Source organism: Mobula birostris, chromosome X (genome assembly GCF_030028105.1).
Source record: "Mobula birostris isolate sMobBir1 chromosome X, sMobBir1.hap1, whole genome shotgun sequence".
In the NCBI taxonomy this organism is placed as follows: Eukaryota; Metazoa; Chordata; class Chondrichthyes; order Myliobatiformes; family Myliobatidae; genus Mobula; species Mobula birostris.
Window position 1 is genome coordinate 53,476,745 of NC_092402.1, and position 112,557 is coordinate 53,589,301.

At 49.7% G+C, this 112,557-nt stretch overlaps 4 protein-coding genes across 4 annotated transcripts in view; 1 reads left to right on the forward strand and 3 right to left on the reverse strand.

Moving 5' to 3' along the window:
- Window positions 1-828: 828 nt before the first annotated feature.
- On the reverse strand, window positions 829-28,787 carry LOC140191637 (uncharacterized). The gene is made up of 12 exons (XM_072249220.1): window positions 28,587-28,787; window positions 27,428-27,480; window positions 23,068-23,249; window positions 22,639-22,714; window positions 21,629-21,767; window positions 21,082-21,226; window positions 20,451-20,566; window positions 16,048-16,262; window positions 15,521-15,584; window positions 5,914-5,952; window positions 5,556-5,640; window positions 829-1,185 (listed from the first exon to the last, which is right to left on the reverse strand). Exons 1-12 carry the CDS (start codon window positions 28,739-28,741, stop codon window positions 985-987), a joined length of 1,470 nt encoding a protein of 489 aa, XP_072105321.1. The 5' UTR covers window positions 28,742-28,787; the 3' UTR covers window positions 829-984.
- Window positions 28,788-32,888: 4,101 nt separating this feature from the next.
- Window positions 32,889-60,459, forward strand: prr13 (proline rich 13). Its single transcript, XM_072248851.1, has 4 exons — window positions 32,889-32,991; window positions 36,133-36,177; window positions 58,149-58,456; window positions 60,142-60,459. Exons 2-4 carry the CDS (start codon window positions 36,162-36,164, stop codon window positions 60,199-60,201), a joined length of 384 nt encoding a protein of 127 aa, XP_072104952.1. The 5' UTR covers window positions 32,889-32,991; window positions 36,133-36,161; the 3' UTR covers window positions 60,202-60,459.
- Window positions 60,460-80,178: 19,719 nt separating this feature from the next.
- On the reverse strand, window positions 80,179-100,188 carry atf1 (activating transcription factor 1). The gene is made up of 7 exons (XM_072248606.1): window positions 100,156-100,188; window positions 88,445-88,550; window positions 83,269-83,369; window positions 82,793-82,929; window positions 81,402-81,584; window positions 80,930-81,089; window positions 80,179-80,588 (listed from the first exon to the last, which is right to left on the reverse strand). Exons 2-7 carry the CDS (start codon window positions 88,538-88,540, stop codon window positions 80,444-80,446), a joined length of 822 nt encoding a protein of 273 aa, XP_072104707.1. The 5' UTR covers window positions 88,541-88,550; window positions 100,156-100,188; the 3' UTR covers window positions 80,179-80,443.
- Window positions 100,127-112,557, reverse strand: part of dip2bb (disco-interacting protein 2 homolog Bb) — a 50,427-nt gene continuing 37,996 nt past the window's right edge. Inside the window, 16 exon segments of the mRNA XM_072248970.1 lie at window positions 100,127-100,404; window positions 102,679-102,802; window positions 104,750-104,924; window positions 105,143-105,217; window positions 106,011-106,068; window positions 106,549-106,610; window positions 108,095-108,265; window positions 108,776-108,944; window positions 109,277-109,407; window positions 111,401-111,439; window positions 111,441-111,511; window positions 111,604-111,658; window positions 111,660-111,716; window positions 111,894-111,950; window positions 111,953-112,017; window positions 112,363-112,487. Coding sequence (XP_072105071.1) covers window positions 100,152-100,404; window positions 102,679-102,802; window positions 104,750-104,924; window positions 105,143-105,217; window positions 106,011-106,068; window positions 106,549-106,610; window positions 108,095-108,265; window positions 108,776-108,944; window positions 109,277-109,407; window positions 111,401-111,439; window positions 111,441-111,511; window positions 111,604-111,658; window positions 111,660-111,716; window positions 111,894-111,950; window positions 111,953-112,017; window positions 112,363-112,487 — 1,687 coding nt within the window. The 3' untranslated portion in view covers window positions 100,127-100,151.

Sequence of the window (112,557 nt, forward strand, 5' to 3'; positions counted from 1 at the left end):
TCCTCTCCTGCATCTCCTGCCGACTCATGCAGAGTTACAGAGGCAGAGTGAGAAGGGGCCGTAGAGAGGGAGAGACTGAACGGAGGGGGGCGAGGGGCCGGAGCGAGCTAGAGAGGCGGGGGAGAGAGAGAGAGAGAGAGAGAGAGAGGCGGGGGGAGAGAGAGAGAGAGAGAGAGAGGCGGGGGGGAGAGAGAGAGAGAGAGGCGGGGGGAGAGAGAGAGAGAGGCGGGGGGAGAGAGAGAGAGAGGCAGGGGAGAGAGAGAGAGAGGCGGGGGAGAGAGAGAGAGAGAGAGAGAGGCGGGGGGAGAGAGAGAGAGAGAGAGGCGGGGGGAGAGAGAGAGAGAGAGAGAGAGGCGGGGGAGAGAGAGAGAGGCGGGGGAGAGAGAGAGGCGGGGGGGAGAGAGAGAGGCGGGGGGGGAGAGAGAGAGGCGGGGGGGGGAGAGAGAGAGGCGGGGGGGGAGAGAGAGAGGCGGGGGGGAGAGAGAGAGGCGGGGGGGGAGAGAGAGAGGCGGGGGGGGAGAGAGAGAGGCGGGGGGGGAGAGAGAGAGGCGGGGGGGGAGAGAGAGAGGCGGGGGGGGGAGAGAGAGAGGCGGGGGGGGAGAGAGAGAGGCGGGGGGGGAGAGAGAGAGGCGGGGGGGGAGAGAGAGAGGCGGGGGGGGAGAGAGAGAGGCGGGGGGGAGAGAGAGAGGCGGGGGGGAGAGAGAGAGGCGGGGGGAGGGAGAGAGAGAGGCGGGGGGGAGAGAGAGAGGCGGGGGGGGGAGAGAGAGAGAGGCGGGGGGGGAGGAGAGAGCGAGGCGGGGGGGAGAGAGAGAGGCGGGGGGGAGAGAGAGAGGCGGGGGGGGAGAGAGAGAGGCAGGGGGGGAGAGAGAGAGGCGGGGGGGGGGAGGAATGTTGCAGAGGGAGCTTCACTCTGCATCACATTCCGGGCGTGTTTGATGGGATAGTGTGGAGGGAGCTTCACCGTGTCTGAACCCGGATGCCACCTCATACCTCTGTGAGCTGTGGAAGCTGCTCCTCCTCCTCCTCCTCCTCCTCCTGCTGCTCCTCTTCTGCCCTGACTACACGTTCCTCGCCCTCCAGCTCCCGGTGAGATATATCGGCAATGGGCACCTCCTCCACCAGAGGCACGGTCAGTCGGAGCTGACTAGCAGACCTGGCTGTGAGTATCTCACTCTCCTGCAACCTCTGCAGGACAGGCACAGGCAGGTCAGTTACACGCAGCAGAACACCCACACTTCCTGCTTCCCACACAACCCAGGGAACCAAGCTAAACCAATCCCCTCAGCCTGTAAACTATCCAGACCTCTCCATTCCCTCTCAGTGTGAAAGGAGTGAATCAGTCATACACTGGAACTGTCCGCTATTGTAATGGGGGGGGGGGGGGGGGGGGAGGAGAGAGAGACAGAGTTGGGAAGGTGGGGGGGGGTCACACCAGGAGTACTACATTCACTTTTCATCACCCCATTACAGGAAGAGAAAGTGCAGAACAGATACACCAGGATTCTGCCTAGATCAGAGAGCATGAACTATGAGGAAACATTGGACAAACTCAGGTTGTTTGCTCTGAAGTGGGAGAGGCTGAGTGGAAACTTGAGAGAGCTTTATATGATTGTGAGGGCATAGATAGACAGCAAGTACCTTTCTCCCCAATGGTCATCCAACTATAGGAACGATGGGATTGAGCTGGAGATTCAGAAGGATGCTGCTGGGACTGGACGGCTTGAGTTATAAGGAGAGACTCGACAGGCTGGGACTATTTTCCCTGTAGAGTGAGGCTGAGGGGTGAAATGACAAAGGTTTATAAAGCCATGAGATGTGTAGATAAGGAGGCTAGTCATAAGTCCTTTTTTCGCCCCGGGTAGGGTGGTCCAAATCTGGAGAGCATAGGTTTAAGGTGAGGGAAGAGATTTAAAGGAAACGTGGGGCAACATTTTCACCCAGAGGGTGGTGGGTGTATGGAATGAGCTGCCAGAGGAAGTAGTTGAGGCAGGAACGTTAACACTTAAAGGATACTTGGACAGGTACATGGATAGGAAAGATGTAGAAGGATATGGGTTATATGTGGGCAAATAACACTAACTTGCGTGAGAACATTGGTCAGCATGCAGCAGAGACTAAAGAGCAAAGCTCCAGAGAGTAGAAGAACAAAGAGACGGTCACAGGAGGCAGAGGAGCAGTATGGGATTACTTCAAGTCAGTGGACTGGGCCTTCATAAAAACAGTTGTAGATGAGTGCATCCCCACAAAGTCATCCAGTCTTCCCCTACAGAAGCCCTGGATGAACCATGAAATCTTTAATCTGCCAAGAGCCAGATCAGGGTTCACCAGGAAAGTTACAAGAAGTGTAGGTATGATCTTGGGAAAGCCACTTAGTGAGCAAAATGGCAATTCCAGACTAAACTTGAATCAACGAAGGATGCTTGACAGTTGTGGCAGGGCTTAAATACCATCACCTCTCATAAAGTTAAATCAAGTGACAGAGGAGACAGCAGGGCTTCGCATCCAAATGAGCCCAATGCCTTCTATGCCCACTTCGACAGTCAAAACATGGAGGAACCATCATGAACTCCTGTAGCCCCTGATGATCCTGTGATTTCAGTCTCTGAGGCCGACATGCAAGCAGCCTTCAGGTGGGTGAACCCACAAAAAGCATGCGGCCCTGACGGGGTACCCGGCCAAGTACTAAAGACCTGTGCTGATCAACTGGCTGGAATGTTCACTGAGATCTTTAACCTCTCACTTCATCCAGTAGCACCTACATCCACAGTGATGAAATGTTTTGAGAGGTTGGTGATGAAACATATCAACTCCTGCCTGAGAGGTGACTTGGATCTGCTCCAATTTGCCTAATGGAACAACAGGTCCACAGCAGATGGCATCTCACTGGCTCTTCACCCAACCCTGGAACATCTGGACAGCAAAGATGCATAAATCAGGATGCTCCTCATCAACTATCGACATTCAATACCATTATCTCCTCAAAACTAATCAATAGACTTCAAGACCCAGGCTTCAATACCTCCTTGTGCAATTGGATCCTCGATTTCCTCACTTGCATATCCCAGTCAGTTTGGATTGGCAACATCTCCATCACCATAGGTGCACCACAAACAAGGCTGTGCTTAGCCCCCTGTTCTACTTGCTTTACACTTATGACTGTGTGGCCAAACACAGCTCCAATGCCATATTTAAGTTTGCTGACAACACTACTGTCACAGCCAGAATCAAAGGTGGTGACGAATCAGCAGATAGGAAGGAGATTGAAAATCTGGCTGAGTGGTGCCATAACAATAATCTCTTATTCAATGTCAGGAAGACCAAGGAGCTGATCATTGACTTCAGAAGGAAACCAGAGGTCCATGAGCCAGTCCACATCGGGAAATCAGAGGTAGAGAGGGTCAGCAACTTTAAATTCCTCGGTGTTATCCTATCAGAAGACCAGTCCTGGGCCCAGCACGTAAGTGCAACTACAAAGTAAGTGCAGCAGCACCTCTACTTCCTGAGGAGATCCAGCATGACATCTAAAACTCTGACAAACTTCTATAGATGTGTAGTGGAGAATATATTGACTGGCTGCATCACAGCCTGGTATGGAAATACCAATGCCCTCCCCACCATTGAGTACATCTACACTAAGCTTTGTTGCAGGAAAGCAGCATCCATTATCAAGGTCTCCCACCACCCAGGTCATGCTCTCTCTTGCTGCTGCCATCAGGAAGGCGGTACAGGCACCTCAGGTTCCACAGCACCAGTTTCAGGAACAGTTATTACCCTTCAACCATCAGGCTCTTGAACGAAAGGGGCTAACATCACACAACCTCACTTGCCCATCATTGAAATGTTCCCACAAACGATGGACTCACTTTCAAGGACTCTTCATCTCATGTTCTCCACATTTATTGCTTATTTATTATTATTTTTGTATTTGCACAGTTCGTTTATTTTGCATACTGGTTTAATATCCAAGTTGGTGAGATCTTTCATTGATTCTATCGTGGTTATTATTCTATTTTGGATTTATTGAGTATGCCCGCAAAAAAATGAATCTCAGGGTGTATATGGTGACATGTACTTTGATAATAAATTTACTTTAAACTTTGAATATATCAGCTTTGGGGGGAGAAAACAGAATGGGCAAAGTGACCTAATTCTGCTTTGGTATCTTATCCATCTTATCTGGGTCAGCATGAACATGGCTGGCCAAAGAGCACTGTTCTGTGTTGTACATTGTAACAGTGTTGATATACAGCAGGATCCTGGTGCTCCCTAAAAGTGGTCACAAAGGTTGAAAGGGTAGTAAAGAAAGTGACCTTGCTTTTATAAGTTGAGGCGTTGAGTTCAAGAGTCAGAAGTTATGTTGCAGATCATACCTTCCACAGAAAAGATCCCAATGATCCACAAATCTGAAACCCTGCCTAGTGCACCAATTCTTACAGGAAGAATGTGGAGGCTTTGGGAAGGGTGCAGAAGAGGTTTACCAAGATGCTGCCTGGATTACAGGTACGGGCTATAAGAAGAGGTTGGCCAAACCTGGATTGTTTTCTCTGGAGCAGCGGAGGCTGAGTGGACACCTGATAGAGCTTCATAAAATTATAAGGCACTGATAGCATCAACAGCAGGTATCTTTTTCCAAGGGTCAAAAAGTCTAATACTACATTGTACAGTTGGTATCTTTCTCCCCCAGGATAGATATGTCTAATCCAGAGGGCATGCATTTAAGGTGAGAAGGGGGTAAGTTTAAAGGAGATGTGAGGGGCATTATTTTTAACACAGAAGGTTAAACAACAGAAGCATTCAAGAGGCTCTCAGATGGACACATGGGTGTGCAGGGAATGGAGACCTCGCGCCCTCTCCTGCCTCGGTTCGACACAGACCTCAATCCCTTGACCTTCCCAATATTCAACCACCTCCACCCCCAACACATTCAATGTTCTGGCTCCACCCCCACAAGAATTCCAGATACCCCTCTCTCAGAGAGATAAATGTTCTTACGCACCTATTAACTGACCTCCCTCTCCATCCTTACAACTGTGTCCCCTCACGCGAGACTCTCCCATATCTCCACATCTCTCCTCTCATATTCCCTCAGGGTTATCCTAAACTCTACGGGATACAAACACAAACTGTCCAGCCCCTCCTGGTGGGACAACCTCTGATCCCAGGAATTGCATATACTCGCTGGAGTTTAGAAGAATGAGGGAGGATCTTACTGAAATGTATCAAATATTGAAAGGCCGAGATAGAGTGGAGAGGATATTTCCAGTAGTGGAGGAGGGGGGAGTCTAGGACCAGAAGATACAGCCTCAGAATTAGAAAGATGCCCCTTTAGAATGGCCTAATTTTGCTTCTATGTCTCATGTTCTTAGGGATTATCTTGGCGAACCCCTGCAGGAGCTGAGGTGTTTGAATAAGGTCACCCCTCCTTCACCCAACTCCATGGGACCCAGATTCAAACCGTCAAAATCCTCTTGACGAGACAAACTTTTTATCCCTCGTTTTCCCTGGGGTGTTGGGAGGGGAGGTGGTGTGGTGTGGAAGAGACGGGAGGGTTATACCTGCTGTCGGAGGCGATCTGCCAGGGCTTCCTGCTCCTCGATGCGTCTCCGTCTTTCCCTGGCTCGGGAATCGTACATACTGGTACTGGAGGAGAGAAAATTCAGGGGCGGGGGGTTGAGTGGGGAGAGGTGAGGTAAGGGGTAGGAAGATGGAGGAGAGGGAAGGGAGAGGAGCAGGAAGGAGACTAGATAAGTCATTGAAATGCATCCAGAAATCCAAAGTTCCCATCCCTCCCCACCCTGGGTAAGCAGAGTAAGTACAGATGACTACTACTCGGGGGGGGGAAATCATGGTGACGGAGAATGCGGTGACCAGCAGCAATAAGTCCCCAGATGTGAAGTGCAAGAAGAGACTCACAGTTCCCGAATCCAAAGCACAGCATCAAACTTCGGCATCCTGTGAAAATAGAGGGAAGCAGTGTGAGAGTATGACAGAATGGGAGACAAACAGAGAAGAAACAGGGATGGGTAGGGAAACACCATCACACACTCCCAGGGTCAGACACAGAGTAAAGCTCCCTCCACACTGTCCCATCACACACTCCCAGGGTCAGACACAGAGTGAATCTCCCTCAACACTGTCCCATCACACACTCAGGGGATCAGACACAGAGTGAATCTCCCTCCACACTGTCCCATCACACACTCCCAGGGTCAGACACAGAGTGATTCTCCCTCCACACTGTCCCATCACACACTCCTAGGGTCAGACACAGAGTGAATCTCCCTCCACACCATCCCATCACACACTCCCAGGGTCAGACACAGAGTGAATCTCCCTCCACACCATCCCATCACACACTCCCGGGGTCAGACACAGAGTGAATCTCCCTCCACACCGTCCCATCACACACTCCCGGGGTCAGACACAGACTGAATCTCCCTCCACACTGTCCCATCACACACTCCCAGGGTCAGACACAGAGTGAAATTGCCCTCCACACTGTCCCATCACACACTCCCAGGGTCAGACACACAGAGTGAATCTCCCTCCACACTGTTCCATCACACACTCCCGGGGTCAGAAGCAGAGTGAATCTCGCTCCACACCGTCCCATCACACACTCCCGGGGTCAGACACAGAGTGAATCTCCCTCCACACCGTCCCATCACACACTCCCGGGGTCAGACACAGAGAGAATCTCCCTCTACACTGTCCCATCACACACTGCCGGGGTCAGACACAGAGTGAATCTCCCTCCACACCGTCCCATCACACACTCTCAGGGTCAGACAGAGATTGAATCTCCCTCTACACTGTCCCATCACACACTCCCAGGGTCAGACACAGAGTGAATCTCCCTCCACACCATCCCATCACACACGCCCAGGGTCAGACACAGAGTGAATCTCCATCCACACCGTCCCATCACACATTCCCGGGGTCAGACACAGAGTGAATCTCCCTCCACACTGTTCCATCACACACTCCGGGGTCAGACACAGAGTGAATCTCCCTCCACACTGTCCCATCACACACTCCCGGGGTCAGACACAGAGCGTGGCTCTCTCCACACTGTCCCATCACACACTCCCAGGGTCAGACACACAGAGTGAATCTCCCTCCACACTGTCCCATCACACACTCCCAGGGTCAGACACAGAGTGAATCTCCCTCCACACCGTCCCATCACACACTCCCGGGGTCAGACACAGAGTGAATCTCCCTCCACACCGTCCCATCACACACTCCCAGGGTTAGACACAGAGTGAATCTCCCTCCACACTGTCCCATCACACTCTCCCAGGGTCAGACACAGAATGAATCTCCCTCCACACCATCCCATCACACACTCCCAGGGTCAGACACAGAGTGAATCTCCCTCCACACCATCCCATCACATATTCCCAGGGTCAGACACAGAGTGAATCTCCCTCCACACTGTCCCATCACACACTCCCGGGGTCAGACACAAAGAGAATCTCCCTCCACACTGTCCCATCACACACTCCCGGGGTCAGACACAGAGTGAATCTCCCTCCACACCATCCCATCACATATTCCCAGGGTCAGACACAGAGTGAATCTCCCTCCACACCATCCCATCACATATTCCCAGGGTCAGACACAGAGTGAATCTCCCTCCACACTGTCCCATCACACACTCCCGGGGTCAGACACAGAGAGGATCTCCCTCCACAGTGTCCCATCACACACTCCCAGGGTCAGACACAGAGTGAATCTCCCTCCACACTGTCCCATCACACACTCCCGGGGTCAGACACAAAGAGAATCTCCCTCCACACTGTCCCATCACACACTCCCGGGGTCAGACACAGAGTGAATCTCCCTCCACACCGTCCTATCACACACTCCCAGGGTCAGACACAGAGTGAATCTCCCTGCACACTGTCCCATCACACTCTCCCAGGGTCAGACACAGAATGAATCTCCCTCCACACCATCCCATCACACACTCCCAGGGTCACAGACAGAGTGAGTCTCCCTCCACACTGTTCCATCACACACTCCCGGGGTCAGACACAGAGTGAATCTCCCTCCAAACTGTCCCATCACACACTCCCAGGGTCAGACACAGTGAATCTCCCTCCACACTGTCCCATCACACACTCCCGGGGTCAGACACAGAGTGAATTTCCCTCCACACAGTCCCATCACACACTCCCGGGGTCAGACACAGAGTGAATCTCCCTCCACACTGTCCCATCACACACTCCCGGGGTGAGACACAGAGTGAATCTCCCTCCACACCGTCCTATCACACACTCCCAGGGTCAGACACAGAGTGAATCTCCCTCCACACTGTCCCATCACACACTCCCAGGGTCAGACACAGAGTGAATCTCCCTGCACACTGTCCCATCACACACTCCCAGAGTCAGACACATAGAGGAGCTGTGCTGACTGAGCTGGGAGAAATCGAGGCAAAACTACTGGATAAAGTTCGTGGAATACTTTGGAGGTGGCTCTAAAATTCTCTTGGACAACTGAGTGAGTGACAGCGCTGGTGTGGAAACTCGGTGTGCAGTTTTACTGCCGGTTTCGGCTGGGTTTGTTGGCGGCTGCTAACTGCGTAGCTCCCAGCTGCGGCCGCTGGCAACTCGCCAGTAAGCCAGTTCGCTCCAAAACCGGAGGGAAACGCCGTCGTTCCCCCCCATTGACATCGGGGCAACGTTCCTTCTCCATTGTTTTCCTGATTTTCATCCGGTGTTGGTGCCGGAGCATCTGGAAGGACGTTTCGGCCTCTCCCGGCCTGGGTCTCTGCAAGTCCGACGGAGCCTTTCCTGGCGCCGAACCAGCGAGAACTGTCGACTGCAAACTTTCCCGGCCAGTTATTCGACTCGTTCCAGGACTTCTAACTGGCACCGCTGTAGGATTCTCGGACTGGAAAGAGCGCCAGCAAGCCAGACCGGTCTCCAGGGAGTCGCGGGCCTTCGGGGAGTTACGCAAGGGCGGCTGCCTCCCCGGCCTCGGACAACGCCCTGTTTCGGTCGGTGAAGGTGGAACGTGGGGTGCAATGTATTTTGCGCCCTGGAATGACACTAGAAAAGTGTACGGAGGCAATGGAGGACCTTGTGGGGAAAGGTGGTATTCTGGCCACCGAGAAGGAGTTCGGAAAGGCGGTGTTCTATCTGGCGAATGAAGAGCTAGTGCACCGGGCCCTAAGCAGGGGAGTCACGGTAGACAACATCTTTTTACCTATGGAGCTGGTGACGGCCCCCACGCAACGTATCGTGCTTGGGCATGTTAAGCCTTTCATTCCAAATGAGGACTTGCTTCCCCCACTGGCCCGTTTAGGGCAAGTAAGGTCGGAGATCACTGCCATCCGACACAAATTTAAGAGACACACCCTCCGCACCGTAATCTCTTTCCGGCGTCAGGTATTCATGCAGCTGGAAAGGGAGGACGATGTTGAGGGCCGGTTTACTGTCCGGCACGAGGGAGTGGATTATCAGGTGTACTGGAGCTCCGAGCGCCCACGATGCCATGCGTGCAGGGAGGTGGGGCACTTTCGGAGGGACTGTCCTGCCGCCCGGAACCCGAGGGAGCCCACTTCGGGCACCAGTGCCCCAGCTACCTCTGCCCCTGATCCTACTCCTGCACGTGCGTCTGCGCCTGCATCTGACCCTGCCCCTGCCCGTGATCCTGCCCCAGCCCCTCACCCTGCCCCTACCCCTACCCCTGTCCCTTCTCCTACGGTTGGGTCGGTCCCTGCTCCTCTCCCTGTGGTTCAGGTGGGGGACGGGGTGGAGTCTGTGCGGAGTAAGAAGGCAAAGGGGAAATCCAAACACAGTAAGAAGCGGGCCTTTGAGGCTGCAGAGCTCACGCCCATTTCGCCTGAAGTGGAGCGTGGGGCTCGGGGAGGTGCGCAAGCAGACGGGGCGATGGAAACAGAAAGCGCCGCTCCATCGGTGAAGCCTGCACCTGTGTGCTCCTCCGGCGTGAAGAGGAGAAGGGAACGTTCCCGCAAGAGGGCAGGGGATGTAGATGCGGGGGAGTCCCAGGAAGGGGTGGGAATCCGGGTAGGGGTTGGTTCTAAACCTGAGTCCCCTGATGTAGCCACCAGTCCTGGGGTAGATGGTGTGGTTGTGCAAAAAGCTTGTGATAGCCCTGTTTGCACAAATGAGGCAGCCCTGGAGGCCTCCACCCAGGACCTACAAGTCAGCGCCTCTCTGGAAGCCAGTGTACCGAATAATGTAAGAGGAGACGAGACAAAGCTCTCTCATTCTCAGCACCAGGCTGCTTGTGAATCCCTTGGACCAAAGGTGCCGGGTTCCCCTCTATGCCTGCCCCCTGGGGAGGGCGATATTCTGTGCACGTCGACCCCAGCAATTAATGACTTGCAGGGGAATCCCTGGGGATTGTCCCTCCACTGTCGCAAATGTAGATGAGGCTGATGCGACGGTGGAGCGGGCAGGTAAGAGCGAGGTGCCCGCTGCACGGTATGGGTCACAAGCGCAGCCATCTATTGGAACATGCGGGGAGGCCGATGGGGATTCTGTCTGCAGTGACGGGTTGGAGGGGGACTCTTTCGATAGTGAAATAATGGACATCCTCACCCCTCCTGAGAAGTCCCCATTGATACCTGCAGAGGAAATTAAGCATTTCATTCTCACCTCTGAGGGTGCCAAGCACCGGCCTCAACTAGCCTCGCTTCGTTGGCCCAGCATGCCGAGGCTGGTGAGGTCCCTGTGAGTCATCCTCGGACGAAAGGGAAAGGGAAAGAGGAATGCGGTGTCAGGGAACGACAGACGGCAACTAAAATCTTTCCTAGATGACCTAGTAAGGGACATTAGAGGGAGAAGCAGCCTCGCTCCTACGGGGGATGGTGGGTCACAGGGTGTCGCTGGTACCGCTCGAGCCCGGAAGGCAAAAAGTATCCTTGCTTTCTTTCCGGACAGTGTGGTGGAGGGCGCCTCCGCTCTCACCGAAATGGGCACAGCTGCTGAGACCTAGTGTGCTCCCGCCATGAAGCTTACCATAGCTAGTCTCAATGTAAACGGCAGCAGGGGTCCTCTTCGCAGGCGTAACAATCTCTCAGCCCTCAGGGATGGGCGGTATACGGTGAGTTTCCTGCAGGAAACCCATACCATCCCTGGGGACGAGTCTGCTTGGCTCCTGGAGTGGCGGGGCAGGGTCTACATGAGCCACCTCAGCTCCATTTCTAGCGGGGTGGCGATCCTGTTGGCCCCGACCTTCCAGCCAGTAATTGAAAGAGTCCAGGACGTTGTGCCCGGCCGTCTGCTCCACCTGGTTGTGCGCCTGGATGGCGTACCATTGCATTTTATCAATGTGTCTGCTCCCAGGCGCGGTGTGATGCAGACGCGCCTATTCTGCCAGCTGTCCACCCTGCTGAGCTCCATCGATCCTGGGGATTGCGTCATCCTCAGGGGAGATTTCAATCGTACCCTCGAGGCGGAGGACCGTTCGGGCCTCCAACGCGACCCAGCATCAGCAAAAAAGTTAAAGGAGCTAGTTGGCTCCTTTGACTTGGTGGACAGCTGGCGGAATCTTCACCCCAACTCTAGCGCCTTCTCGAGAAGGTCTAGAGAAGGAGGTTCCAGGATAGACCGTATATATATCTCTCGGGCCTACGTCTCCCGCGTGTCGGCGTCCTCCATGCGGCCAGTGTCGTGCTCGGATCATCACCTTGTGCGGATGGAATTTATTCCACTACACCCTCGGGTGGGATCCGGGTATTGGCATTTTAACAACCGGCTGCTGGAGGACAGCCGATTCCGGGATTCATTCCGAGCTTTCTGGGTCTCCTGGAAGGAGAGGCGGAGAGAGTTCTGCTCCCTACGGCTATGATGGGATGTGGGCAAAGCCCACATCCGGTTTTTATGTCAGGAGTACACTAGGGGGTCGACAAAGAGGCAGAGCTCTGAGGTTGAGCGGCTTGAGAGAGCGTTGCTTGACCTGGAGTCCCGCCTCGGTCCGACCGCTGGAGACCAGCAGCTGTGGCAAGAATACCAGGAGAAGAAGGACGCACTAAGGAACCTGCAGCTCCAGCAGTCCCGAGGTGCGTACCTGAGGTCACAGATCCAAATGCTGCAGGATTTGGACCGTGGCTCACCCTTCTTCTACTCGTTGGAAAGGTGGCGGGGAGTTCAAAAGCAGCTAGTGGAGCTGCTGGCTGCCGATGGCTCCTCCATCACGGACCCTGATGGAATTAACAACGAGGTCCGTTCATTCTATCGGTCCTTATTCTCGCCCGATCTGTCAAATGCAGAGGCGTGTAATGAGGTCTGGAAGGATTTGCCTAAGGTCAGCCCAGAGGACGCAGTGCGTCTGGATGCCCCCCTGACTCGGGAGGAGCTGTCCACTGCCCTTCGGCAACTCCGGAGGGGCAAGTCCCCTGGTTTGGATGGACTGAGTGTTGAGTTTTATCAGGCTTTTTGGGATGTCCTGGGGGATGATTACAGCCTTGTCCTAGGGGAGAGCCTAGCCACCGGAGAAATGCCCCTCTCATGGCGAAGAGCTGTTGTGGTCCTACTGCCCAAGAAGGGAGACCTCCACCTGCTAAAGAACTGGCAGCCGGTCTCCCTCTTGTGCGCGGACTACAAGATCTTCGCCTGGGCAATGGCCAACCGTCTGGGTTCGGTAATTGGACAGGTGGTCCATCCTGACAATCTTACACAGTCCCGGGCCGCTCCATCCAGGACAATGTCCACCTAGTACGGGACCTGATCCACCTACTCCAGGAGACTGGGACCCCGGCAGCGTTTCTTTCTCTTGACCAGGAGAAGGCTTTTGACCGGGTGGACCACAGTTTCCTGGTGGGCACCCTGCAGGCTTTTGGGCTCGGACCACACTTTGTGGCCCGAGTTTGGGTCCTGTACTCTGCCGCAGAGTGCCTAGTTAAGATTAACGGATCATTGACAGGACCTATCCACTTCCGAAGAGGAGTGCGTCAAGGGTGCCCCATGTCCGGTCAACTGTATGCGATCTGTGTCGAGCCATTCCTCGGCCTTCTTCGGCGAAGGCTGACAGGTCTGGTTCTGCGCGAACCGGACATGGGGGTCGTCCTCTCGGCCTACGCCGATGACGTACTCCTCATGATGACAGACCCCTGTGACCTGCGGAGGATGCGCGAGTGCCAAGATGTTTTCTCGGCGGCATCCTCCGCCAGGATCAACTGGGCGAAATGTTCCGGACTCTTAGTAGGCCAGTGGCAGGTGAACTCCCTGCTGGAGGAGATGAGAGCTTTTGAGTGGAGCACCAGACGTCTTCTCTATCTGGGAGTCTACCTGAGTCCTTCTGGGGAGACCTGGCTGGCGAACTGGCAGGACCTGGAGACAAAGGTCATGGCCCGGCTAGGGCACTGGTCAGGCCTTCTCAGGGTGCTTTCCTATCGAGGCAGGGTGGTGGTCATAAACCAGCTGGTGGCCTCCATGTTGTGGTACCGGATGGTCACCTTGGCCCCCCCTGCTCCTTTTGTCGCAAGAATGCAGAGGAAGCTAGTGGACTTCTTCTGGGGAAACAGGAAGCACTGGGTCTCTGCAGCGGTTCTGAGTCTCCCAGAAGGAGAGGGCGGACAGTCGCTGGTGTGTGTACGCACACGACTGGCGGCTCTCCGCCTCAGGACTCTGCAGAGATTCCTGTACGCCGAGCACCCTCCCATGTGGCACGTGTTGGCGACTTTCTTCCTCCGGAGGGGCTGCTGTCTTGCCGAAGATATGCAGCTACCACCGGCGGGCGTCAGCCGTGCTGCTTTGCAGAGGCTGCCCGGCTTCTATCAGGACCTACTGAGAGTCTGGAACATGGTTGCCTCAGGCCGGGAATCCCCTCCTCTGGCAGAGGGCGGGGTCCTGGCCGACCCTTGCCCTGTCTCAACGGATGTCAGTGCGGCTCAGGTGTGTGGAACGACTTGGGCTGAGCTGCTCGTCGGGCCCAGGCCCCGCAGCCTTGCCCGAGAGACGAATCCACACAACTTGAGCCGTCTTTCATCGACACCCACAATCCCATTCAGGGATGCAGGCAGGAGGTACCTTTATGGGCTGCTGCTCCACACCCTCCACTTCCTAGCATTTGTCCACCGTCCCGACACGCCATGGCGGTCGGTCTTCCCACCTGGAGGTGAGGGGGGTCCCCAATGGAAGTCCCTCTACAAGGGAGTCCTTCCCATGCACCTTGGGGATCTCGGCTGGAGGGTGCTGCATAAAGCGGTGCCCTGCAATAAGTTCTTTAGTTTGTACACGGATCTCCCAGCCGCGTGTCACTTCTGCGGGCTGGAGGAGACCGTGTACCGTATGTAAGTGGAGTGTGTGAGGCTGCAGCCCCTTTTCGCGTATTTGCGTGGGCTGCTTCTCGCCTTCTGGTTGCATTTCAGTCCCACCCTATTCATATATGGTCATCCAGTAAGGAGGGGGGCACAGAGGGATGAGGATGTCCTTGTCAACTTGCTCCTGGGGCTGGCGAAAATTGCCATCCGTGGCTCCTGGAAAAGGGTGGCAGGAGGTTCTCCCCGGGCGGACTGCCTGGCTATGTTTAGGGGGTATGTTCGTGCCCGGGTGAATATTGAAAAGGAATACGCACAGTCCACGGCGACCGTAGAGATGTTCCGGGACCGTTGGGCTCCGCGGGGTGTGAATGCCATCATTGATGAGGATGGCAATATATTGATTTAACATGTATTGTCTGTTTGTAGTGTAGTAAATATGTTAGTCACTGGTTTTGTAAATATTGTATAGCACTGACATTTGTAATAAAGAATTTTGTTTAAAAAAAAAGGGTCAGACACAGAGTGAATCTCCCTCCGCACTGTCCCATCACACACTCCCAGGGTCAGACACAGAGTGAATCTCCCTCCACACTGTCCTATCACACACTCCTGGGGTCAGACACAAAGTGAATCTTCCCTCCACACCATCCCATCACACACTCCCGGGGTCAGACACAGAGTGAAGCTCCCTCCACACCGTCCCAACACACACTCCCAGGGTCAGACTCAGAGTGAATCTCCCTCCGCACTGTCCCATCACACACTCCCAGGGTCAGATATGGAGTGAATCTCCCTCCACACCGTCCCATCACACACTCCCAGGGTCAGACACCGAGTGAATCTCCCTCCACACCATCCCATCACACACTCCCAGGGTCAGACACAAGAGTGAATCTCCCTCCACACCGTCCCATCACACACTCCCAGGGTCAGACACCGAGTGAATCTCCCTCCACACCATCCCATCACACACTCCCAGGGTCAGACACAAGAGTGAATCTCCCTCCACACCGTCCCATTACACACTCCCAGGGTCAGACACAGAGTGAATCTCCCTCCGCACTGTCCCATCACACACTCCCAGGATCAGATATGGAGTGCATCTCCCTCCACACTGTCCCATCACACACTCCCAGAGTCAGACACAGAGTGAAGCTCCCTCCACATCGATGTATCAGACACCTACCACACTCATTTAGGACAGTAACACTCAGCACACGCAATCTAGTCGATGTCACAAGAACATTGCTACTGGAAAGAGCCAAGAGAGATACTTACCTCTCACTCTCGCGCTTCGGAGCTTCCTTCACCTTCACTACAATCACAGACTCAGTATCCGAACCTGCGTGGAGATCAGACCATTGGCATCATATCACATCAGAACTGTAATGGAACACTCCTCACTTGCCTGGGTAGTGTTAGACCATGCACTGCACATCAGCCCCTCCTGAACCTTCCAACACTCCCAGTTAGGAGAGGGCACAGGGAACAGGTGAGCATTAACCCTCCATCCCTCCACGTCTGTGACCCCTTCCACTCCCCTACACCCCTCCTTGTCTCTGTAACCCCTTCCCACCCCTCAATCCCCCGTCTCAGTAAAACCCTCCCACCTCTCCAATCCTGTCTGTGACCCCCTCCCTCCCTTCCCGTCTTCCCCTCCATCCTTCCCATCTCTGTGACCTCCCTCCCTACTGTCCACCACTCACCATATCTGTCACCCCCCCCACATCCCTCCCCAACACTGTAACACCCTCCTTCCCCTACAACTTCTCTCAGCCTTTGTGAACACCTCCCTGCACCATTACCTGTGGACATGGTGTCTGTTGCAGGGGTCTCCTCCACCACCACTGGGCTGGCACTGAAACGGGTCTCAGACACGTCTGGGCTTCCAGAGGGGGGCTCAGCCCATGACAAACGACAAGGCGCAAGCTCAGCAGCGAGGCACTCCCTTGCCCCGCGACTCTCCTCCAAAACTGGCACCTTCGGAGAGCCTCGCTCCCTGGGACTCTGGAACCCTGGTCTGCAGATTGGGGGTCGGGTTGGGAGAAAGGCAGCGAGATGACCTAGTTAGAGGGAGAGGACAGCAGGTGGGGTGGGCTATTGACTGTGTCAAAGACAAAAGTTGGAACAATGTGTGAAGGAGGTTGGTGAGGCCACACTTTTCTAGATGATCTGAATAAGTATTTTGCATCAGTCTTCACTGTGGAAGACACTAGCAGATTGCCAGAAATGTGAGAGTCTCAGGGGGCAGAAGTGAGTATCATTGCTATTACTAAGGAGAAGGTGCTTTGGGAGCTGAAAAGTCTAAAGGCAATTAAGTCACCTGGACCAGATGGACTACACCTTTGGGTTCTGACAGAGGTAGCTGAAGAGAGTGTGGAGGCATTAGTAATGATCTTTTAAGAATCAATAGATTCTGGAATGGTTCCTGAGGACTCAAAAATTGCAAATGTCACTCCACTCTTTAAGAAGGGAGGGAGGCAGAAGAAAGGAAATTATAGGCCAGTTAACCTGACCTCAGTGGTTGGAAACATATCGGAGTCTATTATTAAGGATAAGGTTTCAGGGTACTTGGAGGCACATGATAAAATGGGCCAAAGTTCCTTAAGGGAAAATCTTGTCTGACAAACCTATTGGAATTCTTTGAGAAAATAACAGGCAGGATAGACAAAGGAGAGTTGGTGGATGTTGCTTACTTGGATTTTTAGAAGGCCTTTGACAAGGTGCCGCTCATAAGGCTACTTGACAAGATAAGAGCTGATGGTATTACAGGAAAGATACTAGCATGGATAGAAGATTGGCTGGCTGGCAAGAGGCAAAGAATGGGAATAAAGGGGGACTTTTCTGGTTAGCTGCCAGTGACTAGTGGTATCCCACAAGGGTCAATGTTGGGACTGTTTCTTTTCACATTATATGCCAATGCTTTGTCTATGTCAGAAATTCCAGAGTATCAGGGGGCAGAAGTGAGTATAGTTGCTATTACTAAAGAGAACCTGAAAGATCTGAAGGTAGATAAGTAACTTGGACTAGAGGGTTCTGAGAGAGGTTGTGGAGACATTAGTAGTGATCTTTCAAAAATCACTAGACTCTGGAATGGTTTCAGAGGACTAGAAAAATCACAAATGTCCCTCCACTCTTTAAGAAGGGACAGAGGCAAAGGACAGGAAATTATAGGCCAGTCAGCCTGATTTCAGTGGTGGACAAGATATTAAGAGTCCATTATTAAGGATGAAATTCTGGGGTAATTGGAGACACATGATAAAATAGGCTACAGATTCCTTAACTTGGAAATCTTGCCAGACAAATCTGTTACAATACTTTGAGGAAATAAAAGGCAGGATAGATGAAGGAATGTCAGTGGAGCACCAGCGTCTTGTGGTGTTCCACAGCAGTTGGTGTTGGGACCGCTTCTTTTCATATTATATGTCAATGATCTGGATGACGGAATTCATGGCATTGTGGACAAGTTTGTGGGTGATACAAAGATAGGTGGAGGGACAGGTAGTTTTGAGGAAGCAGAGAGTCTACAAATTAGGAGAATGGACAAAGAAGTGGCAGATGAAATACAGTGTAAGTATAGTATGGTCATTCACTTTGGTAGAAGGAATAAAAGTATAGACTATTTTCTAAATGAAGAGTGAATTCAGAAACTGGAGGTGCAAAGGAACTTAAGCATTCTTGTGCAGGATTCCCTAAAGGTTAATTTGCAGGTCGAGTCAATAGTAAGAAAGGCAAATGCAATGTTAGCATTCACTTTGTGAGGACTAGAATATAAAAGCAAGGATGTAATGCCGAGATTTTATAAGGTGTTGGTCGGACCTCAGAGAGGCCTTCCATTGATCAGTCAACCATGGATGTTGAATCCTAGCTGTCTACGTAGTCGATAGACAGTACAATATGGAGAGCAGCAGGCTCCTCCTCTCCACACAGGTGATGAATCGGAAAAAATGACAGAGACCGAAACAGTCTTACACCAGCAATGTCACAGGAGTTGCCAGTCAGCGTTGAACCCAACATAGGACTGTCTTAGGGACTCCAGCTCCAAACTTTTCCTTGAGGTCTACTCCCAAAGTGTTTCCCATGAGTGCGTATACCAGGCAGTGGAGGTTTGAGATCGTTTTTTCCTTCCACAGCTGACGAGCCCCTTCTGCCTGAAGTGACTGGTTTTAAGGTGACAGTAGCACACCTTTGCCCCTTCTTCTGTCAGTAGGAACTGTTCCACTGGGTTTAGTAGCTAAGCCACATGAGAAGGCCAGGAGCTGGATTTGGTTGCCAGAGGCTATTTGAGACGCATGCATTGGGAGCAGTCACAGTCTTTTCCCCCAGGATTGAGGTTGAGGGCTCAGGTTTAAGATAAGAGGGAAGAGATTTAATAGGAACTTGAGGGGCAACATTTTTCACACAGAGGGAGGGGGCATATGAAACAAGCCATTGAGGAAGTGGTCGGGGCTGCTACAATAACAACTTGCCAAATGTGTTGCCAAGAGAGCCAGTCCCATCTGCCCACATGTGGCCCATTGCCTTCTAAACCTCTCTTAACCATGTACTTATCCAGATAGCTTTTAAACATTGCTAACATGCCTGCCTCAACAGCTGTTTCTGGCAGCTTGTTGCAAATACACGCCACCCTCTGTATGAAGAAACTACCTCTCATGTCCCTTTGCCTATAAGGAGACTGATACTGGAATTGGAATATCATTATCACATGTACAGAAATACAGCGAAAAGCTTGTCTTTCATTCTGTTCATAGAGCTGAAATCATTACACAGTGCATTGAGGTAGAACAAGGTAAAACAATAACAGAATGCAGAATAAAGTGTCACAGTTTCAGAGAAAGTGCAGTGCAGAGCAGGCAATAAGGCGCAAGATCATAATGAGGTGGATTGTGGGGTCAAGAGTCCATCTTATTGTACTACAGGACTATTGAATAGTCTGATAACAGTGGGATAGAAGCCGTCCTCGAGCTTTGTGATACATGCTTTCAGCCTTTTGTATTTTCGGCCCAGTGGGAGGGGGAAGTAGAGAGAATGGCCAGTGAGGGTGGGGTCTTTGATTATACTCATTTCTTTACTGACCAGTGAGAACTGGAGACAGAGTCCATAGGGAGGAGGCTGGTTTCCTTGATGTGGCAAACTGTGTCCACAACTCTGCTGTTTTATTGTTTTCACAGGCAGAGCAATTGCTGTACCAAGCTGTGATGTGTCCAGAACAAGGAAGAATCTCTTCAGAGCACTGCAGCACAGAAGTAAGCTGTTCAGCCCATCTAGCCTGTGCCAGCCTGGTTTTCTGCTTAGTCCTATTGACAGTATCTGCACCCAGACCATAGCCCTCCATACCTCTCCCATCAATGTACTTAGCCACATCCACCACTTGTGCTGGCAGCTCGTTCCACACTCACCACCCTCTGAGTGGAGATATTCCCCCGTGTTCCCCTTGAACATTTCATCTTTTACCTTCTAGTTTCACCCAGCTTCAGGAGAAAAAGCCTGCTTGCATTTACATACCTACACTTCTCATAATTTTGAACACCTCAATAAGATCACCCCTCATTCACCTGTGCAACAGGAAATAAAGTCCTAATCTATTCAAACTTTCCCTATATCTAAGGTGCTCAAGTCTAAGCAACATCCTTGTAAATTTTCTCTGCACTCTTTCAACCTTTCCTGTAGGTAGTGACCAGAACTGGACACAATACTCCAAATTAGGCCTCATCAACATCATGTACAACTTCAACATAACATCGCAATTCCTGCATTCAATACTGATTTGTAAAGGCCAGAGTGTCATCAGCTCTCAAGACAACACTATCCACCTGTGATGACACCTCATCCAGAGCTGGTAAATCTAAGGGATGTTTTTGCCACACAGGACAGTGGAGACCAAGTTATTGTGTGTTTAAGGCAGAAATAGATAGGTTCTGGACCTGTGAAGTTGTTAAGAGGAAATGGTGGGAAGATGGGGTTGGGGGGGAAAAAAATGCAGAACAGAACAGCCTCAACAGGCCAAAGGGCCTAATTCTGCTCCTGAATCGTGTGTCCTCCCGCATCCCACAGCAAATTCACATGTGATTCCTAACGAGAGACATCTCAGCGAGGAGCACAGAGATGGACCAAGGATCAGAGAGCAATAGAGTGCCCAATGGTGTGGAGAGAGATGGCTCTCTCGAGGGGGAAGGGGGAGGGGGTGTGGAATGTTGCATGTACTCACAGCCCGCGGTGGGACAGTGGGCTGGAGAAGGGCATGGTCCGCAACTTGCTGGTGTGCTGAGAGGCCACCATTTCCAGCAGCTGCCTGTAGATTTCCTTCTCCTCCTGGCGGATACTCTGGAGAGGAGAGAATCGACACCATGTCTGTCTCAGCAACATTTACACCCCTCCCCTCCACCAGTCCCAACCTCTTCCCCACTTCACTCTCCTCTGTCTGCAACTTCTCCATCTCCCTTTCCTCATGCCCTCCTCCTTCTCCCTTCCCCTCCATTCCACCATTCCATCTTCTCTGCAGTTAAGCCTCTGACAAGCCCTCCCTCTCCTCCTCTTGCCTCAACCCCTCCTCCGGGCATACCAACCCTCCCTCCTCCCACCATTCCTTCCCTACCTGATAGATTCCTCTCTGCCCCTTTCCACCTTGTCCTGAACCTTCAACCATTCTTCTTCCTCTCCTACCCCAACTCACTCCCCATCTTCCTCTATCCATGTACCTCCCTCACCATCCTTTCTTCCCTCCATGCCCCACCTTCTCAGCATCTTGTGTATATGAACCTCCCTCATTCACTCACCCTCCCCCTGTCCCCATTCCCCCCTCCACCTCTCCAACCTCTATCCCTGTTCTGCCCTATTACCTCCTCAACTGTACTGAAGAACTTCCTGCTGGTCCGTGCATGGCTCCCGCTTGCTGGTCTCTCCGGGACTCCCAGACTGCTGAAGGTCTTGGTGTACATAGGCACGAACTGGGACAGTCCACGCTCATGGCAGGGGCTGGGAGTTCTGCAACAGAGACAGACACAGACAGAGATGTTGGGTGGGACTACTGCAAGCCCTCCCCTCCATTAACCACTCACTCCCTCAGTTCCATAAAGACCACCCTCCTCACACCCCACCCTCCCTCCTCTCCACACGTACACCCCCATTCTCTTTGCTCATACTCTCTTACACTCCACACCCGTACACCCTCCACCCCCGCTACACAGCACCTACTCCAACTTCTGAATGCTCCCTCCCACTACTCTCCACTCACACCCACCCCCTCCTAGCAGCCCCACCATCCTCACCTCCCCCCCATCAGCACCATCACACACCCCCTATTCTCCTATTCCTATTCTCTACTCCCAAAACAAACCCCTGGGCCCGGGGTGGTGGGAGGAGGAGTGGAGTCTGTTTGCCCCGTACCTGGGCAATGCCAGCCGATTCTTCGAGTGTCTGTTCACCGGGTGTGGGTCCCAAGTGCTGTGGGGGAGCCTGTTCATCAGTTCCAACTCGTCCCTGTAACCAAACATTGCCTCCTCCCTGGGCAGCTGCTGGCAGCAGTCTGGGAGGTGCAGAATAAAGCAGGAGAGGCAAAAGCAGAGGCGTGGGGTGGGGGAGAGAGTAGTGGTGAGGGTAGAGTGTGGGGGGGGAATAAGACGGATGGGAGAGTGGTGGAGGGAGAGCATGAGAGAAGGGGAGGGGGTAAGAGAGGAGGGATGAATAATGCAGAGAGCGATGCAGATAGAGAGAGCAACACAGGGGGAGATAGAGTCAAACAGCGCAGAAATAGGCATTCAGATCACCGAGTCCATGCTGATGCCTTTCACTGCCTGTCCCCCAGCACTCACTCCACGCCCAAACATCCAGTGGTCTGAATACCACCCGAGGAGAAGTCAAATATTCCCATTCGGACCCCTTCCTCTGTGCTCTCAGACACTTCTGTGACTATAGCTCCTGCCCACTTCCCTGGCATTCCATTCTAAATACCCTCCACTCTTTGAAAATCTCCTCCCTCTCTCCTCTTGGCTTAGATACACCCCCCACCCTGTGGAAGGTTTCAGACTACCCGACTCAATCTCCTTGGGTCCATGTCCATAGATCCCTCAAAGTTGAAGGAATCTGTTGTATTGGCCTTCAATATTCTGGAGATTGAATTTAAGAGTCATGAGGTAACACTGCAGTTCTATACAACTCTGGTTAGACCACAAGATCATGGGCCAAAGGGCTCTTACTGTGCTATCTTCAATTCCCCTGAACTCACCAACCCAGCCTCTCCCCGCCTCCCCCATGGCCAAGCTCTGTCCCACAGCACTAACACCCTAGGGATTCTTTTTTTGCTCCCTCCCCCCACAGCCTTGTCTCACCAAGTACAACCAGGATATAAACAGCACCCCCCCCCCCCCAACAAATTGGGCAGGTCTCTTACTACTCACCTGGTCTGACCAGAGGGATCCAAGCTGGTTCTCTGGACTGGCAGATACAGGGATCACCCAGCGAGCTTGAGAAGATCTGGTTTGTTTGGGGGGGGGGGGGTGGAGAAGAGGAGAAGAGACGTGCCAGAAGGGGGGGGGGTATATGGTGAGCATGAGATGGGGGAGGTTAGTGTGGGGCTCTCCCTCCATCCCACTTTCCCCCCTCATCCCCCTTCTCTCCTTCCCCCCTCCACCCTCATCCCCTTCCCTCCCCACCCTCATTCCCTTCCCCCCTTCTCCCCTCCACCCTTATCCCCCCTCCCTCCTCATCCTTCTTCCCTCACCCTCATCCCCCCTTCCCTCCTCCACCCTCATCCCCCCTTCCCTCCTCTCCACCTCCTCATTCTCTGTCCTTCACATCCAACACCCCTGGACAGGTAGGTGACTGACCTGGGTGGGGGCGAGTGCACGCCGGGACCTGTGGTGAGGAGTGCCAGATGAAGAGGGAGGGGGGTTGGACGGGGCAGGCAAGTCCCTCGGTGAGGGACTCCCACTCTTCAGCCACCTCAGCACCAGGCTAGGGGTGTTCCAGGCCTCCGATGCCCTGTTCTTCATTGCCTCCACCAGCTCACCTTGGGTGGGGTAGGGGGCACAGGAAAGGGACAGAGAGGTAGAAATGTCATCATCAAACAACAGACCCCAACTCCCCTCCTTGCCCCATCTGCCTCTCCCCTGCCACCACCCCAAGTAGGCACAGACACTATTTGAACCCTTCAGCCGTGCTACTCCTCTCCCCACCATTGCTGTGACTCCCTCTACTCTATAAGACCAGAAGATACTAAAGCAGAATCAGGCCCTTCAGCACTGCTCTCCCATTTAATCAAGGCTGATGTTCCCCTAATTCCATCTCCTCATAACCTTACCCCCTCACTGATCAGGAACCTGTCCATTTTCACCTTCCACACACTCAGTGACTTGGCCTCTACCACCTTCTGTGGCAACAAATCCCACAGATTCACCACTCTGTGGCTGAAGAGATTCCTCTTCATCCCAGGTCCAAAAGGACATCCCTTCATTCTGAAGCAGTGATCTCAAATCTTAGACTCTCTGATGGAAGCACCCTCTCCACATCTGCTCTTTTCAGACCTTTCAACATCCAAAAGATTTCAATAAGATTCACTCCTCCCACGTCTTTCTGAACTTCATCAAGTACAGTCCCAGAGACATCAAACGTTCCTCATACATTACAGGTGTCCCCCGTTTTTTGAACGCTCGCTTTAAGAAACCTCACTGTTACGAAAGACCTACATTAGTTCCCTGTTTTCGCTAACAGGTGTTTTCACTGTTACGATAAAAGGCAGCGTGCGAAAAAAAAATCAGCACGCGTCCCGAGCAGCCGCTCTCTGCCGGATTCGGAACTGCATTCTAGCCGGCATTGCTTAAACACGTGCCTGTGAGCAGCCGTTAGCAAGATGAGTTCTAAGGTGTCGGAAAAGCCTGAAAGAGCTCGTAAGGGTGTTACACTTAGAGTAAAACTAGACATAATTAAGCGTTTCGATCGTGGTGAACAGAGTAAGGACAAAGTGAGTTTGGCTTGTGGAAGTTGACGAAGATGATGTTGAAGAGGTTTTGGCATCCTATGATCAAGAACTGTTAGATGAAGAGCTCATGCAATTGGAAGAGGAAAGGATAACAATCGAAACTGAATGCAGTAGCAAATGGACCAAAAGTGAAGTCATCCAGGAACTGAACGTGAAGCAACTGCGTGAGATTTTCGCTGCAATGATAAAGTACGACTTTAATTTTGAAAGGGTACGTTGGTTTAGGGCATATTTGCAGGATGGTTTGAGTGCTTACAAAGAACTGTATGATAGAAAAATGCGCGAGGCTCAGCAGTCAAGCATACTGTCGTTTTTCAAGCCTTCCACATCAGCCACAGCAGACGACGAACCTCGACCTTCGACATTGAGGCAGGCAGACATAGAAGGTGACCTGCCTGCCCTGATGGAAACAGACGATGATGAGATGACACCCCAGTGTCCCACCACCCCAACACCCAGGCCGTGGACCGATACATTGCTGTGAAGAATGCAGCGGTAGCCGGGACACACCCAACACATCTTAAGAAAAAAGCCGAAATAAACAAGCTAATTAATTAGGTGCCTCCCGGCACGTAATTAATTAGCTTGTTTATTTCGGCTTTTTTCTTAAAGATGTGCTGTGTGTGTCCTGGCCACCACTGCATCCCTGCATGCTTCGCAGATCGGTATTGGTTCACTGCCCGGAGGGTGGGGACCACTGCACCACCCCAACCTGTGACAACTCAGTCTAACACACCATCATCAGTGTGCTCGGCGCTGTTTTCCCAATTCCGGTAAGTGATACTACACTGTACATATATTAATTCTACTTTATTTAGGCTGTGTATTTTTAGGTGTTATTTGGTATGATTTGGCAGCTTCATAGCTTAAAGGTTACTGGAGAGAATGTTTCTGCCAACAGCGCTTGCGCCGTGTTTCTGCCGAGAGTGCTTGCGTGAGATTTTCGCTACGGGAACAGTGCGGCAATCATTGTAGAGAAGTATTTCTACTTTATATAGGCTGTGTATTTATCATATCATTCCTGCTTTTACAATATGTTACTGTTATTTTAGGTTTTGTGTGTTATTTGGCATGATTTGGTAGGTTATTTTTGGGTCTGCGAATGCTCACAAACTTTTCCATTATAAGTAAATGGTAATTGCTTCTTCGCTTTACGACATTTCGGCTTACAAACCGTTTCATAGGAACGCTCTACCTTCGGATGGCGAAGGAAACCTGTACTCAGTTCCAGAACTGTTCTGGTGAACCTCCTCTGGACTCTCTCCAATGACACTACATCCTTCTTCAGATACGGGGCCAAGACTGCTCACTATACTCCAAATGCAGTCATCCATAACCCATCACCCTCCTGCCTCAACTACATCCACAGACTCTGCCCCTTCCAACATAAGAGGGAGTGAGTTCAAAAGATCTTCTACCTTCCCAAAGAAATCATTTCCACCCATCCTTCATCTTCGTCTAAAACACATTTAGTCCCCTAGTTCGAGACTGTCCCACACAACACATCCCTCCACAATCCCACTCTGTGGAAATCTCCAGGATCCCCTTCCAGTTCACTCTCCTTAAACCTCAGGGGATACAAGTACCCCCTTTCCTCATGAAAGGACCCACCCAGTCTAAGAGTGGATCCGGTAAAACTTCTCCAAACTGCTCCTAACACATCAACATTCATCCCTCAGAGGAGGTTTCCACTGTCCACACTGCCCCACACAAATGGAACACAACTTCCAATTGTATCGGGCAGAATCAGGCCCAACTGCTCCATGCCTGACCCTGGTACACTATCATAATCTGAATTCTCAGATCCAAGCACATCCCTCAGTCCTTCTCTATTATTAAGTCAGAAGTCATAAGACATAAAACAATGTTGTGGCAACCTTTTAACCTTCTCCAAGTTCAATCTAACCCTTTCCTCCTACATTGCCTTCCATTATATCTTTTATCCACGTGCCTATCTAAAAGTCTCCTTAATGTCCCTAATGTATCAGCCTTTACCACCACCCTTGACAGTGCATTCCAAGCACCCACCACTCTCTGTGTAAAAAAACCTATTCTCATCCTCCCTCACTCCAAAGAGAAAAGCCCTATTTTCACTCAGCCTATCCAGACAAGTCATGCTCTCTAGTCCAAGCAGCATCCTGGTAAATCTCCTCTTCACCTTCTCTAAAACTTCCACATCCGTCCTACAATGAGGTGATGAGAGCTGAACAATATTCCAAGTCTGTGTTCACCAGAACTTTATAGAGCTACATATTACCTCGCAGCTCTTGAACTCAATCCCCTGACAAATGAAGACCAACACACCATACATCTTAACAACCCTACCAACTTGTGCAGTAACTTTGAGGGATCTATCATTGTGGACGCCAAGATCCCTCTGTTTCTCCACACTGCTAAGAATTCTGTCATTAACCCTGTATTCTGCCTTCAAATTCAACCTTCCAAAGTGAATCACTTCATCATCTCTGAATTGAACTCCATCTGCCACTTTTCAGCCCAGCTCTGGCAACCTACAACTTTCTCCATTATCCACAACTACACCAACCTTTGTGTCATCTGCAAATATACTAACCACCTTTCCACTTCCTCACCCAAGTCATTTATAAAAATCACTAAGAGCAGTGGTCCCAGAACAGATCCCAGCAGAACATCACTGGTCACCACCCTCTGCCTTCTGTGGACACGCCAATTCTGAATCCACATAGCCAAGTTTCCCTGGATCCCATGTCTCCTGACTTTCTGAATGAGCCTGTCATGGGGAACCTTATCAAACACCTTACTGAAATCCGTATACACCACATCCACTGCTCTTCATCAATTTGTTTGGGACGGTAAGACCATTCAGCCCATGAAGTCTGCTCCGCCATTCCATCATGGCTGATTTATTATCCCTCTCAACTTCACTCTCCTGCCTTCTCCCTGCAACCTTTCACACCGTTACTAATCAAGAACCTATCAACCTCCACTTTAAATGTACACAATGACTTGTCCTCCACAACCATCTGTGGCAATGAATTCCACAAATCCACCACCCTCTGCTTAAAGAAATCCTTCCTTTGACAAAGACAGCAACAGTATTCATAATACTCCAAGCATGGTCTGAGCTAACAGCTCCCTTCTTCGCTATTGGACCCTCTGGCAACTAGATGTTCAGCTCAGTGTAGACCCATCTCTTCACTGTGTGACTCATCCTTCCCCGCAGGACGTACCCACTTTAAGTCGCTTCCATGGTCTTCCATCCTGTTCCTCTGAGCTCTGTGTACTGGAATGAGAGAGGAAGGAGGGTCTGTGTGAATGTTGACATTTATAAACAAAATATATTTTGTCATTTCCCCCTGCTATAAACTTGTGCAGCCCACCAACCCATGCTGACCATGACAAGAATGATCCCAAGGATGAAGGGGTTGAAAAGGTTAACACATGAGGAGCATTTGATGTCTCTGGCCCTGTACTCACCGGAGCTTAGAAGAATGGAAGGGGGTCTTATTGAAACCTACTGAATATTGAAAGGCCTGGATAGAGTGGACGTGGAGAGGACGTTTCCTAAAGTGGGAGAGCCTAGGACTAGAGGTCACAGACTCAGAATAAAAGGATGTCCATTTAGAACAGAGGTGAGGAAGAATTTCTGTAGCCAGAAGGCAGTGAACCTGTGGAATTCAGCTGTGGAGGTAAAGTCATCAGGTGTATTTACAGCAGAGGTTGATGGATTCGTGTTTAGTCTGTGTGTCAAAGGTTACAGAGAGAAGGCAGAAGAATGAGGTTGAGGGGGACAATAGAATGATGGAGTAGATTCAATGGGCCAAATAGCCTAATTTGCTCTAATGTTCTTATGGACTCTCTAATGACCTTGGTCACTGAGCATGCCTTGGAGATTTAAAGAATGGAGTAATGGAAACAAGTCATGGTCTGATTGAATGGGACTGTATAAACCAGAGGGGATGAACAGTCTCCACATGATTCTAGCAGACTCCAGTCCATTACCGATCCTCACACCTTGACCCATGCCCATTACTGTCTTTCTCCACACAATTCCCCCCACCGTTACTCTCCTGACCACATATGCTGCCTTTCTCCTCTAACCCCACGTTCCCTATTGATCACCTACCGAATGTTAGGCAACCACTTAACCCAATCCTTGACTCCTTGCCTACCCTCCCACCCCTGATCCCAAACCTCAACCCCTGATCTCTTGTCCACCTGACTCTATCCTCAATCCCTGACCCCTTGGCCAACACTTCAGACACCGGGCGCAACAACCAACCCCTACCCCCTTCACAACCTCTTACCTAAACTCCTGACACCAGTCCACTCTTGACCTCAAACTCAACCCATAACCTCCAGAATCCAACCCTGACCTTTGCCCTTTACCTCAGCCGCGGCCTCTTCCTGCCGGCACGGCCCACACCTCCGCTACCGACTCTTGGATCAGTTTCAGGTTCTCCCCCGGCCTTTCGATCGGGTTCCCGGGTCTCTGGGCTACCTAGCAAAAACCGCCACACAGCCGAACGCACTCGCTTCAACATCTCGACGAACCGCCGCCCATTCAAACATGAAGATGGCGGCCGTCCGTCCCCCCGCGCTGATTGGCTGTCGCTTAGACCCGCCTCCCCGCCCACCACTTCCCGCCTCACAATTGGCGGAACAGTTTGCGTCACCGCCCTCCTTCCTTACGATTGGTTGCCTCAATGGAGGGGTGGGAAAGAGGTAGAGGCGTTGCTGCCTTGGGCTGTGCTGAAGGAGTCGGAGGGCGCACACAACGATTAGTTGGATCCTCTGATGGACGACACCCCCTTTTTCCCCCGTTTTGATCGTCAGTCCGAATTGGTCTGATGTTCAGTTCCCTGTTTTTTCATTGGTCGATTTCTCTACAGGATCTGATTGGATAATGATTCTGGCTCTGTCTTTTGATTGGCTGTCGTATCCATCCTTTGATTAGCTGCTTCCGTGGACCATTCCAGTCACCCTTCCTTTCCCGACCTATCAACCTCAGACGTCGGCTGGCCATTCGGGGCCGATTGGTCGTCCACACGGCCGGCGCCAATACGCATGCTCTGAGGACGCCTGGCGCGTTCATCGGCTGTTGTGCCACGGAGTATGCGCAGAGTCGACAGATTTTCCTTTGAGACATTGTTGCCATCACAGCTCCGTGGATGAGATGGCAATTACCCTGAGGAAGATCACATTAGTTGTCCATTCTATATCCGCTTGTCTCTAAGGATAATGAGTGATGATGATCATCATCATCACAAGCTTGGGTGGAAGGTATGGAGATCCTGAAATGCCCAGTCATCAAGATCCCCCTCTCTGCCTCACCAGTCTAGCCCAAAGGAAAGCTTTATGAAGTAATACGTTTGACACCACCTTGGCTGCAGGAGCTGTTGGAAGTTTGCTCAATGACATCCAACCCCCTTAGGGGCTCGACTCCACATTCGCTGTCTGGGTTTACTCCTGAGGCTGCCAACAAGGCAGGGGGGATATTTACCCAGAGCTGGAGATCTGGTTCCTGAGCACCAGGGTGTGTCCACACACAGGTGGGTCTGTGTGCTACGTGTACAGGGGTCAGACCTCCTCAATGTCCTCTAGACTCCTTGGCCTGAGTCCGAAAGTTTCCGTGTGTCGCCAGTGAGGAGGCACAACATGAGGCTTGCTGTTGGAGAGACCATGTCCTGGTAGGGAGAGACTTACAGATTCAGCTCTCCTTTTCGCAAGACTGCTAGCCAGTACATGGTGGAAGTTGAAAGTGAGAGTGACAATCACTGCCCACTATACTACCATACTAGAGGCATCACAACAACCATTTTGTCACCATACTCTTCCCCCTAGATCCTAACCCTAACCCTATTCTACTGTATCCATACCTCTCATAATCTTATAAACTTGTATCATGTCTCCTCTCAACTTCTTCGCCACTCCAGAGAAAACAACCCGAGTTTGTCTAACCTCTCCTTATAGCTCATGCTCTAATCCGGGCAGCATCCTAGTGAACCCCTTCAGTAAAGCCTCCCCAAAGCCCCCACGCCCTTCCTGTAATGAGGAGCCCGGAATGTGTCATTTGACCAGAGTTTTATGCAGCTGCAACATTACTTTCTGACTCTTGAACCTTAACGGATGAAGGCAAGTGTGCTGTATGCCTTCTTTACTGCCCTATCAACCTGTGCAGACAGTTTCGGGGAGCTATGGACTTGGACCCCAATGCTCCCAAGGGTCTTGTCATTAACCCCATTGGTTCCCACCCTTGTCCTAATGATGTGCCGAATTAATCCTCCCCTAATGTGTGGGTGAGGGTTAGGATCTGGGGGGAGAATATTGGTATTAGGATCAGGTTATTATTGTCAGATGTACCAAGATACAGTGAAAATTTGTCTCACATACTGTTCATACAGATCAGATCATTACACAGTGATTGAGGTAGAACAAGATGAAACAATAACAGAATGCAGAATAAAGTGTAACAGCTACAGAGAAAGTGCGGTGCAGGTAAATAAGGTGCAAGGTCATAATGAGATGGATTGTGAGGCGAAATATATCTTACCAGGAGGCTCCCCAAAATCTTGTAACAGCAGGGTAGAATTTGTCCTTGATCTAGTGGTTCGTGCCTTTAGGCTTTTGCATCTTCTGCCCGATGGGAGGTGGGGGGAGAAGAGGGAATGTCTGAGGTGGGTGGGGTATTTGATTATTCTGGCTGCTTCACTGAGGCTGTGAGAAGTGTAGACAGAGTCCATGGAGGGGAGGCAGATTTCCCACACAATACACCAAGTGAGGCCTGACTAAGGTTTTATACAGCTGCAATGTGATTTCCTGGGTGTTAACACTTTGGCTGACCTGACCCGGGCCCAGCAAAGATATTAGGAGGTTTGGCTTGCCACGGAACACTCTACCAAACATAGTCATAGTCATACTTTATTGATCCCGAGGGAAATTGATTTTCGTTACAGTTGCACCATAAATAATAAATAGTAATAAAACCATAAATAGTTAAATAGTAATATGTAAATTATGCCAGGAAATAAGTCCAGGACTAGCCTATTGGCTCAGGGTGTCTGACCCTCCAAGGGAGGAGTTGTAAAGTTTGGTGGCCACAGGCAGGAATGACTTCCTATGACGCTCTGTGTTGCATCTCGGTGGAATGAGTCTCTGGCTGAATGTACTCCTGTGCCTAACCAGTCCATTATGTAGTGGATGGGAGACAAACTTCTAAAAATTTACTGTTCGAAGTGTCCTGACTGGTTGCATTGCATTGGTACGGCAATTTGAATGTGCAGGAACGTAGGAAATTCAAAGTAAATTTATTATCAGAGTACGTATATGTTGCCATATACTACCTCGAGATTCATTTTCTGGCAGATATTTACAGGAAAATGTGCAAGCAAAGACAAATAAAGAAATAATATTGAGCACACGAGTTGTAAAGAGACCTTGAAAGTGAGTCTGTGGGTGATAGACTCAGTTCAGACTGTGGTGAGTGAAGTTATCCAGGCCGGTTCAGAGCCTGATGATTTCAGGGTGAAAATTATTCCTGAACCTAGTGGTACCTCCTGCCCAATAATAGTAGCAGGAAGAGAGCATGGCCCGGATGGTGGGGTCCTTGGTAATTGAGCTCAGTGGTTGGGGAGGGCTTTGCCTGTGATTGACTGGCCTTTATCCACCACCTTCTGTAGACTTTCCTGTTCCTGGGTTTTCGTGTTTCCATACCAGGCTGTTAGGACACTCTCCACTGTGTATGCAAGTTTGTGAAAGTTTTTGATGACATGCTGAATCTACTAAGAAAATTGAGGCATTGCCATGTGTTCTCTGTGATGGCACTTGTGAGCTGGTCCCAGTCTAATGCTCAGGAATTTAAAGTTACTGACCCTCTCTACCTCCAGTCCCCTAGTAAGGACTGGCTAATGGACCTCCAGCTTCCTCCTCCTATAGCTGATATTTTGCAGCTGCATAAAACTCTGGTCAACCACACTTGAGTATTGAGTACAGTTCTGGTCACCCCATTACAGGAAGGGTGTGGGGGCTTTGGAGAGGGTGCAGAAAAGGTGAGATGGTATGAGCTTTCAGGAGCATTGCAGGCTGAGGGGAGATCTGATAGAGGTTTATAAGATTTTAAAAGGCGTAGATAGAGTAGACAGTCAGTATCTTTCTCCCACGCAACAGGGTATCAGAAACAAGAAGGGGTCCGTTTGAGGTGAGAGGGAGGAGGTTCAAAGGGGACCTGAGGGGTAAGTTTCCCCACATGAAGAATGAGTTATATTTGGAAGTTGCTGCCGGGGGTGGGGGGGGGGGTGGAATGAAGGACACTCACTGTGTTTGAGGGGCATTTAGACAGAAACTTAGGCGGAGGTAGAAGGACAGAATCCAAATGGGATTGATGTGGAGGACTATTTACTCCCTGCACCCTACATTTACCCCATAATCAGACTGTTTAATTCCTGCACCTGTATTTTCCACAGGTACACACTATATGTACCCTTGCACCCAGGTAATTGCCACAGGTTCACCATTTACCACTTACCCTGCAATCAGACTGTTTACCCCCTGCACCCGATTCTATCCCGGGTACACCCTGTATTTCCCCCTACACAACTCGGGTTCATCCCGTATTTACTCCTTCCTGTACAGTATTTACCCCGTGTCCACGCTCCGCCCTAGCTCTGACACCGCCCCGCTGACGCAATTGATCCGCCCGCCGCTCCTCCCTCCCCCCCCCCTCCGCCGATCGGAGCCAGGGTCAGACTCGGGCCCCGGAACGCAGAGGAGAGCAACGGAGTCTTCAGACATTCAGGTTGGACAGAGTGAAAGGGGGTAAAAGACGGAGGGTGAGGGAAGGGAGGGAGGAAGGAAAGGACGGAGGGTGAGGGAAGGGAGGGAGGGTGAGGGAGGGAAGGGAGGGAGGGTGAGGGAGGGAAGGGAGGGAGGGAAGGGAGGGAGGGTGAGGGAGGGAGGGTGAGGGAGGGGAGGGAAGGGAGGGAGGGTGAGGGAGGGTGAGGGAGGGAAGGGAGGGAGGGTGAGGGAAGGGAGGGAGGAAGGAAAGGACGGAGGGTGAGGGGAGGGAGGGAGGAAAGGACGGAGGGTGAGGGAAGGGAGGGAGGGAGGAAAGGACGGAGGGTGAGGGAAGGGAGGGAGGGAGGAAAGGACGGAGGGTGAGGGAAGGGAGGGAGGAAAGGACGGAGGGTGAGGGAAGGGAGGGAGGAAGGAAAGGACGGAGGGTGAGGGAAGGGAGGGAGGGTGAGGGAAGGGAGGGAGGAAGGAAAGGACGGAGGGTGAGGGGAGGGAGGAAAGGACGGAGGGTGAGGGGAGGGAGGAAAGGACAGAGGGAGGATGAGGAAGTGAGGGGGATGGAGGGAGGAGAAGGTGGGGAAGTGTGAAGGTAAGGGGAGGGTGAAAGAAGGGAGGGAAAGGTGGAGGAGAGGCAAGGAGCATGTGAAGGAGAGGGTGAGGAAGTGAGTGACAGTTTGAGGGAGAAGGGAGGGCAAAGGTGACGAGGTGTCCCTTGGAACACATGCAAAATGCTGGAGTAACCCAGGTCAGGTAGCATCTATAGAAAAGAGGAAGTGGATATTTTGGCTGCTATTTCATCAGGAATGAAAAAAAACGAAGAGTCAGAGTAAGAAGGATAGCCAGCGTTACTCCACTGTTTAAGAAAGTTACTGAGAGTAAACCAGGAAATTATAGGCAGAACTCTGGATGTTGTCCACATGGACTTTAGCGAGGCATTTTACAAGGTCCCACATGGGAATGGTCAAGAACGTTCAGTTGCTTGGCATTCAAGATGAGGTAGTAAATTGGATTAGACATTGTCTTTGTGTGAGAAGCCTGGGAGTGGTCGTAACACTCACAATGTGCTGGAGGAACTCAGCGGGTCCGTCAGCATCAGTTGAAAAGATTAGTCGACGTTTTGGGCCGAAACTCTTCGTCAGGACTAAAGGAAGAACTTAGGGAGGGTTTGAAGAATGCTGGTAGTTGAAAAAAACAGTAATTTGAAAGACAAAGGGGTGGGGGAGGAGAAGCAGGGAGGTGATTGGCAGGAGAACAATGTGCAGTAGAAGGAGGTGGAACTATGAGGGAGGTGATGTGAAATAGGGATGGAGGAAGGGAGGGGGAGGGAATTACCAGAAGTTGGAGAATTCAATGTTCAGACCAAGGGGCCGGAGGCTACCTAGATGGTATATGAGGTGTTGCTCCTCCAACCTGAGTTTAGCCTCATCATGGCAGTAGAGGAGGCCATGTATGGACATATCTGAATGGGAGTGGGAGGCAGAGTTGAAGTGGGTGGCAACCGGGAGATCCTGTCTGTTGTGGCTGACGGAGTGGAGGTGCTCGACGAAGCGGTCCCCCAATCTGCGTCGGGTTTCACCGATGTAGAGGAGGCCGCACCAGGAGCACCGGATGCAATAGATGACCCCAACAGACTCACAAGTGAAGTGTTGCCTCACCTGGAAGGACTGTTTGGGTCCCTGAATGGTGGCAAGAGAGGAGGTGTAGGGACAGGTATAGCCCTTGCGCTTTCATTGTGAGTGTTCCTTTGACAACAGCATCTGCAGATTATTTTGTGTTGAGAGTGGTAGGAGAGGATTGCCTCTCTGACTTGGAAGCCTGTGACTAACGGAGTGGCACAGGGATCAGTGCTGGGTCTGCTGTTGTTTGTCATCTATATCAACAATCTGAACGGTAATGTGGTTAACTGGATCAGCAAATTTGCGGATGACACCAAAATTGGGGGCGTAGTGGACAGTGAGGAAGACTATCATGGCTTGCAGCAGGATCTGAACCAGCTGAAAAATGGCAGATGGAATTTAATACATACAGGTGTGAGGTGTTGCATTTTGGGAAGATAAACCAAAGTAGGTCTTGCACAGTAAATAGTAGGGCACTGAGGTGTGCAGTAGAACAAAAGGATCTCGGAAAACAGGTCCACAATTAATTGAAAGTGGTGTCACAGGTAGATCGGGCTGTAAAGGAAGCTTTTGGCCCATTAGCCTTCATAAATCAAAGTATTGAGTAGAGAAGTTGGAATGTTATGCATAAGACTTTGGTGAGGCCTAATTTGGAATCTTCTGTGCAGTTTTGGTCACCTACCTACAGGAAAGATGTAAAAAAAAAGGCTGAAAGAGTAAGAGAAAATTGACAAGGATGGTTGTGGATCTGGAGAACCTGAGTTTAAGGAAAGAATGAATAGGTTAGGACTTTATTACCTGGAGCGTTGGAGATTTGATAGAGGTATACAAAAGTATGAAAGGTATAGACAGGCTTTTTTCCACTGAGGTTGAGTGGGACTTCAACCGGATATCATAGATTAAGGGTGAAAGGTGAAAACTTTAAGGGGACATGAGGGGAGGCTACTTCACTCAGAGGGTTGTGAGAGAGTGGAATGAGCTGCCAGTGGAAATGGTGCATGCAAGCTCGATTTCAATATTTAAGAGAAGTCTGGATCAGTACATGTATGGTTGGGGTATGGAGGGCTATGGTCCTGGTGCAGGTCGATGAGAGTAGGCAGTTTAAATGGTTTGGCATAGACTAGATGGGCCAAAAGGCCTGTTTTGGTGCTGTAGTTTTCTATGACTCTATATGAGGGGAAATGGTGAGAGAGGGAAGGATGAAGCAGAAATGTGGGAGGGGGAAGGTGAGGGAGGAAGAGAATAGTGAGGGCTGGAGATATAATGAGAGGTTCCTTCATTCCCCATCCCTTTGGGAGGGAGCTGCCTCATTCTCTGTTCCTCCTCCTCCCCCCCCCCCCCCGCCAGGAGTGGGCTCCTTTGCTGGCTCCATTCTTTGGGAAGGGAGTTTCCTTACTGCATTGTTCTCTGGGAAGTGAGCTCCCTCACTCCTTGTTCTTCAGAAAGAGGGCTCCCTCACATCTCGTCACCCGCTCCCCTTTCCCCTTCCACATCAAGTCTTGGTTTAATCTGTGCCTGTTTACCCACAGACAATCCTTCATCCTGGGATTCAGTAACGATGTGGCATCAGCCAGGTAAGTGAACCCTGCTCTCTGCCTCTTCCTGCTCGTTCCTGCCATTGCCCCCCCCCCCACGTTCCTTGCTCTGTCACTGTGTGAATCACTGCTGCCCACACTCTATTCCTTGCCTCTGCGAACTCCACAGACCATGTGGTATCTAATCAGTGCCTGTTTCCTGTCCCCCTATCTGCAGTTTTCTACAGCTGCTCCATGTGAATTGTGTATCCTCTATAGCCCTGGAGTGGCCACCTGGGAATCTGTAGGGAGAGTTTGAGGGCAGGGGGCGAGGAGGGAGAGCGGGGTGCTGCATTGTTTCTGAAATAACTGTTGGGAGGACTGGGAGATAGTCACAGCACAATGCAACAGGGATACAGGCCTTCAGCCCAACTAGTTCCTGCCACCCAGCAGGTCCCAATTTGCGACATTCAGCCTATATCCCTTCCAAGCCCCTCCCCTTCCCTTGCTGTACATATTCACTGTTGCAGCTGCCTCCAGCAGCTCATTCCATATTCTCAATCGCCTCTACATGAGAAAAGTTGCCCCTCAAGTCCCTTTTAAATCTTTCTGCTCTCGCCCTAAACCTACACTTCCTACTTTCAGACTCCCCTACCCTGGGGAAAACCCACCTGATCTGATTTTAATTTTAAACATTGCTATAGGGTTAACCCTTACTCAGAATCAGGTTTATTATCACTGACATATGTTGAGAAATTTGTAGTTTTGTAGCAACAGCAGACATAAAAATTACTACGTACAAGTTGCAAAAACTAAATAGTGCAAGAGAGTGCTAGTGCTCATGGACCATTCTGAAATCTGATGGCGGAGAGGAAGAAGCTGTTCCTAAAATGTTGAATGTGAATCCTCAGGCTCTTGTACCTCCTCCCTGATGGTAGTAATGAGAAGATGGCATTTCCAAGGTGGTGAGGATCCTTAGTGATTGATGTTACCTTCTTCAGGCTGTCCCTTTGTCTTCTACACTCCAATGAATAAAGTCCCAACCTTTCCAACCTCTCATCCCTCAAGTCCTGGTAATATCCTTCTGCACTCCAGCTGAATGGCATCATTCCTGTAACAGTGTGACCAAAACAGTTCACGATTCTCCCAGTGCTGCCTCACCAACATCGCGAATAACTGCAGCAGAACATCCCAACTCCTGTTCTCAGTGACCTGGCTAATGAAAACCAACATGCTAAACATCGTCTCCACATTCCTGTCTACTTGTAATGCCACTATCAGGGAACTGTGTACCTGTACCCCGAGCTCCCTCTGTTCTACAACACTCCCCTGTCATTTACCAGTCTCTCTGTGTACCTGTACCCCGAGCTCCCTCTGTTCTACAACAATTCCCTGTCATTTACCAGTCTCTCTGTGTACCCGTACCCCGAGCTCCCTCTGTTCTACAACACGCCCCTGTCATTTATCAGTCTCTCTGTGTACCTGTACCCTGAGCTCCCTCTGTTCTACAACACTCCCCTGACATTTACCAGTCTCTCTGTGTACCTGTACCCCGAGCTCACTGTGTTCTACAACACTCCCCTGTCATTTACCAGTCTCTCTGTGTACCTGTACCCCGAGCTCCCTCTGTTCTACAACAATCCCCTGTCATTTACTGATCTCTCTGTGTACCTGTACCCCGAGCTCCCTCTGTTCTACAACACTCCCGTCAATTACCAGTCTCTCTGTGTACCTGTACCCCGAGCTCCCTCTGTTCTACAACACTCCCCTGTCATTTACCAGTCTTTCAGTGTACCTGTAACCTGAGCTCCCTCTGTTCTACAACACTCCCCTGTCATTTACCAGTCTCTCTGTGTACCTGTACCCCGAGCTCCCTCTGTTCTACAACACTCCCCTGTCATTTACCGGTCTCTCTGTGTACCTGTACCCTGAGCTCCCTCTGTTCTACAACACTCCCCTGTCATTTACCAGTCTCTCTGTGTACCTGTACCCCGAGCTCCCTCTGTTCTACAACACTCCCCTGTCATTTACCAGTCTCTCTGTGTATCTGTACCCCGAGCTCCCTCTGTTCTACAACACTCCCCTGTCATTTACTGGTCTCTCTGTGTACCTGTACCCTGAGCTCCCTCTGTTCTACAACACTCCCCTGTCATTTACCAGTCTCTCTGTGTACCTGTACCCTGAGCTCCCTCTGTTCTACAACACTCCCCTGTCATTTACCGGTCTCTCTGTTTACCCGTACCCTGAGCTCCCTCTGTTCTACAACACTCCCCTGTCATTTACTGGTCTCTCAGTGTATCTGTACCCCGAGCTCCCTCTGTTCTGCAACACTCCCCTGTCATTTACCAGTCTCTCTGTGTACCTGTACCCCGAGCTCCCTCTGTTCTACAACACTCCCCTGTCATTTACCAGTCTCTCCGTGTATCTGTACCCTGAGCTCTCTCTGTTCTACAACACTCCCCTGTCATTTACCGGTCTCTCTGTGTACCTGTACCCTGAGCTCCCTCTGTTCTACAACACTCCCCTGTCATCTACCAGTCTCTCTGTGTACCTGTACCCTGAACTCCCTCTGTTCTACAACATTCCCCTGTCATTTACCAGTCTCTCTGTGTACCTGTACCCCGAGCTCCCTCTGTTCTACAACACTCCCCTGTCATTTACCAGTCTCTCCGTGCATCTGTACCCTGAGCTCTCTCGGTTCTACAACACTCCCCTGTCATTTACCGGTCTCTCTGTGTACCTGTACCCTGAGCTCCCTCTGTTCTACAACACTCCCCTGTCATTTACCAGTCTCTCTGTGTACCTGTACCCCGAGCTCCCTCTGTTCTACAACAATTCCCTGTCATTTACCAGTCTCTCTGTGTACCCGTACCCCGAGCTCCCTCTGTTCTACAACACGCCCCTGTCATTTACCAGTCTCTCTGTGTACCTGTACCCTGAGCTCCCTCTGTTCTACAACACTCCCCTGACAATTACCAGTCTCTCTGTGTACCTGTACCCCGAGCTCACTGTGTTCTACAACACTCCCCTGTCATTTACCAGTCTCTCTGTGTACCTGTACCCCGAGCTCCCTCTGTTCTACAACAATCCCCTGTCATTTACTGATCTCTCTGTGTACCTGTACCCCGAGCTCCCTCTGTTCTACAACACTCCCGTCAATTACCAGTCTCTCTGTGTACCTGTACCCCGAGCTCCCTCTGTTCTACAACACTCCCCTGTCATTTACCAGTCTCTCAGTGTACCTGTAACCTGAGCTCCCTCTGTTCTACAACACTCCCCTGTCATTTACCAGTCTCTCTGTGTACCTGTACCCCGAGCTCCCTCTGTTCTACAACACTCCCCTGTCATTTACCGGTCTCTCTGTGTACCTGTACCCTGAGCTCCCTCTGTTCTACAACACTCCCCTGTCATTTACCAGTCTCTCTGTGTACCTGTACCCCGAGCTCCCTCTGTTCTACAACACTCCCCTGTCATTTACTGGTCTCTCTGTGTACATGTACCCTGAGCTCCCTCTGTTCTACAACACTCCCCTGTCATTTACCAGTCTCTCTGTGTACCTGTACCCTGAGCTCCCTCTGTTCTACAACATTCCCCTGTCATTTACCGGTCTCTCTGTGTATCTGTACCCCGAGCTCCCTCTGTTCTACAACACTCTCCTGTCATTTACCGGTCTCTCTGTGTACCCGTACCCTGAGCTCCCTCTGTTCTACAACACTCCCCTGTCATTTACCGGTCTCTCTGTTTACCCGTACCCTGAGCTCCCTCTGTTCTACAACACTCCCCTGTCATTTACCGGTCTCTCAGTGTATCTGTACCCCGAGCTCCCTCTGTTCTACAACACTCCCCTGTCATTTACCAGTCTCTCTGTGTACCTGTACCCTGAGCTCCCTCTGTTCTACAACACTCCCCTGTCATTTACCGGTCTCTCAGTGTACCTGTACCCCGAGCTCCCTCTGTTCTACAACACTCCCCTGTCATTTACCAGTCTCTCTGTGTACCTGTACCCCGAGCTCCCTCTGTTCTACAACACTCCCCTGTCATTTACCAGTCTCTCCGTGTATCTGTACCCTGAGCTCTCTCTGTTCTACAACACTCCCCTGTCATTTACCGGTCTCTCTGTGTACCTGTACCCTGAGCTCCCTCTGTTCTACAACACTCCCCTGTCATTTACCAGTCTCTCTGTGCACCTGTACCCTGAACTCCCTCTGTTCTACAACATTCCCCTGTCATTTACCAGTCTCTCTGTGTACCTGTACCCCGAGCTCCCTCTGTTCTGCAACACTCCCCTGTCATTTACCAGTCTCTCCGTGTATCTGTACCCTGAGCTCTCTCTGTTCTACAACACTCCCCTGTCATTTACCGGTCTCTCTGTGTACCTGTACCCTGAGCTCCCTCTGTTCTACAACACTCCCGTCAATTACCAGTCTCTCTGTGTACCTGTACCCCGAGCTCCCTCTGTTCTACAACACTCCCGTCATTTACCAGTCTCTCAGTGTACCTGTAACCTGAGCTCCCTCTGTTCTACAACACTCCCCTGTCATTTACCAGTCTCTCTGTGTACCTGTAACCTGAGCTCCCTCTGTTCTACAACACTCCCCTGTCATTTACCGGTCTCTCTGTGTACCTGTACCCTGAGCTCCCTCTGTTCTACAACACTCCCCTGTCATTTACCAGTCTCTCTGTGTACCTGTACCCCGAGCTCCCTCTGTTCTACAACACTCCCCTGTCATTTACCAGTCTCTCTGTGTATCTGTACCCCGAGCTCCCTCTGTTCTACAACACTCCCCTGTCATTTACTGGTCTCTCTGTGTACCTGTACCCTGAGCTCCCTCTGTTCTACAACACTCCCCTGTCATTTACCAGTCTCTCTGTGTACCTGTACCCTGAGCTCCCTCTGTTCTACAACATTCCCCTGTCATTTACCGGTCTCTCTGTGTATCTGTACCCCGAGCTCCCTCTGTTCTACAACACTCTCCTGTCATTTACCGGTCTCTCTGTGTACCCGTACCCTGAGCTCCCTCTGTTCTACAACACTCCCCTGTCATTTACCGGTCTCTCTGTTTACCCGTACCCTGAGCTCCCTCTGTTCTACAACACTCCCCTGTCATTTACTGGTCTCTCAGTGTATCTGTACCCCGAGCTCCCTCTGTTCTGCAACACTCCCCTGTCATTTACCAGTCTCTCTGTGTACCTGTACCCCGAGCTCCCTCTGTTCTACAACACTCCCCTGTCATTTACCAGTCTCTCCGTGTATCTGTACCCTGAGCTCTCTCTGTTCTACAACACTCCCCTGTCATTTACCGGTCTCTCTGTGTACCTGTACCCTGAGCTCCCTCTGTTCTACAACATTTCCCTGTCATTTACCGGTCTGTGTACCTGTACCCTGAGCTCCCTCTGTTCTACAACACTCCCCTGTCATTTACCGGTCTCTCAGTGTACCTGTACCCCGAGCTCCCTCTGTTCTACAACACTCCCCTGTCATTTACCAGTCTCTCTGTGTACCTGTACCCCGAGCTCCCTCTGTTCTACAACACTCCCCTGTCATTTACCAGTCTCTCCGTGTATCTGTACCCTGAGCTCTCTCTGTTCTACAACACTCCCCTGTCATTTACCGGTCTCTCTATGTACCTGTACCCTGAGCTCCCTCTGTTCTACAACACTCCCCTGTCATTTACCAGTCTCTCTGTGTACCTGTACCCTGAACTCCCTCTGTTCTACAACATTCCCCTGTCATTTACCAGTCTCTCTGTGTACCTGTACCCCGAGCTCCCTCTGTTCTACAACACTCCCCTGTCATTTACCAGTCTCTCCGTGTATCTGTACCCTGAGCTCTCTCTGTTCTACAACACTCCCCTGTCATTTACCGGTCTCTCTGTGTACCTGTACCCTGAGCTCCCTCTCTTCTACAACACTCCCCTGTCATTTACCAGTCTCTCTGTGTACCTGTACCCTGAACTCCCTTTGTTCTACAACATTCCCCTGTCATTTACCAGTCTCTCTGTGTACCTGTACCCCGAGCTCCCTCTGTTCTACAACACTCCCCTGTCATTTACCGGTCTGTGTACCTGTACCCTGAGCTCCCTCTGTTCTACAACACTCCCCTGTCATTTACCAGTCTCTCTGTGCACCTGTACACTGAGCTCCCTCTGTTCTACAACACTCCCCTGTCATCTACCAGTCTCTCTGTGTACCTGTACCCCGAGCTCCCTCTGTTCTACAACACTCCCCTGTCATTTACCAGTCTCTCTCTGTACCCGTACCCTAAGCTCCCTCTGTTCTACAACACTCCCCTGTCATTTACCAGTCTCTCTGTGTACCTGTACCCCGAGCTCCCTCTGTTCTACAACACTCCCCTGTCATTTACCGGTCTCTCCGTGTATCTGTACCCCGAGCTCCCTCTGTTCTACAACACTCTGCTGTCATTTACTGGTCTCTCTGTGTACCTGTACCCTGAGCTCCCTCTGTTCTACAACACTCCCCTGTCATTTACCAGTCTCTCTGTGTACCTGCACCCCTGAGCTCCCTCTGTTCTACAACACTCTCCTGTCATTTACCGATCTCTCTGTGTACCCGTACCCTGAGCTCCCTCTGTTCTACAACACTCCCCTGTCATTTACCGGTCTCTCTGTTTACCCGTACTCTGAGCTCCCTCTGTTCTACAACACTCCCCTGTCATTTGCCGGTCTCTCAGTGTACCTGTACCCCGAGCTCCCTCTGTTCTACAACACTCCCCTGTCATTTACCAGTCTCTCTGTGTGTACCTGTACCCTGAGCTCTCTCTGTTCTACAACACTCCCCTGTCATTTACCAGTCTCTCTGTGCACCTGTACCCCCAGCTCCCTCTGTTCTACAACAGTCCCCTGTCATTTACCGGTCTCTCTGTGTACCTGTACCCCGAGCTCCCTCTGTTCTACAACACTACCCTGTAATTTACCGGTCTCTCTGTGTACCTGTACCCTGAGCTCCCTCTGTTCTACAACACTCCCCTGTCATTTACCAGTCTCTCTGTGTACCTGTATCCTGAGCTCCCTCTGTTCTACAACACTCCCCTGTCATTTACCAGTCTCTCTGTGTATCTGTACCCCGAGCTCCCTCTGTTCTACAACACTCCCCTGTCATTTACCGGTCTCTCCGTGTACCTGTACCCCGAGCTCCCTCTGTTCTACAACACTCTGCTGTCATTTACCAGTCTCTCTGTGTACCTGTACCCTGAGATCCCTCTGTTCTACAACGTTCCCCTGTCATTTACCGGTCTCTCTGTGTATCTGCACCCCTGAGCTCCCTCTGTTCTACAACACTCCCCTGTCATTTGCCGGTCTCTCAGTGTACCTGTACCCCGAGCTCCCTCTGTTCTACAACACTCCCCTGTCATTTACCAGTCTCTCTGTGTATCTGTACCCCGAGCTCCCTCTGTTCTACAACACTCCCCTGTCATTTACCAGTCTCTCTGTGTATCTGTACCCCGAGCTCCCTCTGTTCTACAACACTCCCCTGTCATTTACCAGTCTCTCTGTGTACCTGTACCCCGAGCTCCCTCTGTTCTACAACACTTCCCTGTCATCTACCAGTCTCTCTGTGTATCTGTACCCTGAGCTCCCTCTGTTCTACAACATTCCCCTGTCATTTACCGGTCTGTGTACCTGTACCCTGAGCTCCCTCTGTTCTACAACACTCCCCTGTCATATACCAGTCCCTCTGTGTACCTGTACCCCGAGCTCCCTCTGTTCTACAACACTCCCCTGTCATTTACCAGTCTCTCAGTGTACCTGTACCCTGAGCTCACTCTGTTCTACAACACTCCCCTGTCATTTACCGGTCTCTCTGTGTACCTGTACCCCGAGCTCCCTCTGTTCTACAACACTCCCCTGTCATTTACCGGTCTCTCTGTGTACCTGTACCCTGAGCTCCCTCTGTTCTACAACACTCCCCTGTCATTTACCGGTCTCTCTGTGTATCTGTACCCCGAGCTCCCTCTGTTCCACAACACTCCGCTGTCATTTACCGGTCTCTCTGTGTACCTGTACCCTGAGCTCCCTCTGTTCTACAACACTCCCCTGTCATTTACCAGTCTCTTTGTGTACCTGTACCCTGAGCTCCCTCTGTTCTACAACATTCCCCTGTCATTTACCGGTCTGAGTACCTGTACCCTGAGCTCCCTCTGTTCTACAACACTCCCGTCATTTACCAGTCTCTCTGTGTACCTGTACCCCGAGCTCCCTCTGTTCTACAACATTCCCCTGTCATTTACCAGTCTCTCTGTGTACCTGTACCCTGAGTTCCCTCTGTTCTACAACACTCCGCTGTCATTTACCAGTCTCTCTGTGTACCTGTACCCTGAGCTCCCTCTGTTCTACAACACTCCCCTGTCATTTACCAGTCTCTCTGTGTACCTGTACCCTGAGCTCTCTCTGTTCTACAACATTCCCCTGTCATTTACCGGTCTCTCTGTGTATCTGTACCCCGAGCTCCCTCTGTTCTACAACACTCTCCTGTCATTTACCGGTCTCTCTGTGTACCCGTACCCTGAGCTCCCTCTGTTCTACAACACTCCCCTGTCATTTACCGGTCTCTCTGTTTACCCGTACCCTGAGCTCCCTCTGTTCTACAACACTCCCCTGTCATTTACCGGTCTCTCAGTGTATCTGTACCCCGAGCTCCCTCTGTTCTACAACACTCCCCTGTCATTTACCAGTCTCTCTGTGTACCTGTACCCTGAGCTCCCTCTGTTCTACAACATTCCCCTGTCATTTACCGGTCTGTGTACCTGTACCCTGAGCTCCCTCTGTTCTACAACACTCCCCTGTCATTTACCGGTCTCTCAGTGTACCTGTACCCCGAGCTCCCTCTGTTCTACAACACTCCCCTGTCATTTACCAGTCTCTCTGTGTACCTGTACCCCGAGCTCCCTCTGTTCTACAACATTCCCCTGTCATTTACCAGTCTCTCCGTGTATCTGTACCCTGAGCTCTCTCTGTTCTACAACACTCCCCTGTCATTTACCGGTCTCTCTATGTACCTGTACCCTGAGCTCCCTCTGTTCTACAACACTCCCCTGTCATTTACTAGTCTCTCTGTGTACCTGTACCCTGAACTCCCTCTGTTCTACAACATTCCCCTGTCATTTACCAGTCTCTCTGTGTACCTGTACCCCGAGCTCCCTCTGTTCTACAACACTCCCCTGTCATTTACCAGTCTCTCCGTGTATCTGTACCCTGAGCTCTCTCTGTTCTACAACACTCCCCTGTCATTTACCGGTCTCTCTGTGTACCTGTACCCTGAGCTCCCTCTCTTCTACAACACTCCCCTGTCATTTACCAGTCTCTCTGTGTACCTGTACCCTGAACTCCCTTTGTTCTACAACATTCCCCTGTCATTTACCAGTCTCTCTGTGTACCTGTACCCCGAGCTCCCTCTGTTCTACAACACTCCCCTGTCATTTACCGGTCTGTGTACCTGTACCCTGAGCTCCCTCTGTTCTACAACACTCCCCTGTCATTTACCAGTCACTCTGTGCACCTGTACCCTGAGCTCCCTCTGTTCTACAACACTCCCCTGTCATCTACCAGTCTCTCTGTGTACCTGTACCCCGAGCTCCCTCTGTTCTACAACACTCCCCTGTCATTTACCAGTCTCTCTCTGTACCCGTACCCTAAGCTCCCTCTGTTCTACAACACTCCCCTGTCATTTACCAGTCTCTCTGTGTACCTGTACCCCGAGCTCCCTCTGTTCTACAACACTCCCCTGTCATTTACCGGTCTCTCCGTGTATCTGTACCCCGAGCTCCCTCTGTTCTACAACACTCTGCTGTCATTTACCGGTCTCTCTGTGTACCTGTACCCTGAGCTCCGTCTGTTCTACAACACTCCCCTGTCATTTACCAGTCTCTCTGTGTACCTGCACCCCTGAGCTCCCTCTGTTCTACAACACTCTCTTGTCATTTACCGATCTCTCTGTGTACCCGTACCCTGAGCTCCCTCTGTTCTACAACACTCCCCTGTCATTTACCGGTCTCTCTGTTTACCCGTATTCTGAGCTCCCTCTGTTCTACAACACTCCCCTGTCATTTGCCGGTCTCTCAGTGTACCTGTACCCCGAGCTCCCTCTGTTCTACAACACTCCCCTGTCATTTACCAGTCTCTCTGTGTGTACCTGTACCCTGAGCTCCCTCTGTTCTACAACACTCCCCTGTCATTTACCGGTCTCTCTGTGTATCTGTACCCCGAGCTCCCTCTGTTCTACAACACTCTCCTGTCATTTACCGGTCTCTCTGTGTACCCGTACCCTGAGCTCCCTCTGTTCTACAACACTCCCCTGTCATTTACCGGTCTCTCTGTTTACCCGTACCCTGAGCTCCCTCTGTTCTACAACACTCCCCTGTCATTTACCGGTCTCTCAGTGTATCTGTACCCCGAGCTCCCTCTGTTCTACAACACTCCCCTGTCATTTACCAGTCTCTCTGTGTACCTGTACCCTGAGCTCCCTCTGTTCTACAACATTCCCCTGTCATTTACCGGTCTGTGTACCTGTACCCTGAGCTCCCTCTGTTCTACAACACTCCCCTGTCATTTACCGGTCTCTCAGTGTACCTGTACCCCGAGCTCCCTCTGTTCTACAACACTCCCCTGTCATTTACCAGTCTCTCTGTGTACCTGTACCCCGAGCTCCCTCTGTTCTACAACACTCCCCTGTCATTTACCAGTCTCTCCGTGTATCTGTACCCTGAGCTCTCTCTGTTCTACAACACTCCCCTGTCATTTACCGGTCTCTCTATGTACCTGTACCCTGAGCTCCCTCTGTTCTACAACACTCCCCTGTCATTTACTAGTCTCTCTGTGTACCTGTACCCTGAACTCCCTCTGTTCTACAACATTCCCCTGTCATTTACCAGTCTCTCTGTGTACCTGTACCCCGAGCTCCCTCTGTTCTACAACACTCCCCTGTCATTTACCAGTCTCTCCGTGTATCTGTACCCTGAGCTCTCTCTGTTCTACAACACTCCCCTGTCATTTACCGGTCTCTCTGTGTACCTGTACCCTGAGCTCCCTCTCTTCTACAACACTCCCCTGTCATTTACCAGTCTCTCTGTGTACCTGTACCCTGAACTCCCTTTGTTCTACAACATTCCCCTGTCATTTACCAGTCTCTCTGTGTACCTGTACCCCGAGCTCCCTCTGTTCTACAACACTCCCCTGTCATTTACCGGTCTCTCCGTGTATCTGTACCCCGAGCTCCCTCTGTTCTACAACACTCTGCTGTCATTTACCGGTCTCTCTGTGTACCTGTACCCTGAGCTCCGTCTGTTCTACAACACTCCCCTGTCATTTACCAGTCTCTCTGTGTACCTGCACCCCTGAGCTCCCTCTGTTCTACAACACTCTCTTGTCATTTACCGATCTCTCTGTGTACCCGTACCCTGAGCTCCCTCTGTTCTACAACACTCCCCTGTCATTTACCGGTCTCTCTGTTTACCCGTATTCTGAGCTCCCTCTGTTCTACAACACTCCCCTGTCATTTGCCGGTCTCTCAGTGTACCTGTACCCCGAGCTCCCTCTGTTCTACAACACTCCCCTGTCATTTACCAGTCTCTCTGTGTGTACCTGTACCCTGAGCTCCCTCTGTTCTACAACACTCCCCTGTCATTTACCGGTCTCTCTGTGTATCTGTACCCCGAGCTCCCTCTGTTCTACAACACTCTCCTCTCATTTACCGGTCTCTCTGTGTACCCGTACCCTGAGCTCCCTCTGTTCTACAACACTCCCCTGTCATTTACCGGTCTCTCTGTTTACCCGTACCCTGAGCTCCCTCTGTTCTACAACACTCCCCTGTCATTTACCGGTCTCTCAGTGTATCTGTACCCCGAGCTCCCTCTGTTCTACAACACTCCCCTGTCATTTACCAGTCTCTCTGTGTACCTGTACCCTGAGCTCCCTCTGTTCTACAACATTCCCCTGTCATTTACCGGTCTGTGTACCTGTACCCTGAGCTCCCTCTGTTCTACAACACTCCCCTGTCATTTACCGGTCTCTCAGTGTACCTGTACCCCGAGCTCCCTCTGTTCTACAACACTCCCCTGTCATTTACCAGTCTCTCTGTGTACCTGTACCCCGAGCTCCCTCTGTTCTACAACACTCCCCTGTCATTTACCAGTCTCTCCGTGTATCTGTACCCTGAGCTCTCTCTGTTCTACAACACTCCCCTGTCATTTACCGGTCTCTCTATGTACCTGTACCCTGAGCTCCCTCTGTTCTACAACACTCCCCTGTCATTTACTAGTCTCTCTGTGTACCTGTACCCTGAACTCCCTCTGTTCTACAACATTCCCCTGTCATTTACCAGTCTCTCTGTGTACCTGTACCCCGAGCTCCCTCTGTTCTACAACACTCCCCTGTCATTTACCAGTCTCTCCGTGTATCTGTACCCTGAGCTCTCTCTGTTCTACAACACTCCCCTGTCATTTACCGGTCTCTCTGTGTACCTGTACCCTGAGCTCCCTCTCTTCTACCACACTCCCCTGTCATTTACCAGTCTCTCTGTGTACCTGTACCCTGAACTCCCTTTGTTCTACAACATTCCCCTGTCATTTACCAGTCTCTCTGTGTACCTGTACCCCGAGCTCCCTCTGTTCTACAACACTCCCCTGTCATTTACCGGTCTGTGTACCTGTACCCTGAGCTCCCTCTGTTCTACAACACTCCCCTGTCATTTACCAGTCTCTCTGTGTACCTGTACCCCGAGCTCCCTCTGTTCTACAACACTCCCCTGTCATTTACCAGTCTCTCTGTGTACCTGTACCCCGAGCTCCCTCTGTTCTACAACACTCCCCTGTCATCTACCAGTCTCTCTGTGTATCTGTACCCTGAGCTCCCTCTGTTCTACAACATTCCCCTGTCATTTACCGGTCTGTGTACCTGTACCCTGAGCTCCCTCTGTTCTACAACACTCCCCTGTCATATACCAGTCCCTCTGTGTACCTGTACCCCGAGCTCCCTCTGTTCTACAACACTGCCCTGTCATTTACCAGTCTCTCAGTGTACCTGTACCCTGAGCTCACTCTGTTCTACAACACTCCCCTGTCATTTACCGGTCTCTCTGTGTACCTGTACCCCGAGCTCCCTCTGTTCTACAACACTCCCCTGTCATTTACCGGTCTCTCTGTGTACCTGTACCCTGAGCTCCCTCTGTTCTACAACACTCCCCTGTCATTTACCGGTCTCTCTGTGTATCTGTACCCCGAGCTCCCTCTGTTCCACAACACTCCGCTGTCATTTACCGGTCTCTCTGTGTACCTGTACCCTGAGCTCCCTCTGTTCTACAACACTCCCCTGTCATTTACCAGTCTCTTTGTGTACCTGTACCCTGAGCTCCCTCTGTTCTACAACATTCCCCTGTCATTTACCGGTCTGAGTACCTGTACCCTGAGCTCCCTCTGTTCTACAACACTCCCGTCATTTACCAGTCTCTCTGTGTACCTGTACCCCGAGCTCCCTCTGTTCTACAACATTCCCCTGTCATTTACCAGTCTCTCTGTGTACCTGTACCCTGAGTTCCCTCTGTTCTACAACACTCCCCTGTCATTTACCAGTCTCTCTGTGTACCTGTACCCCGAGCTTCCTCTGTTCTACAACACTCCCCTGTCATTTACCAGTCTCTCTGTGTACCTGTACCCTGAGCTCCCTCTGTTCTACAACACTCCCCTGTCATTTACCAGTCTCTCTGTGTACCTGTACCCTGAGCTCCCTCTGTTCTACAACACTCCCCTGTCATTTACCAGTCTCTCTGTGTACCTGTACCCTGAGCTCCCTCTGTTCTACAACATTCCCCTGTCATTTACCAGTCTCTCTGTGTATCTGTACCCCGAGCTCCCTCTGTTCTACAACACTCTCCTGTCATTTACCGGTCTCTCTGTGTACCCGTACCCTGAGCTCCCTCTGTTCTACAACACTCCCCTGTCATTTACCGGTCTCTCTGTTTACCCGTACGCTGAGCTCCCTCTGTTCTACAACACTCCCCTGTCATTTACCGGTCTCTCAGTGTATCTGTACCCCGAGCTCCCTCTGTTCTACAACACTCCCCTGTCATTTACCAGTCTCTCTGTGTACCTGTACCCTGAGCTCCCTCTGTTCTACAACATTCCCCTGTCATTTACCGGTCTGTGTACCTGTACCCTGAGCTCCCTCTGTTCTACAACACTCCCCTGTCATTTACCGGTCTCTCAGTGTACCTGTACCCCGAGCTCCCTCTGTTCTACAACACTCCCCTGTCATTTACCAGTCTCTCTGTGTACCTGTACCTCGAGCTCCCTCTGTTCTACAACACTCCCCTGTCATTTACCAGTCTCTCCGTGTATCTGTACCCTGAGCTCTCTCTGTTCTACAACACTCCCCTGTCATTTACCGGTCTCTCTATGTACCTGTACCCTGAGCTCCCTCTGTTCTACAACACTCCCCTGTCATTTACTACTCTCTCTGTGTACCTGTACCCTGAACTCCCTCTGTTCTACAACATTCCCCTGTCATTTACCAGTCTCTCTGTGTACCTGTACCCCGAGCTCCCTCTGTTCTGCAACACTCCCCTGTCATTTACCAGTCTCTTCGTGTATCTGTACCCTGAGCTCTCTCTGTTCTACAACACTCCCCTGTCATTTACCAGTCTCTCTGTGTACCTGTACCCTGAACTCCCTTTGTTCTACAACATTCCCCTGTCATTTACCAGTCTCTCTGTGTACCTGTACCCCGAGCTCCCTCTGTTCTACAACACTCCCCTGTCATTTACCGGTCTGTGTACGTGTACCCTGAGCTCCCTCTGTTCTACAACACTCCCCTGTCATTTACCGGTCTCTCTGTGTACCTGTACCCCGAGCTCCCTCTGTTCTACAACACTCCCCTGTCATTTACCAGTCTCTCTGTGCACCTGTACCCTGAGCTCCCTCTGTTCTACAACACTCCCCTGTCATCTACCAGTCTCTCTGTGTACCTGTACCCCGAGCTCCCTCTGTTCTACAACACTCCCCTGTCATTTACCAGTCTCTCTCTGTACCCGTACCCTAAGCTCCCTCTGTTCTACAACACTCCCCTGTCATTTACCAGTCTCTCTGTGTACCTGTACCCCGAGCTCCCTCTGTTCTACAACAGTCCCCTGTCATTTACCGGTCTCTCCGTGTATCTGTACCCCGAGCTCCCTCTGTTCTACAACACTCTGCTGTCATTTACCGGTCTCTCTGTGTACCTGTACCCTGAGCTCCGTCTGTTCTACAACACTCCCCTGTCATTTACCAGTCTCTCTGTGTACCTGCACCCCTGAGCTCCCTCTGTTCTACAACACTCTCCTGTCATTTACCGATCTCTCTGTGTACCCGTACCCTGAGCTCCCTCTGTTCTACAACACTCCCCTGTCATTTACCGGTCTCTCTGTTTACCCGTATTCTGAGCTCCCTCTGTTCTACAACACTCCCCTGTCATTTGCCGGTCTCTCAGTGTACCTGCACCCCGAGCTCCCTCTGTTCTACAACACTCCCCTGTCATTTACCAGTCTCTCTGTGTGTACCTGTACCCTGAGCTCCCTCTGTTCTACAACACTCCCCTGTCATTTACCGGTCTCTCTGTGTATCTGTACCCCGAGCTCCCTCTGTTCTACAACACTCTCCTGTCATTTACCGGTCTCTCTGTGTACCCGTACCCTGAGCTCCCTCTGTTCTACAACACTCCCCTGTCATTTACCGGTCTCTCTGTTTACCCGTACCCTGAGCTCCCTCTGTTCTACAACACTCCCCTGTCATTTACCGGTCTCTCAGTGTATCTGTACCCCGAGCTCCCTCTGTTCTACAACACTCCCCTGTCATTTACCAGTCTCTCTGTGTACCTGTACCCTGAGCTCCCTCTGTTCTACAACATTCCCCTGTCATTTACCGGTCTGTGTACCTGTACCCTGAGCTCCCTCTGTTCTACAACACTCCCCTGTCATTTACCGGTCTCTCAGTGTACCTGTACCCCGAGTTCCCTCTGTTCTACAACACTCCCCTGTCATTTACCAGTCTCTCTGTGTACCTGTACCCCGAGCTCCCTCTGTTCTACAACACTCCCCTGTCATTTACCAGTCTCTCCGTGTATCTGTACCCTGAGCTCTCTCTGTTCTACAACACTCCCCTGTCATTTACCGGTCTCTCTATGTACCTGTACCCTGAGCTCCCTCTGTTCTACAACACTCCCCTGTCATTTACTAGTCTCTCTGTGTACCTGTACCCTGAACTCCCTCTGTTCTACAACATTCCCCTGTCATTTACCAGTCTCTCTGTGTACCTGTACCCCGAGCTCCCTCTGTTCTACAACACTCCCCTGTCATTTACCAGTCTCTGCGTGTATCTGTACCCTGAGCTCTCTCTGTTCTACAACACTCCCCTGTCATTTACCGGTCTCTCTGTGTACCTGTACCCTGAGCTCCCTCTCTTCTACAACACTCCCCTGTCATTTACCAGTCTCTCTGTGTACCTGTACCCTGAGCTCCCTCTGTTCTACAACATTCCCCTGTCATTTACCAGTCTCTCTGTGTACCTGTACCCCGAGCTCCCTCTGTTCTACAACACTCCCCTGTCATTTACCAGTCTCTCTGTGTACCTGTACCCCGAGCTCCCTCTGTTCTACAACACTCCCCTGTCATTTACCGGTCTGTGTACCTGTACCCTGAGCTCCCTCTGTTCTACAACACTCCCCTGTCATTTACCAGTCTCTCTGTGCACCTGTACCCTGAGCTCCCTCTGTTCTACAACACTCCCCTGTCATCTACCAGTCTCTCTGTGTACCTGTACCCCGAGCTCCCTCTGTTCTACAACACTCCCCTGTCATTTACCAGTCTCTCTCTGTACCCGTACCCTAAGCTCCCTCTGTTCTACAACACTCCCCTGTCATTTACCAGTCTCTCTGTGTACCTGTACCCCGAGCTCCCTCTGTTCTACAACACTCCCCTGTCATTTACCGGTCTCTCCGTGTATCTGTACCCCGAGCTCCCTCTGTTCTACAACACTCTGCTGTCATTTACCGGTCTCTCTGTGTACCTGTACCCTGAGCTCCGTCTGTTCTACAACACTCCCCTGTCATTTACCAGTCTCTCTGTGTACCTGCACCCCTGAGCTCCCTCTGTTCTACAACACTCTCCTGTCATTTACCGATCTCTCTGTGTACCCGTACCCTGAGCTCCCTCTGTTCTACAACACTCCCCTGTCATTTACCGGTCTCTCTGTTTACCCGTATTCTGAGCTCCCTCTGTTCTACAACACTCCCCTGTCATTTGCCGGTCTCTCAGTGTACCTGTACCCCGAGCTCCCTCTGTTCTACAACACTCCCCTGTCATTTACCAGTCTCTCTGTGTGTACCTGTACCCTGAGCTCCCTCTGTTCTACAACACTCCCCTGTCATTTACCAGTCTCTCTGTGCACCTGTACCCCCAGCTCCCTCTGTTCTACAACAGTCCCCTGTCATTTACCGGTCTCTCTGTGTACCTGTACCCCGAGCTCCCTCTGTTCTACAACACTACCCTGTAATTTACCGGTCTCTCTGTGTACCTGTACCCTGAGCTCCCTCTGTTCTACAACACTCCCCTGTCATTTACCAGTCTCTCTGTGTATCTGTACCCCGAGCTCCCTCTGTTCTACAACACTCCCCTGTCATTTACCGGTCTCTCCGTGTATCTGTACCCCGAGCTCCCTCTGTTCTACAACACTCTGCTGTCATTTACCAGTCTCTCTGTGTACCTGTACCCTGAGATCCCTCTGTTCTACAACGTTCCCCTGTCATTTACCGGTCTCTCTGTGTATCTGCACCCCTGAGCTCCCTCTGTTCTACAACACTCCCCTGTCATTTGCCGGTCTCTCAGTGTACCTGTACCCCGAGCTCCCTCTGTTCTACAACACTCCCCTGTCATTTACCAGTCTCTCTGTGTATCTGTACCCCGAGCTCCCTCTGTTCTACAACACTCCCCTGTCATTTACCAGTCTCTCCGTGTATTTGTACCCTGAGCTCCCTCTGTTCTACAACACTCCCCTGTCATTTACCGGTCTCTCTGTGTATCTGTACCCCGAGCTCCCTCTGTTCTACAACACTCCCCTGTCATTTACCAGTCTCTCTGTGTACCTGTACCCCGAGCTCCCTCTGTTCTACAACACTCCCCTGTCATCTACCAGTCTCTCTGTGTATCTGTACCCTGAGCTCCCTCTGTTCTACAACATTCCCCTGTCATTTACCGGTCTGTGTACCTGTACCCTGAGCTCCCTCTGTTCTACAACACTCCCCTGTCATATACCAGTCCCTCTGTGTACCTGTACCCCGAGCTCCCTCTGTTCTACAACACTCCCCTGTCATTTACCAGTCTCTCAGTGTACCTGTACCCTGAGCTCACTCTGTTCTACAACACTCCCCTGTCATTTACCGGTCTCTCTGTGTACCTGTACCCCGAGCTCCCTCTGTTCTACAACACTCCCCTGTCATTTACCGGTCTCTCTGTGTACCTGTACCCTGAGCTCCCTCTGTTCTACAACACTCCCCTGTCATTTACCGGTCTCTCTGTGTATCTGTACCCCGAGCTCCCTCTGTTCCACAACACTCCGCTGTCATTTACCGGTCTCTCTGTGTACCTGTACCCTGAGCTCCCTCTGTTCTACAACACTCCCCTGTCATTTACCAGTCTCTTTGTGTACCTGTACCCTGAGCTCCCTCTGTTCTACAACATTCCCCTGTCATTTACCGGTCTGAGTACCTGTACCCTGAGCTCCCTCTGTTCTACAACACTCCCGTCATTTACCAGTCTCTCTGTGTACCTGTACCCCGAGCTCCCTCTGTTCTACAACATTCCCCTGTCATTTACCAGTCTCTCTGTGTACCTGTACCCTGAGTTCCCTCTGTTCTACAACACTCCCCTGTCATTTACCAGTCTCTCTGTGTACCTGTACCCCGAGCTCCCTCTGTTCTACAACACTCCCCTGTCATTTACCAGTCTCTCTGTGTACCTGTACCCTGAGCTCACTCTGTTCTACAACACTCCCCTGTCATTTACCAGTCTCTCTGTGTACCTGTACCCTGAGCTCCCTCTGTTCTGCAACATTCCCCTGTCATTTACCGGTCTCTCTGTGTATCTGTACCCCAAGCTCCCTCTGCTCCACAACACTCCCCTGTCATTTACCAGTCTCTCTCTGTTCCTGTACCCCGAGCTCCCTCTGTTCTACAACACTCCCCTGTCATTTAGCAGTCTCTCTGTGTACCTGCACCCTGAGCTCCCTCTGTTCTACAACACTCCCCTGTCATTTACCAGTCTCTCTGTGTACCTGCACCCTGAGCTCCCTCTGTTCTACAACACTCCCCTGTCATTTACCCGTCTCTCTGTGTACCTGTACCCTGAGCTCCCTCTGTTCTACAACACTCCCCTGTCATTTACCGGTCTGTGTACCTGTACCCTGAGCTCTCTCTGTTCTACAACACTCCCCTGTCATTTACCAGTCTCTCTGTGTATCTGTACCCCGAGCTCCCTCTGTTCTACAACACTCCCCTGTCATTTACCAGTCCCTCTGTGTACCTGTACCCCGAGCTCCCTTTGTTCTACAACACTCCCCTGTCATTTACCGGTCTCTCTGTGTACCTGTACCCTGAGCTCCCTCTGTTCTGCAACACTCCCCTGTCATTTACCGGTCTCTCTGTGTACCTGTACCCTGAGCTCCCTCTGTTCTGCAACACTCCCCTGTCATTTACCAGTCTCTCTGTGTACCTGTACCCTGAGCTCCCTCTGTTCTACAACACTCCCCTGTCATTTACTGATCTCTCTGTGTACCTGTACCCCGAGCTCCCTCTGTTCTACAACACTCCCCTGTCATTTACCAGTCTCTCTGTGTATCTGTACCCTGAGCTCCCTCTGTTCTACAACACTCCCCTGTCATTTACCAGTCTCTCTGTGTACCTGTACCCTGAGCTCCCTCTGTTCTACATCACTCCCCTGTCATTTACCAGTCTCTCCGTGTATCTGTACCCTGAGCTCCCTCTGTTCTACAACACTCCCCTGTCATTTTCCGGTCTCTCTGTGTACCTGTACCCTGAGCTCCCTCTGTTCTACAACACTCCCCTGTCATTTACCAGTCTCTCTGTGTACCTGTACCCTGAGCTCCCTCTGTTCTACAACACTCCCCTGTCATTTACCAGTCTCTCTGTGTACCTGTACCCTGAGCTGCCTCTGTTCTACAACACTCCCCTGTCATTTACCAGTCTCTCTGTGTACCTGTACCCCGAGCTCCCTCTGTTCTACAACACTCCCCTGTCATTTACCAGTCTCTCTGTGTATCTGTACCCCGAGCTCCCTCTGTTCTACATCACTCCCCTGTCATTTACCAGTCTCTCTGTGTACCCGTACCCTGAGCTCCCTCTGTTCTACAACACTCCCCTGTCATTTAGCAGTCTCTCTGTGTACCCGTACCTCGAGCTCCCTCTGTTCTACAACACTCCCCTGTCATTTACCAGTCTCTCTGTGTACCTGTACCCCGAGCTCCCTCTGTTCTACAACACTCCCCTGTCATTTACCAGTCTCTCTGTGTACCTGTACCCCGAGCTCCCTCTGTTCTACAACACTCCCCTGTCATTTACCAGTCTCTCTGTGTATCTGTACCCCGAGCTCCCTCTGTTCTACAACACTCTGCTGTCATTTACCGGTCTCTCTGTGTACCTGTATCCCGAGCTCCCTCTGTTCTACAACACTCCCCTGTCATTTACCAGTCTCTCTGTGTACCTGTACCCTGAGCTCCCTCTGTTCTACAACACTCCCCTGTCATTTACCAGTCTCTCTCTGTACCTGTACCCCGAGCTCCCTCTGTTCTACAACACTCCCCTGTCATTTACCAGTCTCTCTGTGTGTACCTGTACCCCGAACTCCCTCTTACAACACTCCCCTGTCATTTACCAGTCTCTCTGTGTACCTGTACCCCGAACTCCCTCTGTTCTACAACACTCCCCTGTCATTTACTGGTCTCTCTGTGTACCTGTACCCCGAACTCCCTCTGTTCTACAACACTCCCCTGTCATTTACTGGTCTCCCTGTGTACCTGTACCCCAAGCTCCCTCTGTTCTACAACACACTGCAGGACCCTGCCATTCACTGTGAAAGTCCTCCCCTTGTTTATTTTTACAAAATGCAACACCTCACATTGACCCTTGGCTGGGATGACTGTATCTACTCTAGGTTGTGGGTGTTGGCTCAGGAATGTCATTTTATCAGATCTGACATTGCATCCACCAACTGGTTGTAGAATGCAGAACAAGAATAAGATTTATTATCGCTGTCATATTGTATCTTGTGAAATTTGTTTTCTGGCAACAGTACAGTTCAGGCATAACAAATTACTATTAAGTTACAATATCAGAAATAGAGCAAAAGAGGAATAGTGTGGTAGGGAACAGGGATCATTCAGAAATCTGATGTAGAAGTGGAAGTAGCTGTTCCTGAATCATTGTGTGTGGATCAAATGCCCAACTAAACTAATCCCTACTACCGACACGAATGTCCATCCCCCTCCATTCCCTGCACCTATGTTTCTGTCTAACAAACATTTCAATACCTCTATTGTATCTGCCTCCACCACTAACCCTGGCAGCACATTCCACTGTCAGTGAGGGGAGATGTGCTTGTCGAAGAGGGAAGCTGTTTGCAAGTTGGTGTCATTTTGTGTACGCTGCTCTGTCATGCTCTGACCAGAGGTGTGGAGTTTGGGAGCGTGGGGGTATTGGAATAGGCTGTGTGAGTGATCACGGTGTGCCAGTAAGGGGGTGTTTAGGAGGGACATAGGATGAGGTGCTGATTGAGCAGGCTGCTTTGTTCCAGCCAGTGTTGAGCTTCTCGAGAGTTCTTGGAGCCATACTTCCTCCAGGCAAGTGGGGAGTACACGGACTAACTCCACCCAGGCAAGTGGGGAGTGTTCCATCACACTCCTGACCTGTAGATGGTGGAGAGGTGATGTGGAGTACATGGACTAACTGTTTAACCCCCTTTCCCCTGCTCTCTCCCCACAGGTGCTCCGGGTCCATGCCCTCCTGATGGATCCTACCCCCCTCCCCTAAACCCTGCCCACCCTCCCCACCCTCCCACTGGCCCTGCTTACCCTCCACCAGCCGGTAGCTTTCCTCCTCCTGGGAACCCTCTCTTCCCTCCCCCTTGTCAGCCCCCCTACCCTTCCCAGCCCGCTGGACCCTGCCCCCAACCCTATCCTCCCCACCACATTCCCGGCTGTGTCCCCGGGGGCCCCCACCAGAAGCACGGGAAGAAGGGGCACAAGCACGAGAAACACGGCAAGAAGAAGAAACATGGAAAGCACGGCAAGGTGGGTGCCATGGGTCATTTAGGTGTGGGTAGGGGTGCCATTCTTTCAGGAGAGCCCATCCTGTTGTATGGCCTCTGGGTGGTTTCCAATGCCACCAGACTGGAATTGCCATGAGGTCCGTTATCACAGTTCATTATTGCTGTAAATTCATCATCACCACAGCGTAACCAGCTCAAAAGAATGCAGACAAAATTTATATGGCTCGTCCTGGTAAACCTCTGCACACTTTACAACTTTCCTGTTGCATGTGTGACTAACACTATACACAATGGAATAACGTAGCCCTCAGGAAAGTTATCAATAAGCTTGAAAGAACAGAGAAGAAATTTACACAATGCATCCTGGTATAAAGGTTGAGTGAGCTCGGGCTTTTCTCTTTGCAGTGAAGGAGGATGAGAGGTGACTTGAATAGAGGTGTACAAGATGATAAGAGGCAGAGATAGAGTGGACAGCCACAGACATGTCCCAGGTCAAAAATATATATTACAAGGGGGCATCATTTTAAGGGGATGGGAGGAAACTATGGGGGGGGGTGTCAGGGGTATTTTTTTTTTACACCGAGTGGTGAAACATCCTGCCAGGGGTAGAGGTAGATACTCTCCATTAGGGACATTTAACAGACTCTTAGACAGGCAAATGGATGAAAGAAAAATAATGGGGTATGTGAGAGGAAAGGATTAGATTGACAGAGTAGGTTAAAAGGTCACCACAATTTGTAGGCTGAAGGGCCTGTACTGTGCTGTAATGTTCTGTTATTGGTTTTACTTTGTATGAGCTCGTACCAACATGGGTGAAATGATCTGTGTGCATGGCGTGCACAACAAAGCCCATCAGCACCTCTACCTCGGGTGACTAAGGAAATTCGGTGCCAGGCTAATGGAGGCAGATACGACAGAGCTGTTTAAGAGGCTGCTAGACAGGCACATGGATGTAGAGGGATACAAACAGCATGTTGGCTGAAGGGATTAATTTAGTTAGGTGTTTAGTTACTAGTTCAATTAGTTGTACAATATTGTGGTTCTTGTACTGTACTGTCCTATATTGTAAGCTAGGGAGGGTGCAGAAAAGATTCATGAGGATGTTTGCAACTGTAAAAGATGGTGAGACAATAGAGGTGTTTAAGAGGCTCGTAGACAGGCATGGGGCAGTGCAGGGAATGGAGGGATGTTGTAGACAGAAGGAATTAGTTCTGGCTGTATCTTGTTTTACGGCAGTTGGCATCCAGCTTAATGAGAGATTAAAGATTAGATTATTTTGTCACATGTGCATTGCAACATGGAAACATACAGTGAAATGCATGGTTTGCATCAACAGCCAACACAGTCCAATGGGCAGCCTGCAAGTATCACCATGCCTCTGGCGCTGACATAGCAAGCTTACAACTTATGAACTGTGAACCGTATGTCTTTGGACTGTGGGAGGACACTGGAACACCCAGAGGAAACCCACACAGTCACAGGGAGAACATAAAAAGTCCTTACAGAAAGTGGCGGGAGTTGAACCCTTAAGCTTTATGCTAACCGCCATGATTAGTCAGTTAGCACTAGTTATGTGATTAATTATTAGCTGAATTAGTTCAGAATGACATGGTGGGCTGAAGGGCTTGTAACTGCTGTATTATTCTGTGTGTTCTGTCATTGGTTGGAAGAGTGGTTCTTTACTCCATCTTTCTCTCCATCCTGCAGCACTCCTCCTCCTCCTCCTCCTCCTCCTCCTCTTCCTCCTCCAGCAGTGACTCTGACTGAGGCTGAAAGGCACACATTTTCTGACCAACGCTGTCGTCCAGAGGTCGAAAACTGGCTCTGCACATCTGCGATCAACAGCTTCTAATCTCTGGCAAGGATTCTCCCGAGTGGTGGGACTGGATGATTTGTGGGCTACTAATTCCATTGCTGTATCGAAAAGGGGATCAAGAATTATTGGCGCTTCACGCTCTGTGATGTAATCAATCTGTTAAACCTGTCTGCAAAGTTGAGGTGAAATAAATAAACAGCTTGCTTATATTCCTCAGGTCTGATTTTGTATCCATGCAGAGGTAATGTGGTGGATGTGGAGTACATGGACTAACTCCACCTGGGCAAGTGGAGAGTGTTCCACCACACTCCTGACCTGTAGATGGTGGAGAGGTAATGTGGTGGATGTGAAGTACATGGACTAACTCCACCCGGGCAAGTGGAGAGTGTTCCATCACACTCCTGACCTGTAGACAGTGAAGAGGTTATGTGGTGGATGTGGAGTACATGGAGTAACTCCACCCTGGTAAGTAGGGAGTGTTCCATCACACTCCTGACCTGTAGACGGTGGAGAGGTAATGTGGTGGATGTTGAGTAAAAAAAAAGGATCGAAAAGTAATCCGGGAAATTATAGGCCGGTAAGTTTAACGTCGGTAGTAGGTAAGTTATTGGAGGGAGTACTAAGAGACAAAATCTACAAGCATTTGGATAGACAGGGACTTATTAGGGAGAGTCAACATGGCTTTATGCGTGGTAGGTCATGTTTGACCAATCTATTGGAGTTTTTCGAGGAGGTTACCAGAAAAGTGGATGAAGGGTAGGCAGTGGATATTGTCTACATGGACTTCAGTAAGGCCTTTGACAAGGTCCCGCATGGGAGGTTAGTTAGGAAAATTCAGTTGCTAGGTATACATGGAGAGGTGGTAAATTGGATTAGACATTGGCTCAATGGAAGAAGCCAAAGAGTGGTAGTAGAGAATTGCTTCTCTGAGTGGAGGCCTGTGACTAGTGGTGTGCCACAGGGATCAGTGCTGGGTCCATTGTTATTTGTCATCTATATCAATGATCTGGATGATATTGTGGTAAATTGGATCAGCAAATTTGCTGATGATACCAAGATTGGAGGTGTAGTGGACAGTGAGGAAGGTTTTCAGAGCCTGCAGAGGGACTTGGACCAGCTGGAAAAATGGGCTGAAAAATGGCAGATGGAGTTTAATACTGACAAGTGTGAGGTATTGCATGTTGGAAGGACAAACCAACATAGAACATACAGGGTTAATGGTAAGGCACTGAGGAGTGCAGTGGAACAGAGGGATCTGGGAATACAGATACAAAATTCCCTAAAAGTGGCGTCACAGGTAGATAGGGTCGTAAAGAGAGCTTTCGGTACATTGACCTTTATTAATCAAAGTATTGAGTATAAGAGCTGGAATGTTATGATGAGGTTGTATAAGGCATTGGTGAGGCCAAATCTGGAGTATTGTGTTCAGTTTTGGTCAATTTACAGGAAGGATATAAATAAAGTTGAAAGAGTGCAGAGAAGGTTTACAAGGATGTTGCCAGGACTTGAGAAACTCAGTTACAGTGTTCCACCACACTCCTGACCTGTAGACGGTGGAGAGGTAATGTGGTGGATGTGAAGTACATGGACTAACTCCACCCGGGCAAGTTGAATAGGTTAGGACTTTATTCCCTGGAGCGTAGAAGAATGAGGGGAGATTTGATAGAGGTATATAAAATTATGATGGGTATAGATAGAGTGAATGCAAGCCGGCTTTTTCCACTGAGGCAAGGGGAGAAAAAAACCAGGGGACATGGGTTAAGGGTGAGAGGGGTAAAGTTTAAAGGGAACATTAGAGGGGGGCTTCTTCACGCAGAGAGTGGTGGGAGTATGGAATGAGCTGCCAGACAAGGTGGTAAATGCGGGTTCTTTTTTAACATTTAAGAATAAATTGGACAGATACATGGATGGGAGGTGTATGGAGGGATATGGTCCGTGTGCAGGTCAGTGGGACTAGGCAGAAAATGGTTTGGCACAGCCAAGAAGGGCCAAAAGGCCTGTTTCTGTGCTGTAGTTTTCTATGGTTCTACATGGAGTAACTCCACCCAGGCAAGTGAGGTAATGTGGATGTGAAGTACACGGACTAACTCCGAGCCGGGCTACAATGGATTTAGTATATTTTTGTTCTAATTGTGTTCTTATTTGTAAATATTGTGTCTAATTTATAACACACAAAATGCTGGAGGAAGCTCTGCAGGTCAGGGAGCATGTATGGATAATGTGAGGTAATGTGGCAAATGGGGAGTGTATGGACTAACTCCATCCAGCTAGCCACCTTCATCCCTCTTTTCCTCACTCTCTCTGTGGGGGGACCCATAGGCAGTATGTTCCAGATTCCAACCCCCCCACCCCCGCCCCGCCTCTGGGAACAAAATCTCCCCTCAATATTTTAGGTCAAGACCCTTCATCAGGACTGGAAAGGAAGGGAGAAGCTGATTGGAGAGGAGATGGGACCAATGGAGAAAAGGAAGAAAGAGGGGCACCAGTGGGAGGTGATATGCTGATGAGAGGAAGAGGTCAGAGTGGGAAATATAAGAGGGAGGGAGAAGGGGAACAAATTACCAGGAGAAATGGATGTTCATGCCATCAGCTTGGAGGCTACCTGGACAGAATATGAGGTGTTGCTCCAGTGCAATTTGTTTTCTATAGAACATAGTACCTTGCAGCACAGTACAGGCCCTTCAGTCCACAATGCTATGCTGACCTTTTAACCTCTAATAAGATCAATTTAACCCTGCTTTCCTACATAGTCCTCCATTTTTCTTTCATCCATGTGCCTATCTAAGAATCTCTAAAGTATCCCCAGTGTGTCTGCCTCTACCACCACCCCTGGCAGGGTGTTGCACACACCCACCATTCTCTGTGGGTAAAAAACCACCTCCAACATCCCCCCCCCACCATACCTTTGTCCAATCACCATAAAAGTTTGCTTTCTGGTATTAGCCGTTTCTGCCCGGGAAGAAAATCTCTGGCTCTCCACTGATCTATGCTGCTTACCACCTTGTACACCTCTATCAAATCATCTCTCATCCTCCTTCACTCTAGAGAGAAAAGCCCTAGCTCACTCAGCCTATCCTCATAAGACATGCTCTGTAATCCAGCCAGCATCCTGGTAAATCTCCTCTGCACCCTCTCCAAAACTTACACACCTTTCCTGTAATGAGATGACCAGAACTGAAAACAATATTCCAAATGTGGTCTAACCAAAGTTTTATAGGGCTGCAACATTATAACCATATAACAATTACAGCACGGAAAAAGGCCATCTCGGCCCTTCTAGTCCGTGCCGAGATGATCTTGGGGCTGTTGAACTCAATCCCCCGACTAATGAAGGCCAATACACGATATGGCTCATTAACAACCATATCAACTTGCATGACGAATTTAAGATCCCTCTGTTCCTCCACATGTGAACAATGACTTTGAGTTTAATGACATTTCAGTAACCCACCCACCTTCTCTGTAAAGTCAGTCAGCAAGTAAACAAATGAATGTGAACAAAACAAAAGAGATGGTTGTTGACTTCTGGAGGACATGGAGCGACCACTCTCCACTGAACATTGACGACTCCTCTGTAGAGATTGTTAAGAGCATCAAATTTCTTGGTGTTCACCTGGTCCCTCAACACCAGCTCCATAGCAAAGAAAGCCCAGCAGCATCTCTACTTTCTGCGAAAGCTGAGAAAAGTCCATCTCCCACCCCCCGCATCCTCACCACATTCTACAGAGGTTGTATTGAGAGCATCCTGAGCAGCTGCATCACTGCCTGGTTCGGAAATTGCACCATCTCGGATCACAAGACCCTGCAGGGGATAGTGAGGTCAGCTGAGAAGATCATCGGGGTCTCTCTTCCCGCCATTACAGACATTTACACCACACGCTGCATCCGTAAAGCAAACAGCATTATGAAGGACCCCACGCATCCCTCATACAAACTCTTCTCCCTCCTGCCATCTGGAAAAAGACACCGAAGCATTTGGGCTCTCACGACCAGAATATGTAACAGTTTCTTCTTCCCCCAAGCCATCAGACTCCTCAATACCCAGAGCCCAGCTTGACACCAACCTACTGCCCTCTACTGTGCCTATTGTCTTGTTTATTATTTATTGTAGAGCCTGTACTTTATGCAGTCCTGGGTAGGTCTGTAGTCTAGTGTAGTTTTCGTGTTTTTACGTAGTTCAGTGTAGTTTTTGTATTGTTTCATGTAGCTCCATGGTCCTGAAAAACATCTCGTTTTTACTGTGTACTGTACCAGCAGTTATGGTCGAAATGACAATAAAAAGTGATTTGACTTGACTGCTAAGAATCCTGCCACTACCCTCTGTATCCTGCCTTCAAATTTGATCTTCCAAAGTGAATCACTTCACACTTCTGTATCAGATGCTATGTGCATGTGCTACTGCTGCCTGTATGTGTGACAATAAACTCCACTTTGACTTTGACCTTGAGTGAGAGGGCCCATCTCACTGGCAGCCAGGTGAGATTTTGGTTCTTATGGGTGTGGTGGGCTATGGGGCCCGCTGCCAGATGATGTAGAGGGTTTATTTAAGCAACCACCCTGGCAGGATGAGTTACTGTACAACAATGAGAACCTCCCCTGCAGTGTTTACTTGCTGGCTGACTTTACAGAGAAGGTGGGTGGGTTACTGAAATGTCATTAAACTTAAAGTCAAGCTTATTGTCACATGCATAGATACACCTTTCCACCACCTACCCTGTACACAGAGCGAAACAATGCAGATACAGGCCTTCGGTCCAAGCAGTCTATGCTGACGTGCAGGGGGACTGAGAGACTGCTGCTGAAGGCATTCACCGCTTAAGGCAACAGGCCCTGGTCAATAGGATGTATGGGGACTGGGATGCACAGTAGCGACTGGGCCGGGGTCCCGACCAAGAGGAATTCACCGCAGGAATGTACATGAGATTGGTACGGTCAGCCGCCCCATCATTTCAGGGTGTGGTTCTCGCTTTATTGGGGCCCTTAGTTCAGGAGGATGTGGAGGGCGTGCCTAATGCCTTGGCAAACCTTTCAGACTTGCAGGTGGTTAAAACTTGAGTCCATTGGTCATGGCTGATGAATACTGAAAGGGAAGGTACCAATGGTACCAAAAGGACTAGGAAACCTGCCCTGACGCACAGTGAGATGTTCACTACCCTTTTGAAGGCAGGCGTCAGTAAGGAGAAGATTGACAGTGTGCCGACTAGTGTATAGTCATAGTCATACTTTATTAATCCCGAGGGGATTATTTTTCATTACAGTTGCACCATAAATAATTAAATAGTAATAAAACCATAAATAATTAAATAGTAATATGTAAATTATGCCAGGAAATAAGGCCAGGACCAGCCTATTGGCTCAGGGTGTCTGACCCTCCAAGGGAGGAGTGTAAAGTTTGATGGCCACAGGCAGGAATGACTTCCTATGACGCTCTGTGTTGCATCTCGGTGGAATGAGTCTCTCGCTGAATGTACTCCCGTGCCCACCCAGTACACTATGTAGTGGATGGGAGACATTGACCAAGATGGGATACAACTTGGACAGCATCCTCTTTTCAGACACCGCTGTCAGTGAGTCCAGTTCCGTCCCCACAACATCACTGGCCTTACGAATGAGTATGTTGATTCTGTTGGTGTCTGCTACCCTCAGCCTGCTGCCCCAGCACGTAACAGCAAACACGATAGCACTGGTCACCACAGACTCGTAGAACATCCTCAGCATCGTCCGGCAGATGTTAAAGGACCTCAGTCTCCTCAGGAAATAGAGACGGCTCTGACCCTTCTTGTAGACAGCCTCAGTGTTCTTAGACCAGTCCAGTTTATTGTCTATTTGTATCCCTAGGTATTTGTAATCCTCCAGAGTCATCCGAAAACTTCTGAAGATGACAAGACAAGAAGATGATAGTACTGTATGCTATGTATCATGAGCACATGAAAGCTGGGAAGATGCCAGCTGCCCCTTTTGCTCCTCCTGCCTCCTCTCTGTACCCATCGTTAGCTGAATTGCAGGACGTAGTAAAAAAAAAGGCCATACAGGAGAAGACCGGGAAGTGGTGGCCTCCCAACCCCTCCTGGACCTGTGGGGGTGGCCGGGTTTCCCTGACATATAAGATCAATTCGATGTGGACCCGGCTGGGGGGTGGGGGGGAGACCCTAGACCTCATGTACCTATAGTGGTCCACTGGGCTAAGGGAAATGATCAACGGTTTGTATGAATTCCCATATGGATTACAAGTGTCTGTTCAAGATAACGTGGCCGCATGGAGTCTGTGGCAACTGCAGAATGGAAGGAGGGTGCCCCTAGGGTTCTCGTCACACACTAAGCCGGAGGCTGCCGAATGATATACTTCGTTCGAACAGCAGCTCCTGGCTTGTTACTGGGCCCTGGTGGAAACGGAGTGCATCACGGGATCGGCCCCCACGGTGTTGAGACCCGATTTCAAAGTTGCTGGTGAACGCACCTTATATTCCGTCTGGGTAGCCTCCAACCTGATGGCATGAACATCGACTTCTCTAACTTCCGCTAATGCCCCACCTCCCCCTCGTACCCCATCTGTTATTTATTTTTATGCACACATTCTTTCTCTCACTCTCCTTTTTCTCCCTCTGTCCCTCTGAATATACCCCTTGCCCATCCTCTGGAGAGGGATGAGGACCATCACTGGGCTCCGGCAAACTAGCAACAGAGGAGCTGAAGGCAGTGTGGACAGGGCCAACGAACTTAACCTGTTCTTTAACAGATTTGATATTGTAGCCCCTGCCCATCCCCCACATGAGCCATCTGTTGTCAGCCCCCAACCAACACATATTCCACTCTCCCCTCCTAACAGTCCCCCACCCTGCTCTCATGACTATACCCCTCCCCCACACGAAACCACCACGGTGGACTTCACAGCTGAACAGGTGAGAAGACAGCTGAAACGTCTCAACCCAAGCAAGGCTGCGGGACCGGATGGTGTCAGTACCAGGGTGCTCAAAGCCTGTGCCCCTCAGCTATGTGGAGTATTTCGCCATGTCTTCAACCTGAGCCTGAGGCTCCGGAGGGTTCCTGTGCTGTGGAAGACGCCCTGCCTCGTCCCTGTGCTGAAGACGCCATGCCCCAGCAGCCTCAATGACTACAGACCGGTGGCATTGACCTCCCACATCATGAAGACCCTGGAGAGACTTGTTCTGGAGCTGCTCCGGCCTATGGTCAGGCCACACTTAGATCCCCTCCAGTTCGCCTACCAGCCCCGACTAGGAGTTGAGGATGCCATCGTCTACCTGCTGAACCGTGTCTACGCCCACCTGGACAAGCCAGCGAGCACTGTGAGGGTCATATCTTTTAACTTCTCCAGTGCGTTCAACACCATCCGCCCTGCTCTGCTGGGGGAGAAGCTGACAGCGATGCAGGTGGATGCTTTCCTGGTGTCATGGATTCTTGATTACCTGACTGGCAGACCACAGTACGTGTGCTTGCAACACTGTGTGTCGGACAGAGTGATCAGCAGCACTGGGGCTCCACAGGGGACTGTCTTGTCTCCCTTTCTCTTCACCATTTACACCTCGGACTTCAACTACTGCACAGAGTCTTGTCATCTTCAGAAGTTTTCAGATGACTCTGCCATAGTTGGATGCATCAGCAGGGGAGATGAGGCTGAGTACAGGGCTACGGTGGGAAACTTTGTCACATGATGTGAACAGAATTATCTGCAGCTTAATGTGAAAAAGACTAAGGAGCTGGTGGTAGACCTGAGGAGAGCTAAGGTACCGGTGACCCCTGTTTCCATCCAGGGGGTCAGTGTGGACATGGTGGAGGATTACAAATACCTGGGGATACGAATTGACAATAAACCGGACTGGTCTAAGAACACTGAGGCTGTCTACAAGAAGGGTCAGAGTCATCTCTATTTCCTGAGGAGACTGAGGTCCTTTAACATCTGCCGGACAATGCTGAAGATGTTCTACGAGTCTGCGGTGGCCGGTGCGATCATGTTTGCTGTTGTGTGCTGGGGCAGCAGGCTGAGGGTAGCAGACACCAACAGAATCAACATACTCATTCGTAAGGCCAGTGATGTTGTGGGGACGGAACTGGACTCTCTGATGGTGGTGTCTGAAAAGAGGATGCTGTCCAAGTTGCATGCCATCTTGGACAATGTCTCCCATCCACGACATAATGTTCTGGGTGGGCACAGGAGTACATTCAGCCAGAGACTCATTCCACCGAGATGCAACACAGAGCGTCATAGGAAGTCATTCCTGCCTGTGGTCATCAAACTTTACAACTCCTCCTTTGGAGGGTCAGACACCCTGAGTCAACAGGCTGGTCCTGGACTTATTTCCTGGCATAATTTACATATTACTATTTAACTATTTATGGTTTTATTACTATTTAAATATTTATGGTGCAACTGTAACGAAAACCAATTTCCCCTGGGATCAATAAAGTATGACTACTATGATTATGTATTTATTGGGTCCACCATATACCTTATTACCCTAGGCAGCTGGCTTGATTGAATGATTGAATGGACTTTTGAAGCAGCAGATTCGACTGATGACCCCCACCCACACTATGAAGGGATGGCATTCAGTACTGCAACAAGCAGTGAACGTTCTGCACAATCAACCACAAACGGGGGGGGGGGGGTGGCGGTCCCTATTTCCCATTTGATTCAGCCTTATCCTGTGGCATTAGAGGGGGCTCCCACGAGATAAGTGAGGTAGCTAGTAAAGTATGGGTGACAGGGCCAAGAGGGAAATGACAGAAGGGGGAAATAGTAGCCCCCCACACAGGGCAACACTCGGTGGGTCGCTATAGAAGGACAGGAGGAATTGCAAGGTTTAAATTCCAAATGCCTGACAGCTCGGAACTGGAACTAATGTTTTCTTGTGTATTACAGACCGATGGCTGGAGTTCTGCTCTGGTACATTGGTCTATGAGGGGCACTTCAGGGGAAGACCCTAGGGTCCGAGCTTGGAACCCCTCCCCAGCCAATCGTAATAGAAAGCGGAACCTTACACGATCAATATAGGTGATCTCCCAACTCAATGAGTGATACAGATGCTCTAAGGCGCAAAGAAAACACCCTCGGTCCATGGGTCACCGCCTGCAGTCGCGGATTCCCTCTGTTGTCCCTCTTCGTCGATGGATATGGACTGAGGAGGTCTGGAAGATGTGACCGCGTCAAAAGATTGAGGACTTTGATGATAGTATTGAGCATCGAAATATGTTTTTGAGAATGAGTTATGAATGTATTGAAATGTTGGGTGTGTTCAATGGGACCATTGCATGCATTGGGAGGGACCCCATGATCCAAATACCCTTCACGGCTAAGGAAGAATGGGTTTGGCATGCGTGCATTTAATAACTACTCTAGGATGACAATAATCCCCACCACCACTTCGAACATAATTGTTGAGGAACATGTTGTTGACCCGAATATAATACAGATTCCAGTAAAATGTATGGGCCAAGCTACCCTGTTTGACGGGTGGTTTTTGCCCTTATATGATATGACTAAAATGACCCTTTTCTTGGTTATCTAACACCTTAGGGGGACATCGGACATAAGATACTGCAATGGGTAATATGGATTGTAATAATATTAGTCGTTATAATAGTTATTGTGCATGTGGTTAAGTCAATGTGTGCTGTTGTAATTGCTTTCAGACGTCCATGATCTGCTATACCAGAGTCGGGGGGGTGGAGTGTATAGGTGAGTGTATAGTGTATGGGTGAGATGTGTGGGTCTGAAAATTGGCATGGCAGGGAAATGGTTAACAATTAGGAATTTGTGGGCCTGTTATGTTGTTGGACAGATTGACCCTTGATACTAGATAAGGGAAGAACAACATGTGACTCTGGTCTACCGGATAACATGCCTGAGAGAAAGCTTAAGTGCTGATTTGTGTAAAAGTAATTAATCACCTTGCCTCTAAAGGATGTTTTTTTTTTACATTGTTTGGTTGTAAGATTAATAGGATGCATTGTCCCTGAGGGGGCAAAGGCCAGTTGTTACAGGTCACCCGACCGTGGTACTTGCAGGTATGGAGGATGTATGTTGGCTTAACACGTGGCCAGGACTTGGACTGGCCCAAGTAAGGGTCATGTAGGTGTCGGATTGGATGCCTAGCCCCTTCCAGCTGGACTGGGAGGTGGCGATAGTGCTATAAAGGTGGGACAGTTCTTTCTTGCACAGACCACTCGCCTGGGTCCCACCTTTGGGGGGCTTCCCCTTTATCCTCAAACTGTGACCCCTCGTTCTGGACTTCCCCAACATCGGGAACAGTCTCCCTGCATCTAGCCTGTCCAATCCCTTTAGGATTTTATACGTTTCAATAAGATCCCCCCTCAATCTTCTAAATTCCAGAGAGTATAAGCCTAGCCTATCCAGTCTTTCATCATATGAAAGTCCTGCCATCCCAGGAATCAATCTGGTGAACCTTCTTTGTACTCCCTCTATGGCAAGAATGTCTTTCCTCAGATTAGGGGACCAAAACTGCACACAGTACTCCAGGTGTGGTCTCACCAAGGCCTTGTACAACTGCAGTAGTACCTCCCTGCTCCTGTACTCGAATCCTCTTGCTATAAATGCCAGCATACCATTCACCTTTTTCACCACCTGCTGTACCTGCATGCCCACTTTCAATGACTGGTGTACAATGACACCCAGGTCTCGTTGCACCTCCCCTTTTCCTAATCGGCCACCATTCAGATAATAATATGTTTTCTTATTTTTGCCACCAAAGTGGATAACCTCACATTTCTCCACATTAAATTGCATCTGCCATGAATTTGCCCACTCACCTAACCTATCCAAGTCACCCTGCATCCTCTTAGCATCCTCCTCATGGCTAACACTGCCGCCCAGCTTCGTGTCATCCACAAACTTGGAGATGCTGCATTTAATTCCCTCATCTAAGTCATTAATGTATATTATAAACAACTGGGGTCCCAGCACTGAGCCTTGCGGTACCCCACTAGTCACTGCCTGCCATTCTGAAAAGGTTCCGTTTATTCCCACTCTTTGCTTCCTGTCTGCCAACCAATTCTCTATCCACATCAATACCATACCCCCAATACCGTGTGCTTTAAGTTTGCACACTAATCTCCTGTGTGGGACCTTGTCAAAAGCCTTTTGAAAATCCAAATATACCACATCCACTGGTTCTCCCCTATCCACTCTACTAGTTACATCCTCAAAAAATTCTATGAGATTCGTCAGACATGATTTTCCTGTCACAAGTCCATGCTGACTTTGTCCGATGATTTCACCGCTTTCCAAATGTGCTGTTATCACATCTTTGATAACTGACTCTAGCATTTCACCCACCACCGACGTTAGGCTAACCGGTCTATAATTCCCTGGTTTCTCTCTCCCTCCTTTTTTAAAAAGCGGGGTTACATTAGCCACCCTCCAATCCTCAGGAACTAGTCCAGAATCTAAAGAGTTTTGAAAAATTATCACTAATGCATCCACTATTTCTTGGGCTACTTCCTTAAGCACTCTGAGGTGCAGACCATCTGGCCCGGGGGATTTATCTACCTTTAATCCCTTCAATTTACCTAACACCACTTCCCTACTAACATGTATTTCCCTCAGTTCCTCCATCTCACTAGACCCTCGGCCCCTACTATTTCTGGAAGATTATTTATGTCCTCCTTAGTGAAGACAGAACCAAAGTAGTTATTCAATTGGTCTGCCATGTCCTTGTTCCCCATGATCAATTCACCTGTTTCTGTCTGTAGGGGACCTACATTTGTCTTCACCAATCTTTTTCTTTTCACATATCTATAAAAGCTTTTGCAGTCAGTTTTTATGTTCCCTGCCAGTCTTCTCTCATAATCTTTTTTCCCTTTCCTAATTAAGCCCTTTGTCCTCCTCTGCTGGACTCTGAATTTCTCCCAGTCCTCAGGTGAGCCGCTTTTCCTGGCTAATTTGTATGCTTCTTCTTTGGAATTGATACTATCCCTAATTTCCCTTGTCATCCACAGGTGCACTACCTTCCCTAATTTATTCTTTTGCCAAACTGGGATGAACAATTGTTGTAGTTCATCCATGCGATCTTTAAATGCTTGCCATTGCATATCCACCGTCAACCCTTTAAGTATCATTTGCTAGCTGAACCATTGAGAGTTGGGATGTCACACTGCAGCTGTATAAAATTTTGGACAGGTATTTTAAGTGTTATATGTAGTTCTGCTTGCTCCATTACATAGAACTTGGAACTGTACAAAATAATATAGGCCCTTCAGCCATGTTGTTGTGCTGACCTTTTAACTTTCTCCAAGATCAATCTAACCCTTCCCTGCCACATAGCCCTCCATTTTCTTTCATCCATGTGTCCAAGAATCTCTTAAATGTTCCCAATGTATCTGCCTCTCCCATCACCCCTGGCAGAGTGTTCCAGGCACCTACCACTCTCTGTGTAAAAAATCTACTGCTCATATCCCCCTATACTTTCCTCTGATCACCTCAAAATTAAGCCCCCCTCATATTAGGTATTTTTGTCCTGGTAAAAAGCCACCAGTTGTCCACCTGATTGCTGCCTCTTATCCTTCTTTGCTTCAAAGAGAAAAACCCTAGATCACACAACCTGTCATCATAAAACATGCTCTTCAATCCAGGCAGCATCCTGTTAAATCTCCTCTGCAGCCTCTCAAAGATCCGCATCATTCCAATAATGAGGTGACCAGAACTGAACGCAATATTTCAAGTGTGGTCTAACCAGAGTGTTATAGAGCTGCAACATTACCTCTGAACCCTTAAACTCAATTCCCTGACTAATGAATACATCATATGACTTCTTAACAACCCTTGCACAACAACTTTGTGGTATTTACAGATGTGGACCCCAAAGTCCATTAGACCATAAGACATAGGAGCAGAATTAGGTCAAGCAGCCCATCGAGTCTGCTCCACCATTTCATCATGGCTGACTTACCACCCCTTTCATCCCATTCTCCTGCCTTCTCTCATAATCTTTGATGGCCTGACTAATCAAGAACTTATCAACCTACATTTTAAATATACTCAATGCTTTAGTCTCTACAGCCATCTATGGCAATGAATTCCATAGACTCTCCACCCTCTAGATGAAGAGGTTCCTTCTCATATTTGTTCTAAATGGATGTCCCTCTATTCTGAGTCTGTGCCCTCTGGTCCTAGACTCCCCTACTATAGGAAACATCCTCTCCATATGCACTCTATCTAAACCTATTCGATAGGCTTCAATGAGATCCATCCTCATTCTTTTAAACTCCAGCAAGCCATCAAATGCTCCTCATACATTAACCCTTTCATGCGTGGAATCATTCTCATGAATCTTCTCTGGACCTTCTCCAATGCCAGCACATCTTTTCTTAGATATGGGGTTCAAAACTGCTCACGATGCTCAAAATGTGGTCTGACAAATGCCTTATAAAGCCTCAGCATTACATCCTTGCTTTTGTATTTAGTCCTCTCGAAATGAATGCTAACTTTGCATTTGCCTTCCTCACCATTGACTCAACTTGCAAGTTAACCTTGAGGGAATCCTGCACATGACTCCCAAGTCTATTTGCACCTCTGATCTTGAAATTTTCTCCCAGTTTAGAAAATAGTCTTATGCCTTTATTCCTTCCACCAATGTGCGTGACCATATATTTCCCGACACTATATTCTATCTGCTATTTTTTTGCTCATCCTCACAATCTGTCCAAGTCCTTCTGCAGACTCACTGCTTCCTCAACACTACCTACCCTTCCACTTGTCTTCATATCTTCTGCAAACTTGACCACAAAGTCATCAATTCCGTCATCCAAATCATTGACATATAACATGAAAAGCTGTCCCAACGCTGACCCTTGCAGAATACTACTAATCACCAGCAGCCAATCAGAAAATGCCCCCTTTATTCCCACTCTTTGACTCCTGCCAGTCAGTTAATCTTCTATCCATGATAGTGTCTTTCCTGTAGTACCATGGGCTCTTTTCTTGTTCAGCAGTCCCATGTGTGGCACCTTGTCAAAGGTCATCTGAAAATCCAAGTACACAATAGTCACTTACTCACCATTGTCTATCCTGATTGTGCTGCTCCATTTCCACTGTACATTTCTCTGAATACATCTGTTCCCAATTTATGCTCCCAAGTTCCTGCTCAATAGCATAATTCCCCCCACCCCAATTAAATACTTTCATAGAAACATAGAAAATAGGTGCAGGAATAGGCCATTCGGCCCTTTGAGCCTGCACTGCCATTCAGTACGATCATGGCTGATCATCCAACTCAGAACCCTGTACCTGCCTTCTCTCCATACCCCCTGATTCCTTTAGCCACAAGGGCCATATCTAACTCCCTCTTAAATATAGCCAATGAACTGGCCTCAACTGTTTCCTGTGGCAGAGAATTCCACAGATTCACCACTCTCTGTGTGAAGAAGTTTTTCCAAATCTCGGTCCTAAAAGGCTTCCCCTTTATCCTCAAACTGTGACCCCTCGTTCTGGACTTCCCCAACATCGGGAACAATCTTCCTGCATCTAGCCTGTCCAATCCCTTTAGGATTTTATACGTTTCAATAAGATCCCCCCTCGATCTTCTAAATTCCAGAGAGTATAAGCCTAGCCGATCCAGTCTTTCATCATATGAAAGTCCTGCCATCCCAGGAATCAATCTGGTGAACCTTCTTTGTACTCCCTCTATGGCAAGAATGTCTTTCCTCAGATTAGGGGACCAAAACTGCACACAGTACTCCAGGTGTGGTCTCACCAAGGCCTTGTACAACTGCAGTAGTACCTCCCTGCTCCTGTACTCAAATCCTCTTGCTATAAATGCCAGCATACCATTCACCTTTTTCACCACTTGCTGTACCTGCATGCCCACTTTCAATGACTGGTGTACAATGACACCCAGGTCTCGTTGCACCTCCCCTTTTCCTAATCGGCCACCATTCAGATAATAATCTGTTTTCCTGTTCTTGCCACCAAAGTGGATAACCTCACATTTCTCCACATTAAATTGCATCTGCCATGAATTTGCCCACTCACCTAACCTATCCAAGTCACCCTGCATCCTCTTAGCATCCTCCTCACAGCTAACACTGCCGCCCAGCTTCGTGTCATCCGCAAACTTGGAGATGCTGCATTTAATTCCCTCGTCTAAGTCATTAATATATATTGTAAACAACTGGGGTCCCAGCACTGAGCCTTGCGGTACCCCACTAGTCACTGCCTGCCATTCTGAAAAGGTCCCGTTTATTCCCGCTCTTTGCCTCCTGTCTGCCAACCAATTCTCTATCCACATCAATACCATACCCCCAATACCGTGTGCTTTAAGTTTGCACACTAATCTCCTGTGTGGGACCTTGTCAAAAGCCTTTTGAAAATCCAAATATACCACATCCACTGGTTCTCCCCTATCCACACTACTAGTTACATCCTCAAAAAATTCTATGAGATTCGTCAGACATGATTTTCCTTTCACAAATCCATGCTGACTTTGTCCGATGATTTCACCGCTTTCCAAATGTGCTGTTATCACATCTTTGATAACTGACTCGAGCATTTTCCCCACCACTGATGTTAGGCTAGCTGGTCTATAATTCCCCGGTTTCTCTCTCCCTCCTTTTTTAAAAAGCGGGGTTACATTAGCCACCCTCAAATCCTCAGGAACTAGTCCAGAATCTAAAGAGTTTTGAAAAATTATCACTAATGCATCCACTATTTCTTGGGCTACTTCCTTAAGCACTCTGAGATGCAGACCATCTGGCCCGGGGGATTTATCTGCCTTCAATCCCTTCAATTTACCTAACACCACTTCCCTAATAACATGTATTTCTCTCAGTTCCTCCATCTCACTAGACCCTCGGCCCCTACTATTTCCGGAAGATTATTTATGTCCTCCTTAATGAAGACAGAACCAAAGTAGTTATTCAATTGGTCTGCCATGTCCTTGTTCCCCATGATCAATTCACCTGTTTCTGACTGTAAGGGACCTACATTTGTCTTAACCAATCTTTTTCTTTTCACATTATCTATAAAAGCTTTTACAGTCAGTTTTTATGTTCCCTGCCAGCTTTCTCTCATAATCTTTTTTCCTTTTCCTAATTAAGCCCTTTGTCCTCCTCTGCTGGACTCTGAATTTCTCCCAGTCCTCAGGTGTGCCGCTTTTTCTGGCTAATTTGTATGTTTCTTCTTTGGAATTGATACTATCCCTAATTTCCCTTGTCAGCCACGGGTGCACTACCTTCCCTGGTTTATTCTTTTGCCAAACTGGGATGAACAATTGTTGCAGTTCATCCATGTGATCTTTAGATGCTTGGCATTGCATATCCACCGTCAACCTTTTAAGTATCATTTGCCAGTCTATCTTAGCTAATTCATGTCTCATACCTTCAAAGTTACCCTGCTTTAAGTTCAGAACCTTTGTTACTGAATTAACTATATTCTCCATCTTAATGAAGAATTCCACCATATTTTGGTCACTCTTGCCCAAAGGGCCTCGCACAACAAGATTGCTAACTAACCCTTCCTCATTTCTCAATACCCAGTCCAGAATAGCCTGCTCTCTAGTTGGTTCCTCGACATGTTGGTTCAGAAAACTATCCCGCATACATTCCAAGAAATCCTCTTCCTCAGCACCCTTATCAATTTGGTTCACCCAATCTATATGTAGATTGAAGTCACCCATTATAACTGCTGTTCCTTTATTGCACGCATTTCTAATTTCCTGTTTAATGCCATCCCCAACCTCACTACTACTGTTAGGTGGCCTGTACACAACTCCCACCAGCGTTTTCTGACCCTCAGTGTTATGCAGCTCTACCCATATCGATTCCACATCCTCCCAGCTAATGTCCTTCCTTTCTATTGTGTACTATCTGCTACTACATACTATCTGCTATCTACAGTATCAGATACTACAGTATCTCCCTCTCCAAGGCTATGGTGAAAGTCAGGAACTTGTGGTTATCCACTGACAGATCTGATACCTGAACAGGTTCATTGCCTAGTACGAAATCCAGAATGGCCTCTCCTATAGTTGACCTTTATACATATTGAGTCAGGAATCCTCCCTGGACACGCCTAACAAATTCTGCCCCCTCTAAGCCTTTTGCACTAAGGAGGTACCCAATAAATATTAGGGAAGTTGAAGTCACTCATGACAATAACCCTGTTATCTTTGCACCTCAACAAAATCTGCCTCCTGATCTGTTCCTCAGTGTCTCCATTACTATTGGGGGATCTATAGAATACTCCCAATAGAGTGAGTGATTCCTTCCTGCACCTGACTTCCACCCACACTGACTCAGTAGACGATACCTCCAGGATGTCCTCTCTTTCTGTAGCTGTGCTACTGTCCCTGATTAGCAATGCCTCTCCCCCATCTCTTTTACCCCCTTCCCAGTCTAGAACACCAAAACGTGGGCCTCTGTACCTCCCTCTGCAACTGGATCCTTGACTTCCTCATTGGGAAATCACAGTGTGTGCAGATCAGAAAAAATATCTCCTCCTTGCTGACAATCAACACTGGCACACCTCAAGGATATGTGCATAGCCCACTGCTCTACTCTCTCTATACCCATGATTGTGTGGCTAGGCACAACTCAAATATGATCTTTGCCAATGACATAACTATCCACTGTCTAGCCTTCCTTACAGTCTCTCTACACACTGCATCTACCTGTACATCAAATGTATATTGGAAGGCATTGATAGAGTGGATGTGGAAAGGATGTTTATTATAGAGGGGAAGTCTAGGACCAAAGGGCACAGCCTCAGAACAGAGATGAGGAATTTCTTTTGTCGGAGGGTGGTGAATCTATGGAATTCATTGCCACAAATAGCTGTGAAAGCTGTCACTGGGTATATTTAAAGTGGAGGTTGAAAGAATAAGAGGTTCAAAAGTTACAGAAAGAAGGCAGGAGAATGGGGGTTGACAGGGATAATAAATCAACCATGATGGAATAGTGGAGCATACTCAATGGGGAAAAAATGGCTAAATTCTGCTCCTATGTCTTATAGCCCATCCTCTGACCTACGACTCTGGTTCCTATCCTCCTGCCAAACTAATTAAAATCCACTCAACAGCCCGAGTAACTTGCCTACAAGAACATTGGTCCCCCTTGAGTTCAGGTGTAACCTGTCCCTTTTTTTAAACAGGCCATACTTTTCCCAAAAGAAATCCCAATGATCTACAAATCTGAAACTAAAGGTTCATTCAGGATGGAGTAGTAAATTGAATTCGACATTGGCTTTGCAGGAGTGCCAGAGAGTGGTATTTGACTGGAGGACTGTGACTGGTGGTGTGTTGTAGAGATTGGTGCTGGGTACATTGTTGTTTGTCATCTACATTCAGCGGCCACAGTATTACAGACAGGAGTGGAACCCAGTTTCGTCTTCTGCTGCCGTAGCCCATCCACTTCAGGTTCAACGTGTTGTGGGTTCAGAGATGTTCTTCTGTACACCACTGTCGTAGTGTGCGGTTATTTGAGTTGCTGTCACCTTCCTGTCCGCTTGAACCAGTCTGGCCATTCTCCTCTGACCTCTCTCATTGACAAGGTGTTTTTGCCCCAGAGCTGCCGCTCACTTAGTTTTTAGTTTTTTTGCATCATTCTCTGTAAACTCCAGAGACTGTTGCGCGTGAAAATCCCAGACCAGCAGTTTTTGAGATACTCAAGCCACGCTGTCTGGTACCAACAATCAAAGTCACCTAGATCACATTTCTTCCCCATTCTGATGTTTGATCTGAACAACAACTGGACCTCTTGACTGTGTCTGCATGCTTTTATGCATTGAGTTGGTGCCACATGATTGGCTGATTAGATATTTGCATTAACGAGCAGGTGTACAGCTGTACCTCATAAAGTGGCCGCTGAGTGTGTGTCAACAGTCTGGATGATAACGTGGTAAACTGGATCAGCCAATTTGCAGATGACGGTTTGGGACATAGTGGATAGCGAGGAAAGTTATCAAAGCTTACAGCAGGATCTGGACCAGGTGGAAAAATGAGTAAAAAAAAAATGGGAGACAAGTGTGAGGTCTCGCACTTTGGGAGGACAAACCAGGGTAAGACAGTAGAGCACTGAGGAATGTGGTAGAACAGCAGGATATGGGGATATAGATCATTCATTGAAAATGGCATCACAGGTAGACAGGGTCATAGAGACCTTTTGGCACATTGGCCTTCATAAACCAGGACACTATGTATGGGATGTTATGTTGAAGTTGTGTATGATGATGATTAGGGCTAATTTGGAGTATTGTGTGCCATTTTGGTCACCTACTACAGGAAAAATATAAATAAGGGTGCAGAGAAAATTTACAAGGATGTTGGCAGGGCTTAAGGATCTGAGTTACAGGGAAGGGTTGAATAGGCTAGGACTTTATTTCCTAGAGTGTAGCAGAATGACAGGAGATTTGAGAGAGGTATACAAAATTATGAGGGGTATAATTAGGGTAAATGCAAGCAGGCTTTTTCCACCGAGGTTGGGTGAGTCTAGAGCTAGAGGTCATAGGTTAAGGGTGAAAGGTGAAATGTTTAAGGGGAACCTGAGTGGGACCTTCTTCACTCAGAGGGTGGATTGAGCTGCCAGGGAAGGGATGGATGCGGGTAATGTTTAAGAGAAATTTGCTTAGGTACATGGATGAGAGGGTTTTGGAGTGATATGGTCCAGGTGCTGGTAGATCTTTCCAGGCTGGTGTGGAACAGATAAGACAAATGGCCTGTTTCTGTGCCGTACTGCCATATTACTCCTGTACTCAGTGCCTTGGCTGGAGACCAAATTCCTGCTGCACCACCCTCTCTACTTATTGCCACTTTGAGAGCTGTGGATTTGTTCCCCAAGGTCCACCAATAATGCAGTGAAACCAGCAACCCAGGGAAGTGATATGCCTGTGAACAACCAGAGATGATTAAAACATTTAATAAAAAGTACTGCGGGGTGGCCATGAGGGGTGGGTGGGGGGTTGAAACAAAGTCTGCTGAAGGTGACTGATGAAGTTGGTCCAGTGACTGAGGGTCCTTCCCTCTCTCTCCACGGGGCACTCCCTTCCTTACTCCAGAAGAGGTGCTGGTCCAGAGAATCCAGAGCCACAGCCGGATCCCCTGCCTACACCTTAGTTCTTTCAATGCATCTTTAAATCGTAGTTTCTAAAAACAGTGCCCATGCCCTTCCAGTCAGAGAGCCCTATTTGGGGAGGGTTCAGGGTTCAGGGTTCAGGGTTTGACAAAGTGCTTAGGTAGTTTTGTGACCGTAAAACTCCCTCAGGTTCTTCAACTCCTCAATTAGAATCTGGTTCTGGTTCTCAAGCACTGCCACGTGGTTTTCCAAGCACTTCACATATTCCTTCTTCTTCCTGCGGCACTCTCTTGCAGCCTCCCTGAAACCAGAGGCACCAGTCAGACAGAGCTCACACACCTTCCCTGGATCGGAGACACCAACTTCAAAAAGGGGCAGAATATCAGGAGATACAAGGGGTCCCGGAGGGACTTAGGATGTGCCTCTATTGACGGAGGAATCCCAGGGGGATGCAGGGAGTGTGTCAGTAGTTACAGGGGATCATGGAGTGTATGCTGGTGTTTACAGGGGGTCCCAGAGAGTATGTCGGTGTTGACAAGGGACCCTGTTTCCCGCTCCCTGTAGACCCACAAAGGACCTCTTTTCCCATTCCCATTAAACACATAGAGAATGCAGGGTACAGCCATCCCGGAGGCTGCTCACCTGTTTTTCATCAGCCGGATCTCCCGCTTCAGCGTGGCATCGTCAGTCTTGATGGCCTGTGGTTGGAGGGTGACAGTCGAAGTCATCATCACCGACTGTGGCAAGGAGTTGGTGGTTGTGGTGGCCGGGATCTGGTAGGCCTGGACGACCCCCAAGGGAGCTGGCAGATGAGAGAGAATGAGGTGGGGAAGGGAATGGGTCAGGCCTCAGGCCAGGAGTGTAGCTCCACCCTCTGTACCACCCCTCCCACGGCACAGGCAACCACCCTGATGCAACTCACAGAAGGCAGTGAGGTAATCAGGGAAGTGTGCACTCTCACGCACAAAGACACAAGTGCATAGACACACTCACAGACACGTTCTCTCACTCATGCACACTCATTTACACACACACACGAACACTCTCTTGCATGCTCATACTGTCAAATGTGCACGTGTGCACACAAATACCCACAGCTTGAGTAATTACTCACTTTGCACTACAACTTGGTTGCTGGGGACCAGGATCTGCTGCCCATCTGTTGTCTGTGTGTATTGTAAAATGGCAGTCCCTGGCTGCGCAGCACTGGTGTTGGGCACTGCAAGTGCCTGCAGACCATGGACACCTTCATCCCTCATATTGGCCAGCTGGATGGTGCCACTTGGAGTGAGGGTAACTGTGTAGGCAGAGAAGAGAGATCACCACTTCGTACATCTCAGAGTCATCAGACTAATCCTATTGCCTGACTCTCAAATCACAGTATCGCAGCAGACCCCAAACTAATCCCACTGCCCCGCTCTCTCCCCGCAACCCTGTGTCAGTCCCCAACTAATCCCTGTACCCCGCTCTCTCCGTACAACCCTGTGTCAGTCCCCAAACTAATCCCATTGTCCTACTCTCCCACACCCCTGTCAGTCCCCAAACTAATCCCACTGGTCCACTCTCCCCACAGCCCTGTATCAGTCCCCAAACTAATCCCACTGTCCCATGTCAGTCCCCAAACGCATCTCACTGCCCCCTCTCTCAGTACAACCCTGTGTCAGTCCCCAAACTAATCCCTGTACCCTGCTCTCTCCCCACAGCCGTGTCAGTCCAAACTAATCCCACTGCCGCGCTCTCTCCCCACAGTCCCTTGTCAGTCCCGAAACTAATCACATTACCCTGCTCTCTCCCCACAGCCCTGTGTCAGTTCCCAAACTAATCTCACTGTCCCGTGTCAGTCCCCAAACTCATTGCACTGTCCCACACTCTCCACACCTCTGTCTGTCCCAAACTAATCCCACTTCCCTGATCTCTCCGTACAACCCTGTGTCAATCCCCAAACTAATTCAGTGCTTCGCTTCCGCCCCACAGCCCTGGGTCAGTCCCTAAACTAATCCCACTGCCCCGCTCTCTCAGTACCACCCTGTGTCAGTCCCCAAACTAATCACGTTACCCTGCTCTCTCCCCACAGCCCTGTGTCAGTTGCCAAACTAATCTGTCCCGGGTCAGTCCCCAAACTCATCTCAGTGTCCCACGCTCTCCGCACCTCTGTCAGTCCCCAAAGTAATCCCACTGTCCTGCTCTCCCAGACTCGTCAGTCCCCAATCTAATCCCACCAGTCCACTCTCCCCAAACTAATCCCAATGCCCTGCGCTCACCCCACAGCCCTGTGTTAGTTCCCAAGCTGATCCCCCTGTCCCATGTCCAGCCCCAAACTTATCCCCGCTCTGCCCACAGCCCCATGAAGATCTTGTGCCGTGGCCCTGAATCATTACCTGGCCAGTCCCCAACTTCAGTGCAGAGTTCAGTACCCCCGTTCTCTCACCCTGAAACTCCCTGCTGCCAGCAATGGGCCAAGGTTGAGGAGGAGGGCACTCTGCAGTATGGGGCTCCCTCACTTACCGTACGGTCCAGTATTGGTTTGGTAGAAAGGTGGAGGGACCGGCAAGGTGGTGAGGGGAGTGGCTTTGGCCTCCTTGCTCCCTTTGTCATTCTCCGTGGTCGTTGCGTCTTCCGATGACAAATCATCCAGCAACTTCCTTCAGATGGAAGGGGAGCAGGTGAGACAGTTTTGTCTGAGGGTGAGGTGGGTTCCCCAGACACCCCATCACCTCTGATACAGAGACTCCCTCACCCCACCCAGGGACTCCTTCCCTCCCTCCACCTTTCTGCTAACTCGCCACACTCCCTCCCCTCCCTCCAAGAACAGGTAACCCTTTTCCTTCCTCCCCCACCCTGCCCAGAAGACAAGCTCTCCCCTCCAGGCCCAAATGTAGACTTCCCTTCCCCTTCCCTCCCCCACAGGACAGACCCGCACTCCCACCCCTCGGACAGCCTTCCCCTCATCTCTCAGCCGCAATCCCGACCTCCACTTGTACCTGTACGATGAGCAACTGGGGAGTAACTCATGGGACTTCTGCGAAGAGGACACTTCATTCAATGGTTCCTGGAAATACTCACTTTCCGACTGCACCGGCTCCTTTTGGGAGGAAGAAGTGTTGACAGATGCATACGCACACCTGGTGCCCCGAGTCTCCCCAAACTGGCTGCCTCTCCTGAACCCTCCCTGGCTGTGTGCTTCTGTGCTATGGTGTACAGCTGCAGTTGCCTGGTACACGCGCATTGATACTATCATATACAAAAGACATACTGACTTTGGTGATGGTTCAGGGATGGTGATTCCAGGGATGAGGTGGTTAGCTTATGAGGAGAGACTGAATCCCCTGGGAGTACATTCTCTGGAACTCAGAAATATAAAATTACGTGAGGTATAGACTACAGGCAGGTAAATTGCTTCAACTGGTCAGTGAGACTAGAACTAGGGGACATAGTCTTGTAGTCTTGACATACAGGGGAATCGATTTACGATGGAGAAGAGGAGGAACTGCATTTCCCAGAGAATAGTGAATCCCTGGAATTATTTACCTAGGGAAGCCATAGAGGCTACATCAATAGAATGAGAATCAGGTTTAATATCACTGGCATACGTTGTAACATTTGTTGTTTATAATATATTTAAAACACAGTTGGATAGATTTTTGCATAACAAGGGAATTAAGGATTATTTATTTAGTGATACAGCGTGGAGTAGTCACAGTGCCACAGCAACCCCCAAAAGAGCCAATCAACTCTAATGTAACCACAGGACAATTTACAATGACCAATTAACTTACCCAGTCAGTCTTTGGGCTGCTGGAGGAAACCGGAGCACCCAGAGGAAACCCACACGTTTCGTGGGGAGGGCGTAAAAAAACTCCTTACAGGATGATGCTGGAATTGAACTCTGAACTCCGTAGCACACTCTGAGCTCCCACCTCATACCTTCACCATATTAACCAAGTACATGTTGCTGAGAAGCAGTGTATTTGCCCATGGCTTCAAAACACTCTTCAAATGAAAATAGAGAAAAAAAAATCACATCCTCTTCTCCTTACCACCATTGGAAAGGAGGCATAGGAGCCTGAAGGAACACTCAACGCTGATGGAATAGTTTCTTCTCCTTGCCATCAGGTTTCTGAATGGCCCACAAACCCATGAACACTGTTTGATTATTTCATTTTTCTGCCCTATTTACAGTATATTATAATTTATGGTAATCTTAGGTCTTGGCACAGTCTTGCTGCTTAAAACAACAAACTTCACAACATACAAGTTATTGATAATAAAGCCAATTCTGATTGTTTCCATAGTCAGGGAGAGATACAGCTGGGAAACAAACTCTTTGGCCCGCACAGTCAATACCAACCCTCAATGACACATTTACCCTGATCTTATCCCATTGCCTCACATGGCCATCCCACACCCACAAGTTCCTAACCCTCACCCATTTACTGGAGGCTGAATAACCCACTGATTCCAGATAGGATGTGGGAAGAAATCAGAACAGCTGGGGGGAATCCATGGGGTAACTTATGGATTTACAGTATTAAGTTCAAGAGTTGGGACATTAAGTTGCAGTTGCAGGAGTCATTGGTGAGGCTGCACTGGGAGTACTGTGTACAATTTTCATCACCATGTTATAGAAAAGACGTGGTTAAACTGGAAAGATAAACAAGGATGTTGCCTAAATGTGGACTAGAGGGTCTGACTTATTTGGAAAGATTGGCCAGGCTATGTCTTTACTGGAGAATGAGGGAGCAACCTAATAGAAGTGTTTAAAATTATGAGAGGCATGGATATAATGAACATTATCAATCTTTTTGCCAAGGTAGGGGAGTCCAAAACTAGAGGCAAAGGATAAGGCTTGGAGGGACATTGACCAATCATGAGAAATTGGAACTAGCTCGGTGGGCACCATGGCCAGCATGGGCTGAAGGGCCTGTCTCCACACTGTATTGCTCTGATATCCCCTGCCGCAGTACCCTACAGCTTTGTAACAGTTCACTTACGTGCTATCAGAAAGACAAAATGTTATTTCTATCCCTGTCTAGTAATGCTGGTGCTAATGTACTTTTAAATCAACTTAATAATCTACAGATTTCACGATTGCCTGAAGGACTTGGCGGACTGAGTAGGTATGGCACTTTTAAGCGGACGAAAATTCATCACCATGGCTGGAAAAGAGGGTGAGGGGGGAAGATTCCTAACCAGGCTGAAATGCAGGATCACAGCAGATGGCATCTCACTGGCTCTTCACTCAACCCTGGAACATCTGGACAGCAAACATGCATACATCAGGATGCTCTCCATTGACTACAGCTCGGCATTCAGTACTATCAACCCTTCAAAACTAATCAATACACTCCAAGACCTTGGTTACAATACCTCTTTGTGCAACTGGATCCTCGATTTCCTCACTTGCAGACCCCAGTCAGTTCGGATTGGCAAGAACATCTCCACAATCTCCATCAGCACAGATGCACCACAAGGACCTGTGCTCAGCCCCCTGCTCTACTTGCTTGACACTTATGACTGTGGGGCTAACCCTCCAATGCCATATTTAATTTTGTTGACAACACCACTGGTGTTGGCCGAATCAAAGGTGGCGACAAATCAGCATATAGGAAAGAGAGATTGAAAATCTGGCTGAGTGGTGCCATAACAACAACCTCTCACTCAATATCAGCAAGACCAAGGAGCTGATTATTTACTTCAGGAGGAGAAACTAGAGGTCCATGAGCCAGTCCTCATCAGAGGATTAGAGGAGGAGAGGGTTAGCAACTTGAAATTCCTCTGTGTTATTATTTTGGAGGACCTGTCTTAGACCCAGCACTTAGGTGCAATTACAAAGAAAGCACGGCATTGCCTCTACTTCTTTCAGAGTTTGCAGAGATGCAGCATAACATCTAAAACTTTGACAAACTTCTATAGATGTGTGGTGGAGAATATACTGACTGGCTACATGGTATGGAAATACCAATGCTCTTAAACAAAAAATCCTACAAAAAGTAGTGGATATGGCCCAGTCCATTGCAGGTAAAGCCCTCCCCAACATTGAGAACATCTATGTGAAACACTGTTGCAGGAAAGCAGCATCCAACATCAGGGACACCCTTCACCCTGGTCATCCTCTCTTCTCACTGCAGCAGTCGAGAAAGCGGCACAGGAGCCTCAGGATTTGCATCACCAGATTTAGGAACAGTTGCTGCCCTTTGGCTATCTGTGAATCTCTTAAATGTCCCTAATGTATCTGCCTCCACCACCATGCCTAGAAGCTCATTCCACCACCTCTGCCATTCCCGCTATACATCCAGACATCCCACCTCTCCCAGAAGTTCCGGGAGTCTCCCGCATATAAATAGTGACTCCCTGATGCCCGCAAATTATATACAATATCACGGAAATCAATTTGTTTGAGAGCGAGTGAGCGACAGAAAGCAAGAGAGAGCACGAGAGCGACCACGAGAGAGCGCGCACGTGAGAGAGCACCAGAGAGAAAGTGCGCGAGAGAGCGCGAGAGCACCATGGCAGTGTTCAAAAAAAAACGTACGTCAGCCCAGACTACCCTAAGGTGTAGCCCTGCCTAATAGGGGTCAAAAATAATGACAGTGTTGCTCGCTGCACTGTTTGCAACAGTGACTTATCTATTGCCCATGGTGGGTTAAGACTGTAAAAGACATGTTGAGGTGAGTTTAACAGGTGTCATTCGTTCATTAGCATAGCTAATGTTATTTAAACTAGCTGGCTAGCTGCTAAGGAGCTACTCTATTGCAGACATCCCACCTCTCCCGGAAGTCTCCCGCAAATTGATGGTGCTACCTCCCTGAAATGAGTTTTTGCAGGGTGGGATGTCTGTACATCCATCCGCTAGACATCCTTCAATCACCTCAAAATTGTGCCCCCTTGTATTAGCCATTTCCGCCCTGGGAAAAAAATCTCCGTCCATTTTATCTATGCAAATTATCATCTTATACACCTCTATCAATTCATCTCTCATCCTCCTTCGCTCAAGGAGAAAAGTCCTAGCTCGCTCAATCTTTTCTCATAAGACATGCTCTCTAGTCCAGGCAGCATCCTGGTAAATCTCCTCTGCGCCCTCTCAAAAGCTTCCACATGAAGACAATACTCCAAGTGTGGTCTAACCAGGGTTTTATAGAGTTGCAGCATTACCTCACAGCTCTCGAACTCAATTCCCCAGCTAATGAAGCCCAACACATCCTGTTAACTTGAACGGCAAATTTGGGGGATTTATAGATGTAGATACCCAGCGGATTCCCTTGTACCTCCACACTATTAAGACTCCTGCCATTAACCATGTACTCTGCCTGCAAGTTCCGCATCTACCTTGAAGTCTTACAGTAAGGAAACAGGCCGTTCGACCCACTGAGTCCATGCTGACCCTCTTGATCCTATCCTGCAGCACTCGCTTTACACCCTCTGCTATCCTGATGATCCAGGGGCTGATTCCTGTACTTCCTCAATACTGAGAGAGTCTCTGCCCCAAACCACCCCCTCCAAATCTCAGCTCCCTCTTGGAGAAAACATTCTCCCTCAGACCGTCTCTCAAACCCACATCTCCAGGTTGCAGACCAGAACAGCCCACACTCATTCATCCAGGAAGAGGTTCTTCCCCTTCACCAACAAATTCCTGAATAGTCCATGAACTCTACTTTGTTATTCTTCTTTTGCAGTATTTATTTATTGTAACTTTTTAAAAATATATTGTTGCCACAAAACAACAAATTTCACAACATGTCTGTGATATCGATTCTGATTCTGATGTCTCAAAGTGCAATCAGCTCTGTTGTCTCGAGGCTCAAAGGGGCTAGGTCCAATACTCACCTCCGACAACTCTGTGGGTCCTCCCCAACACCACTCTGTTTCTCCAAGACATGCAGGTCAGATTGGGGGCTGCCGCCACACCTCAGCAAAGGCCAGCCAGAAAGGGGATGGGAGTCGGAGCGCAAGTGAGACGCAAGAAGTGAATGGAGTGAATGTGGTGCGGCGAGATGAGGGACAGGTGGGTGGTTTAGTTGGGATCATGGAGTGGGTCGTGCTAGGCTTGGGAATGCCTCGAGTTGACGGGAGATGAGAGATGTGAGGGAGGAAGGTGCAAGGGAGAGAGGTGCAGTGGGAAGCGGGAGTTCGGAGTAAGGGTGAGGACTGGTAGTGTACCTTCTGGGTTGGCTCTATGTCCTGCTGCTGGATGGTGGTGGGGTTGGATGTCCCCGTCTCCACACTGCTAGGTCCATCGCGCTGCACCTCCTCCATCACTAGCTACCTGCAATGGGATGGAGAGGGGTAGGGGAGAGGAGGAGTGACATCACATTAGCTGGACACACAGAGGTTGGCTGGTGCACTCACTGCTCCCTCCCCTCCACCTACTCCCTTCACCACACGCAGGCCCCGCTAGTGTGGCACAAGCCACTGGACCCCGCCCTCTGAACCCTGTCTCCAGCCACTCCCTGTCCTCCCAGTGCACGTCCCCCAACTCTGCACTCTAGCATCCATCAAGGCACTGACACTTTGGTCCAGACCCCTGCTCCCTCTATGGGATCCTGACCACAGGGGGAGGGGGAGTGACCATGACTGTGGGATGAAACTCCTGCCCCTGGTTCTGGGGAAGGGGGGGGAACACGCCTGCAGTGGAGAAAAAGTCCCAGCCAGCTGTAGGCAGCTTTGTGCAGAGTTGCTGGCTGTGGAAGTAAGGCTAGATGGCTGCCCCCGGGTGCTAAGAGTGTGGATATCTGCATTCCCCTTCCTTGGCTGCTAGCCCAGGGGAGGCCACACCTCTGCAGGCCGAGCAGGAAACCTAGACCTAGAACAAGTCAAGCAGCTGCTCAGAGTGATTATCAGTAAACCAATTGTTTGGAATCAAATGAACTTGCCTGGTGTCTCAGGGTGGGTGTGCCTACACCAGCACCACTCCAGCCCCTGGCATTTCTTCTCTGCTACCTGTCCCACACCCTTCCAGCAGTACTCTAGCCTCACCATTCCCAACAAAATTCTCAGGCACACTACCATAAAATTTTGCAAAGTTCTGTAGGCGGAAGAGGTAAAGGGCTGAAGAAGAAATCTGACAGGAGAGGAGAGTGGATCATAGAATAACCTGCTGCTCCTCTAGCAATTTGTGTATTGTTACAGATTTCCAGCATTTGTAGAAACTCTTGTGTGAGGATCCTGGAAACCACTTTTATATTGTCTCCAAAGCCACCACTCCACTCATGTAATGGGGGGACCAGAACTGCCATTTCTCTGCTCACATCTACAATGATCCACAAGGTTTTTACGCAGAGAGTGGTGAGTGCATGGAATGGTGGTGGAGGTGGATACGATAGGGTCTTTTAAGAGACTTTTGGATAGGTATATGGAGCTTAGAAAAATAGAGGGCTATGCGTAGCCTAGTAATATCTAAGGTAGGGACATGTTCGGCACAACTTTGTGGGCCAAAGGGCCTGTATTGTGCTGTAGGTTTTCTATGTTTCTTAACTTGTTGAAGTAGTGAAATCGTACCAGTGTAGTATCTGCACCAGTGGCAGAATTATCAAGGCAGAGAAGGGGATGGACTGGTGGCTCAGAAAAATGGGAACAGCATGGACATTGTGGAGCAAACAGCCTGTTTCTGTAAAAAAATGAGGGGCGTGGTGGGGCTGAGGCAGGAGGTGTTGGCCACAGCTAAACTGAGTGGTATACACACATCTGAGATCCAAACCTGCTTCTGGCCCACATCCACCACATTTACCTCTCCACTGTCTACAGGTCAGAAGTGTGTGGGGGGGGGGGGGGAGAGAGGATTTTCAGGTGTGAAGAAAGGTGCCTTGGTTTCGGAAGAGTGCAAGGTGCTCAGACTGGTGCTAAGCTTGCGAGAATAAGATCGAAGGATTTAAATTAAGGGTCAGGGATCAGAAAAGAGTCAGAGATCAGAAGGGGAGCATATACATGGATCAGGTTAGGGATGGTGGGGTGGTGCTTGTTGGGCTTGTCAGATGGGAGTTGGGCTGAAGGCAAGGATGCCAGATGTTAAGTGTCAGGAAGGGTAAGAGGATGGGAGGATCATATAGGGCATGGAGGGAGCTGGAAGGCAGGTCAGAGGTCAGGGAAGAAGGGGGTTGGATCAAAGGTTGAGGAAGGGGTGAATGAGAGGTCAGGGAGAGAGGGGTGAGGGATTGGGGCAGTCAATCTTAGGCCAAAAGGTAGAAGGGAGCAAATAAAACGGTGGGGAGTGGGTTGAGGGTCAGAAGGGAGACCTTTGGCAGGTGGGAAGAGGGGGAGAGAATATTCAGTCTATCTTTCACCCACCTTGGAAAACCTCACCAATAACTCCTGCTCTCCACCTAAGCTCCTCGCTCACGACAAATCCCCTAGTTTTTCCTCCCACTCAAACCCTAATTCTTAGCTCCCTTCAAACTGCTCTCACCCTCGCCGCCCTTTACCTGCCGCACAGTGCTACGGTGAGTAAATCAAGGCGGACCAGACGAAACTGCAGCAGCGCGAGACGGTAATTCAAAAATTAGAACTCCAACCGTCGCCAACGTCTGCGTTAGTCCCCAGCAATCGAACCCTAGCCCTCTCCTCACGCGCCACCGTCCTCCCCACGTGACCTCCGATCCCCAAACCGAGACGGATAAGTGTGGGAAGTTATAGCTGACAATGCTCAGTATAGATGTGCTCAATGATGGGAAGGGCTTTACCCATCACAGACTGGGTCATATCCACTACTTTCTGTAGGATTTTCCATTCAAGCGCATTGGCATTCCCATACCAGGCTATGATGCAGCCAGTCAATATACTCTCCAATACACATGTACAGCAGTTTGTCAAAGTTTTAGATGTCATGCCGGATTTTTGCAAACTCCAAAAGAAGTAAAGATGCTGTCGTACTTTCTTTGCATGGCATTAGAGCTGTACTTAGCTACACAGTCATAAATGTAAAGCAAGACCTATTGCTTTGGTGGGCAAATTTTGACTGTCGAAGTGGGCATAGAAGGCATTGGGCTCATTTGGATGCGAAGCCCTGCTGTCTCCTCTGTCACTTGATTTAACTTTATGAGAGGTGATGGTATTTAAGCCCTGCCACAACTGTCAAGCATCCTTCGTTGATTCAAGTTTAGTCTGGAATTGCCACTTCGCCCATGAGATGGCTTTCCAGAGGTCGTAACTGGATCTCTTGTAACTTTCTCGGTCGACAGACCTGAATGCCATTGATCTGGCTCTCAGCAGCTTGTGGACCTCATGGTTCATCCAGGGTTTCTGATTGAGGAAGAGTCTGAATGATTTGTGGGGACACACTCGTCTACAGCTGTTTTAATAAAGTCCATTACCACCATGGTGTATTCATTCACATCCACACTCGAGTCCTTAAACACGGCCCAGTCAACTGACTCGAAGCACTCCCTTAGCCGCTCCTCTATCTCCTGCGACCATCTCTTTATGGTCCTGCTCTCTGGAGCTTAGTTCTTTTGCCTCTTCTGAATTAGCTGTTCAGTCCATTTCTGTAAACTGAGAAGCCTTTGGGCCCGATCGCTGTATCTGCCATGGTGTGAGAAAGCCGTGTTTTATTCAAACATAGAATTCAACAGTCTCTCATTTCTCTCTGATACAGCAATCTTGCCCTCAGGTCCTCAATTTTGTTCCCCAGTGACTGCATATTTGTAAGCAAGATGCTGCATAGAGGGGTCCTCATCCTCTGCATTTTAGCCCCTCCTCCCCCCCCCCCATTTCTGGCCATGGTGATGAATTTTCGTCCGCTTAAAAGTTCATAGTCATAGTCATACTTTATTGATCCCAGGGGGAAATTGGTCGAGGGTTTGCATACCTACTCAGTCTGCCAAGTCCTTCAGGCAATCGTGAAATCTGTAGATTATTAAGTTGATTTAAAAATACATTGCTCAGAGGGAAATTACATGCTGCAGATTGAAGTGAGTAATTTGAAAGAGGTATATTTAAAATATTTAGATCTATTGTCTGCAGCCCATATTGAATGATAGTGGCTTTGGTAAGTAATAAAAGTACAAAGTAAATTTATTATCTAAGTACATAAGCATCGCTGTATACAACCTGAGATTCATTTTCTTGCGGGCATTCACAGGAAATCCAATAACCAATCAAAGAAAGACCACACCAACAGGGCAGACAACCAGTGTGCAAAAAGCAACAAACACTGGCAATACAAAAAGAAAGGAAAAATAAATAATAAATAAATAAGCAATAAATAAAGAGAACATGAGCTGAAGAGTCTTTGAAAGTGAGATCACAGGTTGTGGGAACATTTCAGTGATGGGGCAATCCCCTCTGGTTCCAGATCCTGATGGTTGAGGGGTAATAATTGCTCCTGAACCTGGTGGTGTGACTCCTGAGGCTCCTGTACCTTCTCCCTGATGGCGGCTGTGAGAAGAGAGCATGTGCTTCATGCTGATGTGCTCAGTGGTAGGGAGGGCTTTACCTGTGTTGGACTGAGCCATATACACTACTTTTTGTAGGATTTTCCATTCAAGGGCATTGACGTTCCCCATACCAGGCTGTGATGCAGCCAGTCAATGTACTCTCCACCACACACCTACAGAGGTTTGTCAGAGTTTTAGATATCATGCCAGATCTTCACAAACTCCTAAGGAAATGGAGATGCTGCATGCTTTCTTCGTAATTGCACTTAAGTGCTGGGCCCAGAACAGATCCTCTGAAAATAACATCAATTAATTTAAAGTTACTGATCCTCTCCGCCTCTAATCCTCTGATGAGGACTGGCTCATGGACCTCTAGTTTCTCCTCCTGAAGTAAATAATCAGCTCCTTGGTCTTGCTGATATTGAGCAAGAGGTTGTTGTTATGGCACCACTCAGCCAGATTTTCAATCTCTCTTTCCTATATGCTGATTTGTCGCCACCTTTGATTCGGCCAACACCAGTGGTGTTGTCAACAAAATTGAATATGGCATTGGAGCTGTGGTTAGTCACACAGTCATAAGTGTAAAGTGAGTAGAGCAGGGGGCTAAGTACAGTCTTGTGGTGCACCTGTGCTGATGGAGATGTTGCCAGTCCAAACTGACTGGGGTCTGCAAGTGAAGAAATCCAGGATCTGATTGCACAAGATGTTATTGAGGCCAAGATCTTGAAGCTTACTGATTAGTTTTGAGGAGATGATGGTGTTGAATGCTGAGCTGTAGTCGATAAAGAACATCTGGTGTGTGCACCTTTGGGTTGAGAACTCTAGTCTCACCCAGCCTGAGGGGGTAAAACATGCATACGTTCACCCTATTCACCTTAAATTGTATATCTCTTATCAAATCTCCCCTCACTCTGCAACGCTCCAGGGAATAAAGTGCTAATCTATTCAACCTCTCCCTTTTACTCAGGTCCTCAAGTGCCGGCAACATCCTTGTAAATTTTCTCTGCACTCTTTCAAGCTTATTCATATCTTTCCTGCAGGTAAGTGACCAGAACTGCACACAATACTCCAAATTTGGCCTCACTGAAATATTATACAACTTCAACATAAGATTCCAATTCCTGTAATCAGTACTTTGATTTATGGAGTGTGCCAAAAACTCTCTTTACAACCCTATCTACCTTTGACACCACTTTCAAGGAATTACAGATCTATATTCACAGATCCCCCTGTTCTACCACACTTCTCAGTGCCCTACCGTTCACTGTGCAAATTCTACTCTGGTTTGCCCTCCCACAGTCTAACACCTCACAATTGTCTGCATTAAATTCCATCTGCCATTTTTCAGCTTATATTTCCAGCTAGTCCAGTTCCCTCTGCATGCCATGATAGCCTTCTTTGCCATCCACTACACTCATCCACAAATTTGCTGATCCAGTATCATCCAGATCATTGACATAGATGTCCAACAACGGACCCAGCACTGATCTCTGCGGCATACAACCAGTCACAGGTCTCCAGTCAGAGAGACAACCATCTATTACCACTCTCCGGCTTCTCTCACAAAGCTATTGTTGAATCCCAATTACTGATTCACCTTGAATGCCAAGCGACTGAATCTTCCTGATCAGCCTCCCATGTGGGAATTAAAGTAAATTTCATTATCAAAGTACATAAATGTCACTATATACAAAACCTGAGATCTGTTTTCTTGTGGGCATACTAAATGAATCTATAGAATAATATCTATAATAGAATCAATGAAAGGCCACCCAACTAAGGCATTCAACCAGAGTGCAAAAGACAACAAACTGTGCAAACACAAAAAGAAACAATAATAAGCAATACAAAAATAAGCAATAAATATCAAAAACATGAGATGAAGAGTCCTTGAAAGTGAGTCCATAAGTTGTGAGAACATTTCAGTGATGGGACAAGTGAAGTTATCCCCTTTGGTTCAAGATGTCCCCTTTTATCCCCTGATGGTTGAGAGGTAATAACTGTTCCTGAACCTGGTGGTGTGAGTCCTGCTTTTCTGCGACAGCATTTCATGTAGTTGTGCTCAGTAGTGGGGAGGGCTTTACCCATAATGGACTGGGCTGTATACACCACTTTTTGTAGGGTTTTCATTCAAGGGCATTGGTGTTTCCATATTAGGCTGCAATGCAGTCAGTGAATATACTCTCCACCACACATCTATAGAAGTTTGCCAAAATTTTAAATGTTATGCTGCATCTCTGCAAACTCCTAAAGAATTAGAGGTACTGCTACACTTTCTTCATTATTGCATCATTTCATGCTATACCCAGGAAAAGTCCTCCAAAATAATAACACAGAGGAATTTCAAGTTGCTAACCCTCTCCTCCTCTAATCCTCTGATGAGGACTGGCTCATGGACCTCTAGTTTCTCCTCCTGAAGTAAATAATCAGCTCCTTGGTCTTGCTGATATTGAGTGAGAGGTTGTTGTTATGGCACCACTCAGCCAGATTTTCAATCTCTCTTTCCTATATGCTGATTTGTCGCCACCTTTGATTCGGCCAACACCAGTGGTGTTGTCAACAAAATTGAATATGGCATTGGAGCTGTGCTTAACCTCGCAGTCATAAACGTAAAGTGAGTAGAGCAGGGGGCTAAGTACAGTCTTGTGGTGCACCTGTGCTGATGGAGATCGTGAAGAAGATGTTGTTGCCAATCCAAGCTGACTGGGGTCTGCAAGTGAAGAAACCAAGGATTCAATTGCTCAAGAAGGCATTGAGGTCAAGGTCTTGAAGCTTAGTGATTAGTTTTGAGGGGACGATGGTGTTGAATGCAGAGTTGTGGTGGATAAAGACCATCCTGATGTATGCATCTTTGCTATCCAGATGTTCCAGGGTTGAGTGAGGAGCCAATGAGATGGCATCTGCTGTGGACCTGTTGCTCCGGTAGGCAAATTGGAGTAGATCCAAGTCGCTTCTCAGACAGGAGTTGATATGTTTCATCACCACCCTCTCAAAACACTTCATCACTGTGGATGTAGGTGCTACTGGGCCATAGGAATTGAGGCAGGTCACCAAGTTCCTCTTGGGCACCAGTACAAATGAAGTCTGCTTGAAGCAGGTGGGTACCTCAGTCTGCTGAAGCGAGAGGTTAAAGATATCGGTGAAGACACCAGCCAGTTGATCGGAACAGCTCTTCAGTACCTTGACAGGTAACCCATCTGTGCCGGATGCTTTTCGTGGGTTAACCCTCCTGAATGATACTCTCACATCAGCCTCAGAGACTGAAATCACAGAATCATCAGGGGATGTGGGAGCGTGTGATGTTCCTCCATGTTTTGACAATCAAAGCGAGTATAAAAGGCATCAAGCTCATCTGGAAGCAAAGCCCTGCTGTCTCCTATGTCACTTGATTTCAATTGAAATCACTTTGTATTCTCTGGAGTGCCCCTATAGAATCTCCATGGACCAAATTAAATATAGTTTAGTCAAGGGAAAAGTTGTAGATGTGAAACATTTAAAAGGGTTTCACGGTGAAGAGCACACAGCTTTAATTAAATTTGATGGAAAAAAAGGTGCTGGTTAGGGTTAATTTAGGTTATATGAATTTTATGTTTCGAGTGCACCCTTTGAGATGTTTCCAGTGCCAGAAGTTTGACCATGTAGCTGCTGTGAAGGGGTAAAAAGCAGTGTTGTAGATGTACTGGAGAACATGATTATGGCAATTGTGGAGAAGGGATTAGGCCAAAACATAGCAACTGTGGAGAGGAACTTAGCTCTGCTTATGCAGGGTGTCCTGTATATAAGAAAGCTGTGGAAGTGCAGCATATTCAGGTGGAAATGTGAATTTCATGTGCAGAGGCTCTTCAGAAAGGACAGAAGACAATGTCAATGAGATCTATTAATATCCAGAATACAGATAGATTAACGTCAGTATGTAAAGTGTACTCTATAAGTTATTAATGGTGTTTTACAAGGGGGAGTAAATATTCAGACTTCAAAGAAGGGGTGTTCATGTTTTTTTTTCCCAAGTTTCCTCTTTTTTTTTAACAATAGAATGCCAGATGTTTGTTAGCTAATGGTCAGGGGATTTTAGTGCTCATAGTGAGGTTGTAGTGAATCAAATGTGAAAGGATGGTGGAAGATGATTTTTTGGAAGAATAGGTGGCAGTAATGCACCTTAAGTTGGTCTGCCAACTGCCAGTAAACATTACCAGAAGAATAACCCTTGACTCCCGCCCCCGCCATTGGTTGGTTAGGGTGGGATCCTGAACACTCGTTGGCAGAGCTGGACAGAGAGTAAGACTTTCATTAAGATGAGGAGCCCTAACACTTATTGGTGGTACAGAGCGGAAGGGAGAGGTGTACAGGGAAGGGGGGGGGTGGTAGGAATTGGGGGGGGGGGGACAAGGAAGTTAATACCATGCTATGGGAAGGTTGCGCTCATCACCAGTGCTCACTCCCACCCCTCCCAACCCCTACACCCCACACTCATCAGTCCCTCACCCAAGCCCTCCCTCCCGACACAGAACAGGCAGCGGGAAAAATAAACACCTTTCTCTTTAATCTCCAGCCATCTTGATATAAAACAGACAGTAAAATGTACAGAGGTAGGTTGGGTGGGAGTAGGGTCACCCCCACACCTTCCAGGAGAGGGCACACACCACCGAAAGCCCTCACTGGCTCTGTGGTCAGTCACTGGGAACTACCTCCCTGTTCTCCCTTTCCCCTATCCTCCCCAACCTCCTCTGGTTCCCTGTCACTTCACCTCCCCCCTCCCTCCTGTCAGTGAGGGGCTGTTAGGTAATTGCTGGATTTACACTCCTCCCTGCTGAAACTCAGGGAACCTATATCCCACAATCCAGGGCACAGAGGAATTCCTAGGAGGGGCCAAACTTAAAGATGGAGTTAAACCCAGAAAAGTGGCAAGTGATTAATTTTGGAAGGTCAAATTTGAAGGCAGAATACAGGGTTAGTGACAAGATTCCTAGCAGTGTAGAGGAACAGAGGAATCTTGGGGTCTACATCAATAGATCCAGCACAAGTTGATAGGGTTGTTAAGAAGGTGTATGGTGCATTGGTCTTTACTAGTCAGGGACTGAGTTCAAGAGCTGCAAAGTAATGTTGCAGCTCTGTAAAACTCTTGATTGGACCACACTTGGAATATTGTGCTCAGTTCTGGTCACTGATGTGGTAGCTTTAGAGAAGATGCGCAGGGCTGTCTGGATTAGAAAGCATGTCTTATGAGGATAGGTTGAGTGAGCTAGGCCTTTTCCCTTTGGAGTGAAGGAGGGTGAGAGGTGACTTGATGGAGAAGATGGAGTGGGCAGCCAGCACCTTTATCCCAGGGTGGCAATGGCTAAAACAAGAGAGCACCATTTTAATGTGTTTGGAGGAAAATTCAGGGGGAATTCAGAGGTTAACTTTTTTTTTAAAAAACCCTTGTGAGTGGTGGGTGCCTGGAACACACTCTAGAGGTAGTAGTAGAGGCAGATACATTAAGGACATTGAAGAGACCAATGAATGAAAGTAATATGGACAGCTATGTAGGAGGGAAGAGTTAGACAGACCTGTGTTGTTTTCTCTGGAGTGGAGGAGGCTGAAGGGAGACCTGATAGAGGTTTATAAGATTATGAGAGGCATAGATAGACCAGACAGTCTTTTACTATCTAATCCATGGAACTTGTTGGGGGATGTGGGAGAGGGCTGGCAGAGTTGACACTTGAACATATACATGGATGGGACAGACATTGAGCCTGGCAAATAAATGTTTGGTGAACTATTTTCTGGGCTATTAGGGATATTAAACATAGTGGTGGACAGTGTGGTGAAGAAGACGTTTGGCATGCTGGCCTTCAGTCAGGGCACTGACTACAGGGGTTGAGATGTCATGTTCCAGCTACACAAGACGTTGTTGTGACCTCACCTGGAGTACTGTGTACAGTTCTGGTCTCGCAACGATAGGGTGGATGGGATTGAGCAGGAGAGGGTGCAGAAGAAGTTCACAAAGGATTGGAGCTATAAGGAGAGGTTGAAACTGTTTTCCTTGGATTGCAGGAGCTGGCGTTTATAAAACCACGAGGGGCTCAGTTAACATGGGTGCTCACAAGGTTGGTGAGTCTAATAGTTCTAAAGGTGAGAGTGGAGATCTGAGAGAAAGGTTTTCCACACCGAGGCTGGTGAGTAGGTGGAATGAGCTCCTGGAGGAGGTGGTGGAGGAGGGGACAATTCCAATGTTAGGGCAGGTACTTGGATGGGACAGGTGTAGAGGGTTACAGTGATAATGGGATCAAGGAAGATAGATATCAAGGTCAGCATGGACCAAATGGGGTAAGGGACCTAGTTGAGTACGGTGAAGACCCATGGTTGGACATGGGAGGTGCCAGGAGAGGTGTGGAGGATATTTACTGGGGTGCAGAGACAGGAAAAAAGGCAGATGCTGGAATCCAAAGCCTCATGCACAGACAGACATCAAGCATCAGGTGCCCAGCATGAAGAACACCCACAGATTTCTCTGATGTGGTACGCCCTGTGACATGCACAAGTCTTTGCGTGTAGACTCCCTGCAGGACTGCTTTCTACTGGATGCTTGGGGAAGGAGGGCTGGATCAGACTGTACAGAAGGAATGCAGGCAGGGTGGATCACATACGGGACAAGTTGATGAACATTAAATTATGAATAAATTACATATATCATTGTGTATATTTACACAAGGTGGGGGGCAAGGGAGTGCAGGAGGGATAAAGAGGTCGACCACACAAACCTCCATCCGCTCTGAAGCGAATGCACCAGGGTCACAGCTCATGTTTAGTTGTCAGAAGGAGGAGCAAAGAGGGAAGGTAGGAAGGAGGATGTGGATAATGGAGGGAGGGAACGAGCAGGAGGGAGGGAGGAGGTAAGAGAGGGAGAGGAGAGGTTAGATGGAGGGAATTAGGGAAGAGAGGGGGAGTGAAGGGGGAGGATGGGAGAGAAGGAGGAGGGGTAGAGAAGGGGATGGTGGGAGAGAAGGGGGAGGGGAAATGGCAGGGAGGGGAGGGGAAATGACAGGGGAGGAGGAGAAAGGGAATGAGGGGGAGGGAGAAGGTAGGAGAGGAAAGGGGGAGGGAGAAGGTAGGAGAGGAAAGGGGAAGAGGGATGGGGGGGTGATCCCAACTGATGCAGAGAGAATGAGAACTGTCCTGGGTTGTGGTGATGGTGGGGGGAACAAGAGAGTGCAGGAAATGGGTTGGAGATCCCTTGGGGCTGGACTTTGTCTCAAAACTCTAAAGTCCATCACTGATTGACCAGACCTGCACCCGACACACAAACACACAACACCCACTGGGACTCTTTTCCCTACCCACCCAACAACAGGCACCCTTTTAACTAGCCAACAGATGGGGCACCCATCACCATCCAACAATGGCAGCATTCTCCCTCCCCCCATCCACCAACGGGCACCCTCATCTTCCCCCATTCACCGCAAACGAGCAGCACCTTCCCCGCCCCCGTGCCCTGACCACCCCCTTCCCTCCCGCTGGGACTACATGTTGTAGGCGACGTAGATGGGGTCGAGTTGGTCAGCCAGGAAACTGTCCCTCAGGTGCATGCGCTGCTTCTCGCCACGCGAGTTGATGGGCACAACCCCGGGGTCGACAACCACCACCACGCCCACGATCAGCGAGTGCTGTTCCAGGACCACTCCAGTCACCAGCGACACGAGGTCCAGAGCCTCCTGCTCCGAGCTGGTCAGCTCTGCTACCACCACCAACAGGTTGGTCCAGGTGAACACCGCACTGGGTGGGGGGAGATGGAGAGAGGGGAGAGATGGAGGGGGGGGAGATGGGGGAGGGGATGGAGGGGGGGAGATGGAGGGAGGGAGATGGAGGGAGGGGCGGAGTTGGAGAGAGAGGGGGGAGATGGAGAGAGGGGGAGATGGAAAGAGAGGGGGAGATAGAAAGAGAGAGGGGGAGATAGAAAGAGAGAGGGGACAGAGTGGGTGGGAGGAGGGAGAGAGAGAGGGTGTAGGGGGAGAGAGAGGGGTGAAGGCGAGAGAGGTGGTGGGGTGAGAGGGTGCGGGGAGAGAGGGTAAAGAGGGGGTGAGAGTGGAGGGGGGGTGGAAAAGACAAAAAGAGACACGAAGAGGGGAAGGGAGAAGAGGAGAGAGTTAATAAAGTTCACTCAATATCCCTGCAAGCCCCTCCCCACCACGTACCTCTCCAAGTGCTTCTTAAATGACACTACCATATCTGCCCCAACTACTTCCTCTGGGTGCTTGTTTCACTTGTGCATGAAAAAGTTGCCCCTCAGGTTCCTTTTAATTTTTTCTCCTTTCACCCTAAACCTATAGCCCCTAGTTTTATACTCTCCTACCCTGGGAGAAAATTGTAATTATCCACTTTATCTACACGTCTCATAATTTTAAACACTTCTATGAATTCACCCTCATTATCCTGCATTCCAAGGAGTAAACACCTTGCCTGGCCAATCTTTCAGAGTGTTGGTGTGAGCTGCAGCATGGAAGAGAAATTTGGATAAATACATGAATGAGCAGGGTATGGAGAGGTTTGGTCCAAGTGCAGGTCAATGAGACTAGGCAGACTGATAGTTTATCACCGACTGGATGGGCTGAACGGCCTGTTTCTGTTCTGTAGAGTTCTATGACTCCATGAAGAGTAAAGACCAAGCCTGAACAACGTCCCCCTGTAACTCAGACCCTCCAGTCCAAGCCACATCCTTGTGACTCTCCTCTCACTCTTTCCAGTTTACCCACGTCTTTGCTACGACAGGGTGACCAGAAACTGTACACAGTACTCCCAGTGTGGTCCCTCCATCGACTTGTACAACTGCAACATAATGTGCCAACTCCTGACTATTGAAGGCCAGCATGCCAGACACCTTCACCCCCCTGTCTACCTGTGACACCACTCCACTCTCAACGAATGATACACTCGTACTCCTCGGTCCCTCTGTCCCATCACACTCCCGAGTGTCCCACCATTCATCGTACAAGTCCTGTGCTGGGTTCACGTTCCAAGATGCAATTACTTTATTATTGTCACATGTACAGAGATACATTGAAAAGCTTGTCTTGCAAACTGTTCATACAGATCAGATCATTACACAGTGCATCAAGGTAGAATTAGAGGGTTCCTTAAGCTTGTCACAACCTGGAGAGGTAGTGAGGACAAGCTTCCGATGGTGTGTGTCTCAAATAGCCTCTGACAGCCAAATTCAGCTTCTGGCTTTCACGGGTGGCTTAGCTACTAAACCCCGGTGGAACCGTTTCTACTGACAGAAGAAGCAAAAGACTGACAGAAGTGGGTTACTGGCACCTTAAAACCAGTCACTTCAGGCAGATGGGGCTCGTCAGCCATGGTTGGCAGTTCACCTTAGAGAAGGAAAACTCTAATCTCAAACCTCTGCTGCCTTGGGGCTATACCCACTAATGGGGAAGGCTTCAGGAGTAAATCCCGAAGAAAAATCTAGTGCGGCTCTCCCTAAGGCAGTCCTACGATGAATCCAACACTGACTGGCAACTCCTGTAATGCTGCTGGTGCCAGACTGTATCAGTCTCTGCCACTCCTTTGGATTCATCAGTTACATGGAGAGAGGGGAGCTTGCTACACGGGCAACAGCTGGCACCCCATGCTGTACTGCCCAGGCTTGTGTATCACTGAGGCACCCACGGTCAACCCCGATCAACAGAGGGCCTCTGAGGCAGAACAAGGTAAAACAACAACAGTGCAGAATAAAGTCTAACAGCTACAGAGAAAGTGTAGTGCAGGCAGACAATGAGGTGCGAGATCATAATGAGGTAGATTGGGAGTCAAGAGTCCTGTCTCCTCTAGGTCTCTCTCTACTGTGCTTCCTCCCTTCGTCATTTTCCTTTTCTGTTTCTCTGTCTCCCTCATCTTCCCCCCCTTCCCTCCCTCCTTCTCACTTCTCTCCACCTTTCCCTCATTTTCTCCTTCCCTTCTCTCCCTACCCCCCTCAGTCTTCCTCATCCCCTCATTCTCTTCCTCCGCTTTCCCTCCCCCTCTCCCCTCCCTCCATCCAATCCAACCTACCACTCCCCGATGCCTCGGTGGGCCCTGCAGACGGAGGTCTCGATGTCAATAGGGTGGTAACGGAGTCCCCGTAACTCCAGAGTCTCGTCCAGTGCACCCACTACATACACAGCATCATGTCGGTCTGCAAGGAGAGAGAGACATCAGTATGGATGGGGGCATCAGTGGTGGAGGGGGTTATTGAAATGATGGGAAGGGTAACAAAGGGGGATGGAGGGAGGGAGGGAGGGAGGGAGGGAGGGAGAACATAAGAAATAGGAGCAGGGGTAGGCCATCTGGCCCGTCTAGCCTACTCCACCGTTCAATAAGATCACGACCAATCTGACCATGAAATCAGCAGTTTCTTCTCATCTCCACCCAAAATCTATTCCCCCGAATTTGAGACTATGCCCTTTCATTCTAGTCTCACTCACCACTGGAAACAGTGTTCCTGCCTCTATCTGACCTATCCTTTTCCATAGTTTTCTGCGCTTCTGAAAGTTCCCTCTCATTTTTCTGAATTCCAGTGTATATAGTCCCAGGCGACTCTATCTCTCCTCAATGGCCAATCCCTTCATCTCTGGAACCAACCTGATGAACTCCACATAATACTCCAGATACGGCCTCACTAGTACCCTGTACAGTTGCAGCATAAACTCCCTGCTCTGAAATTCAATCCCTTTGGCAATAAAGGTCAACATTTCATTGGCCTTATTGATAACGTGTTGGATCTGCAAACCAACCTTCTGTGATTCATGCACAAGCACTCCAAGTCTCTCTGCACAGCAACAAGCTGAAATCTTTCACCTTTAAATAATCTGATCTTCTATTTTTCCTTTCAAAGTGGATGAACATTGTACTCCATCTATTAGACCTTTGCCCACTGACAACACATCTATATCTCTATGCAGATTCTCTGCATCCTCTGCACAATATGCTTTTAATTTAATGCAGACTTAGATATGCTACACTCAGTCCCCTCATTATGTGGAATATTGTGTTCTGGTCATCTCACTATCGGAAGGATGTGAACGCTTTAAAGAGAGTGCATTGGAGATTTACCAGGATGCTGTCTGAATTAGGGAGTGTGAGTTATGAGGATAGGTCAAATGAGCTGGGGTTTTTCTCTTTGGAGTGAAGGAGGGTGAAAGGTTACTTGATAGAGGTGTATAAGATGATAAGAGGCATAGGTAGAATGGACAGCCAGTGCCTTTTCCCCCCAAGGTGAAAATGACTCATACAAGGGGGCATCATTTTAAGGTGATTGGAGAGAAAGTTCTTTCACAGGGAGTTGCAGGTGCGTGGAACACAGTGCTGGGGGTGGTGGTAGACGCAGGTACATTGGGGACTTAGATAGGCACATGGATGATGGAAAAATGGAGGGCTGTGTGGGAGAGAAGAGTGAGACTGATCTTGGAGTACGTTAAGAGGTTGGCACAACGCTGTGGGGTGAAGCTGTATGATGCTTCCAAGTCATTAGTGTGTATTGTGAACAGTTGCAGGCCCGGCACCGATCACTGTGGCACTCCACTCATTGCTGATTGCCAACCAGAGAAACACACATGTACCCCAACTCTCTGCCTTCTATTGGTTAACCAATCCTCTATCCATGCTAACACAGTACCCTCAACTCCATACATCCTTATCTAATGGATAAGTCTTTTATGTAGCACCTTATTGAATGCCTTCTGGAAATCCGAGTATACAACATCCACCCGTTCCCCTCTATCCACTGTGCTCATTATATCTTCAAAGAATTCCAGTACGACTGATAAACAGGACATGCCCTTCATGAATCCAACTAGATGACTTTGGTGTCTGTCCAGTGTCCAGCCTCAAGGTGACTGGGGGATTGCTGATATAGTTGGTCTGAAATGTTGGGCAAATTGGTTCATTATTGTCACAAGTTCATGAGGTAGGCAGGGGATGCAGAGGAGAGAGGGTGCAAGGGACAGAAGGGCAGAATGGAGGGAGGGAGGTGTGACACGGGGACAAGAGGAGGACACTGACCTCCGCTGCCCACGGTCAGCTCGGGCCACAAGACAAAGCCCAGGTACCCAGGAGGGGAGACAGATGGACAGATGGTACATACCTCCACCTCCTACGGTGAGCTCGGTGCGCCGGACAAAGCCCAGGTACCCGGTCCTGGCCCAGGATGTCTGCGTGTCTCCGAAACTGAGCCGGGCATCAAAGTGTCCAGTTCGAGGGGAGTCGTCGCCCTCAATGGAGTAGTAGCCGCTAGAGTTGTGGAGGCTGTTCACCCAGATCTTGGGGGGCCAAGGGAGGAGGGGGAAAGAGAGATGGGGTTGGGGGGGTGGAAGAGAGAGAAGCACTTATTTCCACAAACTCTATATCGGTCGTGTTCTTCCCTCCACAACGTTGTTTCCCCTCCCCATTGACTGCAGCGACGTCAGGGGCACGAAGATGAGGCTGGGACACACAAGTGTCAGGCCAAGGGATGGGGAGGGAGATGACAAATACTTACCTCACCCAGATGGGCGTCTCCCAGGGGTGCCCTGGTCTCTGGGTTCACGATGATCACCCGGACCCCTGGTAATATCTGTGGGCAGAGGGGAGAGAGAGTTAGGGAGAGTGAGTTATGGAGGAGGAGGGGAGGGGTGGGAAGAGAGAAGGTTAGAGGGAGGGTGAGAGGAGGAGGAGGGAAGGGTGTTGCAGAACAGGGAGGGGAGAGGAATAGGCAAGGGAGGGGAGTGGGTTATAAAGGGGTGGGGAGAGTGGGAGGGAGTAGGAGTGGAATGAAGGAGAGGGGAAAGTAGTAGTAGAGTGGGGAGTGAGGGGACAGTGGGAGAGAGGGGAGTGAGGGGAGAAATAGAGGGGGGTGGGAGGAGGGGCAGGGGTGAAAAAGGAGATTAGAGAAGGGATAGGAGGGGAGGGGGAGAGAGGAGGGAGGGGGGAATGGAGGGGAGAGGGAGAATGGGAGTGAGGGGGAAGAGAAGGGGGTGGAGGGAGGGATAAAGGGTCAAGAAACAGAGGGGGAGCGAAGTAGGTTGTTCAATGAAGGAGAGGAGGGTATAGTGTTCAAAGAGTGGGAGGGGAAATTGCAGGGAATGGAGGCAGAGAGAGGGGATGGAGGGAGAGGGAGGGGAGGAAGGAGGCAGAGGGGAGGAAGGAGGGAGAGGGGAGGAAGGAGAGGGTAGAAGGGACTAGAAATAAGGTGAGAAGTGAGACAGAGGAGAGAGGCTTACAGAGTGGATGGGATGGAGGAAGGGAGAGCATTCAAGAGAAGGCAATGGAAAGAGGGAGAGGGGATGCATAGGGGGAAATGAAGAGACGGGGAAGGAGAGAGAGAGGTTATGGAGAGAGAGACATGGGAGTGAGGTGAATGGTTGCACCTTGCCAGACTCAATCAAGGGGAGACTCTGCGGGGATCCACGTTCAACCAACCTCACCCTGAAACAGAGAGAGTCGTCAGCTCCTGAAACCTCTCCCTCACACGCTGCCCCAACCACTGACAGACGCTCAGTCAGACCCACACCAGGAACACCGTGCACAGTTCCCGTCTCCCTATCCCTGAGTCAGACCCACACCGGGAGCACCGTGTGCAGTTCCCCTCTCCCTGTCCCCGGGTCAGACCCACACCCAGAACAGAGTACAAATTTCCCGTCCCCCTATCCCTGGATCAGACCCACACCAGGAGCACTGAGCACAGATCCCGTCTCCCTATCCCTGGGTCAGACCCACACCGGGAGCACCGTGCACAGTTCCCATCTCCCTATCCCTGGGTCAGACCCACACCAGGAGCACCGTGCACAGTTCCCATCTCCCTATCCCTGGGTCAGACCCACACCAAGAGCATGGTACACAGTTCCCGTCTCTGTATCCCTGGGGCAAACCCACACTGGGAGTTATCATCCAACCCTAGACACCTACCTGTCGTGCCTCAGGGCCTTCAAGTCCACGTACACCATGGTGGGATCAGGTCCTGTTGTTCCCTGTAAGTGGGGAAGGTTGAAGAGGCAGTGGAGTGGAGTGGAGAATGAGTTACCAACAGTTACATGCATACCTTTCCTCCCAGCGTCCAACCCTCACCACCCACTCCTATTGTTACAACCAGGAAAGCATATCTGAAGCTCATCATGTCCCTGTTAACCCTCACCAATTTTTATTGATGCACCATAGAATGTATCATTATTAGAATTGCAACTTTAATTACACTGGAGTGCACATCGCTCCTGTCCTGGTCCAACCATGTGGACACCATGGCCAAGAAAACTCACCAAAGTGCCTACTTCCTGAGGAGGCTAAAGAAATTCCACATGTCCCTATCAATGCTGAGCTGTAATTTTTACCACGCACCACAGAAAACATCCTATCTTGATATAACACGGCTTGGGATGACAACCGCTCTGCCCGTGACCACAAGAAACCGCAGAGAGTTGTGGACACAGCTCAGCACATCACAGAAACCAGCCTCCCCTCCATGGACTCTGTCCACACTTCTCACTGTCTCAGCAAAGCAGCCAGAATAACCAAAGACCCCACCCACCCCGACATTCTCTCTTCTCCCCTCTCCCATCAGACTCAAGGGCAGCTTCTTTCCTGCTGTTGTCAGACTATTGAATAGTCCTCTGGTAAGCTCAAATGGACTCTTGACCTCATTCTTCCTCGTTGTGGCCCTTGCACCTTATTGTCTGCCTGCACTGCACTTTGTAACTGTGACACTTTATTCTGCATTCCGTTATTGTTTCACCTTGTTCTACCTCAACGCACTGTGGAATGATCTGACCTGAGTGAACAGTATGTGAGACAAGCTTTTCACTGTATCTCAGTAAGGGTGACAATAATGAACCGATTCTAATTCCAGTTTATAACATTACAAGAGGCATAGACGAGACAGCTGGTATCTTTCTCCCCCAGAGTTGAAATACATTTAAGGTGAGAGGGTGGGAAGTTCAAAGGAAATGTGTGGGGCAAGTCTTCTTTTTACACAGTGTGGTGGGTGTCTGGAATGTGCTGCCAGGAGTGGTGATGGAGGCAGATACCATAGAGGTGCTAAAGAGGCTGTTACAAAGACAGATAAATGTGGAGGGATAGGGACACTGTATAGGCACTGTCAGTTTTGGGCATCTCATCTTAGAAAGGATGTGTTGGCATTACAGAGGGTCCAGAGAATGGTCCTGGGAGTGAAAAAGTTAATGCATGAACAGTGTTCGATGGTTTTGGGCCTGTACTCGCTGGAATTTAGAAGAATGAGGGGAATCTCATTGAACCCTATTGAATATTGAAAGGTCTGGATAGAGTGGACGTTTCCTACAATGGAGGAGTCTTGAGCCAGAGGGCATAGCCTCATCGTTGGCAAACATCTCGTCGCCTGGATAGACAGACACAAGAAAGTGCACGGACACTCGGACCCCCAATGATTTTCCTGACCCTCCAGTCTCACCCTGCAAGTCCCCCCTCCCCCACAATCCCTGACCTGTAGGCAGATGGCGAGGTTGACTCGGGAGCCAAAGGTGGTGCTGACGGCCCGCGGTGAGAGCCCCAGGTCCTTGAAGAGCTTCGAGAAGGAGTGGGTGAGGCTGGTGCGCGGTCTCTCCTCCGCCACCACCACGCAAGTTCGCACGCACGACAGGTTCACCCCTCGCACCTGGAGGGTGTGCCACACTGGCAGGTTAGTGAGGCGAGGGCGCGGGTATGGTCAGCCCCAATCTCCCAGCACCCTCCCATTTGACTGACCAGTAATTCCTACCCCTCTCCCCCCCTCCAGCTGACCAATACCCCTTTCCCAGGGGGGAACACTGATTGATACCCCCTCTCACCCATCCACCTGACCCCCCCACTTCATCCTCTGGCTGACGTCACTGACCAATGGGTTCCATCCCCCAACCCACTGACCCTCCACCCCCGCCTGATCTAACCACACACTACTCTTCCCACTGATGGATCCTAAACCCCACCATCAACCACACATGTCCCACTGACCCACCAATCCTACCCACCCCAACCTAACCAGTGCAGGGAGGAGGGTTCACTTCGGGCTATAGGGACGACAGGGGAAGATCCCATGGAGTGGGGGGGGGGTGGAGAGGGTAGTTCAGGGGTAGATCTCACGAGTGCAGGGGATCATCCCATGGAAAGGGGTGGGGGCCAGGCTCACCTTGAGGACGTGAGTCTGCGTTCCGAGGCCACGCGTACACCGCTCCATGACGGCGTAGCAGCAGAAGGTATCGCGCACGCGGTACTGACTGACCACACTCAGCCAAAGCGACAAGTTGTTCTCCAGCTCCGCCGGTGCAATCAGCAGTGTGTGGTGTCCCGCGTACACCCTGTGTGGGACCGGACCACGTTAGATAGTTTGCACAATGTGAATGGACCCACACATGCCCTGCACGGGACTGGACAGAGTCAGACAGCCCAAGCAGCACGAATGGACTCGGATACACCCAGCACCATATAGACCGCGCTACACAGTTTGCACAGCATGAACAGACTAGTGTACACTTTGCACCGGACTGGACAGACTGCACTCTGCATGGGACCAGACCACATTGAAGAGCTCACCCACCACGTGCACCCTGTGCTGGACTGGTCTGTGTTAAGAGACTGCTAGGCGGAGGAGAATGGGTGACTGGCACACACGCTGTCTGGTGGAACTCACCCGCAGAGGCACCAGAGTGCAAAGCCGAAGCCGCCATAGGGGTCGAGGCAGAGGGCGATCTGGCGTGAGCAGTACAGCTCACACTGCAGCCTGACAGATCGGCATAGAGTGCTCACTGCCCCGTGGGAGATCTGCAGGGAGAGAGAGAGAGAGCATGCGAGCGAGCGGAGAGGCACAAGATATCTTCAGACTCTATGCCAGCTGTTTCCGCCCCCATTTGTCCCATGTGCCTCTAATCCTTCCCTATCCACATACCTGTCCAAGTACCTGCCTCAAACAATTCCACTGGCAACTAATTCTAGATACCAACCACCCTCTGGGTGAAAAAGTTACCCCTCCTATTAAACCTCTTTCCTCTCACCTTGAACCTGTGCCCTCAATCCCACAACACTGCCCACATTCACCCTGCCTGTGCCCCTCATGGTTTTATAACATCACCCCCCAGTCTGCTACGCACCAGGCAATCAAGTCCCAACCTCTTTCGCTCTTATAAACTCCACTGAATGCCGAATTAAACTAATCTGTTCTGCCTGCACAATGTCCGCATCCTCCCATTCCCTTTATGTCTGTCTAACAGCCTCTATCATATCTGCCTCCACCACCACCCCTGGCAGAACATTCCAGGCACCCACCACTCTGTATATAAAAATACTTAGCACGCACATCTCCTTTGAACTTACCCTCTCCCCCCCTCCCCCAGTCCACCTTAAATGTTTGACCTCTGGTATTAAATATTTTGACCCTGGAGAGAGAGATACCGGCTGTCTACTCTATCTACACCTCTCATCATTGGAGACACTCAGTGAGCATTTTTACTGGTTACCTCCTGTATCTAATAAACGTGGCCGTTAAGTGTATGTTTGTGGTCTTCTGCTGCTGTAACCTCGCTATTTTTAAGGATTTTTTTATACCATTCCCTGTAAACTCTAGACATCGTCTTGCATGAAAATCCCGGGACATCAGCAGATTCTGAGATACCCAAACCATCCTGGCACCCCCGCCTGGTAACCAACAATCACTCCATGGTCAAAGTCACTTAGATCACATTCTTTCCCCATTCTGATGTTTGGTCTGAACTACAACTGGACCTCTTGACTGTGTCTGCATGCTTTTGTGTATTGATTGGCTGATTGGGTATTTGCATTAACAAGCAAGTGTACAGGTTTAGCTAAAAAGTGGCCACGGAGTGTAAACCCTCTCTCAGGTCTCCCCCTCAGCCTCCGCCGCTCCAGAGAAAACAACCCAAGTTTGTCCAGCCTCTCCTTGTAGCTCACGCCATCTAATCCAGGCAGCATCCTGTGAGCCTCCTCTGCACACTCTCCCAACTCCCCACACCCTTCCTGTAATGAGCTGGCCAGAGCCACACTCAATACTCAATAACCAGAGTTTTATAAAGCTGGAACATAACTTCCTGACTCTTGAACTCCGGGCCTCGACTAATAGTGACAAGCACTCCATATGCTGCCTTAACTGCCCTGTCGGCCTGTGCAGCCACTGTCAGGGAGCTGTGGAACACAAGATCCCTGAGTACAGCATTGCCCATCAGTCCTGCTCTGTACTGTGTACTGTCCCTTTATATTTGATCTCCCAAAGTGCAACACTTCATTTGGCCAGGTTAAACTTCATCTGCCCATTTCTCTGCTCATATCTGCACTGTATTCTCTGCCGGTTCTTCTACCTATCTATAACTCCACTGATCTTTCAATCATCTGCAAACTTACTAACCTACCCATCTACATTTTCATCCAGGTCATTTATATACACCATAAACAGCAGAGGCCCCAGTACAGATCCCTGTGGAGCACCACTAATCACAGAACTCCAGCGAGAAATAAATCCCTTCGACCACCACCCTCTGTCTTCTACGGGCAAGCCAATTCCGAATCCAAATGGCCAATTCACCTTGCATCTGAATCTTCAGGATCAGCCTCCTTTGTGGGACCTTGTCCTGTGATCTGAGCCATCTTTCCACCCCCATGCCCCCAACACCAAAGTTCTGGGGAGGCAAGAGATCCTCGGGTCCAGGTTCTAGAATTCAGTGCTACAGGGGAACGTGACAGATGTGTGCCACGATGGGGAGGGAAAGAGTGTAGGTTGGGGTGCAGTCCCCCCAACTCCCTTTACCTTGACACCAGTCAGCATTCCCGTGGTGGACACACTGAAAATCCAGATAGGCCAACATCTCGGGTGTGGGGGGGGTGTAGACCTCTGGCACTTTCCGCCGCGGAAGGTCATCTGGAAGGGAGGTAGAGAGTCAGTTTGGGGCTGGTGGGGGCCACACTCAGACCAGGACCCTCCAACCGCCCCCCTCCCCACCCACTGCCTACCCGTCTCGATGAGCTGGGGCCAACTGCGGATGTCCACTGCCGCCGCGGCCTCCCTGGGAGCGCAGCAGACGGCAGATTGGCTGTGTAGTCAGGACACAGACCGCTTTACTGACCTGTGGGGGGGGTGGGGGAGATGGGTCAGCAAAGGGCATATGGTTAGCTAATGTCACGAGGTGGGGGGGGTGGGAGGAAGGGGTAAGAGCAAAGGGGAGGGAGAATGGAGATGGGGATGGGGTGAGGGGAGGTGGGGCTGCAAGGAGGTTGAAGAGAGACGGTGAAGACACACTTACCTCCACAATCATTTTAACGGTGGGGAGGGTGGCAGTGAGGTTCTGTGGGTGGGGGGGCCCTCACAGTCACTGGGGACACATCCTGTGTACAGGCAGCCATAGAAAGCAGCGATGAGATCGATCCCTGGGGGTGGAGGGGGGGGACAACAGTGAACAAATTAAAACACCCCTCCCACCTTCACAACCCGCAGCACATCAGCCTCCCTCCCTCCATCACCTCCACATTGTCACCGCACCCCTCATTCACCTTCCCGCCTCCTCAGTGCCCCTCCCACAATGCACCCCCTCACTCCCATACCTCCCCACAAAACTCCACTCCCTCCATTCACTTCACTTCCCTCCCAACCCTCAGCCCTAATCCCATCTCCTCTCCCCCAACACCCCCACATCCTCCTCTCCCACCTATATCCCCTCACCCCCACCTTCCCCTTGCCTCCCTCTCACCCCCACCCTCCCACTTCCCCTTTACCGGGGGGGTAGAGCAGGACGACCACGTCCCCGGCCGTGCACCTGCCCCGCTCGGTCAGTGCGCCGGATACTCTCTCTGCTCGCCGGTGCAGTTGGAGGCAGCTCACTGAACAGGCCGGTGTCCCCCTGGAAACACATGGAAAAGGTCAGGGGGGAAGTATAGGGATGGGGCAGGGTCATGGTAGGACTTGGCTTT

What these genes read in the sequence shown, in the direction of transcription:
- LOC140191637 (XM_072249220.1), bottom strand. Translation starts at nt 28,741, where the DNA reads ATGTTGAAGCGAGTGCGTTCGGCTGTGTGGCGGTTTTTGCTAGGTAGC. An exon ending in CCACTGTCCCACCGCGGGCT is followed by an intron (nt 16,263 to 20,450) that starts GTGAGTACATGC and finishes CCCAATCTGCAG; the next exon opens with ACCAGGGTTCCAGAGTCCCA. An exon ending in CAGATCGCCTCCGACAGCAG is followed by an intron (nt 1,186 to 5,555) that starts GTATAACCCTCC and finishes CCTGTCCTGCAG; the next exon opens with AGGTTGCAGGAGAGTGAGAT.
- prr13 (XM_072248851.1), top strand. An exon ending in AACATGGAAAGCACGGCAAG is followed by an intron (nt 58,457 to 60,141) that starts GTGGGTGCCATG and finishes TCCATCCTGCAG; the next exon opens with CACTCCTCCTCCTCCTCCTC.
- atf1 (XM_072248606.1), bottom strand. Translation starts at nt 88,540, where the DNA reads ATGGAGGAGGTGCAGCGCGATGGACCTAGCAGTGTGGAGACGGGGACA. An exon ending in CAACCAAGTTGTAGTGCAAA is followed by an intron (nt 81,090 to 81,401) that starts GTGAGTAATTAC and finishes CTCATCTGCCAG; the next exon opens with CTCCCTTGGGGGTCGTCCAG. An exon ending in ATCCGGCTGATGAAAAACAG is followed by an intron (nt 80,589 to 80,929) that starts GTGAGCAGCCTC and finishes CTCTGGTTTCAG; the next exon opens with GGAGGCTGCAAGAGAGTGCC.